This window comes from Zonotrichia leucophrys, chromosome 20 (assembly GCF_028769735.1).
Source record: "Zonotrichia leucophrys gambelii isolate GWCS_2022_RI chromosome 20, RI_Zleu_2.0, whole genome shotgun sequence".
NCBI lineage: Eukaryota > Metazoa > Chordata > Aves > Passeriformes > Passerellidae > Zonotrichia > Zonotrichia leucophrys.
The window spans coordinates 13800464-13918961 of record NC_088189.1 but is presented as its reverse complement, the minus strand read 5'-3'; the positions used below and the strand labels follow the sequence as shown (position 1 = coordinate 13918961).

The following is a 118498-nucleotide window of genomic DNA, read 5'->3' as shown; positions in this document are numbered from 1 at the left end:
TGGTCCTGTATAATGAGTTCCTGGGATTTTTTGGTGTGGCTGTTTGTTTGTTTGTTTGTGAGGTTTTGTTTTTGTTTTTTGTTTGTATTTTATTTGGGGGGGGGGGTTTGTTTGTTTTTTTTAATGGCATAATATTCTCCCACTTTCAAATAAATTTTCTGACCTGAAGTGAGGCCAGGATGAAACACTGTTGTGACTAAAGCACATCTCTTGTGGCCCTGTAAACAGCGGCCCTGAGTGAGACCCTTGGGGCTCTCCTGGGTTGCAGTGACCTCCCTGTGTTGGGGCCTCTCGGAGCCGGGAACACTCCCATTTTCTGCACTCAGAAAATCCCCAAAGGATGGGTCCTGGGCCAATCCCCCTACTCCTCAAGGCTCTGCCCTTCACACAGTGAAAAAAACAAAGGTATCTAAAGTGAGAACCATTTCAGTTAGAACCATTCATGTGTCTGCAGGGCTGTGATCTTATTAGTGGCAAGGAAATGTGTTGGGATGACATGAGACTGGAGGGTTGGAATGGAAGGATACAGGCAGGGGAGAAGAGAAGCAGTGTTGCTCTTTATGCCAATGACCAGCAGAAGTGCATGGAGCTCCTGGGGAGGAATGAGGAACTGACTGAGAGTTTAGGAGTCAGGATTAAATGGAGGGCAGGGACAGGTGGCATCACAGAGGGGGTCTGCTGCAGGCCACCTGAGAAGGAAGATGAGTCAATGAGGGTCATCACAGACAAACAGGAATGGCCTCATATTTACAAGCTCTAGTTTTCATGGGGGAATTCAACCAGCCTGATGTCTGCTGGGGGGAGAACCCAGCAGAGCATAGGCAATCCAGGAGGTTTGTGGAATACACTGATGTCAACTTCCTTCTCCAAGTGGTAGAGGAGACAATGAGGAGAGGTGCAATGTCACCATATTCTCACCAACAAGGACAGGCCAGTGGGGAATGTGAAGCTCAAACGCAGCCTGGGCAGCACTGACCATGAAATAGTGGATATTGAGATCCCCAGGGCAATGACAAGGGTGAGAAGCAAGCCCACTGTGCTCAATTCAGGAGAGTAGACTTTGGACTCACATGAGATCTGCTTGATAGGGTCCTATGGGATAATGCCCTAGAGGGAAGAGGAGCCAAGCAAGCTGTAGCAATGGGAAACAAAGCAACACAGATCCCCTCACGCATCTGAAGGAGATCCCTTTATTACAGAAATTGCCCCTTTTTTACACCTTCAATCTCCACCTCCACAACTGAAAGCAAACCGAGGCCCAACCAAACATAACAGAAAGAGGGCACCCATTGGCTGGCTCAGGGCAGTGCTGCTGTCCACCCGTGCTGTCACCCAATCAGCTCTCTGCTCATACACTGTCCTGGCGTTCCTCCAGCCAATCACAACCTCGCTCACAGCTGTCACTCAGCTGACCCTCTCCTCACTCATAAGGGCCTCTCAGCCGCTTTGCCTTTCCCACAGGGCCTTCTTGTGAGCATAAGCCTCAAAAACTTTAACAATTATAGCCTGGTGTCCTACATCAAACTGGTTGATATTAAAGGATCCGCTCTTTGAACTCAGCAGCAATGCATTCCAACAAAGACAAAGGCAGCAATGCCAGGAGGCCTGTATGGAACTGAGAGAGGAAATGACTAAACACAATTCATCAGCTTGAGAAGTCATGGCAGTCTGGTGAAGTTTTCACTGACTGGAAAATATCCCCCATTTTTAAAAAGGGAAATATGGAAGCCTTGGGGAGCTACACCTGCCTGACTGGCTGGCCATTCTCTCTCTGCTGTGACATCAGTCATGGGCCAACTGTTTCCAGTCAAATTGTATCTGCTGACATGTATGCTCTGTGCTTTGAAGTGGTACAGTTTCCCAGTGCTGAGTGCCAAAAAACTGGCCTGAGACCTCTACTATTGGCAGCTTTGATGAAATTTCAGGCTGGTGAATAAGGTCCTGCACTAGAACGAAGAAAATGCCAGTTTTTAAAATGGACAATGTGAGTGGCTGGGAGAAATGATCCCTCTGACAGCTGATCCAAATCAGAGTCATAAAAAAGGCAGGTACAAGATGCTCTTACAAGAAGCAAAGCTCATACTAATGAACAATCAGAGTGGGCTTGTGCTAAGTAGGCATAGTAAAACCAACAAAGTGTTTGATTCTAAGAGTACCTACACAGGATCATTAAGCCAGATCATATCTGACAGGTTTTAAGTACAGATTGAGATGAGTCATGAAGAGAGTGTTTCTCGGAGATTCTGTGAGGATTATTTCTCTTGAACAGTTTTCTAAATGATTTGGAAACAAGATTTGTGGTTGACATGTAGTTATTAGAACGGAAAACACAAAGTAGTACAAATCATTTAGCAAACCGAGTTAATTTGTCCAAACCATAGATGAAGGAATAGGTTTAGAGGCTGTATTTATGGAATGGGGAAGCATTAGGTTAGGGTCTGGGGAAGCAAAGAACCCTGGATTTGGGGGTAATACTTCCAGACTAATGGTGCAGCAAAACTAATATTGCAAGGAGGAAAATATATTTATTTAATATGTGCAATTGCCACAGTGGATGCTGGTTTCCTCAAGCTTTACTTTAAAATGTCTTGTGTAAATTTTCTTCCCCTGGTTGCATACCTAACACTTTTCTTCAGTTTTGATTTAAGTAAAGGAGACATAAATGAGTGTGCCCTCAGTGGTTCCCTAGTGTCTAATAAAGGAAAAACCCATTATTTTCTAATGCTTTTTTTCCTCTGCCTTTCCCCACATGCATGTTACAGGGAAAACACTGGACACGGTTACGTGATCCCTTGTCCTATAACCTTCTGTCTATCAATGTTTTGCTTTCCACAGATACTTTCTTCTTGTTGTTGGCAACTATCTGCATTATGCTCCTGACTTGTCTTTGGTACTCTTGGTCCCTTGGCATGCTCCTAATGGTCCACACAGTAAACCTCACAAGTATCTTCACCATACTTTTTTTGACCAACAAAAATTGACGTGGTGACTCATCACATTGAACATAAGCTTGTTACCAGGCTTGCAAGGGTTTTTCAGGGTGAAGAGAGAGACGAGAATCTTGACTCCATGATCAGAAGGCTGGATTTATTATTTTATGATATAAGTTTCATTAAGACTATACTAAAAGGAATAGAGAGAGAAGTTCAGAAGCTTGCTGAGCTAAAAATAGAAAATAAATAATCAACAAAGGAGCTCTCTCTGATCTGTCCCAGAGAAAGCTTGGCCCCTGATTGGCTCTTAATTGTAAACATGCAACATGGGCCAATCACAGGGGCACCCGTTGCATTCCACAGCAGCAGATAACCATTGTTTACATTTTCTTTCTGGGGCCTCAGCCTCCCAGAAGAGGGAAAAATCCTAAAGAAAGGATTTTTAAAGAAAGGGCATCATAAAGAAAAGATGTCTGTGACATAAGCTGAAAAGTCTTATTTTTCCTCTGACCTGGGTTATTCTAGCACTGTCCTTTTGTTACCCCACACTGTCTCCCCACTGCAGGGTGGCTGGCGCAGCTTGGGAAGTGCTATTGGTGTCACAGAGTGAAGCCCTGAGCTGCAGATGCTCCTGCTATCCCTCGCATGCTCTAGGCAACCAGCTCTCCAGGGAAGCTGGCAAGCCTGGCTATTGGTGCCTCTGGTGACTTCACTCACCTGCTTTTCTGGGCTGTGTCAGGGTGCATGGTGACAGCCAACCCTATCTATTATCACTAGTGCTATAGAAAGGTGAACTACTGGATACTGCCCACACTTGGCTAGACGAGAAGGAGATATTAGCTTGGCAGAACTAGTATTTTCGGGCCATCTACTATCATAAATACCAAATAGAATACAAAATCTTATAACTGGGGTTAACAGGGAGAAGATAAGCACATGTGTGCTGTTGCCTGGGAGGGGATGAGAGTAGTAAAGTAGAATTTGAAAGTAAAATATAGGAAAACAAATGGAGTGGGGATGATTGTGCTGCTGAGCAACCCCACGCTGGATCCACCTCAGGAGAGCACAACCGTGACTGTTTTCACCTCTTAAGAGAAACCAGGGCCAAAGTAAACTGAGTTGTTGAACTCCAACATTCACTGCAAAAGCATTTGCAAAGGGAGGCAATTATTTACTTTTATCCGTTTCTTGCAGAGAAGTAAACGGGGATTTTTTCCATTGGAAATGGCTGGTGCTGCTGTGCCTGTGTCCGTTGAAGCGCAGTGACGGAGAACTCAGAAGAGTCCGGGGGTCGCTGAGCTCAGTGCACTGCCTGGTTATCAGTGTTGCATTCAGTCAAGCCAAGGAGACAATCACAGCACGGGGCATCGGCTCCCAGGAGTCTTTCATTTTTATTCTGCAACTTGGTCGTACATCCAGAGGTTAGAAACAGCCGCTCTCAGGGTTGTTTTCCTCCTTGTTAGTTCAGCGCTCTCCCGGAGTCCCCGTTCCCTCAGCAACAGTCCTCAGCGGCGCCGCACGCGCAGTGCAGGCCCCGCCCCGGCCCCGCCCAGTCCAGCGCACGCGCCACCGCCCCCGCGCGACCCCGCCTTCGCCGTGCCGCTCGCCCGGCCCCCGCGCCACCCGGCCCCCGCCCCCCAGCGGCGCCGCATCGCGGCGGCCATTTTGTGCGGCTGCGGTCGGTGCGCGGGGCTCGGCGCGCCGCGGGCCCGGTGGGGGTGGCTCCGTTCTAACCCTTTTTCCCGTACAGATCCCTCGGTAAGAGCGCGGCGGCGCCCGGGCAGGCCGGGCCGCCTGCCTGATCCGGCGCTGTGGGCCCGCGGCGTGGCGGGGAGACGCGGGGAGGGAGGCCGGGCGGGCGCGTTCCCGCGCACAAAGGGCCGGGCCGGGCCGGGCGGCGCCGCGCCTCCCGCCTGCAGCCCCGGGGCGCCGAGCGGGGCCGCTCCCGCCTCGCGGCAGCCCGGCGCGCTGAGGCCCGCGGCTCGGGCCGGCCCCGGCCGCTCCCCCGTCCCTGACTCCCTGTCGCCGCCCGCGCACGCCGGCCCGCGGAGCTGCGCGGGCAGGTGAGTCTGTGGGGCCGAACGCAGGCGCCGCGGGCCCGTCCGGCGGGAGCGGCCGAGTGACCTTGCGGCGGCGCCGGGGCCCGAGCCGTGGCACGGGCCGCATGGCGGGGGCTGTGCCGGAGCCTGAGGCGGGGGTTTGACGGGTGCGGCGGGGTACTCTGCGGTCCCGTTGTCGGCGCGGGGCCCCGGCGTGTCTGGATCCCGGGGGTGCTGAGGCGGGGCGGCTGCGCCTTGCCCCGCCCCGCCCGGGGGACGAAGCGAGGCAAGTACTCCGCACCTTGCGGAGGGGAAGGTCCCCGGTGTCTGCGGCGCTACCAACGCTCGTCGGGTGCACCTTATAAATACCAGCGAAGTTGCTGTTCAGTAAAGTCGCATCTGCTAGAAAAAATCAGCTCCGCTAAAAAAAACCCAAAACAACCAAATAGCAACAGCCAACCAAACAAAATACCATCCTACTCCCCCACGATCGATAAACGAAAAAATAAAAAACCTTAAAGCCACCTTTCCAAGAAAAAAAACCCAAAGCGAATTAGCGTTCAAATGAGCCCCGGAAATGCACACTTTGAGTTTTCTTTCGATATAAAAAAACTTATGGCTCTGGTTTTACTCACTCCTAAACTTACTTGTTATTAGTGGTTTCTTACCTCACCTTGATCTACTCGTGTTAGTCAGGCAAATCGGCTGATTGTTTCCGTGGTGGTTTCCTCTCGTTAAATAATTTGTTGTGTCCAGTGGATGTTGGATCTTTCTATACAGCGGACAGGGTGTTGTGGAGGTTTCTCCAGAGAACTCTCAGAGATGGGCTGCCAGCTCTGTGGGAACACCTGTGCTCTAGCTGATTCTTGTCTAGTTAATGTGCTCTTGCATATTCTGTTGATTGGAAAGGTAATTTTTGCCTACAAAAGGCATGGATGGTTTTCTTTAAAGTTGAGAGATGTGACACTTGAAATTAAAAGTAGATGGTATTTGGTGAAGAAGTTAAACGTAGCAAAGTGGAGTTTTGCTCCTATTCTGAATGCTGCCTGGTTTTGTTTGCATTGTCTTAGTCCACTGCAGATCTTCAGCTTGTTTTCAGTGTTGTGAAGGGGAACATGGTTGCTATACTGGAAATCCATCTAATGATTTAGGCTTTTCTTCTAAATGGGAAGTTCCTTGTGCATGAAAGATTTATCTGCTGCTTGAAGCAGGTGTGGTTTTGCATGAGATGGTTTTCCAGGTGATTGCATTTCTTTCTTTCTTTGCAAACTGCTGGTTGACGCTGCTATACATGAAACTATGTAGTTGAGTTCTTCTAATGCAGGATTGCATGTTTCTCTTCAAGGTCTAATAAACAAAAATCTTATTTTTCTAAATGTGTTTGCCATTTTAATTTAACTGTAGTGTTATCTTTCTCACTTGTAAGTCTGTCGTTCATGTCCTGGAAGATACGTGAATAGTTACGTTTGTTTTAATTCTCTCTGTTAGGGAGTTTGTGAAGGGTTTGTTTGTACTTCTTGCTCTAAGTTCACTTCAGTAATGATGCTTGTAACTGAAACCAGCTTGTTGGGGTTGTGTGAGAAGGCATTTATCTGTTCTTAGTGAGATTCGTTCCTCAATGACTTTCCAAAGAATCACAGTTTTAGTGTGAGGTGATCTGCCAAGTAATGAAAGAGCAAAGGTTTTCCATCCTATCTTTCAATACAAAATAGTTATGTTGCCACTTAAAGTGCTTGGCTTTTTTGTTGAGTTGTAAACCTGGGAAGATAATTTTTATAAAGTAATGAAAAAAATGGGCATTTGATGAGGATTTGAGTAATGAAATGGCAGATTACAAATGAAAGTAGAGTATCTTATGGGAGTTCTTGCTGTGTGCTCTGTGGAGTTGACTGCATAGACATGGCTGTGAAATGTCACTTAGTTTTACCCAGCTAGTGTGACTCTTGAAGAATTCTTCAGGTGCAGTTCTGGGGTGGTTTTCTTAGGCATGGCTTACTCTACCTTACTTTGTTCAAGTAAGTAGATGCACCGTTGGAGGAAGGAATACCATTATTAATGGAGCAGGGTTTGGTAAAATTCAGGGCTTTCAAGTATTTAACTCTTGTTCTTTGCCTTTGAAAGAGAGATTTTTTTCACCTATTGGTGATAGGAAAATTTGAAAGATTCTTAAAATGCATTCTGGCTCTTTCTATAGTCTTTGTGGAAGGCATTTATGTCTTGAAACCATACAAAAGCTCTACAATGCAATTGCCAGTAAGTCATATAGAGATAATCTGTAGAAAATGCACCCTTATGATTCTTTTATGTTGCAGTGCCTTGTGGTGGTTGCAGGTTTGAAATTCTGTGTATACAGTTCTTTGTGGACTGTTACTGCTGTTGTGTTGCCTGCATTGATTTTTGCCTCCATTTATTCTTTATTGCAGTCTAAAAGTTGGTTTTAATTGGTTGCCCACAGGATTGGCTTGGCTTCTGCTACTTGTTAAGAAAAAAACATCTGTCTTTGCAGGTAAGAGCTTTTGAATTGAAGACTTCTTTTTATGCATATTGAGTATATCCTAAGAAACAAATGAAGCTTTTGGAATCAGTAAATTTGTGTCAAAAGACTTGAGTCAGATAATCTATAGCTTGTCTACTCACCACCGGTGGTGGTTGTTTTGGCAATGTTTTTCTTGTAAACAGAATTTTCTGCCAAACTAATGTTTTGTTGTTTCATCAGCATGTGGTAGACTGGAACACTCTCCTGTTTATTTTGCACTGTTGGCAAATGCAGTTACTTTGCTGCAAGCCATGGGTCTCTGTGTTTGTAATTGTTGGAGTGTAGGAGTGTACATCAGTTGGTTCTGATTAGTTTTTGCAGTACTTAAAAGGGTCAGATAGTTTTGAATTGGCTCCAGGATGACTATAACAGGTTGATTTTAGCCTTAAGTAAAAGACAAAACTGTAGTTTGCAGTTTTAACTTTTGTGAGACAGTTCATACTTAAAATTCCTCCTACAGGAACCAGTGTTCCTTCAGTTCTTAGTCTTCAGTCAAGAATTGCCAAATATGTTTGTGTGTGTGTGTGTGTGTGTGTATCATGTGGGTATTGTACTTTAAATACTTCCCAGGGACTAGGAGGAATCTTCTGAACTTTTCTATTGCAAAATCCATACATCTTGAAAGGCTAATCTGGTGTGCTTTCGAATTTAAATGTTTGACCCAAATAATTATTATTTTACTAATGAATACATTGATGAGATAAATAGTATTGTCATCTTTTACACGTTTTTTTTCCCAGTGTAGCATCAACATTTTAAAAGATATTACTGTTAAGGCGTGTTAAAATTCATTAAATGAGTTGAATCAGGTTGGTTGTCAGCAGCCTGTAAATCTCCAGCTTTGATCACAGCTAGCTAATGGGGATGGATTGTCCATAGTACACTCATAGGATGTTGTCTTTCCACAAATATATGAAATGCAAAAAAAGGCAATAAAACCCACTTTTGCCTTGAAGTACCTTTTTGTGCTCGGAGAAAATCAGGCAGCCTGAGAACTGACAGCCCTACAAAAAGCCTTCAGTGCTTGCTGAAATGATGTGTGGCCTATTTTGTGTCTGAAGTTAATGTTGCCTCTGCATGTGCTGGTCTCTGCAAGTCAACAGTGAAATATTTGAGCAGGCTTTGCATTTTCACTACTTGGAAAATTTGAGCAAGTGGGTTATTGTCTCCTAACTGCATTTTGGAAAAAATGTGGTTTGTTAGTGTTTAGAAATTTAAAATTTGGCCCTTTTTGTCCTTGAGATTTTTCTGTAAGTAACAGAACTGACACTATTACTTTGTCTAAGTATCAAAATTCTGAAAAAATGAAGCAGCTGTGTTACATGTTCCTTTATCAAAAATATTTGATTAGTCAAGTCCTTAAAACTCTTTTTATGCAGACCATGGTATTGTCAGCTCTTGCTTAACATTAAGCAAGCATTTGCTTAATACTCTGCATGGAATTAACTACATTGAAGTCATTGCAGATAGGTTTTTTAGTAATTATATGCCTAAGCAGCTCTTTAGACTTTTTTGTCAATAGTGATTTAGTGGATCTGAATGGAGTACTTAGTAACAAGACTTCAAATACTCTCTTAGTCTTTATTATGAAGTTTTGAATTTAATGTGAAACTGAAAGATTTGCATTATCCCAGAATTTATATAAGTGTTCAAATGCTTGAACTCTTCTGTTACTTCATCTGTTGATTTGTCCTCTGGGCTGAAATAATTTATAAACGCAGTTATCTAGCAGGTGTCAGTTCTGTTAGAGAAAGTAAGGTGTTCCAAAGCAGCAGACCTTAGTACAAGGTTTTCCCACACCTTCCCAAGTTGCCTTTGTTCCACCAATGGCTATATATGAGATTGTCATCTCTTTTGGATTAAGGAAATAGCTAAAAGTAGTCTCTCACTTAACACAAGACGCTTCAAATGTCTTTAACTTTTGATACATAAAAATTTCTAAACTAATTTCTATCTATAATAGGTAGTAGAAGAAATCTAAATCTCCTGGCAAGATTTGCTTTTAGTAGTATTCCAGTTTTGAAAGCATAGGTGCCAAGCCAGTGATATTTTTTTACCGCTTGCTTGCCTCAGGATAATCTAATTCAGAAGCAATCCTGTAGCACAATATAAACCTTGGGTTTACAATACTCTTTAATATAGCTTCTTAAAGGTGGCAGAATTTTAATTTTAACTTTAAATTTGGAGATTGTCATCAATGCTAGGCAAGTTTAAAATAAAACAACAGAATCATTATAAAACACTACTTTTTAAAACAGTTCTTTAAAACTTACTTTGACTTCTGGTTTTTTTTTCCTCATGGGCAAGTTATTTTGTTGTTGGAAAATGATTGGGCAGTGAATTTTATTCTCAGATTAAATGTAATTCCACTATAAGAGCTAAAGGCAAGGATGTTGCTTCTGTTGCCTCACGATGGAGATGAGAAAGTTGCTTTCAAAAAAAACTATCCCCAAAGCTTAGTACAGTATAAGACTTAGTATAGTATAAGCCTTTCTGTTGCTGTCTTTCCTTGGTGGAATAGGGGTTTTCTTAGTGGTATTTTTTCCTTTTTTTTGTTTTTAAATCTTATATTATGAACTGCAAGGATGGTGCAGTAAGGAATCCAGTATTCATGCACAGTGACTAAAGCCGCAGAACTGACTTTGTGCAAATGGACTTGTTTGCTGCTTCCTTGAGGGAGAAAGGCCCTCCACACTTTTCTGGTGTCTGGTGATAGTTGTGGGGCAATGCCCTATAATACCCCAGGATGTTGCTTGAGTTCATTAGTGTGTTGGAGGACTTACCTCTGGTGTGTTGGTCAACAGAACAAAATACTTAAGGACACATTTTAGTAATCTGAGGTTCCATTATGCAAACAAAAGAATTGTTGCTTCTTCACCCTGTAAAAGAATTGTTACTCTTGTTTTCATTAAGTACTGGATTCAGCCTTACCTGTTTAAATTGTGGCTTTACCTAGTCATTGAAGACTTGTCTTCTCTAATGTGTTTGGATGACCTGGACAAACACATGGAGCCAGCTTAGAGATTTGACTGTATGCTGGGATATAGCTGAGTTGCTGGGAGATGGTTATTGATTGTGGTTGGTCAGAGCTTTGGTAATGGCTGGGAGTCTTTGATCCATAGCTTTGTGGTGTTGCACTGGGGCATCTGGTTAGACTTGGTCTTTAAGGTCTTTTCCAGCCTAAACAGTTCTGTGATTCTGTGATCTGGTTCATCCTTGATTTCAAATGATGAGTTAACACTACTGGTATGTGACTTAGGGGAGCTTTGGAGATCTTCCATACAGATACTGAACTGGCTTGTATTTAGGAAGTCCAGAAGTTTCAGAGATTAAGTGGCTCAAGTGAAGCATGGTGCTATTGCTGATAGTTTAGGATGAGAGACTGGCTTCTGAGATGTTGAATTGTGCTAATATTATTTAATATCATGCTTTCAGCCTTTGCTGAAGGTTTGCCTAAGTGACAGCTATCTAGTTTCCTCTTGGTAACTGTTCAGATCTAGCTGTTCAGAATTACCTTAAGGATCTACTAATGGCAGCTGTGGAAATAAAATTCATTTATTTACATCTGAGATGTAAGGGGTCACGGTAGACAGAATATCTGCAACTTTTAAAAAATACCTTGTTTTTGAAAATTGTGAAGGTCATTATCTAGATATGCATAGATGTTAATTTAGGTGAGGTCTCTATTGTCACAAAACGTCTGGGGCTGGTTTATAATAGCAAGCTTCAGGTCACCTGGACCTCTTGCCTTTGCTAGGAGAAAAAACATCAGGTCAGTGTAATATAGACGCTCCCTGTCAGGATGTCTTGTGACTCTCACAGTTGCTAGTTGTCCGTAATGGGTTTTTGTTCTTTCCCAACCCACTGTTATGTTTCTAATTGTCTTCACCTGGCAGGAGGTAAAATCCTTCCCCAAATTAAAGGGAACTGTTTGTTTCCCATAGCTGTGCAGAAGTTTTCAGCCACCTTGTCAGGTACGGTGGATACCATATCAGGGTAATGGTAAATTAATTTTGCTTTGTCTGGCTAAAATACTCCTTTCGCTTACATTCCATTAATGAACTACTGATGTAATAGTTACGGTTTTTGATGTTCCTTTGTTTTTTTTAACTGACACTTGTGGTCTTCGTATAACAGCTATTTTGGAATTTCTAGTGCAAAATGTATACTGATTGTGTTGATAAATGTTTAATACTTCAGCCTGTATGAAGTAAACAAACATGAATAAGGAACTTGGAATATAAGCACACTTAATCTTTGCAAGATGTTATTAGGTGTATATAAACAAATATAGTAGATGGTATCTGTAGGTAATTGCATGATGCCATGAACAGTAGTCTGACATAGCCGTTGCCTTTTCTCATCTGCAGGTGTGTGTTGTTTCAGCGCAGCATGGCTGTGGTCATCCGCTTGCAAGGTCTCCCGATTGTGGCGGGGACCATGGACATTCGCCACTTCTTCTCTGGATTGACCATTCCTGATGGGGGCGTGCATATTGTAGGGGGTGAACTGGGTGAGGCTTTCATCGTTTTTGCCACTGATGAAGATGCAAGGCTTGGTATGATGCGCACAGGTGGTACAATTAAAGGGTCAAAAGTAACGTTGTTGCTGAGCAGTAAAACTGAAATGCAGAATATGATAGAGCTCAGTCGTAGGCGTTTTGAAACTGCCAATCTAGATATGCCACCAGCAAATGCTAGCAGGTCAGGACCACCACCTAGTTCTGGAATGAGTGGAAGAGTTAACTTACCTACTACTGTACCTAACTTTAATAATCCTTCTCCTAGTGTAGTAACTGCTTCTACTACCGTGCATGAAAGCAATAAAAACATATCCACATTTTCTACTGCCAGTATTGGCACTGCACCTCCAAATCTTGGGAGTACCTTTGGTAGTCCAACATTTAGCTCAACCATACCTAGCACAGCATCCCCAATGAACACAGTACCTCCTCCACCAATCCCTCCTATCCCAGCTATGCCATCTTTGCCACCAATGCCTTCTATTCCCCCTATACCTGTTCCACCTCCTGTACCTACACTGCCTCCTGTTCCTCCAGTTCCTCCAATACCCCCTGTGCCCCCTGTACCTCCAATGACACCTCTGCCTCCCATATCAGGAATGCCTCCTATGAATCCTCCACCTGTAGCACCCTTACCCACTGGAGTTAATGGGTCTGGAGCAGCAGTGAATATGAACAGCGGCTTGAATCCATTGTTTATTGGTCCCATGAATCCTGTAAATCCTATCCAGATGAATTCTCAAGGTAGTGTCAAGCCAATTCCAATCAATCCAGATGATTTGTATGTCAGCGTTCATGGAATGCCCTTTACTGCAACAGAATCTGATGTGAAAGACTTTTTCCTTGGGCTCCGTGTGGATGCAGTCCATATGCTGAAGGATCATGTAGGTCGAAATAATGGAAATGGACTAGTTAAGTTTTTTTCTCCTCAAGATACCTTTGAAGCACTGAAGCGAAACAGAATGCTAATGATCCAGCGCTATGTTGAAGTTAGTCCTGCAACAGAGAGACAGTGGGTAGCTGCTGGAGGCCACATAACTTTCAAGCAAACCATGGGTCCCTCTGGGCAGGCACATCCTCCTCCCCCGGCTCATCCTAGGTCCAAATCTCCCAGTGGACAGAAAAGGTCGCGGTCAAGATCTCCCCATGAGCACGGTTTCTGTGTTTATTTGAAAGGTCTTCCCTTTGAATCAGAGAACAAACATGTGATAGATTTTTTTAAAAAGCTGGATATAGTTGAGGATAGCATTTATATAGCTTATGGACCCAATGGGAAGGCAATTGGGGAGGGGTTTGTTGAGTTTAGGAATGAAGCTGATTATAAAGCAGCTTTATGTCATCATAAGCAGTACATAGGGAATCGCTTCATTCAGGTACATCCAATTACTAAAAAGGCAATGTTAGAAAAGATAGATATGATTCGTAAAAGATTGCAGAACTTCAGCTATGACCAGAGAGAAATTCTGATGAATGCTGAGGGAGAATCAGGCTTGCAAAAACTGTGTGCGCATATATCTAATATTCCATACAATATAACAAAAATTGAAATACTTCAGTTTCTAGAGGGACTGGCAGTGGAAGAAAACTCTGTGCAAATTCTTCTTGATAATAATGGGCAAGGTTTAGGACAAGCACTGGTTCAGTTTAAAGCTGAAGATGATGCTCGTAAGGCAGAACGCTTGCACCGTAAAAAGCTGAATGGAAGAGATGTTAATTTGCGTTTGATAACTGTAGAAGAAATGAGAGATATTGAGAGAAACCCAGCATCTCAAGGAAAAAAGATCCTGAAAATACCGATCCAGGGAAATGCAGCTGTGCCAGGAGCACAGGGCCCTGGTGGGGATGAGCATGCCTTCTTGGGGGGAAATGCTAAAGAAGCAAATAATGGTCCTCCGTTTAATTTCCCTGGTAATTTCAGTGGGTCTGGCACATTTGGTCCCCCTTTACCGCCACCTGGAATAGGTGGCTTTCCTGATTCTAGACCAGGAATACCAACAGTTTCAGCTAGTGGTTTACCTGGTGCAAGTATTGAGGTACCAGGTTTTGCAGGTGGTCCTGCTAATTTGAGTGGACCTGCAGGTTTTGCAGGGGGTCCTCAGACGTTTGGTAACGGTCCTGGCAATTTAAGTGGGCCCCCTGCCTTTGGTGCTGGTCCTCCAGCAATTGCTAGTGGTCTTGGACATTTGAGTGGACCTCCAGGGTTTGGACCTGGACCAGGAAACATACATATTGGTGGACCCCCAGGTTTTGGAACAGGGTCTGGGAAGCCAGGGCCAACTGTCATTAAAGTGCAGAATATGCCCTTTACCGTTTCGGTGGATGAAATTTTGGATTTCTTTTATGGTTACCAAGTGATCCCTGGTTCAGTGTGCTTAAAATATAATGAAAAAGGCATGCCAACTGGAGAAGCAATGGTTGCATTTGAGTCTCGTGATGAAGCTATGGCGGCTGTTGTTGATTTAAATGACAGGCCTATAGGTTCTAGGAAAGTAAAACTTGTATTAGGGTAGCTGTTCATCAAGTAGTTGTAGAATAGATATTCATAGTGCTGTGACAAATGCATCTGGATTGGTTTTTATAGTATTTCCAGGATAGAACCTGTGGATTGTTTAAATTGTAAAACAGATGGGTTTTGATAAGACAGAGCACTGGGTTAGCCATTACATGAGAAACACTGCAAGGAGAGGGGTGTGGTGGATTTTCCTCGTACAAATATGTGAAGAAGCTGGACAGATTCTTATTCGTCATAAAAGTTTGGTAAATTCTTTTGGACACAGTGCTTATTGAGAAACTGAGATTGGTTTGACATAGTTTTGGATAAGGGAAATAGATGAAGTCAGTGAAGCTCTTCAGTGGTGTTCTTGTAAGCCATTGTAAATTAGATAGCTATTTTTAGATTTGGTTATAAGCTGGCTGAATTCGCTTTGTTCACAGGTCAAGCTTTGTTTGAAGTCCTGATTTTATTCTGCGACTGAATGAATTCTCAGTGTACACAGATGAATTGTTTTGTATATGTATCTTTATTTTTTCCAGAATTCTCACTGTATGAACAGTTGAATTATGCCCTTTGCTGATGTGTCTACCAAACTAATTCCTATGAGTATGAGCAGAATCGTTCTGTAAAATTCAAGCTGTTCTGTGTGGTATAACCTTTAGTTATTTATATATTGCAATTATAACTGTGCAGAATAAGACTTTTGCCACAAGTATAGCTAACCTCAACATAAACCATATGAGTTTTGTAGTACATTTAAAATGTTTTCAGTTGAAAATAATCATTATTGTTTAAGTAGCTTGATTTGTTAGGATTACACAAATCAGTTGAGAAAGGATCTTTGACACTAGTTGGATATTGGTGTTTCTCACATGTCTCTTGAACTCCTCACACAGAGTCTCTGCTAAGAGAACCAAAGTGGTGATTATTAGTAGAAGATTGGAGTCCATATAAAGTTTTAAATTAGGTTATAATGGAAGAAACTTGTATCTTCAGCAACTCTGTTGTGAATTACTGCCGTGGGTGAATTCAGAGATAAAATTTATTTTTCTCCAAAAATTGAAAGTACTGAGTTTACTATATATTTTTGCAATAAAGTTGTTACGTTGTATTCAAAGTCTGTAAAGAGTTGCCATTTTCTTTGTTGTGCAGTGAAACCTTCCATGGAAAAACAGAGAAATGGAAAGGAAGTAATTACTCAAGTGAAAAGTAGAATTTTTTTGGTTTATCCTTGCTTGGCTTATGATAAATTTTAAGACTTGGGCATTGCCTGAAAAAAATCCTGCTATTCCCTGCAAATCATTGTACTTAAACATAGCAAACTTCAAACTGTTCTTGGTTTTTTTTTGACAAAGAAAAACACTGCTTTTTGGTGTTGCATTCCATGGAACACTGAAGTGCATGGGCAGGCAAAATTGAGAGGTGCAAGTGGCAACAGTTTTATTCATGTGGTGTGTAGGAGAGATTTGCAAACCTGTGCAGCGCTGCATCCTGAGAGGATTTCACAGTACAGGAATCCGTGGAAGGATTGTATAAAGGTGTACTTCAATAAAGAGGCCGGTTGCATTACACAGATGCTTCTGTAATTCATTAGCATAATTTTGTTTTGACAGATTACTAGGTGGTCCCAACTTTGGAAAAGTCATGTGATTTGTATATACTGTTTAAAATTAAGCCTCCTGTTAATAAAACTGTCTGTCTCTGAAGCTTCATGTCATGCATTTCAACAGTCTTTGGGAGTAATGTTTCAACAGCAGATCTTTGTTTCTTTCTTTTTTTTCCCCGACAGTCTGAAAGTACTCTTCCTGATGTCAGAAAGATGTGTGTGATTAGGAGTCAAGTCAGTTTATTTTAAAATTTTGCTCTTTGTTTTTTAAGCAACTTTTATTAAAGTTTCATACTATATTGGAGTTTTTTGGGTGCTTGTTTCTTCGTGTTTCACATTAGAATAAAATCACTGAAAAGGAAAACTTGGCTTCATTGTTCACAGAATTGATTTAAGATATTAGTGTGTGTTGACTCACCAAAACTGGTGATAACTGCTTTTTCAAGTTCAAATGCATTACAACAATGCTTGCCTTGTTGTGAAATGTAGTTAAACTACAGGTGTCTGGAATTAGATACACAGTTCTGTGTTACTGTCTTTTGATTTCACATCGTGATCCTCTTGGTAATGGATCCAAGGCTTCTAGTGTTTGTGTTAGACACAGCATATGCTGTGAAACATGCTTGTGTGCCTGTTCCTTTGGACTTGCTAAAAGTGCAGGTTTGTTGTGGAAAGCTTTCTTCTGATTCTTGAATTTTCAGTATGGTCTAAAGATGTTTCAATGCTTATCTGAAAAAAAGCACAAACCAGAAAGCCATGGGGGTTGGGGATGTTGGCTTGGATGGAATGTTTAAATGGAGGATTTGGGGTGGGGCAGGGGCTCTTCATTTTGCCAAGCAATTGATTCTTCTTATCTTTCAGCATAAATCAGTTAGTAAATATCTCCTCTTCCTTAAGAGTAGGCTCTTGGAAAAAAATAGGAAGTCATAGCATGCTTAGGTTTTCTGTATGTATCAGAAACAGTGCATCAACTCAAATAGTTACAGTTGATCCTTTAAAACATAGAGAAAAGTTCATTATCAAGGGTCAGTGCAAACTGTTTACTGTAACAATGTGGTTTCATGTTAGAAGTAGCCTTAAACTGCTAAATTATGAGCAATGCCCGTAGACTACATGTCTAGAGTTCATAAAATTGCTTACTTAGCACTTGTCTATATTCATGAACAGCCTTGAAAATAGGGCGTAGGACCTCTGAGGTCCCATCTCCAATGTGGGAGGTGTGAAACTGCCATTGGATAGAACACCCCAAGCTGATGGCTAGCGAGAGGTAGCAATAGACAGAATCAGCTGATGAATGCTGCTCAAATGCGCAGTTGTTTTAACCTTGATGCCTTGAGTGTCAGGAAGTTAACATCCTTGATGTCCCGATTTCTCCAAATAATGGCAAGAGGGTACTTGTGTTTATGTTACTGGCTAAGTTGATATTTTAAGCAGTTACTTATGTGTGTCTAAATACTACTGCTGAAAGAAAAGTTGTGAATGTAACATTTTACCACATGATTTGTTTAATGTATTGGGTTTTCCCCACCCTAAATAGTAATGTAATTAGTCAGTGATAAAATTGTGACTTACATGGAAGAACTTCAATAGTTGGGTGACAGTGTGACTTAGTATTACCAGATTTCAAGCAGTTATCCATTAATGTCACAGATTTTGTTGGCATTCTGTAATATCAGCATTAAAACCAGTTCTTTACCAATGAATTGTTGCTGTGATCTGAATGTAGATTTATGAGATGTTTGAGGCTTTTTAGGTTTAAGGAAACCTGAAGGATGATTTAAATAGCATTCCTTTCATAGCATGTAGTATTTTCCTTGAGTGTCTGTGCTCTGAATTTGTGTTGAGTGGAGAGAAAGATTGATGCAAAAATGAAGACTGTAGTTGTGTAGCAGATGACATTTAAGGTCTGCCTTTTAAAAATACGTGTGCTGCTCAGTTCCACATTGCTCATGCTGTCCCTAAAGTCATTACCTATACTCAGTGAAATCAACAGCTTGTTTTGCTGAGAGTATTTTGGAGTGCTGAAGACTGTAGACTCTATAAAAAGAGTATGTTTCTAGTTTCTAGGCACACCAGTGGTGCATTAAATGTAAATAATGATTATGGTTTCTTTATTTTGTTTCTCCTTAGTCTTCTGCTGTGGTGGTTCCTAAGTTGCTCCTTGTAGCAAGTGCCGTTGACCCTCAGCGGGTTGTTCAGCAGCACTGAACTGTGTTGGCCTTCTGATGTGCAAAACTGAAACTACTATATATTATGGACCATTTAAAACCTCTGGTTGGCCAATAAATCACTGTTTGAGAGCAGTTGGTTTAGGTTCATTATTCAGATACATGGATTAGACCCTGAAACGAAGGATTGCAATTCCTGTTCAGAATGGACTCTAGTGGAAGAAAACAACTAGTTGCTATATTTGCTAATTGATTGGAAAGAAACAGTTTTGAAGCTGGACATATTAGGAAACATTTAGTTGGAGTTCAGGGAAATAGACAAATTAGTTTTATGTTGGTTTGCTGCTTTAGATGTGCATGTCTTTGAAAAGAAAATGAGATGGTAAATTCTGTTGCTGTAAGGTTTTTCATAAACTCTGCTTTGGCCTGGAGGCAGTTGCCAAATACATTTGGTTGTCTTTGCTCTTTTTCCAGGTTTGCTGATGCTGCTTGCTGCTCTGTGGCTGTATTTTTTTTTATGGCTTTGGGAATACTGAGCTAGAGTTTGTGTACTGAAGGAGGAGAGGAAGGGAGGCTGTGTAATGCTTCTGCAGGAAGAGTAACTTCAAAGTGTTCTCTTCCTATCTGTTTTTTTGCAGTGAGAATGTGATTGCAGTTCAAAGATTTGTTTTTTCCACAGTCTGGATTTTCCATGGAATGAAAACCGGTTGGTTGGTAGTACGCACATTGATTTGTGGCTGTATACTGAAATCCACCTCTCTTTCCGTATGTCGTGATCAGGTAGGTCTAACTGTGGCTGGTTTTCTATACAGATGACATTAGTAATTTTCTTGGAGCTTTGTTACTGAGTGGAATGTTTGGGTGTTGTTTGTGCGAGGAGTGTTTCCCACCTCCCTGACCTGGATACTTTTCACTCCTGGCTATAAACACCAAAAGGAAAAAACCAGCCCTAAAAGCAGCCCAGTTCTTTTTTGGTAGCTCCAACCTGAACATGGGTGTCAGATGGTTTGGCTGTAATTCCTTTCCCTTGCTTGGTATTCACTTCTGTGCAGATTCCTTTGTTATCATTCTGGGTTTGTTTGTGTATTCACAGCATGGCAGCTTCGGAGAGAATTAGCCAGATGAGTTCTACCTGAGTTCCTTTACTGCTTCTGCAGAGGCAAAGCTTACTCCTTTGTGGCTATCTTTCTTGTGTGTTCTCGTGTCTACGGCCTGAAATTCAAATGGTCTTACCTAGTTGCTTCCCAAATACCTTAGGTAAGCTTTCAGAAACAGGGAATGTGTTTTCTTTCACCATGAGTTCCACAAAATCAGTTTGCAACTCTGTATTTGCTATTCTCACATCAGTTTCACCATTTTCCTCAACTTTTGAGTTCTTTTGCTATGAATCAGCAGTGAATTAGACCTGGTTGATCATAGTCAGGAAAAACTTGGGGCCTGGAGTGAGGATTGCCCTTATGTTGCACAGTACACAGGAGTGCTAATTTAATTTCCCTGTAAAGTTTAAAACCAAAAAGTAAGGACTTGTAAGGCTTTCACAGGGAAAATAGGAATTAATCCTGCCTAAAACCGTCTCTGGCATAGTGTGGCCTTTTGGGCTGGTCACTACTTCAGGAAGGCTGGTGACCCTTACAGCTTTTCATGTTGTAGTTACAGTATGGTTAAACAAGGAATCGATTGGATTGTATGACTCTGATTTCTGACCATCTAAAGGAAGGTGGAACTTCCAGCTAGCAATTTCAGAGTTTGGAACAAATAGTTTAATGTCGACTCTTTTTCCATTGAATGTGAATATGTGGATGTAGCACTGCTGTATGTGACACTAGAAAGCTTAGAAATGCTTTCTAGTCACTTAGGTCACTTAGGCAAATTTGGGGAGAAAAACAGTGATATATTCAGAACCTAGACTACTTCAAGAATTCCTTTTAGATAATTTTGGTTGAGTGCATTTTATGATGAAATTCACAGGATCCCTCTCATTAAAATTTGAAGCCTCTGTGTAGCACCCATTTGTTTAGTGACCTTGCTGTGGTGGCGTTTGGTAGAATGTGCTTCTCAATGAGCTTTTTATGAAACTTCTTTGTTTTCAGCAGTATAGCCAAAGCACTGCTACTTGTTTTGAGGGGAGGATGGATATAGGTTGTGGAAAGTCCTTGCTTGTTTGATCAGGAAGCTGAGCTCTGAAGTGCAAATGATGGCTGCCAATACTTTTTCATTGTTGGGCAAATGTTTCTAATACAAGGGTAGAATTTATAAACCATGTGTGTTTGAGCAACACTAGTGCAGCTGGCTATGACAGTGAAGAGGCTCATTAAAAGTAACATTAGACACTGACAGTTCACTGACTGAATGTATGGGAAATCTGTTCCTTAAGCAGGGGAGGCAAAGTTATTAAATACCACAAATTCATCTGTCTAGAGTTCCCCCACTAGACTCCATTGCTGCAGAGCCAGTTTTCTGTGTTGCAGGTCCAGTCTTACATGAATACATGACAGTGTTTTTAACAGCTCTTAGAGATCTCTTCAAACACTGACTTGAGTGCTCTTGGGAGGTATGTGTCCAGAGTGGTGGTGGTATAGCTAATTTGTCTCTCCGTAACCAGTATGCAAGTGGCAGAATGTTTTCAGCCTCACTTTAAGGGGACTTCAACTTTATCATCAGAGATGAGGCAGTAGGGGGGAAATTGAAAGGTTGAGGCCAAACCGTCATGCTTTAGCTATAGTGAAAACAACAAGTGTTGCACTGATCTAATGAAGAATGGACATGGGTTCAGAAACTTCAGCACTGAGTTTGTGTGAAAAGGAGCACAATAAATCAGTGACTAAATACTTACATTGTTAAACTGATCTGAAATGTAAATTCAGCTGTTATGATAGAATGGATGAGATAGGTAATTGATCTAAATGAGTCGCTGTTAAACTTTGCGGAGTCTTACGTTTTCTTAGATTGTAAAACAGAATATTTTTGATGGTAAGTCTTTTTAAAGTTTTATTTAAGACAGCTGGTAGTTGTTGTCACTTAAGTCAGTGTGTATTTATTCTGGATGCATCTCTTCAAAAAGTCTTTCGGGTATATGTGGAAAATTACATGCACAACACCATGACCTACTGCACAAATGCCCTGGATTTTTTGAAGGCCTTTTTTTGTCATCCAAACACTTAGCCCTAACTTTGGGTAACTGACACTGTAGTTTTGTTAAGCCAATAACCCAAATAGCACTTCTTCCTTGCAATGCAAGCACTGCATCATGCTACTTTTTTGAATGAGTAGGCAGTATTTGGCTACTTTCATGTCTCCAGGAACAGAAGACTTCATAGTCTTTTTTCTGCATGATAGCTTGTGTTACTTTTTGTATCAAATTTTGTCACTAGCTAGGTCTGTAAAAACAGCTTCAAACAGAAGCGACAGTAAATTTTCTGAAACCTAAAATGCTTAGTTTTAAACTAAATAAGTGAATGTACTATGAATCCTAATGAATCTGCAGGTAATGTATCTATATGAAATACCAGCTATTTCAGTGCAGTGACTGGAATGAATATATAACTGCAGGATCATTTAATTTTGTTATTATGAAAAGTGAGAGGAATCCCTGTAACTGTGTTCTGTGCCAGCCATGGTGTGGTGATGTAGACGAACCTTCTTCTCTGTCTCGTTTAGATTTGAAGAAGTAATTTAGGTAGGAAGAACCTGCTTTTTGAATTTCTTTGGGCAGCTCACAGATACTGTTTTAATATTTTTGTGCTTTTCAAATCCCCCTGCTCCTGCATTAGGTTCACATAAAAGCTCTGAATCTGTGATGGACAAATGACTCTGGTGCTGAATTCAGTCTGATGTTTGTCCTGACTGCTGCCTGGTTGAGACAAGTAGTGTTCTGCAGTTTGTTACCCAAGTTTGCAGGTTCCACCTAATGGTGATAACTCAGAGTCTCTCTGCTTAGAGGGAATATAATTTCATTATTTTGTAGCTATTAAATTTACTCTAGATTTTTCATCAGAGAGGTTGCTTGGAGAATTTGGTCTGCTTCAGTTCAGTCATGTTTCTTACAAGTTTATTGAAACTTTTCATTTCATTTTGAGGAAAGAAAGAAGGTCCCTGGTGGGAGTTGTGGGGGTTTTCAGGTTCTTGGCTTGCAGAGATGTGCTTTCTCAAAGGTGTGGAACACCTTTGTAGCAAATTCAAACCTAATGACAACAGATATCTTCAGGGTATAGATTAGAAACTATTACAGTGCATATACTGTGGATTGCAGACATGGAAGAGCATTGAGGAAATAGGTGACTGCCTGCATTTGTGTAGTCTCTTCTCCCTTAATGCAGGAAGATTGTGTCATCATTTGGCCCACTTGTCTCTGACACAAATGGAGTGGCTTGAACCCACAGTTGGTAATGGGTTTGTGCTTTTGTGAAGGCACACTGGCAAGAGAAGCTGGATCTGGAACAGAAAGGGAACATGAGGTCTGTTTTGTGTTTGTGGCCTTTAAATTGTTCTATTGCTAGTCTGAATGGGCAAGAGAAAAAACAACCTTTAAAATCTCTTGCCGTATCCTTCCCTTTATCCTACTTCCTTAATGTCAGGCTTTTGTGGTGGTGGTATTTAATTTTTTTTGTTTGTTTGTTGTGAAATATCATGATTTTGTAACAGATTAGGATGGAGAAGTTAAGATGTTCATGTTGTAGGTGGTAATCATTAGTGACAGAAAAGTAGAATGAGTGTGAATCTCTCTCTTAAAAGGGAGCATATACTCAAAAGCAGAAAGAACTGAAAGAGTTTTGGCAATTAGGCTGAACTTGCAATGAATAAGTCAAAGAAATCAATTTCCCGGCAGTACTGCAGAATTAATACTAAGCTTTGGGATTTTTTCTGGATCATATTTAGTGAGCTAGATTCAGTACTAAAGTCTATAAAGAAGAAAGCCTGACATATAATGTGGAGGGGTAATGATTTTAAAGTGTGAGAAAATGAAAGGTTCTGCTTTATGTCCTTACTAATTCTTTAGGCAAGAGTTGTCACTGTGCCATAATAACTTCAGGGTGACTGGAAATAGCATCAAGAATTCCTCTGTAGTATTTCAGTCTTTTCTGGTGATTATTCAACAAGTGCAGTGAAAAGAAGCTGGTATGACAAGCTTGTCATTTATTAAATGGCTGTTGGTACAATGTAGCCACCAAAAATCTCATGTGAATTTGATACAATAGCAAAGATCAGTAAAATGTATTGCTGGCGTATTTGTATTTAAAGTCTTACTTTGAACTCATGCTGTTCAAAGCAATGAACTAGTATGAACTAGTCTAGATAGATGGACTTACTGAATTTCTGCCTTGAAGTCACCATGCCTAGTTTTGGAGATGTAATTAAAATTATATCAATGTAGTGTAACTACAGGACAATGGTGCTATAGTTTAGATTTCCAGAGTTTGGGAAGGGTAGAGGTTGTGAAGGGGAAAGCAGAATTAATGCTGAGGAATCACTTCAAAAATCATGGGTGCATGTAAGTAAGAATTGGTGTGTGGAGGTACTTGGTGGTGAAGCTGCAGTGTAGTTGAAGAACCAAAGAAGAGGAATATGGTGAAGTCATTGATCTCAGCATAAGGAGTTTGGATGGAAAAATGGAAGACTGAGTGATAGACAACTGGACTTACCTGGGGAATGGGACAGAATGTTTAGGCCTGAAGTATAAATAGCTGGAGTTTAAGGGAAAGAACAAGGCCTTACTGGAGAAAGGCAAAGATGATTTGCAATGTAAAATATGTGTTTGGGGTTGTTACAAAGGTCTGTGTGGTTGAGATGTTAAGTCTGTTTTTCAATTAAGTTGTTCTTCAGGTGTCAGTAATAAATACTTGAGAATCATGGTGAGGAGAAGGAAAAAGCAGGTGAATAAATATGAAAGGAATGGGAAGAATATCTTTCTTGGTGGGAGGAATCAGTGAACACTTTTAGGACTGCAGTTACTATTGTAGCTTAAGTCCAGTGACTGACTCCAAAGCTATAGCCTGTGTTAAGTTACTTTTTCAAGGAAATGGGTTTTGCTATTCTGCTATTAAATCCTATGAAGAACTTTGAAATGTTTTCTTTGTATGAAGAATTTGGTTTAGTAATAGGTTTTGCTTAAGTCCAGGTGTTAATTTGAAACCTTTTGTAATTTAATATGTTCCAAACGAATATTTTAAATAGTTTCAGTTTTGGCCTATCGGTTGTTTATTTCTCAGAAAAGTGGAGAATATATCTATAGTGAAGGCATGCATGATGATCATTTCTTTGAGTTTATTGATCGTGATAAGGGGCATATTGGTGGTGTACAAGTTAACAGTGAACGTTGTACAGGTGGAAAGGTGAATTTTGTAGAAGGTACTTTTTCCCCAGAGTTGGGACTTGTCTCTTGGGTAGGGGGGAAGCTGCAGTAAAGATGAACTGATTGAAGTTCCTGTTTGCATTTTTTCCTGTAAATTGTCATGCCAATTGGGATTGTTTGGCTTGGTTTCACTTTGTTTTTTTTTTTTTTTTCCCCAGTGTTCTAAGCTTGTTATTTTTGTTATAAATGGGAGCTTTGCCTCCTCAGTCAGTGTCCGGGAGCTTCTTGGAGGTTAGGTTGTCAGAGCTTGTACCTGTTGGCTGACTTTGGACACACTGCCCCCCCAACCCCCCCATTTTCAGGGTGATACTGGAGCTTCAATGTTCATGTGGAGACAGCTCAGTGGATAGAGCCAGGTTGTACCTTCCTGTGTGTTCAACGGGCCCATAGGTCTGCAGTGGTCAGTAAAGTGTTTGATGAGGCCTGCAGTCCAGTTCTGAGCTCAGGGGCTGGGCTGGGGGTCTTACCCTTGGTCATGGCTCAGAGTTTCAGCATCAGCACAGCCTCCACTTGACCCTGCAGCAGTTGTGTCGGTCCTCCCTGGGAGCTCTCATCCCTGGAATTAAGGCTGGCGGTACCATGGGCACTCTTTACCAGGACTGAATCAAGTTGACAGCGGTTTGTTTAGAAAGCTGTTCTTCATGGTATTCACCATTCTTTTATAACAAGAGATGCCTTTTGTTTCAGGTTATATGTCAAATTTGTAACAACAGTTAATTAACCCCTTGTATGTATGGTGACAGCTTGGAACACAGTGTGGAGAGTACGATTTGTTCCCTGCCTGTAGCAATGGTGATCTTAACGCATTTGCATCCCCGTTGCAAACCGCCACAAATAATGGAATTATAGAAAAAATTGCAGCCATTTATATTTTCTGCAGAACATCTCAAGCTATGGAATGAGGTTTTGTGGCCCATGGAAGAGCTGAAGTGCTGATAAAGGCCTGTATTGACGAATAATTTGTGCACTGTGGTCCTTCTCATTAGATTGCCTTACTCTCAGTTTAAAATAAAGATGCATTTTAGTGCATCTTTACAAAACTAGCTATATTATTTCTTTTAGAGCCTTATGGGGTTCAGGAAAGAAGGATCAAATGATAGCTTTTATTCCGATAGCATTCAGCAAGTGATCCTGACCTCAGGACTAGGATCAGTTTTGTGATATCAAAACCCAAAATGTAACAAGCTGCCCCCTCAAAATTGAACTAATAATAAGACAAAGCATTGCTTCTGCTGGTCTGCATATTTTGGAATCACAGCAGAAAAAGAGAGAAGGAGTTTTGAAAAAAGTTGGCTGATAACTGGAAGATGTGGAATTAAACTAAGCAATAGACAAGGGGGAGAGGGTTTTTCATAAGTGCAAGATTAATTAATGGAGATGCTGTGTTACATGTGTTGGGTTAATTTCTTGAGTTGTTGGATAGCAAAAGGCTAGGATGATGAAAATTGCAGTAGGGACATCTTGCAGGCATGATTGCTGACAGTTGTGCTGGGTTTGTAAGCAGAATGTAAGGCAGGAGTTATGGCCAATCCAGTACAAAGTAAATTTTTTGGAAATCAGTTGTCCTGGACCATATGCATTAAAACTTCAAGTTTGCGTTAAACAAGGTGCTAAATTAATGTGTAAAGTTTGGTGTACACTGCAATAGAGCTGGTTGGGTATTTTGTGCAGTATTTAATGTGAATTTATTAGTGTGTTTAAATACAAAAATCCTGGGGATTTTCTTGGGCTGAATCCTTGCTTGTATTTCATTTTATGCAGAGGAGTGAAACCAGGCTGATCCACGAGACTTGTATTCAGTGATAGTACTACCATTTTCTCTCAAGAAGATTCCACCTCCTGGCACTGCAAAAAATACTGCTGATAGTGTTTCATGCCATGAAGTTATTAGATTTTTTTCTTGTCCTCCGGGTGACTGTGGCTACTGTGACTTGCTGTGCTGGGGTGATCACAGTGCCCCTCTTGCCCAGTGCTCGTTGTCTCCACCTCATCCTCCCAACCTGAAGAGTAGCCTCTGGCCTTAAGGCTTACTGAGGGATGGAAGTATATAAAAAATTGTAATTCAGTAATTCTCACCTTAGAGTGTCCAGCACTTGATCCTTAGTTGGCTAAATGGTGGCACTCAGGGGTAAGTAAAGAGAAGTTTATTTATGCTTCAGGCACCCATATGTGGCATTTTGGGGAAATGCAAGACTCTCCAAAGTTCTGAACTGGGACAGTTAAAGCCTTCAATCACACTTGGTTTGGAGTTTTCTTCAACCATAAGTGTACAGTGCTTTCTTCTCTTACAATTGACTTGCTTTAAGCTTTGGTTAAGCTCAATCACTAGAGGAATAATAAATTTAATGTTATGGACTTGTAAATGTGTTGATTTTCTTTATGTTGGAGGTGTTCTTTTTTGTGTTGAAAGAGGTTGCTTTTTCTGCAGAAATGTGAAAAAATTGGAAGTTTTGAAATGCCTATTTGAAACTCCAGAAAGTAGCAGGTAGTTGCTTATTCTTCTGAGTGTGTAGCATAGATGTCCTCGGTAATTTTCCTAGAAAGCAACTTTTTATTTTTCATCTTGGTTTGATTAGGACCGTATTCATTACTTCTGTAATTCATTTCTGTGTAGAAAAATTCTATTGAAAAGTTGAAATTTATCTTTTTGTATGTATTATACAACTATTGGAGTTTATGATCATCTTTACAGGTAAAAGCTAGTATGCATAGTAAAAATAATTTTGACTTTTTAAACTGGACCTCAGTTTGGTTGTCTGAGCACTTCTTAAAGTGTACCTAGTACGGAGGCATTCTGTGTTTTACTTAAACAAGTGGGAATGACATCTGGTTGGGTAGTGAAAGACTTCCCTGAAATATGTGCTTGGGATCTTGCAGATTTCTATGGATAGTATTTTGCTGTAGTGCTGGTAGGGATAAGATGGGTGATATATTTTTTTTCTTCAAAATTTGGTGTTATATCTTGTGCAATTCTAAATAAGAACAAAAAATAGAGGTACCCGATGGATCTGAAGCTGTATGTTGGAAACTCTTCCCTTGAAGGAGTGTACAGAATTTGACTCAAGATGAAACTTCACGGGTGATGCCTCTCACCAGTAAGATCCCCAGGTGGTGGGAGCAGTGGATCAGATGTTTGTGGCTGTTGTCCGTATAATCGTCGATCATGAGGGTATAGCACAGCCTCAGCTGTATTTTACAAGCTCTTTCAAGCGACAGCACTTCCCTGGTGGCTTGCTTATGGTGCCTTTTTGTTAGAAACTACTATGATGGGATGTACCCAGTAGGTCAGTTTTCTATATTTTAAAGAGAGTTTGAATTTATTACTGCTTTTGGAATGAATTTTCACCTGGTAATCTGAATTCCTGTGGCTAGATTAGTTTTTATACTTCTAGACCATGCTGTACTTTAATGAACTGATGGCAGTTGGAGGTTGTTAAACTGTTGCTGTTGCAAGCTGATCAGGATCAATGTATAATAAATTCTTTGTAAATTAAATGCGATAACTTTGTGGAAAGTAGTTTGCTCTAGCTGCTAGTTTTCCTTTGGAAATACCTACTGTCTTCTGTAAACCAGAAGATTCAAGTAGTAGACATCAATATTAATTATCAAAGGTGGTTGTGAGGGGAACAATAGGAAAACAGTGCATTTTAGAATTTCTGAAACTGTTGGAAAAATTTGTGTTGCAACAAATATAAATAATATTTCGTCATTATAAATACTGTTGTAAGTCTCAAAACTAAGTTTATTTTTTGTGTATGAATGAATACAATAAGTATGCTCTATGAAAATTCAGTGAAACAACATGAAATGTGGTTTTGAAATGTTGATTCCAGTCTGCAAGCTGAATACAGTTAGTGTTCTTGAATGCATGCTGCGGAAAAAAAGGACGGCTGTTAATAAAAATAATAAAACCCCAAGTCCTTTCAGTACAATTGCAGCAAACTGTATGTTTAGCCTGAGATCAGAGCCTTTGTACACTGTTAGAGCTTAGTAATCACTAGAGGATTGTTCTCTGCTCATGTGTCATTGCACAGCACTGGTAAGTGGTGAAGTGTTGCTGCTCCGACAGTGTCAGCACGGAGTGGTGCCGTAGTGCCTGTCCCTGGCAGTGAGCTGGCATGTGCCAGCCTGGCAGCTTGGAGTAATGAAATGCCAAGATGGCGTTGCAGCGTTGTGTGGAAGTGGAGAAAGCATCATTGGCTCCAGCTTAAAGAGGAACAGGGTGGGGGATTGTGTTAGGTGTGGCGTATTTGAAGACTTTTGGAATTGTCACTTCTCTTATAGGAAAATAACTGGGACTTTATGGAAAGAAGTGGAGATGAAAGTCAGCGGATAAATTTCACACAAACTATTCACTTTTTTATAGAAAGAGAGATGCAATCACTATAGTTTACTATGAGAAGTGAAAGTAAAGTCTAGAATCTTACTTTATGGAGGAAAAGAAAAAAATTAAGTCAATATTATCATAATAAAATCCTGTTAAAAAAAATGAAGTTGGAGGTAGATTTTCTAATTGGTGAGGAACTTCACTATTTTTCCTTCCCATTCAGTTTTTTGTTTTGTTTTGTTTTTATATATATGTGTCTGGGGATGAAAATATGTTAAGCTTTTAATCTTTCTAAGCTTTTCAAATGCAGGCAGATTTCCAGAAATTTGTGCTGCTCAGTTAACTGCATGAGCAGGGTAACTGAGCAAAGTTGCTTACTTGCAGACTAAGCAGGTCTTCAGGCTTGGCTGAAATAGATACTGTGTTTTAGCAGACCAACTACTCGTTGCTCTTGCTGCTGGGATGTCTATGACCAGGATTTTCTTCTGCTGCTATTCATGGAATGGACTGATACTGTAGAACAGCATACAGTGTGTTTGGGTAGCCACGAGGTGAAAAGAAGGTTGTGTGGGCTCTTTGAGGACATCCATGGACAATAATCTATAAATAATTGCTGGCTGAGGTTCAAACTGGTGTCTTCAGGTTAATTTTTTTAAAAAAATCTGAATCTGTTAAGGAGCTGTCCCTCTTTTCTTAAGGATTCAGTCTGTAGTTGTTAAACCTGTTATCTCCTGAGCTGGTGAGGAAGGGTGTACAGCCAGTTAGGACAGTTCCTGCTCAGCTACTCCAAACAGCTGGCCTGCTTTGCTGTGTCTTGGTGATTACGTGCACCAGTGAGTGTCCTGTGATCTCCTGATGCAGCAAGAGGATATAGTGGGAAAGGATCCCTTGTAGTTTGTGTATGTCCCCAGTGATTCAGCAGAACATCTGGGCTGCATTTCAAGGGAAATCCTATGCCATTACTAAATGTAAAACAATCAGATGAGATAGCCTTCTGGGTGTTAGGGTGCTGGAAGTCAAATGTGGAGTATTTTCATAATTTCATTGCTGCTGATCTGGAGAAGAGATTCAGATACCAATTAAGAGGTGATTGGGTTTGAGGACTTGCGTCCCTTCAGCTCCTGGCTTCATTGTGTTTAACAGTTGCTATCTCAAACTCTTCCTTTTTGGTGTCTTTGTAACATGGAATAAATATATGTGGGCTTGTTCTGTGTGCAGCTTAAGATCTGCAGTAGCGGTTTCCTCCCAGAAAGGAGCCACTGCTGACTGGGATGCTAAAGCTTATGGGGAGCTGTTTCTTTGAGGTCAACTTAACTCCTGCTTTGAGCTCTACTGGGAGGAAAGGTATCTCTTGGCTAGTACAGGACTGTCTGTTGCAGTAGAGAAAAACAGAGCCAAAATGTTGGCAAAGAGCCCAGACTGGATGTCCTGATCTTGTTGTCAAATAGTGGGTGTCAAACAAAGTTTTGCTGTTGTCTGTTTGCACCTATGTGAGTCTGGGAGATGAATGCTGGTCTGGTAGGACAATATGTGTCAGTAAAGAAAAAACTTGATAACTGTGACTTGCAATTTTACAAGAAATGTATTTATTAAAGTCAGTGGTTTCTTTGTGAATCTCGTGGTTGAAGGCAACTGAGTAGAAAATGGATGGCTTCTGTCACTAGTTTTAACAGCTGACCACCAGACCACTTCAAACAATTAAAAAAAAATATTCTGGTGTTAAACCAAGTGATGATGATGACCTTAGTTTAATGCTGCACTATGATTGTCTTTGCCTAAAGCTTTGCTAAATTTTACTGAGTGCTGGTTTTGTCCTGTCACTGTTACTGGAGCACCATGCACTGGCATGTTAAGTGACTTCATTAATATTTGTCCAGGGTAGATTGCTGACTGGGATGTCCAAGGGATTAAATGTTGTACAATAAAAGCTCATCTCTTTAAGTTAAATATATTCATCCTGCAAGTATGAGGAAGCCATGGGGTACTTGGGTACTAAAAAGCCAAAGCAAGTATTTCCTTATTTTCCTTATAAAATAAGACTTAGAAGAAGAAGCTTCTCTATGAAATAATCCCATTTAAAGGTCTAGTCCTCAAACTGTCCAGTCTCTGAAATGTTTCGGTGCTTGAAGGCTTATTTTCTAATTCAGTTTTGAGAATTATAGCTGTTCCTCAAACAGAAACGTCTGCAGTTTAATGTCTAATAAAATTTAGTTATCCCCTGTTTGCGGGATGATGTTGCGGTGTTTTGGAAGCCAACACGGCAAGGCACGGGGGCTCTGTGGCTCCCGTGGGTGAGCAGGGGGAGCTTTGGCATTGCTTTCACCGCGTGGGGCAACTCTTCGGCGCGGAGCGGTGGCTGCGGCGGGACGGAGGTTCCGGTCCCTGTGTTGGGCTGTGAGCGGCGGTCCCGGGGAGGGGACAACAGGCCCGGCCCTTTGTAGAAACCTGAGGCAGCAGCACGCACCGAGGCAAAGGGAAGGGCTCCTGCGGGGGGAGCGGGAGCAGCGGGGAGAGGCCGGTAGAAATAGGTGAATTCAAGAGCGAGGGGCGAGGCGGGCCGCAGTTGGTGCCCGGCTGCGCGGAGGTCCCGCGCTCCTCCGCACCGCCCGGCCCGGGGCGGGAGGGGCCGCGGGGCGCCGGTAGCCGCGGCCCCGCCCCGCCCGCGCGTGCCTCGATCCGCCGCGTCGGGGGCACGCGGGGTCCGGGCCGGGCCGTCTGACGCTGTGCTCTGCCCGCAGATGGCCGCGTGCGTGTCCCGGGTGGAGCTGTCCGTGGCCTGGCGGAGCCTCCTCGACGGGACCTGAGCTCCAGGTCGAACTCCCTCTGCGTCCTGCCGCAGGACGCGGGGCGATGGCCGCTGGACTGAGGTAAGAGCGGCCCGCGCGCTGCCAGTGGCTGTACAAACGCTGAGTCTCCCCTTTTCCATCCCGTAGGTTTTCCTGGCAGGTGTGCGACATACTTAATTCAGATTTACGATTGGTGAGCAGTCACATTGCCCACACTCAAGCCTTCAGTGTTTTCTTTAATTGCTGACTTGTTTGCTCAGAGTTGCATCAGGAGGCCCATTTGCCTGTAACGATGTGACTTGCTGCAGAGCACAGGCTCCAGAATACATTGTTTCAGCAGTCTGTTCCCCCTAGTTTCCAGAATTTTCCCATACAATAGCGTTTTTCAATGCCATTTCCTTTCCCGGTGAGCCATCGGTCAGCCCAGTTTGTCACTGAGCATGAGGCATGGTGCAGGGTGTGTAGCCTTGCTGGTGCCTCTGTTCACCTGGTGCAGGTAAAAAGCTGTGTAGGAGAATATGGGCTTGTTACTCATTGTCAACAGCTTTGCTCCTGTGTTGTTTTGCAGCTAGATCACACGAAAAAGATCAAGAACTGCCAAGACCCTAAATTCTGCAAGAAACTGGTTGTGGACTACTACTTTGAGAAAGTACAGAAGCTAAAATTCAGCGTGTATGATATTGCTAACAAATCCTTTGATTTAAATGATGATGACTACCTGGGAGGGATTGAGTGTGCACTGGATCAGGTACGTGTAGTCGTGTTAAATGATGTACAAAATAGCAGCGAAAGTTGGCTTTACTATGAAAATGAAGTGAAAATGTGCTTTGTCAAAGGCTGAAACATATTCAAATTTGAAAACACTGTTTAACATGTTTGTTTGTGTTACCATTGAATGTGGTTAGAAAAATCATGATGTCGATCAAAGCAAAGGTTAGAAATACATGTATTTTGTAATTAATTGCTTAACTTAGGAGGCACTTCAAGAGTAATTCTTTCTTCTTTGTCTAACATGATATATTTATTATTATTTTTTTATTATCTGACTTCTAACCTTAGGTTGTGTCCAGCTCAGTGTTCACCCAACTGCTGGAACTGAAGCAGGAAAAGCCAGCAGGAAAGGGCACTATTACAGTAGAGAAGGTTTTTGTTTGAAAAAACTCTCTCAATATGTTGTCTGGGATAAAGTGGCTTTTCTGGTTTCTTTTCAGTATATCTTCAAATGCTACATATATACAGGAGAGAGATATTTAAAAGAAATTACAGTTTCTTTTATGGACAAAATATAAGCAAAACTCTGTGATTTCTTGTTTGCACCTTTTCCCCCCCTAAATTTCCATGGCAGGGATTTCAGCAGAGGAGATTAAGGATACCAGGGTTGTTTACCTGGAAATTGAAGCCCAAAACTTGGACAAAAAGGTATTGATTTTAAAAATAATATCTTGCATACTTCTCTAGTAATTACATTTTGTGCCTTTTGGTCAGGAATCTCTGTGTTTGCTGACGTTAAGCTAAGCCAGTAATCCATTTGTGAGCACAGGCTTGCTGTATTTTGTGTTATTTACAGTGGAGTAAGTTGGAGATACAATTGCATGTTGAAGTCCACAATGTCAAACTAGAAACTCAAATGCCAGGTTTAGGTTTTAAGGTATTATTTTGGTTTTGAATATTCTGTATGTGAATACCAATCACTTATATAATTGTCTTAAGCAAACTGATATTTCAGTAGTTTTGTTAAAGAAGAAAAGGTGGAAATTTAGGTGTTCTGCTCAATGTTATTTTAAGACCAATACAGGGATTTAGTCACCTAACTCTCAGTTAACAAAATACGCGATTTGTAGGGACAAAAGTGGTTTGAGGAGGAGATCTTGGAATTGGAGCTTATAAATGCTGATGACTTAGAGAGTGCAGCAGTTTTTAAAAGGAAAATAAAAAAGGAAAGAAAATTAATGCACAGTTTGTTTGACTTCATTATTTTTTGAAGTATTGTCTACTATTTAGTTAATTCTTTACTCATTTTGGTAAAATATAGAGGAGGCTGATTACTTCTGGGTTTTGGGTGCAGGATTTCTTAGGTAAATCAGATCAATTTCTGGAGTTTAACAAGCAGAGCAATGCTGGACCATGGCAGCTTGTGTACAGAACAGAGGTAGAATTTCCTCAAAGTGTTTTCCTTGAGTTGATCAGACAGCTTATTCTTACTCAAAGTGAGAGAGAGTCCCGCTCCTGGTCACGCTTTGCACCAGTTTTGGAGAGAAAGTATCGTATAAAAAGGTATTCTGCTCACTATGGCTGTAGCAAATTGTTTATTTGCTGCCTGGTGACTGGATGGAACTACCTGAGTAAGGAGTCTGACCACGGATAGCAAATGAGAAGAGGGTCTCTCTTCCTTCTCATTGGTGTTGAGCTTGGCTGTAAAATGTAACTTCACTGAGAGCATCAAGCTTTTATTTCTTGCAGAGCTGTTGCTTGGCCATTGATACATGCCAGGATTGAACTGGTTGAAGCTATTCTTAACTTGCCATGAAGAGCCCTCATGTCATCATTCCTTGTGAGTTGCATGCTGTATTCCTCATGTGACATTATGCTGTCATATTTTTAAGGTCATCAAGAACAACTTAAATCCATGCTGGAGGAAGTTCAGCTGTTCCCTTGCAAACTTTCTGTGGTGGAGATTTTAATAAACCTATCAAGGTACAGCCTTTAGAAATTCTCTTTGTTGTTCCAAGTCATCAATTTTCTGTTGATGCTAGGTATGAGTTATCAGGTTGTCTAGTCATATTTAAGTTATTAGATTGCCTTTCTAGAATTGTAGTGCAGCAGATAAGGGATTATATGTCTGTTTTAAAATATGATGAGTTGTCAAATTGAGAAGTCAGGAAATGCAGAAGTGACACAGTTTCCAATGATTAGTCATAAGAAGAATTGTAACTGGTTTTTTTTCACTATTCTGGCCAGGGTTTCAAGTTGAGCTTTGGTGAGGGTGTCTTGGTTGGTTGGGTGGTTGGTTTTTTTGTTTTTTTTTTTCATTGAGGCTTTCTAGCACTGTTTCTAAGTTGACTGAGAAACGTGCAGATATTGGACAAACTTAAGTGCCTTGGGATACTAACACAGAGAGGTCTTTGAGGTATCTGTCAGATTTATCCACTCAAGAGACTGGAAGGTTTTCCCAACTCTTTTTCTATCTTTTTCAAGTAGAAATTTAGTTTTGAGTCAGAATTGCATTCCCTTGTGGTCTTGTATATGATAATTAATTCTTTGTGTCCCTGGCTTGTGGAGGTATAGCAGAACAACTGCATAGCAGAACAACTGCATATTTTAATATGTTTCTACAGAAGAAAAATCTGATAGCAACTTAATATGGTAATTTTTCTTCTGAGCAATGCATTGATAATTTAAAGGCATTTAAATACATAGATTGTTCTGTGTGTGTAATTTCTTTCTACTTTTCTAACACCTAAATGCTTTACATTTGCAGAATTTTACTTCTTCGTCCTCTCTCTGAAGAAATCTCATGCTGAAAGCTTGATATGGAAGATTTAGCAAAATGCATGCATGCTAATGTTGTTCTTTGTGCAGTATGGTAGTTCCTAATAATTACTGAGATTATTAACCTGGAAATAGGTGTTCAGGTGTTGTCTTGGTGTAAAAGACAGGTGTCTGCCAAAGAAGGCGGGAACCTCCCATGGAAAGGAGACTATGACCCTCTTCCGTCTGAATTATTATAACTTTGAAATGACAGGGCTTTCAGGCAAAGATACCAGAAGAGGAATAGCAGTTCCTTGCTAGCGTGTGTGTGTATAACGTGGCAAACCAACCCCCAGCCCGGCAGCACCGACGAGCAGATGCAGAGCCCCAGGGCCGGCCTTGTCCCGGCTGCAGGCACCTTCCCCTGCGGTGCAGTTCCGGGCACAGCCAGCAGGGGCGCTGCTGGCTCCCGGCCGGGCAGGGCGGGGCGATGATTCCCCCGGGGCTGCAGGGGGCTGCAGGGGGCGCTGTGGCGCGAGCTCGGCCGCCTCTCTGCGCACGGCAATGGCGGCCGGGCTGGCGGAAGGGATGCACAAGGGGCTTCTTTGGCGAACTCGCGGGAAGCAGACAGGCAGGAACCTCAGAACAGCAGGCTGGAACAGCAGAGGTGAGCAGACCCTGGGTGGCAAACAAAGTGTAGCAAAAAACCCGAAGCTCTGGCAGGAGCAATGGGGTCCAGCAGTGGCAACCAGGCTCCCATAGGCAGCAGGGAGGTGCTCCCTCCAGAGGGGGAGAGGGGTCCTGGGTTTCCCCTGAGGCACTCAACCACTTGATGAGGGTCTCTTCCAGTGAGGTTGGTTGTTGAAAAGGTCCCAGTTCAACAGCTGCTCTTACGAGCAGAGGCTCACCCAGGGTTAGGAGAAGCAGTGAAGGACAAAACTCCACAGTGGGGAAGCCTTTGGGCAGCAGTAGTTCAGCACCAAAACCACAACCGTGACCTCTGATTCCAAGAGCAAGGCTGTAAAAGAGGGCTGAGCCCAGGCCCTGGCCCCCAGCTAAGTCTTGGTATCTCTGCACTTCGCAAGAGAAAATCTCCCCCAGGTACCAAGCTCACTCCCCAGCTGAGACTGCAGCCAACTACACCCCTTGTCCCCTCCTCCCCATCTTGGCCACATCTTTTGTCCCTCGTAGGCAACAAATGGGAGGAAAATTCCCTGAGAGAAAGGAAAAAAAAAAAAAGAAAAATCCAAACCTTGAACAGGTGTACTGGGCTTGTTGATTGGTGGCAGTGTTCTAAGTGGTGTTTGTGAATTGTTATTGTTGGGGAATCAACAATCTTAGGTCAGAAAGAAGTCATCTTTGTTCAAAAGTGTGCAGCAAGCATATAGAGGAGGTGACTAAGAGGTGCATATTGTCATTGGTTAGAACTGACATGACATGGTCTACACATGCTGTTTTGTGGGGCTATATTTTCTATAGCCCAAAAATATTGTGTTGTTATTTTGTTTTGTTTGTTTTCTAGAAGCTTTCTATGCTTTGGAGTCCACTTCAGAATTATGTACTTATTCAAAAGAATAGCTTTTTTCTGTTAGTTCATTTAAGCCAAAATTCTTGATGTATGGGCAAATAATCTCTGAAATTTCCCAATGTAGCTGTGAAAAAGGATTAAGCTGTTCATATCCTTAACATGCTGGGGAAGTTAGTCAGGGGAGTCTAGACTGATAGTCAGGAGTTTCACTAACAACTCTGAAGTATATAATATTGCACTGCTGTTTTATTTTTCATTTGGAATTTGTTCCTCGAAACCTCTTGTTTGAGGCTTCCAAAAATTTACCTAGTGGTGAAACTTTGGGCAGCATACACCATTTTGGTGTATGCCCTAAACAACAACTTTGCCAGCTCTGCGTGAGGATTAAATGCTGAATATGTGTGTGAACATAAATCTTTTGATCAAATGTTATCTACTGTTATGGCAATTCTGTCTTCATTGTGATTCAGAGTGATGTTCTCCTTGTTCTGTGTTAAGAACAGCTCATATTTGTGACACAGCCTAATCTTTGTTCTGGTCTTATGAAAAATAAGTGAGAGCAGCACCTCAGCCCCATAGTTACTTAAATAGAAATAACAAATGTAGCAAATAGAAGTAGCAAAATAGAAATTTGTATTTGTTGGTATTCTCAGGTTTAGTGGCATATACACAAAGGCAAAATAATTTTCTGTGGATTTCGAAAGTTCCTCCTGTAGATGAAAGGGGCCTTTTTCTTGCTGACTGTATTCCATGGCTTGTTATGAGTATTGGAGAGTTCATTTGCGAAGAAATAATAAATAAGTCAATACAGTGTCCTGCAGTATTGGAGGGTTTTGTTTGCAGCAACACCACTCTTTGGGCTGCCTGCAGTGAATCTTGGCCAGTCTTAGAAAAAAACCCTTGTAAGAAGAGGTTTGTTTTAAACCATACCTTGTTGTGAACTAATAACTGCACTGGTCCTTGGCATGGCTGTGAGGGGAGTAGGAGCAGGAAGGAGGGGAGAAGAAATGTGTGGAGATGGCTGGATTCCCTGAAGCTCTCAAGGTGTACTGGCATAAAGGAGACTTCACTGGGAGTCTGCACCCTGGCTTCTGCACAAGAGAAGGCCTCCCTGGCATGATCCAGTCACTTTTGGGTGATGTGCAAACATCAGAAATGTTGGGAGAAACCAAGTAAAGTTCAGGGAGGAGGCGTGGGAATTGCTTCATGGTGGAGTGTTTAGATGAGAAGAGGAGAAGTTAGGTGGGAAGGATGGGGGAGGAGAAGGGGAAACAGTCTTTGTGGTGTCTTTTGCCATTAAGACACTGGAAGATGCCATGGTGCTTCCCATTTAGGTGACTACATTAAGCCATAATTCACCTGGGTGTTTGCATGGGTTTTCCATTGATACCAGTGGAAGACACCCTTTAGATCTGAATAGTCCTGTAAAGAGCCCTATGTCAAATTCAGGTATGTAGCCATTGAATTTGACATCCTTATCAGGGTGTGAGATTACCCATGGGTTCATCTTGTCCCATTGTCCTTAGGAGAAAGCTGTCACTGTGGTTTATACCGGAGTAACGTCAACTTGATTTCTGAAGGCAGATCTCAGAAAGAGAGTTCCTGAATCTGTGTGGCATGTGAGCTTCAGAGGAGGAAGAGGGAGCTGCTTACAACTGTCCCTTAGTTGTCTGCTTCTGGAATTACTTGTGTTCTGCAGTTGAACATATTAGAAATGCTCCTCGCTGGTGATTTCGTGGAGAGCTATGACACCATGTTCCTGTAAACTGGTTATTAATGTATTTTTATTTGTATATGCATTGCCGTTCTGCATTATCTAGTTCTGAAGCCTTCATTCTGACATAAAAATTACTGTTTATTAATAAAGTATTTATAATTTGGTTGGTATAAGATGCAGAAAGAGACAGACTTACTGTTCCATGGAAATTGGAATTTCCTTGTAAATTGATACTATTGTTTGACAGAAAAAAGGAGCACAGTTTGAATAATAAAGTTTTAATTGCTTGTTCCCATTACCCCAGTTGCATATCTTGTCCTGAATGACCTCACATTTACACATTTGTACTGTGAAATGTTGGGGGGTTTTAATGTTTCTTTAAAATATTTATTTATTTATTTAATCTCTTCCATTTAAACCAGGGGAAGATTATTTTTTTTTAAGTTTTCACCATGCATACTTAAATGGGTGAGGAAGTGAACATGTTCCTCTCTTGAGATTCACTGTGGCTGTGTGTCTTTGCACCTGGGTTTCAGTTAGTGGTGTGGCCAGCATCCCCAGTCCTGATGGCATGGGGGAGTTCACCAGCATTGATGCAGAGCTGTCAGACAGGAGATGGGGCAGTGAGCCATGGCCAGTCTCCCTAATGCAGGACACCTGCCCATTGCCTGCTTCCTTCTCCTTTCAGGTGCAGTGTGCAGATTGTGACAGCGATGGCTCCCATGACTTGTTAGGCGCTTTAGAAACGACTCTGGGCACATGCAGACAGCTGGTGCTGCCTCTCTGGTGAACTTCCTCAGCCACTGCTTAGTCCAGATTTCAGCCTTTCAAATCCTTTCTAATATTGACCTCGGACATGCCCTTTTAGTTGTTACCTCCAAATGTGTATTTTTGTATTATTAAGCCAACATTTAAAAATAATAAAAACCGGTGTGGGAATTATTTTTCTTTGGGTTCTGTTACCATTCCTATTTCTAAAAATATCCTTGAGCCAGTTATCTGCTGACCCTGTTGTTCGCTGAGCTACTTTTCCCAGCAGTTCAGCTTGCTTTGGCCTCTGCTGAGTCAAGTGAAAACAGAAGTGTGTTTTGATATTGTAACAGGTGAGTCCAGAAACACAGCTTGTCTCATATAATGTATGTGCTGGAGCTGGTCCCCCTCCTGAGCACTCTGGTCACCTTGCTTGCTAACAGTAGTCCTTCCAAGGGGCACTTGGTCTTGGTCATCCAATACTAGAGTAAGTTGAGTCACATGCTGGTGGTGCTGGTTTTTGTTTGTTTGCAGTGAAAACCTGACATCTCATTCTCCTGGAGATTGAGATGCACCTGAATTGAGGCAGCTGTATTTGCACACAGGATGTAGCCCAGGACTATTCCAGTTGCCAGCCAGCTTGATTGGGCATAATACAAAAGTGGGTGGAAGGTTCTTGCCTTTTTTCTAGCCCTTGTGACTTCAGAACCAATGTGAATGAATCCAAGCAGGTAAGCACTGCCACTGGGAACCTGTGGCCCAGGCTTTTTTAGCCTTCCCACCCTGAGAATTTTGCTTCCTCTGCCTAGTGCTGGTGGCAAAAGCACTCTGTTTAGCTCATTTACATAGTGGCCAAAGTAGTCACAGACCTTTTAAAATTCAATTTCTTAATTCTGCTGGGTATTTTGGTAACTCTGAAACTGGGGGATGTGTGGCACTATCTGTTTCAGTGATTTGCTCTCCTGTAAAGGCACATATTTTGGAACATGCTTCTGTGCTTGCTTTCTGTAAGTGGAATATGAATGCATTCATCCTGAGAAAAAAAAAACAAAAGAAAAAAACTACAAAAACTCTGGCATTATTAGGATAAAATCCTGCAAGGTAGGAAGATTTTTGTTGGGTGTCTTTTTTTTTTTAATTTTCTGATTGTAGTGAAATGAGTAGATGTTACAATATCTGTTCCTCTAGATTGAGACAGAATATTAATTTCTGGACTATGTGATGGGAGGCTGCCAGATTAACTTTATGGTGAGTTGTTCCCCACTGCTTGTATTGGTAGATGACAGAACAAAAGCAGTGAGGTTGTGTTCGGTATTTTTATTGGCAGCATGAGTGACTGCAAATGCAGTATGAATTTGCAGTGATGAAGTCTGCAAAACACTAAAGGATACTGTATTTTTGTTTTTCTTGATCAAATAGCACTTTAATGGAGCTAGGGCTTCTTAAATGTTTTTTGAGAAATTGGTTTGGTCTGTCAATGGAAAGGATTGCTATGGGTTGGAAATACCTGTACCCAAGTCGGAAAAGGGGTGCAGTCTTGTGTGCATGTCCCTGCGTAGGGTTGCTGTGTGCCTGGGAGAAAAGGAACTGTGTGGTCTTGAGTTAACCCCCTGTTTCTGGATATAGTTTGTTCTTCTCATTTGTTTGTGCTGACATATCAGTGACTTGCTACCGTCATGTTGCCTGATCAGGTGGGTGTAGACTTAACTGCCTTTAGTGGAGATCCCAAGTCACCAGAATCTTTTCACTACATCAGCCCAGATGGGATAAATGAGTACCTGATTGCCATCTGGAGTGTGGGAAGTGTAGTCCAGAATTATGATACATATGTAATGATCTTGACTGATCTAGTCACCATGTCAAAAATGTGACTAGAACAGCTTGTTCTAGCCCTGCACTCTTGTAATGATCGAGGGGCTGCCTTTCCTTGGGAGATCCCTTTAGGAGCTGCTACTGTTTCCTCTTGCTTCTGTCAGTGTTAGGGAGAGCAATGGCAGCCCTTCATAATTTGCCGTATTTGCTTGGCTTGTCCCTTCTGAGTCCCTTGATGCTTCAGCTGGGCACTGATCTCTTGTTGCAGATGATGCATTGCAACCTGAATGTCCTATTTGGTTCAGTGGAAATGGACATTGGGAGCAATGGGAGCAGTCATGGTTGTCTGCTTTGTCCTGTAGCCAGGCTGGGAGTGGTCTGGCTTTTCTCTTGCTACTTTGAAATCCCCTGAGAGTCCTGTGGGGTGCTGCACTGAGAGAAATTATCTAACTCTCAAGCCCAAGTCTGAAACCATTGGATACCTGGTACTAGGCCATGGCCAGCTAGATGATGTACCAATTCCTTGTGGCAGGAATTCTGCCTTGGTCTCCAGCTACTTTTGGTGAATAAAACTGAAGAGTGAGTTATTACAGAATTGCTCTTTCTCATTTTTATTGTTGCCTTTTCTTTCCAGTGACAAGCTGTTTCCTGCATTTGGGTTTGGAGCTCGGGTTCCTCCTAGCTGGCAGGTGGGGCGTTCACCATGCTGGGCCCTTGCTCTGTCCATGTCTGCATTCCCTAACTGTTTGTAATGTCCCACTTCCCAAGGTATCTCATGAGTTTGCTTTGAACTTCAACCCCAGCAACCCTTATTGCCAAGATGAGAACACCTTTTTATTAATAATGCCACTGAGTGGGGGAGATGTTTGAAGTGCTGTGTTTATTTCACAACTGGTAGAAATCAAACGCAGCACCAAGACATGGGGCAAATATAGCTTTACTCTCACCCTGATGCTGACAAAAGCAGATGTGTGTTGATGCAGGCAAGCTCCATAACCTTCAGTGAAAGGGTCTAGATTTAATTGATTGTCAGTCGGTACTGAAATTTTTGTTGCTTCAAAGTGGTTACTTCTGCTGGGTTACAGGTGCCAGTGGATTCAGCTCAGCCCTTTGCCTGTGCTTGTTAAGATTCCAGAGCCACCATCTGCTGAGGCTGTTAGAAACCAGGATTTACCCACCAGCAATGTGGATATGTTTGACCACTCTCTTTTCAAGTTTGTCTTAAAATCTTGCTTTTCTTCATAGCCATCTTCTTCAGAGGAGGTGGTTTCAGGTTATATTTGGTTTGTATGGCAATGTTTTGGTAGTGGGAGCTACAGGGGCGGTTTCTCTGACAAGCTGCCAGAGTCTTCCCTGGTATCTAATGGAGCTGATGCCAGCCAGCTCCAAGATAGACTCATCACTGGCAAAGACCAAGTCTATCAGTGATGGTGGGATAACAGATTTAAGAAGGAGGAAAAAAACCTTGTGTGACAGCACTCAGAGGGAAGGAGTGAGAATATATTAGAGGATCAGTACTAGAGACACCAAGGCTGGTAAATAAGAAGGAGGAGAAAGTGTTCCAAGCACTCAAGCAGAGATTCCCTTGCAGGCTCTGGTGAAGACTATGGTGAGACAGCTGTGCCTCTGTAGCCCATGGAGTCCATGGGGGAAGAAACACCCACCACCAGCCCATGGATGCCCTTCCCTGGAGTAGCCTGTTCCTGACTGAATGCATCTTGTTGGAGGGACCTACACAAGATCTGCAGCTTGTGGGGAGGACTCGTATGGGAGAAGTTTATTGAGGATTGTTTCCTGTGGAAGTGACCCTTTGCTGGAGCAGGGGAGGAGTGAGGAGAGACTTTCCTCTGAAGAAGGAGCAGCAAAGATGATATGTGAACTGACCACAGACCCCATTTGCTGTACCCCACTGAGGGGGGAGGAGAGAGAGAATTTGGGAGTGAATTTGAGCATCAGAAGAGGGGAGGTAAGGGGAAGATGTTTTCAAGATTTAGTTTTTACCTTTTTTTTATCCTATTCGGATTTGATTAGCAACAAATTCATCTGATTTCCCCATGTCAAATCTGGTTTGCCTATGACGGTGGGTGCTGAGCAATCTCCCTGTCCTTATCTTGACCCATGAGCCTTATTGTATTTTCTCTCCCTTGTCCAGCTGAAGAGTGGGGTGATAAATGGCTTTGATGGGCATCTCATATCCAGCCAGGGTCACCCCAGCACACTGCTGTGTTTAAGGGCAGCTCCCAATGCTAGATCTTGATCTTTAAGGGCTGAGATCTCTCAGCATGCTGTCACACAGAATTGTTCTTGAACAAACATTTTTCACTTAGTTTTTTTCCTCTGGTCTTAGGCCAACAAAAAGTTGAAATAGAAATCCAGTGCTAAAATCCAAGCATTTCTTCTCAGTTCAGCCTTGTCTGCCTCACTGGGATCTGGATCTGTGGTCTTTTAGGGTCTTTGTGCAGCAGTTTTGAGCAATACCATGCTAAAACCTGATGATGGACAATGTAAACAGTGACAAATGAAGCTGCATTGATACAAGCCAGGAATAGGTCAATTTAGATGGATCCATAGAAGAGTACGTACCATCTAAAATAGGACTTAAAAAAAATAGTTTGGTTAAACTGAAAAAAGCTTTTTGCATTAGAAAACCCCTTAGAGATTGCCATTTCTGTTACAGAAATGGTGGAATTTTCAATCAGGGATTGTTTTCTCACTTCTGCACAAAGAAAATGAAAAGATAGTGTTCCCAAGAGCTTCTGACCTTGTCTAATTAGGACATAACCAATTAAACAAGGTAAATTGACAAGGTAGAAAGGAGGAGTAAACATAGTCTTCAGCATATCTTTGCTAGGTTATTTTTCCTGCAATTTCATAGAATCAGAGAATGGTTTGAATTGGAAAGGACATTAAAGGTCATCTAGTTTCAGACCCCTGTTTTGCGGAGAAAAGAAGAAACTTCACAACTTGTAAAAGTTGTAAAGCCCGGTATGCTTTTATTACGACGCGCGCCGGACGCAAGACTCCCCAAAAGGGCATGCGTACCCCTGAAGATTTCAGACCTCCTTTTATCCCCCTTCCAAATGCATATGCATACAGTTTCACAATAAGTTCATACATATTCATCTTGCATGACACTTAGCACTAATTCTTCTTTATCGGAGGAATTCCTAGGTCGGGGGCAGATTGACCTCGTGGTTTTTCTGTTTTTCTTTCTCTGTCTCCTCGCTGTCTCTGGAACGCGGCCTCTCCTTCAGCTTTAGCTCCACAGACCCTTCACCTCTCCCAGACACTTCACCTACTCTGTCTCATTCCCCCCTTTCCTAGGAAATAAGTAAATTCTTTTACTTAAGGAAAATTTCCACGACAATAAGTGTCTTTTAGCGCTTTACCATGTACATTCGACAAAGAGGTTAGTACAGCTATTCGTTGTAGCATCCTACAGTTCCAAATTAACAATATAATAGACAATCCTAAGCTTATCCCAACTAATATTAATAAAACTACAATGGGGTGACACAACTTATTAAGGACTCCATTCGCAGTTGGTGACCATCCAAAGATCACATCCCACCAGTGATGAGTCATATCTTGTCTTATTCTTTGTAGAACCCTGGTTATCTCCTTTGTATCATGTTGGACAGTAATTAAGGTTTTCTTTCCACTTTCTCGGATTTCTTTCAAGACTTCTAATAGGTCTTGGTGCTTAATTAATTGTTTTACCAATGTAAGGTTCACCCCAATAGGGGTAGGTGGTAGTCTGTGATACATTGTGTAATTGGCTGTAATCAGCTGGTGGGATGTTACTGGTACCAAATACGAAAAACCACACCCAATAATCTTAGCAAAATTACAAATACAAATACAGAGATTAGAATGGTTTCCACTAGACAGAATAACATCATTGCTATCAATTTGTACAGCAGCATAAGCAGTTCTCAAACATACACCCTATTCCAGTATATACGAGCACAGTTTTCTGGTCATTGAATGGATGAATTTCAAAGTGACAAATACTCTGTTCAGTGTCCAAACACATCCTAGGCATTAGCAGTATTGCTTTCACAAATGAATCCCATTTGTTCTCTAGTAATGCAGGATTCTAAGTTTACTACCTGCCACTTTTCATTCATCTTTTTGTGCCCACACTCTATGTTCTGAAGGATAGAGTGTTGTTTCTTCATGGTTTAATCTTAGGGCAATGATGGGATGGATAACATAAACAGTGGCATTACATATGGTAAGCACAAAGGCAGTGGCCACATTAGAAATAGGATCATAGGTGAAATTCACCATAATCCACCAGGATTAAAACTTCCTTTCAAAATCAATTGCATTATCCCATTCAATTTTCTGAATTTCAGCTGGAAAATTACCTTCACCCCTTTCCTATATGATCAGAGCTGCTGTTGCTTGTATCCATAACTGTGCTTGTATACAACTGAAAGCTAAAGACACATTATCTTGAACTATACTAAGTGCTTCTACTATCAATTTGTGGTCTTGGTCCCCGGCCTGTTCATACTTCTTTACTTTGGCAGTACTTTTGAAATCTGTCACTGGCTAGTTCCTAATGCCAGTAGAGATTACTATAAAGGCTGCTTCAATTTTGTTAGGCTACCTGCTGCAGCAGCCAGTTTATTCATCAGTATTTCTGAATCAATTCTATTTAAAACTCCTAATCTTGTCCCTAATATGCCAGTTAGATGTTTGTTATGGGGAACAGGAACTGCTTTCTGTCCATGATCATCCCTCCCTGCCAGAGGGATGTGCTGGGCTCCTACTACAAATTCAGACACACTTCACAAGTGTATCTGACAGAGGTTTAGGTCATACTTGAGACAGATGTTTGTTCTGAAATGTAGAGACTTCAGGGAATCTTACTTCTCTCTCTCCCTCCAAAGCACCTGATTTCCCAGATGTGTGGCAAGCAGGAATGTCTCTCCTGGTCACCCACCTTGCCCTTAGCTAAGATCAAGCTGTGGACTGTGTTCAGGGCAGAAGATAATGGAGGGGAAATCTTGAGAGAAAAGCCTAAATTCATTGCAGTGCCTCAGAAGAAACTGGGATCAGGTTTCTGCTATTTGAAACACTCAGCACAAAAGTGATGCTCAAAATCCTACAGCCTGCTGCTGAGCTCTGAGGGGGTCTCTCTCTCTCTACCTCTTTTAAGCAGAATCCAACCACCTCAGACTGGGACAATCACTGATCCAAATCTCAGTAGGAAGAGGGATAGCTATAAATAAGGAAAATCACCTTATAAGGCCCCGCTGTGGTAAAAAGTGCAGTGTCCACTTTGAATTCAAATGAAAATCTGACAGTAACTTGAGCTCAAAGGCAGGTCACTTCTACAGGCTGTGTCAGGGTGAAATTACACCAACAGTCTGATTCACTTAGGTCATCACAGACTTCCTGGTGCTCATATACACCAGGGGAGGTTCAGACACTAATTACATCTGGTCTCTCATAAGCCATCCTATTGATGACTAAGCACTTTACTTTGATTTCTTCTCTTCAGATTCCTTGAAGTGTTTACAGCTCCTGTTCTTGCTATTTTTACTGCTCACATACTTGATTCTCGTGGATTACTACAGTAGATATGTTTAATATAAACCTTCTTTATCTCAAAAGGTTTTCCTATGGATCCAGTATACTGATTAAATGCCAGGGACCAAGGCCATTCAGCATTGCTTTGGGTAGAGGTACTCTCTAGTTCTAAAGCTTCAGTTATAATTCCATACAAAACAATTCTGTACACTAAAGTATGAGCTACTCCCGACCGCAATATACTCATTTTGCCCGAATAAGTTTTAGTCTCAGTTCATTGTCTCCTGGTGTCACTCCTGAAGGGGCTTCTGGGCCTTCTTCACCCGAGAGTGATGGATCCAGCATTCTGCTCCTTGATTTTGATTGCAGTGAAGGTGGTGAGAGGTACTTGCAGTGGTCTCTCCCACTGTGGTTCCGAAGTCTTCTCTGTAAGAGACTTAACATATACATCAACCCCAGGCTATCCAACTCCCTGCTCCGAGTTCCAGCCACAAGTTTCTCAATTACTCTGAGCTGTTTGCTTAATGCCACCATGTAAGTGGACATTCTGGACATTCCCCTTGTATTCTATTGTCTTCTATAAGGCATTCCAAAAGGATTCAGCATTCCTTTAGCTCAAAAGGTTTAGTTTGAATTTGCAATAGTGCTAGTGGAAGAGCTTCTTGCCCCAGTCTTACGATTTGCTGCTTAATCAAATGATTCATTCTCTCCCCTGGCCGCTTGATTGGGGGCAGTATGGGGTGTGAAGTTCTTAATCTATGCCCAGATGGCTACTAATCTGTTGCACTATTTTGGAAATGAAAGGTGATTCTTTATCTGAGGATATTGTGGCTGGAACTCTGAAGCGTGGTATTATCTCTTGTAAAAATGATCTGGTCACCTCTTGAGCTTTGACAGTTCTGGTGGGGAATGTTTCTGGCCACCCTGAAAATGTATCTATTAATACCAGTAAATACTGATACCCCCCTTTCCTTGGGAGTTCTGAAAAGTTGATTTGCCACTGCTATACAGGCCCATGGCCTCTCCCAGTCTGACCAAGTTTTGGCCCGGGGGTATTTTGAGGTTAGTCTGGAGGCAAGGATCACATTATCAGCTTACCTGAGTGATAGTGGCATATAAATTCCTGACAATGATACAACAGCCCTTTCAATCAGATGTGTGTTCTAGAAAGCCTGTGGGAATTACTACTTCAAAGTCAACACTTCATTCCAGTGCACTCTGTATCACTCGCAGCCTTGGTCATTTTGAGAAAGGAGCCACACTCTATAAAAGGCTTTAAGTAATTAGGCCCTAGTGTGTTTTCTAGTGCCCTTCCTTCACTAGTAACCACGAAAATGGGAAGGGATTACTAGCTCTCTTTCAATGGTAGCCCACCCCTTGCAGTTGTACGTCTCTTTTGGTTAGTATTATTGTATTATGGCTTACCTTCGAGGAAAATCTGTACCTCACCCTTTGCTGCTTTCTTTGCCTCTCCATCCGCCAGCTCATTTCTTTCCTCCAATTTTAAGCTCACTCTCTGGTGTGCCTTAATATGCCTTTTCAGGTAACTGAACTGCTTCCAGCTGCTGGATTGTCTCTTCTTTCCTGTGAGGTCAGCAGTCCCCTTTCCTTCCAGATGGCTCCATGTGCATGCACAACTCTGAATGCCTTTTGCTGTTTCTAAGGCATGGGTCCATGCATTTATCTCAGCATCTTCTGCAGAGGTACCTGTTGGTAAGGGTCCACACTCTATTACCTCTCTGCAGGTAGTCACTGTGAACTTTGCAATGTCGCTTTCTTGTCAGTGAACCAGGTCTCTGCATCGTCCGGAGGAGTGTCCTTTAAGTCTGGGCGGCTGGAGTAGGTAGCTTCAATGGTCTCCAGGCAATCGTGGTGCACTGCTTCTCCTTGATTCTACTGAGAAAAGAAGCTGGGTTGACAATATTAGTCACCACTATCTCTCTATCATCTTGCTCTACCATGATGGCCTGGTATTTCAGAAACCTCTCTGGTGAAAAGCCAGTGGCCACTCTTTACTTCCAGTACTGCAGACACTGTGTGGGACACTAGCACAGTCATTTTTGTCCCAGGATAAACTTGTGTGCCTCTTGAATGTTCAGCACAACTGCTGCTACAGCTCTGAGGCAACCTGGCTATCCTTTGGCTGTTGCATCTAGTTGCTTAGAGAGGTAAGCAACTGCCCTCCGGTATGGACCCAAGTCCTGAGCCAATATTCCCAGAGCAATTCCTTGCATGGAAAAATAGAAAGAATGCTTTACTTACATCTGGAAGTTTCAAAGCTGGAGCCGACATGAGGGGACTCTCTAGCTGGCGAAAGGCCCGTGTGGTGTCTCTTGTCCACTGGAGATCTCAGTTCCCATTGGCAATAAGAGCATAGAGGGGTCTGGAGAACAGTCCACAATTATGAACCCACAGCTGGCACTACACTGCCATGCCTAAGAAGGTTTGGAGTTCTTTCGTTGTCTGGGGTTCAGGGTTTGGCATAGGGCTTCCCTGCCTTAAAGTCTGCTGCTCAGCACTCACTTCTTACTCCAGGTAGATTACCTTCTGTTTCACTACCTGTGCCTTTTTCTTTGAGACTCTGCACCCTTGGAGTCCTAGGAAATTCAAAAGGCTTACCGTCCAGGCTTCTCTTGCTTCCCTTGTCCGAGTGGCTACTAGAAGACCATCTATGTACTGCAACAGCCTCCTTTCCTCTTGTGGAGCTTCCTGGGACTCTGGGTCCTTGCAAGCTGTTCTCCAATCGGAGTGGAGAATTTTGAAGCCTTCAGGCACATGGACTGTGTGAGCTTGTGTTTGAATGCAAAAATGTTCTGGCTGGCTTCATGGATAGGGAGGCAAAAGAAGGCATCTCTTAGACCTAAAACAGTGAACCAGGTTAGCTCAGGTGTTAAACAAGTTAGTAAGGTCTATGGATTTGCTACCACAGGGTACAAATTCTGTGTTATCTTATTGACAGCCCTTAATCCAGTACTACCAGTTATTGGACTGATTCCTTCCTTACCTTCCTTTTGAGGGTACTACTCAGTTCTCACTGGTTGTGTTCTTTCATTAAGCTTGATGGGGGAGCATCCCATGGGGGAGCATCTTTCACTCTCCCTGGTGCAGCAGAGGCCCATACCCTTGAAAACACTTATTTACTTATTCTAATATCTCCTTACTAATGTCTTTCTTAATTTCAGTGTCTGTTAATATTAAGCCTAACATCTTTATATTATTTGCTTCTAGAGTAACTTTTCTCATTTGAGAATGTTTAGCAAATTGAGCGAATTGTACAAAAGCTTTTAGGTACACATAGTACACATGTTACTTTAAAGGTTTGCAAAAGTATGCCTTTTCAGACTGGCCAGTTGTTCATTCCCCACACTACAACATAAACATTCTCCACAGGTACTAAAGCTTTATTTAAAACTGAACACATGACCCTTGTGCTGACAAAAATTCTTCCCTTTTGGGAAGGTTACCTTTACCCCTCCTCCCTTACCTTGGGAGGAAGCCTTTACAAATCATATGTACTCATTTTGCGAACTGTGATTGCTTCGCATTTCAGCGTGATAACCCTTGCCTGATTTCATACGTTGCTATCTTATGCTGCATGCTGAACAACATGTTTGATTTGCTTTCTCTTTGCCTTGTCTTCCTTTTCAGGGGCCAAGACCAGAGAGCAGTCTGATCTCACAGTCTCTTTGTCATTCTGGGTGATTTCTTAAAACAAAAGACATTTCAGCATACAAAAACTATCCCATTTATCTTCCTATTATAAAACAGTACTAACAGCAATGAAGCACTATAAATCTTTTTATTTTCTGAGCTGCTCTTACTGGCAACCTCCTCCCAATGAGCCCCTCCCAAAAGGGGCTAATTTAGGAACCTGTTTGCTCTGGTCAGTTCTTATTATTTATTTCTCCTTGCCCTATCCCACTTCCATTCAAACCTTTTTACAGACCTTCACAGTAGTTTCTCAGTTTTCCTCCTATACACACAGCTCCAGGTGGCAGGTATCAGATGTGATTCCCACACACAAGCTCTAAGACCTTAGGTTCTGAATCCGCTTGACCAGAAACCTTTAATTTACACTCGGGGCGTGTACCCTGACACTTATTGGAACAGCAAAACAGCAATACCAGTGTTTCTCATAAACACCGCACTGCAATAATACCTGCACATCCAGCTTTTGCCCACAGGCCATTCCCGTGTTCCCTGGGGAGACAGGGCAGCCAGAGCTGTCCCTGTGCCCAGGGCGCAGCCACTGTCACCTCACACAGCGTGCCAGCCTCTTGATGTACCAAAGGCTCCCCAAAATTGCCCGCAAAGGCTGGCTATTCTGTTTATTACAGAGAACTTTAAATCCTTTCAGCAGATTGTTTCCAGTAAAGACTTACTGCAGTACCAACCGAAGTCTCATAAATCTCATAAGTCTCATTAACTAATTCATCTCATTCATCCCTTCTATATAAACTCTGTTTTACAAAATATCAGTCTTTTCTAGTTCTCTTCTTGCACAATCTAATTAAGCATTGTGTCTACTTACACTTGTTTTGCTGCTTTGCAAAAGGGCTGTGCTAGTCACAGCCAAAACTCTGATATACCTGCAGACACAGACACACGCACCCCCCCCCCCCGCCTTATCTCAAATTCACTAGAGCCAAGGCTTGAATTGCTGTGAGGGGGAGAATTCTTGGAATTCTTTTAACTCACTTTATCGAAGTTAAACATAAATCACCGTACTATAGCTCTCCTATGTAAAATGCTACTCTTGTTGCAACAAAATCTTAAAATCTCCACAAACACCACTATACAATCTGAGAATCAAATTACCACAATGCAGCGGAAGAAAATCACCACACAAAATCACTGGGAAGGCCATATTCCTCAAAGTGCTCACTTTTCTCAACACAACACAGCACACCATAATTCGGCATTTACTCAAATCAATTTTTCCTGGACACAATCAAAATAACAGCACGCAGTCTAGAGATCAAGTCCAAACATCCAAGGCAAAGGAACTCTCTGAGCTCATACTCACGGTTAAAATGTACCAAATCTACACAAATCACTACATTCAAACACGATAAATACCATCACTGACATTCCTCCACTCACTTCTCTGCGGGGCACTTCTCTCCCTGCCCCCGCAGCCTGCTGCAGCCGGCGCCTCTGGCCTCACTCGGCTGCTTCAAACACGGGGAGTACTGACCCATCCCCGCACTGTAGGGCACTGTAGATTTACTCTCTTTTATACACCATACACATATCACCTGCACGATCACAAACACAGTGCACTGGCCACACACATTAACCATACAGCAACACAGTGTCCGGACATCACACACACACACAAACAAAACACACGGGCTCACCAGTTCTGCTCCATCAGAACTATGAATCCTCAATACACACATACACGGGTTCACCCGGCTTACCCCCAAAGCCGCTAGCGGTCTGCTCCATCAGAACGATGAACCCGGCCTCTAATACAGCTGCTCTATCAGCTGAACCCATGAACCCAGACGTCTCTGGGTGGTTTACTCCCTTTCTCTCCTTCCTCCCCCCCCTGGGGCCCCATACATACCGTATTCTTCTCCGCAGGCCAGCGGGTCGTTGTCTGTCCTCGCAGGTGGCAAGTTGAGACAAGCGGAGCCCCACCAGGAAAAAATCCTGGGGCGCGCCATGGAGGTCCGTCTATCCCCCCTGCCCCGCGGGGACAGAGAACTCCTGCCTTGGCTCGCCAAAATGTTTTGCGGAGAAAAGAAGAAACCTCACAACTTGTAAAAGTTGTAAAGCCCGGTATGCTTTTATTACGACGCGCGCCGGACGCAAGACTCCCCAAAAGGGCATGCGTACCCCTGAAGATTTCAGACCTCCTTTTATCCCCCTTCCAAATGCATATGCATACAGTTTCACAATAAGTTCATACATATTCATCTTGCATGACACTTAGCACTAATTCTTCTTTATCGGAGGAATTCCTAGGTCGGGGGCAGATTGACCTCGTGGTTTTTCTGTTTTTCTTTCTCTGTCTCCTCGCTGTCTCTGGAACGCGGCCTCTCCTTCAGCTTTAGCTCCACAGACCCTTCACCTCTCCCAGACACTTCACCTACTCTGTCTCACCCCTGCCATGGGCAGGGAGACCTTTTGCTACACCAGGGCTGCTCAGAGTTCTATCCAACCTGGCCTTGAACACTTCCAAGCAAGGGGCAGCCACAACTACTCTGGGCAACTTGTTCCAGTGCCTCACCACCCTCACAGCAAAGAAGTATCTAATCTAAACCTACTCTGTTTGAATCCATTCGTCTTTTTCCTGTCACTACATGCTCTTGTAAAAGTCCCTGTCCATCTTTCTTGTAAGCCCCCCTTAGGAACTGGAAGGCTGCAATTATGTCACCCCTAAGCCTCCTGTTTTCCAGGCTGAACAAACCCAATTCTCTCAGCCTTTCCTCCTAAGAGAGGTGCTCCATTTCCCCTGATTAACCTGGTGGCCTCCTCTGGACTGGCTCCACCAGGTTCGTGTCTGTCTGGCACTGAGGACTCCAGAGCTGGATGCAGCACTGCAGGTGGGGCCTGAACTGAGGGGACTGGAGGGGCAGAATCTCCTCCCTTGACCTGCTGCCCACACTTCTTTTGATGCAGCCAGGACATGGTTGGTTTCTGGGTGCCAGCACACACGGCCGGGCGTGTGCAGCCTCTCATCCACCAGCACCCCCAAACCCTTCTCATCAGGGCTGCTCTCGATCTGTTCCTGCCCCGCTCTGGATCAATACTGGGACTGATACCCAGCTCAGATGCAGCACCAGCATCTGGCCTTGTTAAACCTCAGAGATTCCTGTGGGCCACTTCTCAGGCTTGTCCAGGTCTCTGTGGATGGCCCTGTCCTTCAGGTGTGTCATCTGCAAACCGGCTGAGGGTACACTTGTTCCCTTCATGTACTAATGAAGATATTAACCAACACTGGTCCCAGTATGGAGCCCTGAGGGACCCCACTTGTCACTAACGTCCATTGGGACCCTGAGCCATTGACCACTACTCTCTGGATGTGACTGTCCAACCACTTTGTTATCCATCTAACAGTCCACTCATCAGCTTCATCTCTCTCCAATTGAGAGAGAAGTATGTTGTCGGGATCTGTGTCAAAGGCTTTACAGAAGTCCATATAAATGACATCTCTGTCCCCTCCCTTGTCTACTGAGCGATGCCTTTGTGCAAGGCCCCTGGGTTGGTCAGGGAGGACTTGCCCTTGGTGAAGCCATCTATGGGTCCCACAGACTTAAGTACATTCAGATACCTCAGGTGATCACACACCTGATCTTTACTTACAGTGGGAGGGACTTAGCTCCTCCAGTCCTCAGCCTGCTGTCCATCCACTCAAGAGGTGTGGAAAGAGAGTTTGCCATTGAAAGCTGAGGCAAAAAAGCTATTGGGTACCTCAGCCTCCTCATCTGTTGTTACCAGTTTTCCAGCATTGTTGATCAGGGTCTAACACCTTTGACTTTTCTTTTCTGGTTAATGGGCCTATAGAAGCCCTTCCTTTTACCCTTTGCCTACTTTGTCAGGTTCAGTTCCAGCTCCACCTTGGCCACCCCTACACAACTGAACTTTATACTCTTCGTGGGTGACCTGTCTTAGCTTCAACTGTCTATGCATTTGTTTCTTTCCCTTTAGTTTGACCAGCAGTTCCCTACTCAGCTATAGTGGTGTCTTGCCTTCCTTGCCTGATTTCTTGCTCCTGGGATTGCTAGCTTTTGTGTTCTATGGAAAGCTTCCTTAAAAGTCTGCCAAGGTCTGTTCTTCTCCCTTGTCCCCGAGGGCAGTATCCTAGAGGATCCCACTGGTTGTCTCTCTGGAGAGCTGGGCGTCTGCTTTCCTAACCTTCAGGAGCCTAATTTTACCTGACCCATATTTGTCAGGACTGCCAATTTCATCAATGCAGTCAGTGCAGGTTGCCTCTGATCTTGATGTTCCCAATTTGCTGCCTTGCGTTGGTGACCAGCAGATCCAGTAATGCATCCTCTCTGGCAGGGCTGTTGATTATGGGGGTCAAGAAGTTTTCTTCTTCCATGCATTCCTGGAGTCTCCTGGATTGCCTACAGCTCACTGTGCTACTTTCCCAGCAGATGCCAGGACAGTTCAAGTCCCCCAGCAGGACAAGAGCCTCCCGTAGCTGGAGCAGAAAAGTTTCATCAACAGGCTCCCCTTGATCTGGCAGTCTGTGGTGGACCCCAACCATGAAGTTCCCTTTGTTGCCTTGGTCACTAATTTTTACCCACAGGCTTTCTATCTGATTTTTACCCACATAGCTGCTCTTCACACTCAGTCCACCTCTTGGTATAGAGGGCAGCCCTTCCGCCTCTTCTTACTCTCCTGTTCCTTCCTGACAGCCTGTAGCCATCAATAGCTGTATACTCTAGTGACAGGGTTCCCATGGATGTCTGTCATGGTTTGACCAGGAAGGAGTGGGAATTCTGGGAAGCTGTGGTCAAACCAATGAAGGTTTTGGGTTTCATACTGACACCTGGTGTAGCCAGTGGGGTTTGGACACACCTCCGAGAATACACAGGGGTTAAAAGCAAGGCACTGCCCTGGCACTTCCTCTTTTGGACATCGTCGGGCGAAGAGGTCAGATCTCTTCCCCCGCCCGGCCCGCTGCTGCTGGGCGGGGGAGGGGCCGGCCATGCGGTAGGCCTGGGGCCTGGACAGAGGTGGGGGTTGAGGGGGCTTTCAAGGATGGAAGGGTGGCGGAGCCCCAAGAGACATCGAGACATCGGGCAGCCAGCCCCCCCCCCCCCCCCCCCCCCCCCCCCCCCCCCGGAGAGAGAGAGCCGGCGGCACCGAATGTGATGGCAGCCAGCCAGGAGGAGAAGGGGGGAGGGAGAGAGAGCCCGGCCGGCCGCAGCAGCAGCACGTGTGGGAGTATCATCTCGTCCCAGGACAGACAGAGACTGAAAACTTTTAACCCTTTCTTGCATGATTGGGGCCTTGCAAAAATGCTAATCCTCCTCGAAGCTGAATAAGAAGGGAGATGAGAGATGAGATGAGATAAGGACTTTGGCCCGGAGATTGTGGAGATGATTGGATGGGGAGAGATGATTTGGAGTGGCCTTTTGGCTGGACTTTTTCTTGTAGCCATGGACTCAGTTGTTCCTGTGACACAGACTGCATTTAGGGGAGGCAGTGCCTCAAAACCAGGAGGGTTCATTCGTGAGGACCCCCCGGCCCCAGGGGGTTGGAAAAATATGGGGGGGACAGTTGTCCCAAAAGCAGAGACTGTGCCTTTTTGGAGTGAGACAAGGCATCCTTGAAAGACCACCCTAAAAGCAGCTCTGGCCATGTCTCGGTGGTGAGAGCACTGGGCATGGAAGGAACATGTCACAAGCGGCAAAAGGACTTTTTTTTTTCCCCGGGCGGTGCCGAAGTGACAAGGAAGCATCCGAGGTTTCAGTGTGTTTCCAGAAGCCTATGGAACAAGAAGGACTCCTTTCCTCTTCATGAACTGCAGTTTGAGTATACTAAAGTGTCGTGCCGGGCTGGGCAGTTGGTGTTTTTGAGAGAATGTATTGGATTGGGAAAGTCAGGGAGTGGGGAGGAGGAAAAGTGGTTTTTGTAAGGTTTTCAATTTTTTTTTTTCTTTTCCTTATAGTCTTTCCCTATTTTTTCCTGTAGTTTTAGGTAATAAAGTGTTCTTTATGTTTAAGTTGGAGCCTGTTTTGCTTATTCCTGGTCACATCTCACAGCAGACACCAGGGTGAGGCATTTTCATGGGGGGCACTGGCTCTGTGCCAGGCTCAAACCATGACAATGTCCCACCAAGTTTCAGTAAGGGCACAAAGTTGTAGCTTTCTAGGAGCACCAATGGCTTCCAGGTCCTCCTGTCTGTTGCTTGTACTCATTGCGTTGCTGTAAAGCACTCAGCTGGGCTGTTGGCTATATCGCCTTCCTGGAGGAATATTCATCATTCCTTTGAGATAATTTTCTGCTGTTTCCCTTTTGGCTTTTATTACCATAGGAAACCCTGGCTTGTCTCTGTAAGTGTGCAGGTGTGTTCCAGTGATACTCACACACTTCAAAGTTAGCGGGGTATAGATGCACTTTAGCTGGGCTTTTGATTTCACCCCCCAGATGCTGGCATGTCAGCCCTAGGCTCATGTCTGCCAAGTCTGGTCTTATTGCCTTCCCCTTCAAACCTAGTTTTAAGCCTTCTCAATCAGCCCTGCCTGCTCAAAAGCTAAAATCCTGAACTTTCTGATGTTAAAGGCACAAAAATAATGTGAAGAATTGTAGAATGGGGAAGAAATGTGCAAATCCTATCTCTGCAACTGTCCACTATTTTCATCTCCATGCTTCCTGTATTTCCAGTTATGCTGCTGCTTTATTTTCCCTTCAGGAGTTCACAGCTGTGTCAGTTGTCTTCTGGCTATGCTGTTTAGTAATGCTTATAAAATAATGACTGGAGGAATTGTGGGCTCTTGTGGCAGCTTTCCGTCCTCGTGTTGTGGGGATCCAAGGAATAGCGGATGCCCTACCACCAAATTCTGCCGCAGATCCAACTCTACAGGCCAACCAACTTCTCTCCTATTATAAACCACGTGGCAAGGTTTGCAGCACACTTGCTGCAACAAGGAACTGCTGCAGTAAGTGCAAGGTCTTCATTGTGGATATGCTTTGGGTTGATGTTTCTGTTTTCCATGTTGATGGTTGAATAGAATGGAATAGTAAATTGATGTTAACTTCCTTCCCTTGAATTCCAAGTTTGGTCTTCTGTTGTCAGCCTACAGAGAGCATGTCGATGCTCTCTCTTGGTACATACTCATATGAACCTATACTGAGTAGACACATTAGTTTCATTGCTCAAGTGATATTTATTTCTCTCCCAGTTTGCTGGCACTGTACTTACTGTTGCGTTGTACAGGGGTGCTGTGTTGGCTGTTCAGCCAGTTGGACTGAGGCAGCAGTTGCCTTGCTCTAATCTCTCTTACCAAGCTCTGTTACCTGTAGGGCATGCACATAGAATAGAGTTTTGTGCTGAACAATTTTGCTCTCAAGAATGTTGAGAAAAAACCTCTAAGTAGCTACCAGAGGGCTTGACTGTCTGTCCCACCATAGTGGCATGGAGTCTGAGAACTGTTCAATCAGTGTGCTGATTGCAGGGCATCTGTGCTTCTCTATGGTCATGGGCTCATTTGTGTGCTGCTCTGGCCATGTTTGCTGTTAAAATTTTACTTCGTTTTTTTAAAACTTAATTTGTTTTGCTTAAGAATGAAGGACTTGGATGTACTGATAGATTTTAGCTGATTTCATTCTGACAGACCAATCAGAAAATTTTGACATATACTGTGCTACTTGTTTTATCACCAAGCTCTGTCAGTATTTTGGTGCTCCTTAATGTTTGTATGTATATCAAATATATTTCCCATGCTGTGAGGCACTTGGGCTAAGGAGACCCATTTCTTGCATTTCTGAGGGTATTTTTTAACTTTGGGGAAATATTCCTCATTCTTGTAATGTGTTAAATATCTCTACTTTTTCTTTCAGATTTAAACCTAACTATTTAAATAAAGAATCAGCATTTGGGTACAGCAATTTGTGTTAACTGTGCTTTGGAATTGGAAATTCAGTTTTCTCTTATTTTCATTGTGTTTGCCTCCTTTTAAGTCTGTAAATAGCTGCTATAAAACAGCAGTTGCTCATTTCAAAACCAGGTACTAAACTTCAGCTTCTGAAAAATTATAGAAATTTTAAACACTTTACCACACTAAGACACTGGTTTGAGGTACTCCTTTCTTTCTGGAAAAGCCCTTGTTCCCTTCATGTTACCTCTAGAACCTCTCATGTTATTTATCACTGCTGTGTTTTGGATATCTAATACTTCTAATGCTTCTAATTAGACACACCTGAATTAAATTATCGATAAAAAAAGAACCAAGGCTTTTTGAGTTATACCGCAGGGATATTAAATATCTCTAGCTTTTCTGAACGCCAGTCAGTAAAACAGCACCTATCAGTGAATTTCCTATGCAGCTGTGTTTATTTACTAGTACTTTTTGTCTCTAGTACTTTTTGCCTATTGATGTAACTGTTCTTTATAAATTGAACTTAATACTTTCTCTTTTTTCTAGTACAGAGAATATTGGAAGTGCACAGTGAAAATCATTAGGCATAGGAAAAATGCGAATTAACATAAGTTTCTTTAATGTTCTGGTTTTGTCTCATGCACAGCAACATTTGATTTCTTTCTTAGCATAAGGGAGTGCTCTATCTGCCTTCAGTTATGTGAGCTCTGGTGTTGAAATACCTAACTGTATGCTTTCTCATGTTTTTCAGCAATATTTTATCTTGCTGATCATCACAGCTGGAGAGATCACTGATCTAGACCAAACTAGGCAAGCCATTGTTAATGCCTCTAATCTGCCCATGTCCATTATCATTGTTGGTGTTGGTGAAGCCAGTTTTAAAGCAATGGAGTTCCTTGATGGAGACAGCGGTGTTCTGAAATCTGTGACAGGAGAGCCAGCTGCAAGAACACAGCTCTTGCAGCTCCTGTTGTGTTGACACTGCAATGAGCAAATCATCCATGTAATGAATGATCTTCACCTTTGGAAATTTCTTCCGTGCTGGTGCCAAAGCTCGTGCCACGTCCCATTGACAGATTGTCGGAGAATTTTTTAGTCCCTGTGGAAGGACGACCCAATGGTACTACTGCAGAGGTGTTTCCTTGTTGATACTCGGAACTGAAAAGGCAAATCTCGGAGCATCATCTGGATGGAGCAGAATACTGAAGAAACAATCCTTGAGGTCAATGACCACAAGCGGCCAATCTCTGGGAATCATCGAGACAGATGGAAGTCCCAGCTGAAGTGGTCCCATGTCTTCTATGACTTCATTGATCTTCCTGAGATCATGTAACAACCTCCATTTGCCTGATAGCTTTTTCTTGATGACAAACACTGGAGAGTTCTAAGGGCTGTCTGTTGGCCTGATGTGTCCCTTCTGCAACTGTTCTTGGACCAGGTTTTTCAAAGCACTCAACTTTTTCTGTTCAAGGGGCCACTGATCCACCCAAACTGGACTGTCTGTTCTCCATGTCAACTTCAATGTGGCGAGTGCCACAGTGACCCCTATTAAAAATCCACTTTGATCTTCGCGCCCCATTGTGCCAAAAGGTCTCGACCCCAGACTGTGATTGGCTTTTGGACGACAAAAGGACGAATGATCGCCGTCTTGTCTCCTGGTCCCGTGACAACCATGGAATTCTCACTTTGCAGACACAGAGATACTCCCCCTATGCCTGAGAGAGAACCCAAGGGCGCAACCAAGCTCCAATTGCGTGGCCAAAAGATGTACGATATTACTGTGACATCCGCCCCTGTGTCGAGCATACCTCTGATCGCTATTGTCCTGTCTCCGCATGTCAATTGGCACGTGAGTGTGGGTCGATCTCCACCTATGTGTTTCACCCATGTTGTATGTACCTCAACATGTTCCTTCATAGGGAACCCTTCTTCGTCGAAGATTGACATGACTTCCCCAATGGCGTGTGGTGGCAAGGCAAAAGCTCTCGCAACCACAGTATTTTCCGGTACAGTCAATGGTGGACGAAGTGCTCTTGCCAGAACTGTCAATTCAGTATTTTTGTCTGCAGAGACAACTGTAGGGTAAACAATGAGTCCAAGGATGCTGCATTTGTCTTGTCCAACTATCAAGAAATCTTGTTTTTTGTGTGAATCTCCGTGGACACCTGTTGGTATCTCTGCATGATTTTCATCTAGAAAGCATACTAGTTTTGAAGCTGCCAATGCACACTGTGCCCCTGGTGGGAGTAGGTCCGGGTCGCTATGGAATCGACTGAGGGTTTTGCTGAGGGCGTCTGCTTGTCGCTCACTGATGATTGCCCTGTCTGCTCTTGTGTCACTGCCAGTGCTTGTGTCTGAGGGCGCTGGCGATTTACGGCCGCACTCCTTTTCCTGTTTCCCGGATGTGGTAACGGATTTCCTTCCACGTCTGTCTGAGAATAACATTCTTTCACAGAGTGCCTTCCTTTTCCACACCGTGCACAAATTGGTCTTTCCACTTTTTGTGCTGGCGCTGGTGTATGCGTTCGTGGACAATTCTTTCTTATGTGTCCAAACTCCCTACATTTGTAACACTGTCCTCCTGGGGGATTGCTCTTCTTCTGTATCGTTGCAAGAACTTTGTTGGTGTTCTCATTCTGTTGGTGAAGTATTTTTTCTAGTATCTTTTCCAACGCCTTGTCTTCTGATTGCCTCTCTGAGTGTCCCTTTATCTGTTCCTCCCATTCCTCTCTTAATTCGTTCTTCACAATCGATGCGACATGCTGAGGTGTCCCCACCTTGCTGCATGCCTCCACCATCTCTGCCAAGGATGGCTGTCCTGGCATGGCACTAAGGACCCGTTGACAATCCGGGTTGGCATTGCCGAAAGCCAAGCTCTCCAAGAGAGGCCTCTTCGCTTCTTCAATCGTCACCTGTCGATCCACGGCTTGCGTGAGTCAATCGATGAACGACATGAATGGTTCTGCGGGACCTTGCCTGATGCAAGAGAACAGAACATCCAGAGCTCCTGTTGGCGTAATCTGCATGATTGCCATTCGTGCTGCTTCTTTGATGTCATTTAACACTCTTCGTGGAAGACGCACTGCTTGTTCCCCTGAGTTGTCATCCGGAGGATCCCCTGCCAACTGTGCTTCTGTGAGATTCGCATTTGGCCCACCTTAATATCTATTTTGCAACTCGGAAAGATACTTTCTCCATCTTTTTTCCCAGACGAGACTCTGTGTGTCAGTGAGAATCATTGCCACAATGCTTCGGATATCATATGGCGTAAGGTCATACGTGGTGAATGTCCCTCTTAATAGTTGTTTGAAATATTGTGAATCCAGCCCAAAAGTTTGAGCCGCCTTCCCTAGGTCTTTGAGTGTTTCGTGACCCATCCTTTCCCATCTTGGATTCTGTCCCTGGGCATCATATGTCACCAGCATTGTGAAATCTCCTGAACCCGGAAATAAATGCTTGTCTTTTGCCAATGCTTTTTTGATGCGCTTCCAATCCATTGTCTTCACCAGCTGTTGAAATTCCTCCTCTGGAGATTCCATTGGAATTTGCATGAATAATGGAGTTGTAGAGGTCCTTGGTGATTCATTGTATTTCATTCTTTGCTTTGAGGTTTTCGGCCTCGCTCCTAAATCCGAAAAGGAAACTTGAGGATTTTGTTGATATTTCTTTTTTGCTGTATCAAATGAATGCAAGAAGCTTTTTGCTGCTTCTGCTGCTGACAGCATCCATGCTGGAACACCTTCCGATGCTGTGATCCATATGAAGTCTTCTGCTTGTTGCTGTGCTTCGTCTGAACTTTCATCGTCTTCGTAAAATCCCGAAGTTGAAGGATAATCCATTTGTTGTGTTATCATTGTCTTAGAAATACTCTTCTTTTTATATATTGTTGGAAAAAATCGCTGCATTGTTGCAGACTCGCCACGAGATGGCGCTGTGGCTCCACTGAACAGATCCGGCATATCGTGCACTTCTGACATTTCCCCACGAGGTGGCGCTGTCACCGGGCTCCGTGGCCCGGATGAAGGCACGAATTCAACTGCCCCCCGTTCAGCCGATTGCCGTGTCTGCAAACTTGTTTGAGACCGGGGCTGCCTGGCTTTTGATTCAACTGACAGTGGAGTTAGAATACGTGCGCGCCTGCCTTGGAGGGAAGAGACTTGAACTCCAAGGGTTTGGATTGAAGGCACCGGGACTGGAGAAGGGGTGGAGCCCCGGGATGTGGAACCCCGAGCACGGCCCCTCCTCGCCCGAGACGTCACAGGGGAACAAGCCCGCCTCCGCCCGCGCTCTGCTCTCCGCGCATGTGTGCTTTCAGAGCCGCTCCCCGTCTCTCCCAAGCTGACGTCACTCTCTCCTTCCCGTTCCGCCTCTGAAATTCCCTCCCTTTGGTCTGTCCCCGATTCTCTCTCCTCCTCCTCTGATGCTGTATCCACTCCTCCCACCGGTGCGGGCAGCCCGCCCCCCGCCGGCACCCGGGCCCGCTCCGCGATTCGAGCAGACCTCCGCGCCCTGCTTCCGGGTCTGACATCACAACCGCGCATCTCCTACATCTTTCTCTGACACCCTTTCGGGGCCACGCAGTCTCCCCTAATTCACTGCCGGTGTCTGACGTTCCCGCGCTGGTTTGGGACCCCCCCCCCCAGGGTTTCCGCGAGCCTTGCCCCTCGCGCGTGCCTTCAGCACCATGCCGGCCAGAGCAGCTGCCGTTTCCGACTTCATTTTCACGTAAGCCGCACCAGAATCCACATCTCTCATTACCTCCTTATTTGCGCCCCCCGCCTCAGCCTGCACTGCCGCCGCCGCGCCCCCGCGCACTGCCGCACCGTGGGAAAGCACTTCCATTCCCCCCTTCTCTCCCCCTCTAACCCCCCCCTCCGACTCCGCCACTTCTGAGTCGGAGCCTGAAGTCCCTGTGGTTTTTGGGGTTTCAGGGCGTTTTAGGGGTTTCTTTGGTGGTGGGACCTGAGGCAATGACATTATTTCCTGCTCCCATTCCTCGAGAGCTTTTCCTCCCTGTCTAGCTGGGGCCAGAGCCAATTTCTGTCTAGAACCTTGCTCTCTTCCCCCCGCTCCTGAGGGACCCGCAACATTCTGTTGCATCTCCAGCCGTTTTGACTGCGCAGAAATGCCTTGTAACATAATTCTTGCTGGAGACAGCAATTTTAAAGCTGTCTCATCCTTTTTTGTGGCAAAGAGATAGAGGTGCCTATTAATTTCTTGCCAAAATCCTACTTCAAACAACAGACACGTTTCTGAAAATGGGTAATTAAGCCTCACCCACAACAGGAGCTCTTTCAGCTCTTTCTTTCGGATCCCGACCGTATATGTCTGTGCTACGCCTTGTAAGGCTGATAAAATTCCCAGCTGTTCCTGGGACAGTGTGCTGCCCTTGTTCTTAAATTTTTTTGACCTTCTTACCGAATGTCTGTCGTCAGAGCTGTCCGAGGGCTCCTGATCTCCGTACAGTAGGTCACAGAAGAACGGTCCCAGAGGCGCCTTTCTGGTTCTGATCCGGACTGTTCTGCTACGAACTTTCTTCGACAGAAGCTGAGAGATGTAATTCTCAGTGACTGCTGTCTTTTCCAGACTCTCTCGGCCGTTTTTTTTTTCTTCTGGCTTGTCTCCCCAGGAGTTATCAGTGTTCTCCTGGGAATTCATCCAAATCCAGAGCTGTCCCTGTCGGCTCTTCAGTCTCAGCTCTTCAGGGCCGATATCCCCCCCCTTGGTGGGAGTAGCCCACGCAGCGGACGCCAGTTGTCCCGTTCTCAGCTGTTTTTGATGGCCTAGAAAGGCTCGGGATAGCCTTGGGGCAGCCCGCTCCCCAAAGGACGAAAGGAGCCTTCAGGTTTTTTCGGTCTTCAGCGTTTATTAATTTTTTATCTACAATATCTTCACTCGGCCCGACAGAGGTCTGCACAGCACGTCAGCCATGAGCACACTGCGTGCCCTCGGGGCGGTCAGTTATCTTTATACCCAAAATTACGTATAAGATATTTACCTTTTCCCCCCAATACCTTTCACCCTTATTGACAAGTGCACTTTTAGTAAAAACTAATCTCAAAGTGCCACCACCACCACAGAAGATGGACGACAAGAAGAAGAAGAAGAAGGACAGGACATGCTCCAATTCCTCCATCTTGTCTTCCTAGCACCCCTCTGTACCGAGATTCTCAACCCTGTGTTTCACACCATAACTAATCTGTCCCTTCACCATTTATCCCCCTGTGATTCTCCCATTCTCATACAGATGATGTTTCCTGTGCTGGATCAAAGTCCAACCACCAGACACTTCTGGCCACGTTCCAGGACCTCCGAGCCCCCCAAGGGTTGTCTTGGTGTCCCTGCACATCAGGACTGCTGTGCTGAGATCCCACATCCAGTTTGTGCCTTTCCAACAGTTCAAAAATATATGTTTTTTTTTTTTAATTCAGAAGAGTCCCATTGCCAGGATGTATGCATCCTAAAAATGACCACGCAAGCTGCATGCTCAGAGGACATGCCTGTGCAGCTTGTTCCTAGGGAGAGTTGAGATGTTGGCTTCTGTGTTCAAAGCTGTATCTTGCTATCTTGCCATTCTTGAGAGCCTTCATTGTATAATTGATTTCGCATACTGTCTCTTGGTTATTGCAGGATTAAAGGGGATGTTCTCTGTCCTGGTATATGAACATTTAGTAGAGAACTGAGATCATACTGTCAGTCTCTGATGTTGAGGCCCATGAGTGATTGAAGTTGAGGTCAGTCTTTGCTGCTGTTGAAAGCAGTCCAGTCACACACCAGCTCCCTGACTTTCACTGTTGGCATTGGTGTTTATGCATTTTGCATAGTCTATTGGCTTGAGTGATTCAAATGAAAACCCAAAGTGAGAGACCTTGCTAGTGGCTAGGGCAGTTTTCATCAGACTGGGGCCACATAAGGGCTATGTGAGTCTGAGGTTGAAGTGAGAACAAGTGGTTTTCATCAGCAGTGTTCACTGAGACTGACTGGAAGTGCTCCTAAAGCTGTAGCAAGCAATTATTAAAACCGAATGAGCAGGGGAGGTGTTCTGAATTCTCTAAGAGAGTGTTTCACTAGGCTACCAAATCTGTTCTTTGTGGTATTTTTGATTTATTCTCCCCGTTCTCTTTTCAGGCTTCCCAGGAAACACTTTCCCAGATAGTTCTGGCTGAAGTGCCCAAGCAGCTAGTGTCATAATATGAATGGCCGGGATGGCCTCCCCTGAAACTGCCAGAAGTCAAAGTGGTGTAGATTCAGCTAGCCCTGGCTACCTGTAGCACTGGGGTGAAGGAGAGCTGCCTGCAGCCACACTCTCTCTTGCACACTGTGGATGCTCAGTGCCTTGAGATTGCACCAGTCACACCACTTCTTTCACTTGTTTGCACTGAGTCTTTGATCTTTCAAAGATTTCTATTGAAAGAAATGTAAATACAGAAAAACCTCCAAGTGCTGGAAGTTTTTGTCACAGAAAGGTTGACCTTGTTTGTTTTCCACCTTGCAACAGCCACACTTTGTGATACATCACACTGCACATAGTTGCTTGACACAGCCCATCTGCTGCTCACTATGAGGGTAGGCCTCTGAACTGAGCTGCTCTAGTGCTGACCTTGGTGATAGAAGTGTTGCACCTGTGTTTGCTGTAATGACACTTACCATGTGCTACTGGATAGGTGTCTTTTATCAAGCTGCCTTTCAAATGGATGTGACCAAAGACTGTTGGTTGGATGCCTGAGGTAGTTCCTGTTGTCTTCATAAAGTGCCAGTATATTTTTTTTGTGTTTCAGTGACCATACCTTTTTGACCATACCTTTCTTTTTAATCACATTTTTCTATTAGCAAAATTTCTTTCTGTGATGAACTCTTGCTTGAAGCCATTGTTATAGTTCAAGAACACTGCACTTGGCTTATTTATGTGGGTTAAATGAGAATTAATCATTAATTAATGGAATTGGGGTGAGATTAATGAGTCATATTAATGTGACTTTAAAAATCCTGCAGATGGAAACACTGAAATGAAGATGCTTTGAGTGAATTCTTTATATCACACAAGTTACAAAGTGAAGAAGTAACTTTTCTGTGGAAGTCCAAGGAGGTGCCACCTCGGTAGTGTGAAGTGTGCATTACATGATCTGGGGACTGTAGAACAGGCATATGATAGCAAAGCACAAATGTTTTGAGGAAGTTGGTTTATTTCAAAGTAGAGAAAAAAATCTTGGGGTTGTCATTGCACTACAAGTTTCAACACTTTCAGTTATATAAATAAATACCATACTTTGACTTAGATAACATGTCTGGACTCTGGTTTCCTTCCTGGACTTTTCCCTTTGTTTTCCAGCAATGTGGATGGTGATGTTTCAGTATCTGAGAGAGCCTAGGTTCAGTGAGATCCAAATAAAAAGCAGACCCAGTTGTCCATCATTGTTAATTTTGTTCCCCTTTAAGACTGCTGAATCCCACAGCCCTTTCCTGCAGCAAAATAAGATATTCCTTTACTGTGAAGTTGCAAAATGTATTCTCACCATCTTCTGGTTTATCTACCTGATAAACCAGAAGATGGTGAGAATACATTGACAGACTGCATCTGTGATCCAGGCCCTGAAACTTAAATTACAAGCTTGAGTGAAAGAAGAACTTGGGGTTGAATTCACAGAATTCACAGAATGACTAGGTTGGAAGAGACCTTCAAGATCATCAAGTCCAACCCACACCCTAACACCTCAACTAAACCATGGCACTGAGTGCCACATCCACGTGCATGGATGGTGACTCCACCACCTCCCTGGGCAGGCCATTCCAGTACTTTATCACTCTTCAGTAAAAAACTTTTTCCTAATGTCCAACCTATGTTTCCCCTGGTGCAGCTTAAGACTGTGTCCTCTGGTTCTGTTAGTTGTTACCTGGAGAAAGAGACCAACCCCCCAGCCCACCTGGCTACAACCACATTTCAGGAAGTTGTAGAGAGTGATAAGGTCACCCTCAAGTCTCCTTTACTCCAGACTAACAGCTCCCTCTGTCATTCCTCACAGGGTTTGTATTCCAAGCCCCTCAGCAGCCTTGTTGCCATCCTCTGGGCGTGCTCAAGTGTCTCAAAGTCCTTCCCAAACTGAGGGCCCAGAACTGAACGCAATACTCAAGGTGGGTCCTCACCAATGCCCAGTGCAGGGGCAGAATGCCCTTCCTGCTCTTGCTGGCCACACCACTCCTGATCCAGGCCAGGAGCCATTGGCCTTCTTGGCACCAGGGCACACTGCTGGCTCACATTCAGCTGGCTGTCAACCAGTAGCCCCAGGTCCCTTTGTGCCTGAGCACTGTCCAGCCACACTGTCCACAGCCTATAATGTTGCAGGGGGTTATTGTGGCCAAAATGCAGAACTGGGCACTTGGATTTGTTAACTTTATCCTATTGGACTCTGCCCATCCATCCAACCGTTCCAGGTCTCCCTGCAGAGCCCTCCTACCCTCCAACAGATGGACGCTCCCAGCTTGGAGTTGTCTGCAAATTTACTAATGGGAGACTGAATACCCTCATCCATGTCATCAATAAAAATATTGAACAGAACTCACCCCAGAACAGAGCCCTGAGGGACACCCCTGGTGCCTGGCTGCCAGCTGGATACAGCACTGTTCACCACCACTCTCTGGGCCATGCAGCCAGTTCTGAGCCCAGCACAGAGTGCTGCTGTCCCAGCCCTGGGCTGCAGCTCTTCCAGGAGTGTGCTGTGGGAGACAGTGCCAAAGGCCTTGCTGAAGTCCAGATACACATCAACATCTACAGCCTTTCCTGCATCCACCAGGAGGGTCACCTGATCATAAAAGGAGACCAGGTTGGTCAAACATGACCTACCCCTCCTAAACCACTGCTGGCTGGGTCTGATACCCTGGTAGTCCTGCAAGTGCTGCATGATGACACTCACTATAAACTGTTCAATTACCTTACAGGGTACTGAGGTCAGTATATACTGACAGTATAAACTTTCAGTATAAACTGTTCAATTACCTTACAGGGTACTGAGGTCAGGCTGAGTGGTCTGTAATTACTTGGATCCTCCTTCCCCCTGTTGTTGTGAATGGGTGTCACATTGGCCAGCTTCCCGTCATCTGGAACCTCACTGGTGAGCCAGGACTGCTGGTAAATGGTGGAGAGCGAGTTCACAAGTTCATCTGCCAGCTCCCTCATCACCCTGGGGTGGATCCTATTTGGTCCCATGGATTTATGAATATCCAAGCTGCTCAGCAGTTCTCTGACTGCCTCCTCTTAGATAATGGGGGGACCATTCTGCCCCCTGATGTCATCAACCAATCCAAGAGGACAGTTGTCCTGAAGGCAAGTTGTCTTCTCACAAAAAACTGAGGCAAAGAAGGTGGTAAACACTTCTGCCTTCTCTTAGTCTGCAGTTATTAAGTTCCCTTTCAGATCTAATAAAGAATAAAGCTTGGTCTTACCCTTTCTTTTACAATGGATGTATTTGCAAAAACATATTTTATTATCCTTTACAGAAATTGCCATTTTAAGTTCAAACTGACCTTTGGCCTCCCTATTTTTTTTTCCCACATGCTCTAGCAAGCCCCTTAAATACTTCCTGAGACATCTGACCCTCCTTCTAAAGATGATACATCTTCTTTTTATTCTTAAGCTCCTGCAAAACCTCCTTGCCCATCCAGGCTGGACATTTGCCTCATCGACTCATCTTTCGGCGCACAGGGACAGTCGGTTCCTGTGCCCTCGAGATCTCTGTTTCAAAGCACACCCACCTTTCATGAAGTCCTTTGTTTTTAAGGGTGCTTCCTGTTCTGGTTTGACATTGGCACAAGGCCAAATGCCCACATGAAAATACACCTTCTCTGGTGTCTGCTGTGAGATTTTGACCAGGAATAAACAAAGCAGGCTCTCACTTGAAAAAAAGAAAAGTTTATTAACTAAACTACAAAGACAATTACTAAACTACACACAAAAGGAAAAAAAAAAGAAAAAAAAGGAAAAAACACAAGGAAAATGAAACCTCACAAAAACACTCTCCTCCTCCTCCCCAAATTCCCAATACAATACAATCCAAAATCCAATCTGAGTCCAGCACCACCCTTTAGAATGCTCAACTTCAGTTTCTCAAGAGGAGAGGGAGTCCTTCCATGTGTCGTGGTGGCCTTTTCCGTCCTTGTTCCGGTGCTCTCACCACCGGACCAGAATCAGGGCTGCTTCCAGGGTTGTCCTTTTAAGGAGGCTGTGTCCAGTTCCAGAAAAGCTCAGTCTCTCACCTCTGGGACATCTGTCCCCCCCATATTTTATATACCCCCTGGGGCCGAGGGATACCCACACTGAATCTTCTTTGGCTCTGGGACATTTCTCCCCCTGGTCTCAGTCTCTGTATTCCAGGGGAACATAGCTCTGTCCATGGCTACACAAAAGAGTCCAGCATAAAATGCCACTCCCTCTTCTCCATCTTTCCAACATATCGCACTCTCTCTCTCTGGTCCAGACTTTCATCACTCACTCATCTCCTTCGTCCTCCTCCACTCTTATCATCTCGTCTAGGAAGGGTTAGTGTTCTGTGAAATTTTCATTGTCCAAAGAAAGGGTTAAAAACTCCTCCAAGTGGCTGGACTCCTGGCTGCACCCTCCCCACCATCTCCTCAGCCGGGCTGCCTGCTACCAGCACATGTTTACTGCTTTCAAGGTAACGGCACACTAACACCGGCTGCACTCTGTCTGTCTCCAAAGGCGGGGGGGGGGGGAACAGGCTGCCCATTGCTTCTCGGCATTTCTTTATTTTCTTCCTTCCACCCTTGGGGCCAGGCCTACCTCTCCCAGGCCGGGCCGCATGGCTTTTCCCCTCCCCCAGCCCAGCCAGCAACTGGGCCGGGGGAGAGACTCAACTCCTTCACCGCCGGAAATCCAAAGAGAGGAACTGCCAGGGGGACAGCCCTGCTTTTACCCTGTGTTCTCAGAGGTGGACCCAGTGCCCAGTGGTTAGGCCAGATGGCAATATTCAAAACTGACCACTCATTGGCCCCATCCACACAGCATCCCAGAAATCCTGTTTCCGGGTCAAACCATGACACTTCCCAAGGAACTCTCTGAATAAGTCTCCTAAGTAGGCCAAAGTCTGCCCTCCGGAAGTCCAATGTAAAAATATTATTGGTGTTCCTCCTCATTTCACCAAATATCAAGAATTCTATAATTTCATGATCACTGTGCCCCAGGCGACCTCCAACCACATCTCCCACCAGCCCACCTCTACTTTGCAAACAGCACATCTAACACAGTCCCTCTCCGGTGGGCTTATCCACCAGCTGCAGCAAAAAGTTGCCCTCCACACACTCTAAAAATTTCCTGGACTGCCTTTTTTCAGCTGTATTAAGTTCCCAGCAGATCTCTGGCAAGTTGAAGTCTCCTACAAGAACAAGGGCTGATGAACCTGAAACTCTAGCTGTTTATAGAAGAAGTTGTCCACCTCTTCTTCCTGGCTGGGTGGACAATAACAGACTCCAAGTAGGATGTCAGCCTTGTTGGCCTTCCCCCTAATTCTCACCCATAGGCATTCAGCTTCATCGTCATTAGTTTCAATACCTATGGCAACAAAAGCCTCCCTAATATAAAGGGCCACCCCTCCACCTCTTCTCCCTTTCCTGTCTCTCCTGAAGAGCTTGTAGCCATCCAGTGCAGCACTCCAGCCATGTAAGTCATCCCATCACGTTTCCCTGATGGCAATTATATCGCAGCTCTGCTGCTGGACCATGGCCTCCAGCTCTTCTTGTTTGTTACCCATGCTGTGTGCATTGGTATACATGCACCTCAGCTGGGCTGCTGATTTCACCCCAACTCAGGCTTACCACCTTTGGGTCTGCTTTCAGACAGCGCAGATGCATCTCCTTCCCCTTTCAGACCTAGCTTAAAGCCCTCCCAACAAGTTCTGCCAGTTCATGAGCTAAAAACGTTCTGCCCTTAACAGAGAGATGGAGCCTGTCTTGTTCCAGTAGGCCAGGTGCTGTAAAAGTTGCCCCATGATCAAAGAATCCTAAATTCTGCCAATGACACCAACCCTTGAGCCACTTACTGATAATGTGAGCTCTCCTATTCCTTTCACCATTTTTCTCAGCTACCAAAAGGACTGAGGAAAAGACTACCTGCACCCCTGTTCTATCAACCACTTGTTCTAGTGCCCAGAAGTCTCTTTTAATTGTCCTGTTGTGCTTCTTTTCAATCTCATCACTGCCAGCCTGGAGTCTCAGCAGTGGGTAATAATCAGAGGGCTGAATCAACCCAGGCAGTTTCTCAGTAATATCCCGTACCCAAGCCCCAGGTAGGCAGCAGACCTCCCTGTGGGGTGGGTCTGGTCAACATATGGGGCCCTCTGTTCCCCTCTGAAAGGAGTCATTTGCTACAGTTACCCTTCTTTTCTTTTTCATATTAGAGGTGGTGATCTGTCTTACAGATGAATCATAATTAGGAGGCTCACTGGGCAGATAATTTTCTTCTAAATCATCTGTTTAACTCTCCAGATCCAGGGGCTCATACCTATTCTGAAGCAGCACCTGGCTAGTGGATGGGGGTCAGGAGGAATTTTTATTATTACCTCCCCAAGCAGGGACCCATTTCCACTCTCCTTCATCTACCAGGTGTCCTTCTGTTGTCTGACAGTGGGAGGCATGGGTGTCCTTTGACCCTTGGTGGGCCTCTCTCAAGGATGGAATGGCAGAACTCCCCCAGTCTATTTCCCTTTCACTTTCCCTGATACTCCTTAGTCTTTCAACCTTCTCCCTAAGCTCAGCAAAAGGAGATCATTCACCTGTTCACACTGCAGGCAAATTTCTTCCGCAACGCCCCCTGAAACCACTGATAAGCTCAAACACTCTGCACAGGAATGGGTCTGGACAGGTGGATCCTTTTTGGAGAGTTCCATCTGGTTACATACACTCTTACTGACTACAGTTTTCGATCGCGTAAAAGCCATTATTAACAGAATCCTAAAACCTACCAACCAACAGAAACACCGCAAACAATACACAGTACCCTTACTAGCAGGAAAAACCTGCAACCCTGCCTGCTTGCCCTCCCTGTGCAAACTACCTTACAAGCTCAGAAACGTGCCACACCCCTGTTTGCCCGCTCCTGTTCGCTGCACTCAGCGTCACTGCACTCTAGCTGCTAATGCATGATGGAGGAAGCTGCACTCCATCTACCATTATGTAGCTTGTGCTTGAAGGGCTGTGGGATTAGAACCACTGCTGAGCCAAGATGAATCTATTCTAGTTTTTAATTCAAACGTATTTTGACTATGTTATGTTCTCTCACATTACATAAATAGCAGCCAGCTTCCTCTAGAGAAAGTTGGACTGTCTTTCTTGACACCTAACCTGCAGCACCCCATTTTTTTGCACTTCTTGCACTGTCATGCACTTCAATACTTAGTCTTGAAGGAAACCAAGCAACCTCTCATCTTGAGTGGCTAAACTGAAATGTGTTAGAGGTGTGGAAGAGAGGGAAGAAAGCTGCCAAGTCATCTCTGAGAAACTTCTCCTTTGGTTGAGAACTTGTGTTCTTGATTTTTCAGCTGCTTACAGCCTGTAGACAGAGCTCTCTTTCTCTGTTATACATACAAGAAACATAAGGCTGTTTTTTTGTCTGTGTGTGTTTTGAAGCCCATTTTACTACTCCTTGTTAAACCTCTGCCAGTTCCCATGCAAAAAGGAGTGAGTCCTCTGTGTCTGCCCTGTAAGGAGCGAAGTCACTGTTCTGCAGCAAGCTGAGGTATCTCCAGGTATAGGACCCATTTACGGTAGAAGAGACCTTTCCCGTTTTGGGCAGGAAGAGGCCAAGAAGTGGTAGAGGCAGGTCTGAGTGGGGTCTGGGGAAGTTCTTTCCACTATGGGAGCAGACCAGAATTTGAAGGAGATGCTCCTTATCCACAGGTAAGTGGCTGAAATGTGAGCAAGAAAAGGGACAAGTTCTGTAGTTGTAACTGAGGAGGAAGAGCTACATGGATGTGGGCCTGTGTGAAAAGCCATGGGAAGCTAAATTTAGAAGCTACTGACCTAGGATGGCAGAATTTTGCCTGTTTTCTGTCTTTTACTCTCCTTGGGGCTCCAGGTTTTAGAGGAAGTGCAGACATCTGCTGGGCACTTTAGTGGAAGGATGGTAGCTCCTGCCACATGCTGCCCTGGGTGTAGCTGGAATGCAGATTGATGGCACGGCATGGCTATTGAGTTAGAGGAGAGGTCAGGTTATTTTCCTCAGGACAATGTGTTGTGCATGCTCTCTGTTTCCCCCAGTCATTGGCTTGATTTATCTTCCTGGGGAGCACAGGGAACACCCCAGAAGTCTTTTTACCCTTGCCAAGATTAAATGAGCACCTTTATACATGTGATCCCCAAAGGTATTTCAGCCTCAGGGCTTTGAAAAAAATCAAAAGCTGTTGCATGTGGGAGCTCAGTGGGGAGGGTTCTTTTTGCTTCCTGGACATGTGGCAATAAATATTAGTGACATTTCATGCCAGACTATGCCACATTACCTAGCCCGCAGTGGGAGTTAATGCCTTTTCTGCCTGTATAACTGGTTGGGTTAATGTCCCTCCTTGAGGTCTAAAATACACAGTGGACAGTTTTGCTAAAAAAGAGGCGCTGTCTTCAGGTGGGTGCAGTCATGAGATTGCTCCAGGTGCTTGAGGAAGCCTCAGAAACTCCATAGTGTTATAAATGATCAATTGAAAGCCAAATTATCAAAAATGTGAAAAGATTTTGTTTTCCTTTTTCTGTGCCCAAAAAACGGTCCTCAAAACAGCCAAAGAGACAGTGTCAAGCCCGGGATTGGTGCTGGGTGAACCTGGATCTGACCTCTATCGCATCAGATCTACCCCCGGTCACAAGCGCTGCTTTTTGCAGGGCTGTTTTATACAGATTTTATGCCCGAGACAGAGAAATCCCAGTTTCTTTTGTAACTCTGCATATTCAAGACAGTTTCTTTCACTGTGCAGAGCTGGACAATTGCTGTTTCCTGGTTGATAGCCGGTGTTAGTCACGTGCGGGGAAGTCGCGTATTCAGATGTATCTTTCTGGCGACTCCTGCTATCTTGATTGATGGTATCAACAGGGCGATGATTGTCCTTGGGCATCTTCTGATCACTCGGGATAGTGGTGATCATTGCGCTGGCCATGTCTATTCATAAGTGAACTGAGTGTTGTTCTCCTGCCACTTTCAGGAATCTTGGAATTCAAGTTGATGTCTATCTTTGGGCTGCTTGTGGTCAGAGACTTGTTTGGATTTCACAATCTTATAAAATACACCTCTCTATAAAGCATGAATTATTTCATAACATATATTACAACAGGGATGTGCTTTCTTCTGACCAACTTTGAGCAGGTACTGGATCCACTCAGCAGCAGCATAATTTGATGGTGTGGATGTCTCATTAAGGTTCCTAAGTTGCACTCCTCACTCCACTCTACCGATGACTGGATGTGGGGTCAGCATATTGAGCTTTCGGTCTGTTTTAAATTAGTGAGCTCACTTGGGTTCACAAAAGTTTTGCCAAATGCTGTCAAGTTTGCCATGTTTTGTTGTTGCATGGTCATGCTGGTTTGAAAGTAAACTGGTGTGTCAAATGAACCCCACTCAACAACCTTAAGAGAGATTACAGGTCAGAGTTAAAATTTATTAAAGAGATTACGATAAATACAATAATATAGAGAAAAGTGGTTTTAACCCACAATGACTGAATACAACCTGGCACCCTGTTGGTCAGGGTGATGGTACCAGTCCTGTTGAAGTTCTGGTCCTCCTCTAAATCTATCAAGTGGTGGTGCCAGAAGTTCCCAGGCCTAAAGATTTTATACACTGATGTTTGTTAGGAAAATTAATCCACAACGCCAGAGGTTTGTGTCCGAAAAGGACACAGAGGAGTCCTGTAGCTTTATTCGTGAATGAAGGGGGAGATAATGGGGCATTTTCTATAAGGTCTCTCAAAATGATGGAGGATGCAGCCTCCTTTGTATCCTGATTTCCCAGCCAATTTTCCCTCTCTTTTTCCCAATTGGCTGAGGTACTTGAGAAGTACAGAATTCCCTAATGGCCTTATACAGACCCCCTTCCAATGCGCACAGCCCACAACCCCAAGCCCCCATCCCTCTTTTCTTTATATCTCTGTTCTGTTTCTCTAAGTCCAAGAAGTTAGCAAAGCTTGGGTGAGCAACAGTGTCAATTGGTGGAATTCCTCTGGAATTTATGTTTCTTCCCATTGTTTTTTTCACCTATTGATATCTGGCCTTATCTACAAACAGGTCCACAGTTTGTAAAGACACCTCCCTCTCATTCCTTTCAGGTTCAGATGGGGATGCTCAGTACCTCCCTCAGGGTGGAGAGTTTCACAATTCATGAGGTAACACTGTGTGAGTCATGGGATATTTTGAGAGTCCTTGATAGTTTAAGTGTTGCAGCTGCCCATACTGCTGTCCCATTGAGTCCTTTATGGCCCATTAGCAGAGATGACCCCTCAGGCTCTCACCTCACAATCTGGGTGTGACTGGGCTGATGTTTCCTCGGTGGGAGTTATCACAGCTGAGTCATTGGCATGAAGAAAAAGGAACTCTGCCCTGTATCACAGGGTTTGCCTCTCCTTCTTATTTAACACCTGGCTCATAGGCCTGAGGGGTCGGGTGTGCATTGGGCAGCTCCTGCAAATCAGTTCATCAGAAATGAAGTAGAGGGGCATGGAATACACCTGTAGCTAGGACAGTGGTAAAGCTGCATCCTCCTACAACATGGAGTATGCTTCATGTAGAGGTAATTCATGCTATATAGGTATAAAATATTGTAGAATCCAAGGTATGTCTTTGACCACCCTGGCTGGGGGCAGAGTCTTATACTTATTCAAGCAGTTCCCGGACAATGTTAAGACAATATCAAGTCTGTTAAGGTATGAATGAAACCTTCCCGGGCCATGATTGCTGACTTCCCTGGAATGCCTAAGCCACTCACAACGACCTGCACCTGGGAAGGTTGCATCTACCATACTCAAGCACCGGCGCCACTCTGCTACATGTGAATGCAGACTCTTCTGAAGTGAAATAAACAGGGCCAGGAGACTTCTTCTCCTTTTTAATGCCTTTATTAAAAGTGATCAGCTCAGGATTGGGCGGCTCGGCAGGGCTGCAGTCCCCGTCGCGTCTCCCAAGGCGACTCAGAGGAGGAGGATATGCGCAGCTCTGTCCACTAGGGGCAGAGCCGGGGGATCCAGTCCTCGTGGGAGCCTTTAGGGCGTGATGTCCCCGTCAGATCTTGGTCCTCTCAGCCTCGTCGGCCCAGTCTCGCCGTCAGGGAAGACTCCCATGGTCAGGGTGAGAGGGACTCCGCATCTCTGCAGGCTCAGCAATCGACTCCTCATGTCCAGACATCACTTTAGTCTCTCAATTCTTATTTGGCTCGTTGTTTTTGGGGTTTTCTCTGCATTTTGGAGTCGAGGTCTCAAAGCATGCTGGTCTTTGGAGTCACTTTGCATAACCCCCCCCACCCTCTCAGGTGTCTTCCTATGCTGGAAGAGAGCACAGCCTCGGGGAAGGGCCATCACCCCACCCAGCCAGGCCTTTTACTAATACAAAAGAGGAGATAAGCTACAATGACCCGTGATTACAATAACAAAGCACTAAGAACCCTGGCAGAGACAGAGATCTGGCTGCGTCCCTGTAACTCTTTCTCACAAAAAAAATATTAACCGAATTTTTGTTCATAACATGAAGTGTTCAGACATCCATCTAGACACCTGGACTTACTTTTTTCTATTCCTGCACATGTATGGCCCCAGTTCTACATATGGAGAGACACAAAGGAACATTCAGTCATTTCTGCCCCAGGCAGAATAAACTGTATATAAGCTGGCTGCATGGAGCAGTCGGTGTGAACCTCTGGGGAGACACTGACACTTTGTTGGTCGCATCCAAGTTCACCCAGCGCCGATCCCGGGGTTAATGCTGCCTTGGCTGTGGTGGTTTTTTTCGAAATTATATTTTTGTTAATGATCTAATAAATCACTGTTAAATTTTCTTATAAATTTGGTTGCCGATTTGATAATTTATAACACTTCGCCAACATGTACATGCTTCACCAACATACACAACATACAGCATGCTTCCACCACCTCCAGCACTGCTTTTCAGATGGTCCAGGAAGTGCTTGTGCAAAAGGGGAATAAAGGGAATATCTGCAGGGCCTGCTTCGAAGCAACTGGCATTACACAGATATGATTCATTCTTTGGTGTTTGTGGAGCTGAATAAGCTGCTCTGGCCTACTGCAAAGCACTCTGTACAGCATGTGTTCATGGAGGTGTATGGAAAATCATGCTATGAAAAGCCAGTGTCCACAGAGGAGACAGATGAATCCTGAAACTTTATTTCAATCAAGAGAGAGAGTCCACTTTTCTCTCTCGAGGATTTGCAGGCTGCAGCGTCCTTTTATCCTAAACTCCTGGCCACATATTGCCCTCTTCCTTTGCCCATTGGCTGAGGCACCAGGAAGGTACAGCCCTCCTGAATCGCCTACCACATATTCCCCCTTGAACCTGTCATTTTACAGCAGACTTCAGAAGTTCAGGCTTGTGTAGACCTACTTGTCTGTTTCAGGAGCCAAATTGTCTGGGCTCTGCAACAAACTAAATTTAGTAGAGACATTAAGACCCATTTCAAGCTAACACCCATACCTTCACTCATCAAATTCTTTGTAAAGGCATTAGCACATCTTTCCAATAAGAAGTGTTTGGTGCTGGGTGCTGAGAGGGAGAAGCAGACCCTCAGGAGGAAGAAATGCCCTCCAAAATCTGCTCAGTTCATGATTGTTTGACTGCTTTAATCTGGTTTGAATTTGTGCTTTGAAAGAACTCTGGCATCTCTATCAGCTCTCGAGTAGATAGGATGAACTGGATTAGGCCTGGGGGCTGCAGCAGGGAGCACAGCCAGCTTCTGGCACCAGGTCTCCCTCCTATATCCCTCCTTTTGAGGTTGCCAGCACCCTGTGGAGTAGCTGAAGCTCCCATACCACTGCCTGTGGATTTTGATGCTTGTCTCTGCCCTGAAGATATCTGGCAGCTGGTGTGCTGTCCCAAAGTGCTCTGGCATCTTACCTCCACTGAGCAGCACCTCAGGTCCCTGCTCAGGAGGCTGCTGAGCATGTACTGTTTCCTCATGTCAGAGAAGCTCAACCCTCACAATCTGAGCTGCCCTTTCCCACCCTCGCTCTATTTGTTTTGGAGTGTTTTAGCTGCAGGACCTGTGATTTTGTGCTGGGGACGGTGCAGGGCTGAGGCTGAAAGCAGAGCCAGGCTCTGTATTCACAGACGGTGTCTCTCAGTTCTGAATTCAGCAACCCATGTCCTTCCAAGCACCAGCTTAAGCATGGCCATGTGATGGCTTCACTTCCCCAGCTGTTTCCTGCAGTGCTTCCTGGGGGTCCCCGTGGTCCAGGGCTCTCTTAGCCAGCAGAGGTGCATTCTGGGGGACTCAGCCCGGTGGGTTGAGGGAGGGAGGCAGTACAGTCAGGGCTTCCCCTCCTCCCTGTGTCCCTCAGCAGGGGCTGCCCAGCCCATGGGCCACTGGGGTGTGGAGAGTCTGGCTGGACCGGCTGGGTGAGTCGAGGTTGAGTCACTTTGGGTGGTGCACGCTGAGCGGAGGCAGCAGGACCCACTACCAGCTCCATGGCGCTCAGTGTTGGTGTCCGGCGGCTCTCCCAGCTGCCGGGCCATGGCGAGCGGCAGGTCCATCTCAGCTTCCGAGGTGGGCTCAGGTGGCCGGGAGGGTGGGGGTTTGGGGATTTAGGACTGGGGACTGTCTTCTCCTGCCAGCACCTTATGCCTCCTCTCTACTTCTCAAGGCTTCACCCAGAAGACAAGAAAGGTCTGCTGTGGCCCAGAGGCCGTCTTCAAGGAGGTGAGGAAACTGGGATCATGGGGAACTTGTGGGACTGGGATGGGACAAGTCAGTGTCTCAGTCATAAAATCATAGATTGGTTTGTGTTGGAAGGGATCTTGAAGATCATCTCATTCCAACCCCCACACCATGGACAGGGCCACCTTCCACTGGACGGTCTTCTGGGAATTTCTCTGCTGTCTCCTTCTTCCTCTCTGCTCAGAGGGGCAGATGGATTCCTCACATTGTGTATGTGACCTACGTGTATAAGCCTCCAGGAACTGAAATTCAACTGAGTGACACTGCCTGGAAGCCTGGGCATATCAAAGCTGAAGGCAAAACTCCCCCTGTCCTCAGAAAGCCAGACTGTCACTGCAGTTGATGCCTTGTGGGACAGGAGTGCGACTTGTGTGTTTGAGTGCGTGTATGTGTGCATATGTGTGAGTGTGCAGGGGCAGGGATGGGGTGGCCTGGGAAGCATGTCTGTTCCTTCAGTGCCATCCCCACTGAAGCCTGTGACAGCCCACCTGTGCTGTGCCAGTGGGTGGTTCCCACCTGTCCCTTGCTCAAGTCCCAGTGCCAATGTGCTGCCTGGGGAAAGGCAGTGAAGGTGGCAGGGAGCAGCAGGCACAGCCACTGTTTTGGATATGTGGTGAGTTGAAGCCTCAGAGTGCAGCTTTTGCAGCTTTTCTCTAAGCCAGATGACTCCCTGCCTGGGTGGTCACTTCTCCCCAAGCACCTCTGTACGTTCCCATGTTCTGTCTCACTCCACAACCTGCCAGCTCAGGAACTCCAGCAGGCACAATCATCCTTCTTTTTCCAGGGTGGTGCTGCTTTGACTTCTGTAGCAGAGCAGCAGAACTTCTGACTTCTGGCTTGTGGTTCTGTGCTGCTGGAGGGGCTCTATGCCTGGCCAGCAGGAAAGTAACTTCCCATCACAGCTGCTTTTCACCATATCCATGGACTTGATCACCTCACAGGGGAGCCAACCAGCCATGAGACATAGGAAAGTTGTCATCCCTTCCTGCTCCATTTGTTTGCAGCTCTTTCGCTGGCCGCACTATGGGAAGCTTGTCATGGGTGAAATGCTGTCCATTAAGGTTTACAACTGCAGCAAGGTTTTCAGTAACAGGTGGGTCCTTTGATTGCTGGGGTGACCAGTAGAGGTGGGGGAGAAGACATACTGGTCTTTACATTGTCTTCTGGAAGTAGAAAATGTTTATTGAAAATTTGATGGAAAGAAGATGAGCAGAATGCCACTTTTTTAGAGGAAGGATGGAGCTGGTTGTTCTGGTGGGGCAGCAATACTGTATATATTAAGTTAAATAAGGGAAATGATTTAGCTGTGCCAGCAGTAACAGGGACTACATAAGGATCCAGATCAGACCTTCAGCTGGGACAAAGGTTAAACAAGGCCCTAAAAAACAGCTACAAAGGCAGGTCTTGCTGCAGACTGAGGACCTACTGTCATCCTGAACATCCTTGTGACTGTGACCATGCTGCACCCAAATTCAACATATCTGTTGGTGTAGAAAAGCCATGAATGCATTGTGTTATGGTTTAACCTTTAAAAAGACAGCAATTTCAATTTAAAAGATCAGAAAAGATCAGCCAGAATTTAAAATGCTTCTAGGTGGCACAGGCACATTGTCAACTCAGTGGCTATTCCAACAGTTGTAAAACACAGCAGGGAAACCCAAGAATGGAGATGACGGGGAGATCTCCTTCACACTCCATGAGTCTGGATCTGCACAAACCTTTAACCATCTGTGGCAGCTCAGTTGCAAGTAGCTGCCTGGGGAAAAGGCAGGACCTGCTGCAGGGTCAGTCTCAGGTATTCAGCTGCCCGACTCCCTATGGAAAACACTTCAGGGCAGCTCAGAGGGCCTGAGTGGGAGAGTGGAGGTCCCAGTTCTCCCCAGGATGTAGGCACTGATGCTATGTACGGTGTTGTTGCAGTCTCTCTTTTTATTCCAGTGTTAGGAAAATTAATCCACAAACACCATAGGTTTATGTCCACAAAGAAGACAGAGGAGTCCTGTAGCTTTGTTTGAATAAAGGGAGAGGTCATGGGTGTTTTCCATGGGATCTCTCAAATTGTTAGAGGATACAGCCTCCTTTTTGTCCTGAATTCCCAGCCACATTTCCCTTCTCTTTTTCCCCATTGGCTGGCGTACTTGAGAGGTACAGACTTCCCGAAATGCCTAATACCTATGACTCCCTTGTAATTTGTATACCCCTACCCCCTTTTTTTTCCTTTGTGTCAATCTATGGAATTTCTATGGAATGTATAGTTCTTCTTTTATCTTTTTGTATCTAACTTTATTTATCATCAGACTCACTGTTTGTAAAGACAAATCTCTCATTCCATTCATCAATCAGTGGAATCCTTCCCATTGTTTCTTTTATCCCTCAGTACTAGTTTTATCTACCAGCAAACCCACAGTTTGTAAAGACAAATCCCTCATTCCTTTCACCAGGCTGCTCGGTACCCTTGTCCTCAGCCTTCAGCGCCTGATGACATCTGGAAGACTAATCCTGTGTGAGTCCCTTGTGGACAAGAGCAACAGAGTCACTGATGTAAGTTCTCCAAGGACAGCCTGCTATCAGCAGTCAGTAAGGCTTTTTGGGAAACTTCACATGGTACTCTCCAGGTGGACTGGGGACTGAGGGGGAATCCAAAATGCTGTTTGAGCTGGAAGCACTGTGGCATTTATGCCATCTCTGCACAGACACTTCACATCCACCAAGAGGTTTCTTGGAGCATCTACAAATGCATGGGTTGGGCTGGGGCTCCTGGAGAACTGTCAAGGGCCTGAATGCACAGAGGGAGGCTTCATAAAGCCTTCTCAACTCTGGGAAATGGATGTAGGAAGTGGCATCTTCTCTGCTTCATGCACCATGAAGTGCATGTGTATGGGCTGCTGCAGCGATGGAGTGAGGTGGAAGGTGGTAGCGTGCCTTGGAACCCCCAGCAAGCTTTTGGGTTAAACACTAGCATTAGCTGGATGGCTTAATGAGTGTCTGGGACAGCATGAGTGTCACTGACACCTGACTGCCCCTCTGCTCTGCGGATCCTGCTCTCCTCCACCCCGGCACTGGGGCTCAGTCAGTCCTTTGCACTTGTAGAAGAAGAACCCCACCCTAAAATGAGCTGTTTCCTGCCAGCTGGGCGTGCAGACACAGCTCAGTGGGTTCCAGACTGCCACACCTGTGCCAGGGCAGCTGGCAGGCAGGAAGAGCAGAGGCGGAGGCAGTGGTCCTGCAAGGTGCTCTCTGCTTGCTCTTCACACTGGCAGTATGACTAAACCACATGGTGTCACATGGTATGCAAGCTCTGTGGCCACCAGACCACCAGCCTGAGTGGCACAGGCACAAACTGCTGGTGTTACTGGACTCCTGGAGCAGGTCCAGATTGAAATTGACCATTTCCAGGATGATTTTTAGCCCATGCACCTCACTGGATAAATGTTCATGCCAGCAAAGAGACAGGGATTAGACTCACCTCTTGGTGCTGGTGATGGTTTGAAGGGACTCCATTGTGTAAGGTTAGAGGTACAATGTGGCCCAGTCCTTTGCCCCAGGTGCCTCTTCCCTTGTGCTAACAGCAACACGTGTAACAGCCTAAATGAGAGATGTGTGACTCAAGGTGGCTCTCCAAAATGCAGTTTATTCCATCCAAGAGGTTACAGCAGTCCAGGGTCGTGGGCAACAGTGCCTGTGCCTACAGTTGTCAGCTCCAGCTGCAGGCAGGCCTGGAGACTCTTTGGTTTTGGTTACATTGCATTATATACTCTTCTTAGCTGAGCATCTTAATACAGCAGAACCAATCTATACCATAACTGTTATCTATAGCCTATCATAACTACTGTAATTACCATATTCATGTTACAATTCTCCAATCACTAAAAGTTAGTTCATTACAGTTTAAGCTAGAAGTTGTTATTCAGTTTTCTTGCAGTGGAAAATTCTGAGACCTTTTTTCTACTTCCCACACCAGCAGGCTTGTTTGCCTGTGCTATTTTCTTGCTTGGTAAAACATCTTGTTTGAGGTGGGTTTATCCTTTGCTCTAAGTCATAAAAACCCCTTCCAACCAACAAACCCTTTGCCTCCTTGGTTAGCCAGCAACACTGGCTCAGCAATTCTTTTCTTCTGTGTCAAAACTTGCTTCCATCTCTATTCCTTCATCAGACTCTACATTTAAAAATCTTTCTGCTAAGCATACATATCTGTGAGACTTTCTTGTCAAACTTTCATCCTTCCCAACACACATGTGCTGATGAGCTGCTCCAGCCAAAACCCAACCACATTCAGTTTTGCTGGGTTAGTTTTGGATTGTGCAACCCTGGCGGCACAACAGCTGCAGGGGATAGAAATAGGGCAGACAAGATGCTCATTCAAGTGGAGCCTGGGACCCTCTCAGCTCAGCTTGGAAGAGACACGACCCCAAGAGAGAGGCTGCTCCTTTAGAAAAGTGGGAATAAACCATTAGACTTCCTGCTAGTCCAAATCCAGTTCTCCTCTGGGACTAGAGTTACTTGCACCTCTTCTCCTGGTGATTTGAAGGAGTGTTTTTAGGCCCTTAGCTTTTCATCCAGCTTCGTCTCAGGCTTCTTCACCCTCCAGTCTTTTCTGCTGTCTCTCCTGATCACCGTACTGCTGATTTCTTGGGCTGCATTTCTTTTCCCAGAAATATGCATTTTCCAGAGATTGAGCTCCGAACCCAGAGTACATACCCTTCAGCCTACTAAGGAGTGATCTCCTCCATGCTAGTGTTTTTGGCCTCTGCTGGGAAATCATTTGTGTATATGTTGGTTTGAGATCAGGCTGCCACCTGCAGACCAAGGGTGTTAGACCTGTGTTGGCTGTGCCAATACCCAGCGTGCTCTGTGCGTCTCTGGCTGTCCTTCCTTGTCTCTTGTGATGCAGGCTCTTGATGTGTTGGTGGCTTCTCCAGCATTTTAATCCAAGCTAGGGATTCCTAGCTTGCTAGGATCCTCTGCCAGCTGTCTTGTGCTTCCTCCAGAGAGACTGCTCCAAATCCCTGCATGTTATTGTGCAGGGCTCTCTCTCCCCAGTTCCCTTGTCAAAAATGCCTCGAGGCTATTCTCTGGGCCTCTTTATGGGAGATTTGTAAAGTTGAGCCAGCTTTTATTCAATGAAATATGGAATTTAAGAAGCTGTGGAGGAGGGAGTTTTGTTATGTCTAGCCTATTGGTGGAGGCAGACAATGGGAGTCTGGTATAAATATGCTTCTTGTGGGGATGCTTCTCACTTTTTTTCTTCCATGTCCCACTTTCTCTTTTTTGTGACATTTTTGCCTTTGTTTTGTGGCTACCAAGCTCTCAGGCCCTTTCACTTTCTGCTTTGTAGATCTACATTGAGTTGGATTTGCGCTACCAGCCTCCAAATAGCTCAGCGGGGAGCTGGGTTGAAGAGGATTTTGCCTATCTTATAAAAGACAGGTATGGAAATCCTAGGAAGAGCAAATTTCCAGGCAGTCTGTACAGCTGCCTTTGTCAGTGGCAGCCTTTGGGATGCAATCCAGCCTCATTTACTCTCCACTTCTGGCCAGGCTGATGCATCTCAACTCTACAGCAGCAATAAGGGAGCAGGACTCTAGGATAGAGAGATTCCTTGTTATCACAACGAGCCTTTGACTGCAATGGTCCACTGTAGGTGCTGGGAGTCCTGGGACTCCCTAGGAGAGACTTGAGAGCATTTCTGCAGCCCTCCTGGCTTGTGGTTGCAAAGTTGCAGAGAGCATGGTTTTGGCCTCCAGTAATTCCATGCACCATGCATGCTGGTAATGCCCAAAGCCAGGGGAGTCGTAGGTTTCTGGGCAAACACGATGACAGGCAGTAGCAAGGCCTGCAGAGTTTCACTTGTGGAACTAGAGAGAAAACAGCAGACACATGGGGTGGACAGTGGATAAGCTTAGGAAAAAATTGCTGGTGTCCCTGCCAAAAAATAAACAGGAGAGTGGCTGGGGCACTGTTCATTAAATGAGTCAGAAAACAGCCGTGGCACACTGGTCTTTACAGAAAAGCATCTTTTGTTTTTTTACAGTTCGGAGTCAATAATCCAAAATCCTGGATTTGAGCAGCTGGAGTAAGTAGCCCTTGAATGTCTTGGCTCACCCTCCTGGATGGAGGGCAGTGAACAGCCCACTTGTGAGGGCTGATGTATGGCTCATGGCATGCTGCGGGGCTTGCAGGACTGCCCAGTGGCTGAGAGCGAAAGAACTGGACAAGAAGGCTGCTGCACTAGGCAGGAAGCTGGCAAAAGGTCTGGAGACTGATGAAGAAGAGGAAGAGGAGGAAGATTTCTATGATACATCTGAGATTGAAGCCTCAGGCATAATCTTCAGCCCTGTGAAGAGGTATCCACAGCATGGTCTTCTTATTTGCCCTTGCTTGGGTCCTGGTGTAGAAAGTGTCACATCCTGAGGAATTCCTGCAGCTCATGACAATCTGCTTTGGCAAAATGTCAGAAAACTTCTATCTCTGAAGGCCCTAGATAGGGTGTGTTGGGGATTTGCTCATTCCCAAGGCAATGAGCCATTATTTTCTGTTGCTTCCCTTGGTGGGGACTTACTCAGGGTTCATGTTGACAAGGACACCTGCTCACCTGGGCTTTTTTTTCTGTGCAGCCGCTCCAGACTCTGCTCCGCACGGGACCTCTTTGCCATCCCAACGCCGCAGAGTTTCCAGGTAGTGCAGCACTGGGTGCATGTCCCCATAGCTGCCTCTAGCCCTGCAGCCAGTCCCTTTCTGCCTTGCTGGAGGCCTGGGCTTCTCCAATTGACACATACTTTGCCAAGGCCTCTAGCATGAAGACCATCATGCTTTGTGTGACTTCCCTGGGCAAGATGTAAGATTCCCTGCATCCATGTACGGCATGCAGAATGAACTGCATCCATGAGTGCTGGCCACAGTATCAGTAAGCCCATGTAGTTAGCTATGGATAAACAGGAGAAGGGAATCAGCTACATGTGCCATTGCAAAACACTGCCTGAGCAGAGCTTCAGAGAGTACCCAGGCAGGGATGGTGCCTGCCAGCTTTCTGCCAGGGTCTTGTCTGTCTTCCTTAGGGACAGCTGTGGGACACCACCAGGGCCAGAGGGCTGTGTGGGGGCTTGCTTGGACATGCCAGAAGTCTGTTAGGAAGCAGTGGCTCTGGCTGATTATCTCATATCCGGCTAAATTGATTTCAAGGCAAGTCTCCCAGCATGGCTATGGATATAAATCTTCCTCTGGTTCTAAGTAAACATGGACTCACATTTTGTCCGATCAACCAAGCAGGAAGTTTTTGTGATGATTGAATTTACTGACATCATTCTCTTGAAGCAATCATTCTGTACCTTAACCATGGTCTATTTGCTTGTACTAAGAGCAAATGTGAGAACATTTCTTTTATATCTTAGACTCGTAAGCAGTTGCAGTAAATGTAAGTAAATCTGAAGCAGCCACATTCCAGTCTCTCCAATGCACCCCATCTCAGTAGGATTCAAAGAGGAGTATTAACAGAAGATACAAAAAGCATCTTCTCCAAGATGCTCTGTGGACCCTCTCATGTGGGAGCAGTGGGTTTTCAGCCACTTGGGATCAGAAACTGAGGGTACAGGTGCTGCTGGGAAGGTCAGCTCTTATCAAAAGTACTGGGGCTCTTACACTTTATTTCCTTGCTTGTCTGAAAGAAACAAGTATCTCAAACACTACTATGGTCTCTCCTGGCTGCAGTAGATTTCAGCAGGTATGCTTTTGCCTGCCCTAGGCATCCAGCTCTGAATTGAGACTGCCCCGTACATGTGCATACTGGTATTCTTGAAACAATCTCAGGATGGAGATGTAAACAAGGAGAGTGCTGATTCAGACAAGGAGAGTGCTGGTTTTCTCCCATATTTTCTCAGGTTGGGATTAATGTAATTGAAGCACAGAAGTTGGTGGGGGTGAACATCAACCCCTTTGTTGTAGTCAAGGTGGGAGAAGAAAAGAGGCATACGGCAACACAGAAGTCAACAAACTGCCCCTTCTACAACGAAGTATGTGACATGGAGAGAGGCTCTGTCCTTGCCCCACCAATGTCCCGAGTGCCTGGGACCATCCTTGCGAGGGATGCCTGGAAGCCTGGGGCTAAGCTGTCTTGCTCTTCTCTTCCAGTATTTTTTGTTTGACTTCTATGAGCCAAGGGACATTTTACTGCACAGACTCATAGAGATCTCGGTATGTATGTCTTCCTCTTCATCTTTCACTGGTTAGTGGTACAGCCTGATACTTCTGTGTGTAGACACTGGGTGCAATGGGCAATGCAAAGCTACCAATATCATCAAGGTGTTCCAGCTGGAATCACCTGCCTACAGAGAGCCACAGGGCCTTCCTGTGGCTACACTGGGGCAGATACCTAGCCCTGCTCTGAGCCAGCGCTGGGCAGTGTTGTCTTCCCAACTCCTCCAGGTAAGGGTTTTTCATCACCCTGTGACTGCAGTGGGGCCTCTGGGGCACTTTCTTGCCTTTTTCCCTTGTTGCCCTGCTATTTGGCAGCAATTCCCTACTGCCCCCTTACCCTGGAGTCTCATCCTGCAGGTCCTGAAGGTAAGTGACGGATGTGGGGGGAAATCAGAAATTATTTGTGATGTAGAAAAGCCCAAGCAGGCAGAGAGTTTGAAAATCCCTTGGCACAAAGCACAAAGACTTTCCCAAGACACAGGGATATTCTGAAGATAGCTAAACCCAGCCAGCACGCCCTTTGCCAAGTGGCCTCCAATACTTTCCTTGTGAAATACTCTTCTGCTGCCGAGAGTTTGGCAAGAACTGAGCAAGACCTGGGTTTTGGGAGAGATGCTGGCCTGGTGGGGTCATGGCTCTGCCCTAACCCAGCAGGATACGGACACAAGGACTTCCTGTGGGAAAACAGATCTGTCCTATCTCCATTGTTGGGCTGTGGCTTACCTGGGACTGCAGAAGCTGAATTGTTTGCACATGCCTGCCTCGGTCTAGGTTTGACTGTGGGCTATGGGCTGGTGGGCTTTGTGGGAGTGGTTGGGTAGGAAAGGGTTGGTCCTACAGCTAACACAGATGAGTCAATCTGCATGAAGAGCTTGCAACCACTGCCTCAGCTGTGCTTTGGAACACCTCTTGGAAGCCCTGTGTTCCTCGGAGATATCTGGATGTGTCACCTGGCTGTCCATACCTCATGGTGCTCAGGGGAACTTGTGTTGTCTGCAGGTTTTTCATTCAAAGAAGATACCATTTCTGGGAACTTGCATAGGAACGTTCAAGATGGATGTTGAGACAGTGTACAGCCAGCCAGGTATGAGAACTGCACCACATACCTGTGTCTGATCCTGGCTCTGTGTGAAACTGGTGTTTCCTTCATGCTCTGATGGGTCTGGTCAAGGCCCTGGTTTTAAAGTACTTAGTTTGCATGAAGATCTGAGCTTGCTTCTCCACCCAGCTGTCGGAAGGCAGGTGACACCTTCTGCACCTTCAGAGGCAGGTCAGGGCCAGAGCAGTCTGTGCAGACAGAGCTGGATGTGAAATGGTAACCTAGCTGCTCCCTAGGAAACTCCTCCTCTTCCCTCTCAGATCACAGGTTTTTCCAGAAGTGGGCTGTTATCAGTGACCCCATGGACACCCAGGCTGGCGTGAAAGGCTTTGTGAAGTGCAACATCTCTGTCTCTGCACGCGGGGATATTGTGGGCTCCCTTCCCACCTATTCCAGGAACCAGGATGAGGACATTGAAAGGTAGGTGCAGTGGGATCTTGCATGGCCCTGGGAAACACTGCCATGTCTCTCTTCACACAACCTTTTTTTCCCATTTTCCCCTCTTCTGATGGGCAAAGACCCAGTGAAAAAGACCTGTGGTGAGGCAAGATCCAATCTTCCTGCAAGTCAGTGAATTTCCCATCATTGTGTTCCGTGGACTCCAGGAGAGAGGCAGAACATGAGTTTGTCTTTCAGGAATCTGCTGCTGCCTAAGAGAGTCCCTGCAGAGAGACCTTGGGCCAGGGTCTGCATCAAACTCTATCGTGCTGAGGGCCTGCCCAGCATGAGAGCAGGCATCATGGGTGGTATCTCCAAGATCATCGGGGAGAGAAAAGTCTTTATCGACCCATATGTGCAGGTCTCATTCTGTGGGCAGCAGGTGAGTCTGAGGGGAAGCTGTGTTGGGACAGGCTGATTCTCCCTTGGCTGTGTGGCAGCACGTGGTGGGCTCATGGTGCCAGGAGCCTCCATGAGGCACAGCAATCCCACTGAAAATAGGCTGGGAGAGCTCAAGTGTTGCTGCTTTTAGCAGTGGTCTGAGCTGTGTGGCCATGGCTGTGCAATGTCTGAATGAGAAGGCTGTTCTCTGCTTTTGTCTCTACAGAGTGCTGCTTATAGGACATCCTCAGCCCTGAGCACAGCTACTGGCTGAGCTACTGGCTTTGCAGGCAGATATTCATATCCTTAAAATACAGGGATAAATCCTGGAGCAGAAGTCCTTTTTCTGTGTCAAGCTGGGCTCAGCCTGAGACCCTTGAGAGACTTTACTGAGATAATGACCCAGTTTTTGCACACAAGGTCAGGCTTTTTGATCCCATTATATCCATTAATAGGAGAATCAATCCCTGATTGGCAGTCTTGTGGGCCTGGAGTGCTCCAGGCAGCCCTTAGATACCTATGAGTCTGCTGCTTGTTTGCATTCCCTTGATTGTGTAGGTCATGCCAGGGCCTTGGGACAGGCCCCATTAATGAAACAGAGAGGAATTGCAGGAATGGGGATAGGAGCAGGGACACTGCCACACCCAGAGCCTGCCTGTCACTGTCTGCAGGTGGTACAAGAGTGCATGCCATTCCAAGACAAGCTTTGAGGCATCCCTTTCTCTGGGCACCAGCTGGGACGGTGACATTTTCACACCTTCTTCTTCCCAGGGGGAAACGTCAGTAGACACTAGCACCACTGAGCCCGAGTGGAACGAACAGATCAGTTTCATTGAGATGTTCCCACCTCTGTCCAGGAAGATAAAAGTCCAGGTGCTGGATGATGCCAATGTCGGTGATGTGGCCATTGCTACACACTACATTGACCTGCAGGAGATCTCAGACCCTGACAGGAATGGTGAGGCTTGGCATGGCTGCCTTGGGGAAGGATGTCTTGGGCAGCCCTGTGCCATGCACTTTCTGCTTGGCATGCTGGTGTCCTGGGGCTGGGAGCAAAAGTGGCTGAAGCACGCTGACACTCTGGTGTCCTGGGCAGTCCTTTTTGGGGAGGTCTTTCGGCAGCAGCACCCTGGAGCATAATGAAACCCTGTCTCTGTCTCTGCAGGCTTTAACCCCACATTTGGCCCAGCCTGGGTGAACCTGTATGGCTCCCCCCAGAACTCAACTCTGCGGGATGTCCACAAAGACCTCAATGAAGGCATGGGTGAGGGCATCTTCTACCGTGGGCGCATCCTCATGGCCATCACAGTGGAGATCTTCAGCAGCCCCAGTGCAGCAGAGAGGAAGCTTGGGTACCGGACGAGAGGCGCCCTGAGAAAAATGAAGCTGAAGAAGAAAAGTAAAAAATCCAAGGAGAAAACTAAAGAACTGAGCCAGCTGCAGGGAGAGGGGGAGGCTGGGAGCTCTCAGGAGGCTGAGCAGCCCAGGGAGGTCACTGTGGAGGTGGAAGAGCTTCATCCACTCCCTGAGGTGAGTTCTGTGCTTACATGGCTGATCCATGCCAGTCTTTGGCATGCACATCTCTGAAGGGAAAGAGGCAAGGTGGGAGACATCAGTGTTGATGCAGTAGCCATCCCTTAGCCTACAACCTGCTCAGTGGCTTCACACAAGCATCAGCCAATCCATGGCTCTGCACCAACACCTCAGGATTTCCAAGAAATCCTATCCTGCTTCTGGCAGACCAGTGGTAATCTCAGCAGCATCCTGCTGAGGTCCTGTGGAAGAGCTGGCAGACATCAGTTATGCCCTGGTGCTCAGGCAGTGCTTTGGCACACAAGGGTCTCAAGCTGATTTCTGTCTCCTTGCTCAGAATGTGTTGGGGAGAAAGGATGAATTCCTTCTCTTTGCTGCCTTCTTTGAAGCCACTATGATGGACTCCTCTCTCAGCTCGAAACCTGTCAACTTTGAAGTCTCTATAGGTGTGTATTCCCCAGGGCCCCACGTCCAGAAACTATGGGAACAGTGTGAAGCTCCCTCTGACAGGCAAGTCAGTTCTTCATACTGCCCTGTCAAGTCAGCTCAGGAAGCTGGGAAAGATGAGGAATGAGTCCAGGGAGTGTGCACAGTGCTTTACTAAAACCCTGAATGTCTTCTATGGGACTGGAGATTTGCACCATTTGTGGAAATACCTGTTTTGGGAAAGTTTGAGGAAACTCTTCTAGTAAGTAGGAGTACAAAGAAGTAGAAGAATTTGGTAGCAAGAAAGGGAAAAAAAGGAGGGAAAGCTGGGATACTGGGGTTGGCCATCTGGCACTGAGGGGATATGACAACAAGCGATAGGGAAACAATGGTCTGAGAGTGGGTCAAAGCCCTCACCTGCTAAGCTGGACGGGTGAAGATGCTTGATGCTGAGATAGTGCTTGAGGAGCTGATAGAACTGGTCCCAGTGTAGGGATGTAGATGGTAGTCTGCAGGCACTTGGTGGAGCTGATAGAACTGATACACAAGGACCTCCTTGCAATTGCCCAGCTCCCTCTCGGACCTCCTGGTTGTCCATGTGATGTGCCAATGGTTGGACACAACTACTAGTTCCCAAAGAAGTAAATGCCTCTGTGGCAGTCTTCCTGCCAAGAATCTGGTATTGCCAGCTAGAAAATGTCTTTTCTAAAAACACCTGAGTGATCCCACTTACCTGTTTATAATTTAATGCTCACCTTCAAGGAAACTATGGCAAATGTGAAGAGGTTGTGACCAAAGGATGGCAAAAAGTGGAAAAGGGAGAAGTGAAAGAAGAAAGGCAGCCTTTACTGGATGCTGGTTCAGATGGTGAGCTGGATGCTGAAATGCTGACTCCAGCTTTAGCAGCAATGAACAAATCAGTTACAAAGAGTCAGAGACCAGAGCCCATGGAATATGACAAGTAAGTCTTCTATATCTTTCTATTCCACCTTTCTTGGAGCTGTGACAGCTTCCCACATTGGTTGTTCCAGATGTTATTAGAGGTCTGCTCTAATAACATCTAATGCATCATAGGTTTCCCTTCCTTGCAATCCTGCAGCTTGCCATGGCCTAGCTGGCTGGGATTTCCCACTAGCTCTACGAGCCCTATGGTGTCTACTTGATGTTTGCAGATGGCCAAGGATGGGGTCCCAAGGAAACTGAGACCTGTCAAAAACAGCCATCCCAGTGAGGAAGGAGAGGAGTACTCTTGGCATATGCTATCCTATGTTGAGCAGACAAGACACATACAGAAGCTCTTCTGATGTTTGTTCTGGGAATATTGCCTAGTTTGTCCTATAGGCCTGGCAATGTCTTAGTCTTTGTGTTGTGCAGCCTGTGCCTGCTACTACTGAGTCCCATAGCAGTGAGAAATCTTGGCAACTTCCCATGCTCCTGCTAGCCTCATTTGTCTAAGCATGTGTTGCTGTCTCTACTAGAAACCCTGTGTGCTAGTTTGGGATGGCAAAGGGCAGATCCAGCAGCTTGCACCCATGTCCATGGTGCAGAGCCCAAAACAGATAATAAATTCCCTATGAGGGAGACAGAGTTCCGCCTCTGCTCCCTTGCTGGATGTGCAAGTGCATGTGTTATGATATGGCATATGCTTTCTGTAGCAGTAACCATAACCTCCTCTGCCTGCTGTCCTTAGGTCATACAGCTGCCTGCCCATGACACATGAAAAACCCTGCGTGTATGTATGGAGCTACTGGGAGGATCACACCTGGAGACTCTGCATTTCAAACCGGATTGTCAAACTGGCAGAGCGTCTGGTAGCATTTTCAGAGTTTTTGTCTGTGTCATCCTCCTTCCTGGTGTGCTTTGTTGCATGTGCAGTTGCTGTGCGAGATGTTTGCTGTCCTCACCCCCCATGCAAGTCCATGTCTCTCACAGGGCTTAGTCCCACCTGCCCTTTAGACACGATTGGGTAGGCCACATGGACTCGTGCAACTGCCTAGTGGTGGTTCCTGGAGGAACGAATGATGTGACATGATGTCTGTGACAAGTTCCTCTGCTGTCAGTGCTGAACTGTGTGAGCCCTGGGCAGATGATTGGGCAAGCAGACTCTCAGGTTGTCATGAAGGGGATGCAGTCTCTCCCCAGGACCTTGCCTTTCCCTTTTGGCTTGAAAATATGAAAGTATGCCACAATGTATGTTAGTGGCTGCCTGAGGACTGAGACACAAGGTGTTGTAACAACAAATGCTAAGGTTACCCTCAGGCTCTGGAGAATCCCAGGCAGCATAGTGCTGATCTGCAGCTCATGAATCCCAGCTCTGCAGAAAGGCATAAGCCATTTGTGACAAATGCATCCTTGCAAGGTTTTACTCTGACCCCTCAGCCAGGTGCAAGCTTTGTGAATATTGCAATTTCGCTGCAGGAGCAGGGGTTGGATGATGTGGAGAAGCTCTTGAGAAGACCAAAAGCTAAAGCAGAAGAGCGGCTCAGAGAAGTGCTGGAGGAATTTGTAGGTGGATGCAGGTTAGCATGTCCCTGAAGATTCTTGTTTTCAGGTTAGGAGGTCAGATAATGTTCTGCCTCAGCTGTGTGCAGCCTTCTCTCTTCTCCTTTTGAGGTGGATGAGCAAAAGAAAATGAGGATGACTTGGGAAAAGGACCTTCTCTGTAGCTCTTCAAGCTTGGAGAGGAGACTGCAGTCCTGTTCTAAGAATCAGATGGGTCATAAATGAGAGCTTCAGTGCTTCTGGGCTCTCATGTCTTCCCTAAATGTGAAGGATATTTCCTTCACTATTTTCAATCACACAGTCAAAAGATCACTCACTGTTTCAATCCCCATGACTATCCTGTAGGGGCTGTTATGCACTTCAGTCTGCAGTGCTACAGTAGAAAGGGAGCCTCAGGTACTGAGAATCCCCAGTGTACCTTCTGAACCGACAAGCTTGCAGAAGAAAAGGCATTGTAGAAATGGAGCCACCTGACACATCTGGATTGGTACCAGGGATTTGGAGCTTGTGTCCCTGTTGTGAGCTGTGCTCAACATGCTGGGTGCAGAGGATACAGAGTCTGTGCTGCTTTTCTTATTGCAGGCAATATTCACTCAGCACAGAGAGAAAAACAATGGCTCATCCAAATAACCTGGACAGATGTCGGACAAAATACCTGATGCGCAACATTGTAAGTCATGGGGTTTGGTGGTGGTTGGTGGGAGCCTGTGCAATCCCTGCTCTAGAGAAACTTCTGGAGGATCAGCAGGAACTGATGCTAAGAAGGAAACCTGGAGCTAAAACTCACTGTATCAGTCATGGGCTTTTACTACAGCATCTCCCAGTTCTGCTCAGAGCAATACAATTTGCGGCACAGGGAAAAGAGAGAGAGTCTGGCCATGGCTGCCTCTTTTTCTGTGCAGATGCTGTGCCCTGATACCTTTCTTCATCTCCACTGGGGCATATGTAGTTGAGCATGTGCATATTGCTGCCCAGTAGGTTGCTGGAGGCCTTTTGGTGCACCATATTCCTGCAGGCAGTTTTGTGGTGGCTCACTGAGATCCGCTACTCCTGAAAACTCAGCCCCTTGGCTGAGTACATATCCAGCAGGTCTACAACAGCCATTCATCTGTCTGTCCTTAGAAAGGGCAACACTTGGGCACTTATCACCTGGCACACAAGACTAGCTAGATGAATGAGAGCACAATTACATACCCTTCATCACAGCACAGCTGTAGAGTCATAGCCCCTGACAGACTATAAATCTTTGAAAAGCTGACCAAAATGCAGTGACAGCAGCAGGAAATAAAATTTAGGCATATCTGGATCCCAGTTCCCTTCTCTCTGCTTCCTTGTGCGTCATCACCTGAGCTGTGGTGGAGGTACTCTTCAAAGCCTGAGAGACTCTAGAAGAGAGAACTCACCTAAGAGATGAATTTTCTGGCCTTTCCACTCCATAGTGGGTGTACACCCTGAATTTCTTCTGGATTTCATTATTAGTTTTGATTCATCCCAAAGTTTCTTTTCAGATGTGTACACTATCTCCGATATGTACTAATAATGGTGAAAGCCAAGCCCTGTGTTGCAGTTTACTACATCTTCATAATCCCACACTACTGTGGCCCCAAGTTGCTCCTCGGCCAAGGTCTCCTGCAGGCACTATCTGGAGCCTTAGAACACCAGCTTCTGGAATGTTTATTCCTTAGACAACTTTCTGCCCCAAATGATTTTAAAGCTTATGGACTTCTGTTACCAGATTATATTGGCCAGGCTGATGAGTTACTGTAGTCTCCAGTTCATGGCATCCTTTGTTAAATGGCTTGTGACAGGTTCATGGAGGTTTGCTCTCAGCAACTGGACAGTGAGCCATGGTGGACGTCAGGGCGCAATGGGGCAAGATGGACTTGGTCAGCACAATATGCTCCCTGCAGACTCCCCATGTGGGGTGGCAGTGGGGCATGGCTGGTTGTGTAACAGCTGTGTTTTGTGTTCAGATCCTGTATGCAAAGCAGGGGCTCCGTGTGAGGCGGCACCTGACCCGAGATAATGTCAAGGAGAAGGTTAAGGAGACAAGGAGGATCCTGGCAAAGATACGTTCCATGGCTAAAGAGGTACAGTGGCTATGAGGGAACCCCTCTCTGAGCTGGAGAGGTTAGGCAAGGAGGGGATACTGAGCTGGCTGATCGGGCTCTCACCAGTCTGAGCTGAAGCTTTTCCTCTGCTGCTATGTAAAATTCCAAGTTCCAGCTACTGGAAGTTACCATGTTTCCTGTGATAGCTCTAATGAGGGATAAGGCTTGACAGCTTTGCAGGGCTGTCGGTGGTGGGGCAGGGGTCCAAGCAACTTTGTAGTGGGTAGGAGGCAGAGCAGGGCCAGCTCCACACCTCCTGGGCCTCTCCGCCGCATCAGCCCAAGGCCTTGTCTGCAGCAGACAGTTTTGCCTTGGAAAACAGCCTTGCTTGTGCTGCCTGCACTTCCACCAGGGTCTGACTCTTGGTGCTTTCTGCAGATTTAAACTTGTATTGGAGTAAGATTCTCATCCATAGCAGAGACTCTTCACATTCAGAGTTTCACTTTTTCATTTTAAGTAACTGAAAAAATCGGCGTGTTGTGCTGTAGTGTCAACCAGAACGCCATGTTTGTTGACATTAGGTGGACAGATGCTGTTGAAGTTTGGAGAAGTCTTTCACCAAGTAAAGTCAAATAATTTTCACGTCTTTAGCTATGTGAGGGTAGAGTGATGTACAATTGTAGTGATGATGTTTTTCTTCCCAAGTCATCATTTCTGTGATGGAGCTCTGGTCTTCTGGGGATGGTTGAAGATCTGCCTGTCCACAGGAAGTGGGGAATGAATTCTTTGGTTTGCTTTGCTTGTGTGTGAAGTTTTTTCTTTCCCTATAAAACTGTTTTTATCTCAATCCATGACTTCTTTCAATTTTACATTTTGAATCCTGTTTCCCATCACACTGAGGGACAGTGTGTGACAGGCTGCATGGGGATGAGTTGCCAGCCAGAGTCAAACCACAACACCTCCAGAGCCATATTGCAGGGCTGACTTTCAGAAGTACATGGCCAATGTTAGGTCCTTTATTTCTGGATCTCTAAAACACCATTGCTCAGCAGTCCGTCCTGTGGGGAGATGAAGCTTTCACCATGTCAATGGAGGGAGGATGACACATGCTGTTTTTCTGCTGTGATGTTCCTCCCTTCCCTCCCTCCAGCCCCAGTGCACTCTCCCTGATGTACTCATCTGGATGTTCAGCAACAACAGGCGTGTGGCATATGCCAGAATTCCTGCACAAAACATCCTCTACTCAGTAGTTGAAGAGGAGAAAGGCAAAGACTGTGCAAAGATCCAGACTGTCTTTATGAAGGTAGGGTTTATACAAAAACAGTGTGCTCTTGCTTGCTTCACACTGTTTCCTTCTCCTTGCTTTCAGCTCTCCTTCCTGAAATCCTCGAGTTCACAAGGAAACACAGCTCTCATTCCACAACTGCCTTTTAGCTCTGCTGATGTGATGCTCTTTCTCCTGTACTCTTTGGTCTTTCCCAGGCTGATGGTGATCATCTTGGTCTGAGATGTGAAACCTACTAAACCTTCTGTGCTTTCAGGTTCCTGGCTTACACACTGGTGAGATCTTTGCCAAACTGGAAATCTACATGTGGCTTGGGGTAACCAAATATGTGAAAAACTGTTTGGCAGAGTTGCCTGAGGAGTTCCTTTCCGAAAGTGAGCAGGAGATAGCCCAGCTCTCAGCATATAGCCCTCCCAGCCGGCTCAACAGGGATGGTGAGTGCAGATACCAGTTCTTCACATAAGCAGGAGAATAGGGAGTTGAGAGGTCCCATCCATGGATTAGTGTATGTGGTGGTGCATTGTCCCCTCACAGTCCTTCACCTCAGGCCACACTGTGATTTGAGAATTGTAGTATGTCTGAGAATAAGAACCTAATCTAGGGCTGTCTCCAAGGCACGACTGGGATAGGCGCATCCAGTTTGATCTCATGAGGATGTATTTGCGCATTCACAGCTAAAGCACCAGACAGAATGGGTGCTTTGTAGGCAATGAATGTGCTGCCAAATTGGCAATGGGCATGAGTTCTGCCCCTCTGATGACGCTTGATGGTGCTCCCCCACAGCAGATGCTCATAGCAGAACACTGCACATTTCACATGTCGCACGTCATGTACTTCCCAGACGTGTCTGGGGAGCCCACTGAGCTTGTCTGGCTTGGCTAAACCATTTGAGATGTACTGGCTGGAGAACCACAGCCCCTATTTGCAACTATTTGTCACAGAATGCACCCACTCCTATCTGGCTGGCCTTCTCCTTCAGGCATTTTTTGGCCTCATACAGGACTTTGTCGGGGACTTCCTCCCTCTTTTTCTTACCAGACTTCAGCTATTTCCAGCTCCGAGCCCATCTATATCAGGCTCGAGGGATCCTACCTGCAGATGATAATGGCCTTTCAGATCCATTTGCAAGAGTGGTGTTTTCAACCCATTGCCAGACCACCAGGGTGAGACCACTTAAACTTTTGCCTCTGTCATCTCGGGAACTTGGGGAGAGAAAAATGACCATGCCCGCACTGACATGTTTAAGGTCAGTGCTATGGAAGTCCTCCTGGGACTTTTGTATCTCCAAGGACTTGGGTATCTATGCTCTGAGCAATGTAATTATGTTCAGAGAATATCTGACAGTCATTGAGCATGGTCTCAAAGGTTGATTGGCATGTGCTAGTTGACCTTGAGTGCTGATCCCACACTTTTACCACATCCCTCCTGCCAACCACCAGCTGCATGTGGCTGTGTGAGAGAGGGAATCAGCCTGGAGTTCCTCTCTTTTCTACATGTGGTTTATTTCCACTGACTTTAGAACACTTGGGCCTTCTGTCTCCATCTGCAGATGCTGGAGGAGACACTGAGCCCTATGTGGAATGAGCTACTTTTGTTTGACCAGCTCATTATTGATGGGAAGAAAGAAGAGTTGAAAACAGAGACCCCCATCATTATAATCAACCTTTTCAGCCACAATAAATTTGTAAGTATGGCCACGCTGCCCTCCTTATGTTGTTTCTGGAAAAGGGAAGGCAAAGGATTTCTGAGTACTGTGACTTCTCTGCTTGGTTTCCGTAACAGCTTGGTGCTGGTCCACTGATAATAGTGAGTTGTGGGGACTGTGGCTGAGGTTGAGATTTTCTGACTCAGAGATACTCTAAACTCATCAGGGGCTGATGAGTTCTTGTTGGATCCAGGATCTCTTATATTTGAAGAAACATTATGCCTGCTTCCTTGGCAGGCTCACATTGCAGAGGGCTCATATTAGGGGGGAACTGATATTGCTTTTAGGGCTATTCCTTCCCTGTGTCCTCACATGTCATCAATCATCCCTCCTCAGTCCTTCCTTTTCTCTCTTTATAATGCTTTAAAGTCACACTGTCTCCTAGAGCCTCTTTGCTATCCTAAGGCTAATGACATAACTTGCACCAGGTTCTCCAGCTGTAACTCAGCAGCTTTCCTGTGGTTCCAGTACAAGACAAACCCTGTCATATTGAGATGAGTCCAGAGGAGGCCACCAAGATGGAGCACAGGACAGAGGAGGAGAGCTGAGTATATTCAGCCTACAGACAGAGGTTGAGAGAAAGCCAGTGTCTTTTTGCTGTCTGCAGCTACCTGGTGGGAAAGGATGGAAAAGCTCAGTTCAGATTTCTCATGGAAGGTATCAAGGGGCCCAATGGCAAGCAATGAACACAAACTGGCAAGGAAGAAAATCCATCTTGATATAAGAAAGAAATTTTTACACAGAGGTAGAATGCATGCTGGGCTTGTCGCTCAGAGAGCTTGTAGTGTATCCATCCTTGGAGATATTCAAACCCTGTCTGGAAGAGACTCTGAAAAACCTGATCTAGCTTTCATGTCCTCTGGTACATGGTGCCAGGCTGTTTGCTGAGTTCTGCATGGAGATGAACCGGGAGTTAAGTGGAGCTGCTATAAACATGCCTTTATCTGTTCCTAGCTCTGGATGGAGCAGAGAAAATCAAAGCAGAGGATAACATGGGTGGAAGAGTAATTTTGTATTGCCCCAGATTGGCTGGAATTAGTGGTGGTCTTTGAGGTGGTGAGATACCACAGGGATGATTTGAGCCACTCCCCTCTTTCCTGCAGGGCTCCCCTGTGTTCCTTGGGCAGGCCTTTGCTGTCCCACAGGTGAAGCTGGTTGATGAGCCATACACCAAACCTGCCCTGCAGTTCTTTGACTTCTACAGAGGCAGCAAAGCAGCGGGAGAGCTCATTGCCACTTTTGAGCTGATTGAGCTGGATTACAGTGGCTATTTGGAGGTAACAGGCTTGTAGAAAGCTGCACATGGTTGTGAGCTCTCTGAGGAGAGCTGTGTGGGTGAGGAGCTGGTTGCATGGGGCCCCACCAGAATTCCAAGTTGGAGGCCATATCTGGCTTTCCAATGAGAGGAGGCTGCAAGGACAGCCTGTGAGCCCAGAACTAGAAGGTGGAAGAGAGTGGGCTTGTCATGGCATGGAATAGAAGTGATTTTCATCACCTGCTGTGTCCTGGTTTTACCTGTTCAGCCATCAGTGCCTGAGGATGTGGAGCCCAAGGAGCCAGACTACCTGGAAGACCCTCGTGCGGGACGGTTCATCATCCCTGAGGGCATCCGCCCAGTACTGAAGGAGTTTCGCATAGAGGTGTGCCTCCTTCTTCTGCACTGGCTTTCCCCTTAAGCTGCCAATGGGTGGAGGGCAGGGCTTGGTGAGAGAGTCCAGTTTGATGGTCTAATGTGCCTGTGAGGCCTGAGCAGATGCCAGAAATGGAAGTGCTTGACCTGAGGGGGAAACCATCTGAGTAGTTCAACAGGCAAAGCTGCTGGACAGCTGAGCTGGGAGAGCAGGCTTGTGCCTCTTCTGGGGACTGTGTCCTGTGGGTGGGGGGTGGTAGCATGGGCAGTGCCATGGCTGGCATGTCTCAGACAGCAGCTTCATGTTGTGCTTCAGATCCTCTTCTGGGGCCTGAGGGACCTGAAGAGAGTGAACTTGTTTGAGGTGGATGAGCCTCAGGTGATCATTGAGTGTGCTGGCAAGAAGGTGGAGTCAGAGGTTATTGCATCCTACAAAGAGAACCCCAACTTCACTGAGCTGGTCAAATACATGGATGTGGTGAGTGGGAAGGTGAATTCCACCATGGCAGGGTACACCATAGCTACTCTGCATCATCTCACTGCATGGGACAACACGGAGGGAAACTGCTTCCAGGATTTTGCTCTCCCATGACCACATGGTTCAGCTGCAGAACAAAACCTTTGTGAAATAGCTCACCAAGAACTGTCTTAGCCATGGCCTGTCACTGCAAGGCTTTGATTTTTGGGCATAGTTGCAAGGTGCCAGCAAGCTTCTCCTTATGTGATAGGGCTGCCATAGTTTGACAGCTCAACACAGATTGATCACCTTTACTCCTGTGAACCCCATGCATAATTCTTTTGCAGGAGCTCCCAGAGCAGGTGTACCTGCACCCTCCCCTCAGCATCTTTGTGGTGGAAAAGCGTGCGTTTGGGCGCACTGTACTTGTGGGTAGCCATGTTGTGTCCGATGTGATGAAATTCTCTCCCAGAGAGCTGGAGGAGGAACCAGAGGATGTGCCCAAGGGTAAGCTACTTGGAGAGGTTCTCACAGGGACGACAGGCAGGTTTTGCCAGTGGCAAAGATCCCTGGCTCTTCCACTTGCTCTTAGAAAAATGATTTCTTGCAGCAGAATCCTCTCCCTGCAATCACAAGGTCATAGAATCACAGAATAGTTTGGGTTGGAAGGGAGCTTAAAGATCATTTTGTTCCACCTTCTGCCATGATTACGGACACTTTCCACTAGACCAGATTGCTCAAGCCCTGTCCAACCTGGCCTCGAACATTTCCAGGAATGGGGTAGCCACAGCTTCTCTGGGGAACCTGTGCCAGGGCCTCACCACCCTCACAGGGAAGAATTTGCTCAATAAGACCTTCATCTTTAGGGAGCTGGTCCACTAGGACCAAGGATTGAAAAGTTTTCAGTTCTCTCATGTTGTCAGGTCAAAGTCTGTTCATTGGGTAATAGCTTAGCTAAATAGCTCTATGATAGCAATAGCCAGCACTCCTGATCTGGAAGCATGAAGAAGAAGCCAAAGATTGATCCATCTGTGGCTATTTCTGAGTAGGGAAGGTATATCTCATAATTATGAATTCCTGGGAGTCAGCAAGAAGCATATTGATGATGGTGGTTAATCTCAGTACTGTAGTTGGATTTCCAGCAGTATTTTTTCAGGGTCTGATTTAAAAAGCTCTGAAATCAATCAGATTAGTGTTTTAACAGGGAGGATTTTCCTATGGCTGAAAGTAAGAAGTAGTGGGCAGAAATAAATGCATGGAAACATTAAGTTTTTTATTTTCATTTCAGCTTGCAATGTCTCATCTCACCGTCTTCCATCTCAGACTGTGGTAAACATTGGACTGGCAGCTGGTGACCCGGGTTCCAGCACTCACCCCCTTAGTTTTGTGAAGGTGAGTCATATGTTGGGTCCAACAAATTTTGAAGTTTGTAAAGCCAAACTGTAGATTACAAACAACAACAACAACAAAAGTTCAGAAATTCAGTGTTAGGTTTCATCCACCAGGTCTTTTTCTGGACTGAAATTCTCCTCTCTCCTGCCTGCTCATTGGCAGTATAATGTGCTGGGGCTCTGGCACAGGGACATTAAAGAGGTCTGCCCTATGCCTTGAGAATGGCTTCTTTTGTAGCAAAGAACAAAGCTGGAGCCACGGGCAGCTTTGCACCTCCTGTGCTGTGCCTGAATGCTGAGACTTTGCCAGAGGCTCCCAGGGCACTGGAGGAGGGTGCATGAGTGTCCTGGATGGTCATCTCTTCCCTCTGAACCCTGTTATCTTTTCTCTCAAGGCTCCTTTGAAGAAAATTCCTATCAATAAGCTTGTAAAGAAGGAAGATGAATATGAAGAGGAAAAACCAGAACTGGAAGAACTGGATTGGTGGTCCAAGTACTATGCGTCCCTGAAAGAACTGTATAACCAGGTAATATTTTGTGACAGCTGCCAGCAGAAGGGAAAATAGGCTGCACTGGTCTGATGAAGATCTTTTCAACCATATTGAGTGTCACAGGAGCTCTGCTGGCATGGATCTGCAGGAAGATGTGAACTTTAGTGTATCAAGCATATTTAAGGTAGCCAGGTATCAAGCATCTACCAGGTGGGCTGATTTCACTAGGAGGTGGGTATTGAAACATCCCTGAGGCTTGGTGCTCAACTGGTGTGAGAATGAGGCAGCTTCTGTCACAGGACTTCTGAAAATCTGAGGTTGCTGACTTTAACAGGGACTTTCATACTGCTTACTCTGTCCTGGTTATGTACTAGTATGTGTTATGGGAGCAGGTCTGCTCCAAATTTCCTTCCTTGCACTGTTAACTTAAATTCCAATCAAAAGAAGCTAGAAGGAGGATCTGGGGAGAAGAAAAAAGTCATTAAGACACTCGTTGAATGCCATCCTGCAATAATGTTATTGCAGAATGATTTCAGCTATGTCTTACTTACTCTGCTGGCAGGAAAATGTCAGTGTTGTGTGCTTGGAAGGTGAAGCTTTTTCTGTCAGAGATCTAAAGTGACTGTGTGTGTTTCAGGCATGCAGTGATGAGGAAGATGCTGAGAATGATGACCTGAATGATGCAGGTGAGCTCTCTAGCAATACCTCACTCTTTAATGGGGAGGACCAAGATTTTATACCATCCCAGAGGGTACTGGACTTGTGAGAATAGTGTCTGTGCAGATACCCTTGCAACATTCAGCAACAACGACATAAAAGTGAGCAGAGAGGCCGAAGACATTGAAAAGGGCTATCAGGCTATTTCAAGTTGAAAAAACACCAAACTTTCCTGAAAAAAATTTGGAAAAGTCAGAAAAGTCCTGGAAAATAGTGGAGTCTTGTAAAATGGTGTTAAAGCAAGTGTTTTCCTGTGTGAGAAAAATGAAGAAAAATCATCTGCAGGGATCATGGGATTGTCTAGGTGAGACCAGGAAGCAGTGGTAGGATGGAGAGAGGATGATGGACAGGAAAAACTGTCCAGGATCTGGGAATCACACTGTGCTTATGGGGTACTCACATGGGGTGCAGATGAATCAGGTAACGGCAGATACCAGAGGCAATGGACAACAATAACAATCTTTTTATGATCTGAGAATAGGGTTACAGCTGTAGGTTCAGGTTTGCAGAGGTGTAAGCAGTGACTCATATGGTTCTGGCCTGGGAAAGTGCAAAGTATAAAAATGATGCAAATCATCACAATTTAAGGAGAGACTTTGAGGGTACCTGCATCCCATTAGCGCTTGAGGGATCTGGAGCCTTGGGAAATGAGACAAGCACACATCCACTCTGTCCTTGGTTTGGTGGTACCCCTGAGAAAGGTCTAGACATGGTCTCTTTCAGCTGGCTGTGCCAAAAGTGGCAGTGATGCTTCAGTTAGCCACCCAAACCAACAGGCCAGCAAATAAGCTCTCATCCAAAGAGGAGGGTGGACTCTCCTCTGTGCCTTCCCTGACAGCACCTGTAAGGTGGCCCAACCACCTTCCTTCATTTGGTTTCTGCCCAATTCCTGTCTAAATGGTGGCCGTGCAGACAAATAGGCAGGTAGGTCTGTGCTAATTTTTGTCCCGCCACCCATCCAGCCATGCTGTGCTGGGAAACTGGAGATGCTGGAAAGACACCTGTTACAAATAGCAATAGCTCCAGTTGCTGTGACAGAGGCCAAAGCCCTGGGTGAAAGCAGAAACTGTGGCTGCGGTGACTTCATGTAGAGACACTTGATATGATGGGCGAAATCAGAGTGTTTCCTAATCTCTTACCATCATTTCTAGATGGAGGGAATTTAAATGCATCTTTCATTGACATGGAAGCAGAGGATGAGGCAGTGATTGAAACTGAACCTGCTCAACCGAAGAGGAAGCTCATTGCCACCCTTCAGGTGATAATTGGGGTGACCTAGTCACTTTCAGCCCTGGCCCTTTGCCCATGTCTTCCTCACCTTCCTGCAGTGGAAATTATGCTGGGAGGAGGACCTGCAGTGTGTGCTGAGGCCACACCGTTGCTTGCCTTTGATACAGCTAGTAACACCTTGGAGCCAATCTGAGATGTGCATCCACATCTAAGGCTGGCCCTAGGGACATGCAGGAAAATCATTAACATCCTGCCCTGAGTAATACAGAAGTAAGGTAGGACTAGGTGAAATGATTGAAACAGAGAAAGGATGGTCTTTCTGACTCTCCTTCCCTTTGAGATGGCAAGAAAAGGCTCACAATAACTTTCTACTTATTTCAGATCTACAACTCTGAGCTGGAACATGAGTTTGGTAATTTTGAAGACTGGTTGTGTATTTTCCCCCTTCATCGTGGCAAAGCAAATGAAGATGAAGATGGAAATGAGGATGAACACTATGTGGGGAAGTACAAGGTACTGTTTCATTTGGATGACATTTGTGCTGCTTGTGGAAGAAGATCCTTATAATCTGTATTTCAGGGCAAGCCAACACCAGTAAAACCTTGCAGAGTGCATGGGTGTGCAGTTTGGGCTGCAGCACAGCCAGGGTATTGTTAGTGCCTGTTAAAGCAATTGTACTTTGGTCCTACTGTTTTTATCTTATAAATCCATCCAATTTAGATTTTTTAATTGCTACAAGGAGAAAGTACGAAGCATAAAGGACTCACTCTGGTTGCAGCCTCTGGGTCTATTCAATATGCATATAAGTACTATATAAGTAAGCTTCACTGGTTTTAAGGTTAGGAAAACTTATTTAAAAGAGGTGTCATCCTCCCATCCAGGAGCTCTTGAAGACTCCAAAATATCAACTACAGAAGTTGTAGCTGTCGCTAGAAAACGTTTGGTGACCTCTGTCTTTGGCAATCCAAAGTGCCTAGAGATGCTCATATCTGATATTGGCAGAGGCATGACAGCCTGCAGCCTAAATTGCAAGCAGGGATTGCCTGGGCCATGTGGACATGATTTGACCTTTGGAAAACACTGTCCCCATGGCCATAGGGTGTCTATGGTCTGCATGGGGGAAATGGCTCTGATTTTCTAGTTAGCAGGCGAAGCTGGTGGCTCCAATCCTTTCTGAGATATTCCCATGTATATCCAACTGTTCCTGGAAAAGTGTTTTCTGCAGGGCTCCTTCTATGTCTACCCCAGTGAGGAAACTGTTACAGAGCCCAAGGTCTCCCAGGGCATTCCAAGGAATAGACCCATCAAGGTTCTTGTAAGAGTTTACATTGTTAAGGTAAGCCTCTGGGGGAGGTGACAGTAATGCTTGGCGGTCTCTCCCCTCCCTGTGGACCTTCTGCCTTTCTCTGCTCAGTAAATGTGAGCAGTGGCGCTTGTGAAAAATGTGATGCTGACTTGAAGCCTCTGCCAGTGGAAGGCACCTACCTCCTGTCCATGGAGAGTCTTCCATGCTTTGTAGCTTGAGGATGGGTATTTCTTGGCTCCTCACATCTGCCTTGAGATCATGAGCAAGTAGGTGGGTCCACAGCTGAAGATATTAATGGCTTGTAGAGTGAGGATTTGTCTGGGATCAAGTGCCTGTTTCACTGCTGGGGTGGTTGCTGGAGGGACCTGACCAAGCGGGCTTGGGTGGTTTCAGGCCGGTGCAGTGTTCCTTGTTCAGGCTGCCCTCCACAGCTGTGTATAGCAGTATCTCTTATATATTCCAGGCCACAAATCTCTCTCCAGCAGACCCCAATGGCAAAGCAGACCCCTATGTGGTGGTGACTGTGGGGAAGCAGCAGAAGGACACTAAGGAGCGATACATTCCAAAGCAGCTCAATCCTGTGTTTGGAGAGTATGCAAGAAGGTTTCATCTAGTGGGTTTAATAAGAACAGTGCAAATTTGGGGCTTGAAATGTGGTTCAGCATGTAAGGTCTTCTGTTCCTTTCTGATGGAGAATCTTGTGCTTTTACACAAAGCCCTTGGGCATGTCTCTTTGCCTCCAGCTAACTCAGGAGCCATCATGCTTTGGGTTAGGAGGCGAGTACACCCAAGGATTTGATTTAAAATTGGAAGCCAAGCAGTCCCTAACTCCAGACCCTCCATCCGAGCCATACACTCCTGGAAAAGGAATTCCTTTGTTTGAGCATGCACACTGAAAATGTCACATACTGAATTTAGAGAGAATCAAAGTTTATCAGAGACCTTTAAGTTGTCAAATACAGTTCTTAAATATATAGGATTATCAAAGCAGAGCATGTGTTTAATTTCCATCCTCTGCTAATTGTGCTTTCCCTGTTTGATTCTGTCCAGAGTTGTGGAGCTGACAGTCTCCTTTCCCATGGAATCAGAACTCACTGTGGCAATATTTGATCATGATTTGGTTGGATCTGATGATCTGATTGGGGAGACCAAGATTGACTTGGAGAATCGATTCTACAGCAAGCACAGGGCCAACTGTGGAGTGGCTACACAGTATGACTTGTAGGTACCAATGTGACACATGAGGGCCATAGACATTCTTCTCACCTGCCACATGTGCGTAATAGAGCTCCTCCTGTTGTGTGAGACAGAATATTCATTTGCAGGTGCTCATTTGCAGATTCCCTACAAGTTACATGGATAACTCTACCTCTTTAGACCCCTACCATCTTCCTGTGATAACTCTAATTCTTACTGCAATCTAATATACCTTGCATAAAATAGCAAAAAAACCTTTTAGATTCCTTACACATTGGTGTTCTGTGAGAAAAGTGCTTGCTTGACTCCGACCTCTTTCAGAAAGTACAGCAGTTTCTCTGGCAGCATTTTGTAAGCAGCAACACTCAGGACATCTGATTTTCTTTGGCCTCCCTCCATATGGATTCTCCAAATCCATATGGAGAGCCAAATTTCTGCAAATTTCTCTTCTCCTACCCTGCTATTGAAAAATTAGCTGTGGGAATGGAGCTGAGTACCCAGCACAACTAAAAGTTCTTTCTCAGATAGGAACTGCATCTAGAATTGCTCCTGCTCCTAGCATTGCTTCTGCTGCTCAGAAGCTAATAGTTCTGTGGGGTGCAAGTCCAGCTTTTTTTCTGTCAGGAAAGAATTTGTTTAGCTTTTCATTCATTAAGACTTTTTGTAACCTCTTTAAGCCCAGTGAAAATCTGAGCAGGGTTCTAGTGATATAGCCTGTGCTTTGGGAAGGAAGGTTGTTTCACAGCCTAGCAAGGAAACTTAAGTTAAACAATTTCCTGATGTTTTCTTTTTCCATGCAGAAATGGCTACAACATGTGGCGAGATGCTTTTAAACCCACACAAATCTTGGATAGTTTATGCAAGAAAAACTCAGTCCCTGCTGCAGAGTACAGATGGGAGGAGATCAAAGTGGACAATAAAATATTCAAGGTCCCTCCAGAGGCTTTTCCTGAAGGTACATAGGGCTTGTTACACTGGTCCCTTAAGCAGCTGCCTGTGCTCAGCAATGCACGTGCTGCTGGGTGGTCTGCGAGCCCACAATCCTCTCTTCCCTGAGGTGTCCAGGCTGGCTTCCCCCTAGGTGCCCTGCATGGCCCAGGTTTTTGGGTTACTGTGAGGTGCATCCTTGGTCCAGTGCCCTCGTTTCAGTGGACATTGTTGCACTGGGAGAAGATGTGATCCAGGCCATTAGATAACTAAGTGGCTTCCGCGTCAGTGGGTGGAACAAAGTAAAGCTACTTTCACAGCAGTGCTGGTCATGGAGGTTTGCTGTATGCCAACTTATTCTGGTGGCTGGCACTATCACAAAGCTGTACCTTAATCTGCTTATGATCACTATCAGCAAGATAATGAAGTCCTCTTTGGGGTTATGTGTGTTTTGCAGTTTTTTGGGTTGTGGATATTTTTTTTTTTGGTTGGTTGGGTTTTTTTGTGGTGATATTTTTTGTTTGTTTTTTCTTTAATGTTTTTTGGTTTGTTTGTAGGTGTTGTTTTGTTTTGTTTTGGGCGTGTTTTGGGGTTGGAGGGAGGGGAAAGGGAGTATTTTTTCAGTCTTCTTCCCTGTTTCTAGCTGGCTTTGTCCAGGAATGCTCTGTGCTTCCAGTGGCTTCAGGCGCCTTGAGTGATTCCACATTGCCTCTCTCTACTGTTGATCTCCACCTTGTGGGCAGCTTCTGCTTCTCATTTGCTGTTTTCTTTCCCTCTACCTGGCATTACAAGGGAGGGACCAGGGCCAGGGCCACAGATGTCCAAGAACACACCAACCTTTCACAGTGTCTACCAGCAGTGATGGAGATCTTCCCTCACCAAAGGCTAGACCTGCTGCTGCCAACACCTGTGCAATTGAGTCCAACCTTGATGAAAGACTAGAGCAGATGTGGCCCACATGTGGATGGCTGAGTACTGCAAGGCAATGCTATGTAGCCTGTAGGAAGGATGATCCCTGGCCTTACCTGCTTAGAGTGAGGACACATACATGTATGGACAACTTAACTTTCTCCTTGTTTCACTGAAACTGTTCCTCAGTTTTCTGGTGGTTCCTATGACTTATGCAAAGAATGGAAAAGAAATCCTACTCAGGAGAGGGCAAGGAGCCTCCAGAAGCCACTCCTCCTTTTTTTCAGGTCACTGGATAGCTGGGGAGGGAGAAACAAGGTGCTCTCCTGGTGTTCCCTGACAGCTGGTTCTTGTTCCAACACAGCTGCAACTGGTGTCCTGTGAACCTCTGCTGTACATGAACACTGCTTGAAATGGTTTAGGTCTCAGACTGCTATCCAAGGGGCAGTGGTGCTCCATAAACCCAGGAGTGAGGGGGTCATTACGCCCTCATCTGTTGGGTCTGGTTTATCTCCCACCAGCAAGATTTGGTCTTGAAGTGCCATTTGGCTTTGCTGTGCCAAAGGAGTCAACTACTAATTGTGTTCATTAATGGAGAGTACAGCTGCATGTCTTCAGACTGGCATGTAATGCTTTCCAGTAGCACTTCTCTGGCAAAAATTCATCCATGGATCTGTTGGCACTACCACAGAGATGTGGGGACTTAAACTGCCCCAGAGGATCACGTCCTCCTCAATGTTCCTTGGATCTTTTTCCCAGGGCCAGAGTAAATTAGTTTTTGCCCTTTCCATTGCATTTCTCTTAGCTTGTTTTTTTCCTGCTTGCCATTTCTGTCATCACTGCATCATACCGAACTCACTCCCTTCATCTTTGTCCTCCTGCTTCTCCCCATTTGTTTTTCTGGAGAGATGTTTTTTTGCCCAGTCCATCATCTCCTGTTGCTTGTGCTAGTGACTGATGTCCTGACATGACTCTTGCTGACCAGAAGCCCTAATTTTCTCCCTGGCTGTGTCCTGCTGCAGAGGCTTCTGTAAGGAACAAGAGAGGAGTGGCAGATGAGAACTTGTCACTGGATGTTGAACATAAGGCTCTGTATGTCCTGCAGCACTGGGAAGAGATGCCAGGATATGGGTACAAGCTAGTACCAGAGCATGTGGAAATCCGGTCTTTGTACAACCCGGAGAACCCCGGGCTTGTGCAGGTGAGATGTGTTTCCGTGCTAAACCTCAACATGGTTTCAGGGAAGGGCCTTCTGGACAACTGGTTTCTAGTCAGCTGTCCAGTCGCCTGTGAATCTTACATATTGTCCCCTTCCTAGGTGGGTGACTGGAGTTATGTCTGTGGATGGCTGGTCCAGCTACGAAGTGAGGACATTGGCCATGGTTGTCCTTTGCTTACACCTACCCTCTGACCTCTCATGATGCTTCTGAATACCCTTTTCTCAAGGAAATTCTGTCCATTGATGTGTTCACAGTGTTGGTGACCCAGAGTTCTTCCTGTCTCCACAGGTCATTTAGCACTGGCTCTGATGAGGATACTGTGTGGGTGGCAATAGATGTGCTCTGCTTTTGAGCCTTGCCACCATGCACCCCCATGGCTGATGGTACCCTTGCCTATACCTGCCTCCTCTGCATTGTCCCTTATCACTGCTGTTTTGCAATAACCTTGTTATCTGCCCTTGGCTTCTCCATCCTTAGTTTTGTGCAATGCAGCCATCTGAACTCACCATTTTAATGTCCTGCACTGAAATCTCCTGTTCTCTTGGGTACTGGAGGTTTGGACAAGGCAGAGTCTGGCAGTCATGCTGGCTTTCTTTGGCATTGGAAATGCATGAGTCAGATCTATCACTTAGTTTTGTTGGTTTTGCTTAAGCATTGCATTACCATATGCTCCTTATTAAGACAGAGGGACATGTTTACCTCTGAAATGGATTCAGTGTAGGTCAAGTGGTTTTTCTTGGAGCAGAAATAAGCAATCTTTCATAGCCTTAATTTTTTTCCCTGTGTAAAATCGAATCTCATGTCACTCTCAAGTGCTGGGAATGGAGAGAACCAAGCAGGGGCTTTCTGATGAGAACTTTCCTTGCAGGATCAAGCCTTTGCTTCTTGAAGAGCTGGCGAGTGGTCTGTCTCTTGAAGTGTCTTTGCTCTCTTCTCTCGTCAGGGCTCCTTGCACATGTGGATCGACATGTTTCCAAATGATGTCCCTGCACCACCGCCCGTCAACATCAAACCACGACTGCCTGTCAGGTAGCACCTGTGGGGGTAGGCCTGGGGCTGGTGGGCTGCAAGGAGGGTCAATGTCCCTTGCCATGGCTGGTGGGATGTGCCACAGGGCACTGGCTGAGGGTCAGTGCTAGTGTGGCATGTAGACCTCTTTCCTCCAATTCTGACCACAGGATGCTCTCTCGAGGGTATCATATTGGGCCCTAAAAGCTTCAGCTACACAAAGGTTTGGGGAAGGGCAGGTCAATGTCTCTATGGCTGGACATAAAGGTAATAGAAACCCAGGCCAGAGCTACTCATCAAACTCTATTCTGGCTAGTGGACAGATGTCCTTAGGAGTCTGGAGAAATGGAGTTGAAGGACGAAATCTGCTGCTTTCAAGGATCTAATGGTACTTTTCAGATGGAGGATCCAGGTTATTCTCTGATGTTCACCTGAAAGGACAAGAGATAATAAACATAAATTTCAGCAAGGGAAACTCTAGCTGACTATAGGGAAAATGTTTTCCCAGTGAGAGTGAAGCTACCCTGGAATAGGGACAGATTGACTCAGATATGCTGGGATGTCCATCCTTGGTGATATTAAAAACTGATGCAGACAAGGTCCTGCACAATTGACCTACTATGAAGCTAGAGCAAGAGCTTGGAGCAGAGACTGCAGAGATCCCTTCTTGCCTAAGCTTTTCTGTACTCCTATGGCTTAGCAGAGCAGGGTGGATTTCCCATGCAACAGGGATTTGGTTTGCAAAAGCTACCTGTATTGACTGTGGGTATTTGTCTTGTAGGGTTGTAGTGTCCAGAAAGGGTTTTATGCCTGGCAGTGAGATTGCAGAGTTGTGCTTGGCGGGAGGAACCACACTGCTGGGAATTTTCAAGTCCTGTGGCTCTGGCATTGTGCTCAGGGCTTGATCTGCCCTCCTATGCACCAGGGACAAGGACATGAATCTCACCTCTGTGTCCTTCCCACAGCTATGAGCTACGTGTGATTATCTGGAACACGGATAATGTGATCCTTGATGATGTCAACCCAGTAACAGGAGAGCCTTCCAGCGACATCTATGTGAAAAGGTCTGGTGGGAATGATTAGGAGGCCAGAGCTTGGCTGCCCTGCTCCCTGCCCTGGCCCACATGCTCACTTGCCTCCTCTGAACCTCTGGTGTGAGATGCCTACTCCAGTTCTCTTCATGGGCTGCTCTAGCCCCAGAGATGTTGTCCAGGTGTTGCTCTGGTTTGACCCTTTCCTGCTACTCCATGGTGTTCAGTGCTTCCATCCTCCTGCTCTGCCTCTCAGGCTGGCTGACAAGGGCAGAGGATAACTGAGTTTCTCCTGCAGCTGGATAAAAGGTCTTGACCATGACAAGCAGGAGACAGATGTTCACTTTAACTCCTTGACTGGGGAAGGCAATTTCAACTGGAGGTTCATCTTCCGCTTCAATTATCTCCCAACTGAGAAGGAGATCACCTACAAGAAAAAGGACTCTGTCTTCTCCGTGGAGGAATCAGAGTTTCGGGAACCAGCTGTTCTGGTCCTCCAGGTCTGGGATTATGACAGGATTTCAGCTAATGACTTTCTAGGTATGGTGTTACCTGCTGGAAGTGGGGTGACCTGTCCCTTACCTTGCTGGAGCATTTCCCTGGGGTTCAGCTCTCTGAGAAGGGACCCTAGGACCATCAGATCAAACTCTTTAGCTCAGCAGTCATCTGGGCTGGTTTTTCACACCTGAGCTACAGACAAAGCCTGGAGATAGGCACCTCCCCTACACAGACATGCAGTGCTTATATGCTTGTCCCAGGGCCCAGGGCTTGTCACATCACAGGACTCCCAGGTTCTGCTTCCTCACAACCTTTCCAATAAACGTGCTTGTTTTCTGTGCTCTTAGATATGCAGATCTCAAAGTCAGGGCTTAAGAACACTTTTCCCAGGACCTTATGTTGTGGGAACAGGGACAACCAGTGTAAGATTAGACAACCTTTGTGAGACTATTGTCACTTGAGTTGCTGGGACCTCAGAGCTCCCTGGATGCCCCTGAAACTTCCCAGTAATAAAACCTCCTGAGCCGGGCATGCAGCAAGGCCCAGTGCCAAAACAGAGCTAGTGGTGATTCCCCACATATTATGCTAGCAAGTACTGCTGATTGTCTCCCACTTCTGCTGTCATCCCCAAGATTATAGCACTCTGTTCAGTTGTTCCTCCCTTCTTCAAATGTTAACCTCCCTACTAAAAAGCAGCGCCTTTCCCCAACTATCTCCTGGGCATGTTTGAACTCTCCTTATACTTCACCTTTCATAGTGTATTTAAGAGGCTTTACTGCTAGAGGCACTTCCAGTGGTTCAACCATGAAGAATTGCGGCACTGAAGAAAGAATTTACAATTCCAATGATTTCTGGCATGTATAATCTCAGGACCTTCTACACAGTAAGAGGCTTCTACAGGGTTTACTGCAATCTCCTGCCCCAGCTGTAGGTCAGGTTGCTTAGGACATTTTCTGGGTGGGTTTTGATTATCTCCAAGGATGGATTGCTAGCATGCTTCTGGAGCCCTTTCCCTGGCTGCACCTTTTTCACAATTCTCAGGTTTTTTTTAATTCCAGCATTTTGTGTCTGTTGCCTTAGGTACTTTCATTATCCATTTCTGAGAGGAATCTAGCTCCATCTGCTCTGTAGCTTCCTCTAGGCTGTGAGGGATGCAGTAAGATCACCCTCTTGACCTCTCTTCTCTGAACTGAACATACATGTGTCTCTCACCCCTCTTGCTGTGGCACCTACTACATACTTGACTATCTCAGCCAATAAAAACTATTTAGTTGACACCTTTCTTGTATTAGGGATCCAAAACTGGGCACAGTATCCAGATGCCGTCTCACTTGGAAATGAGCAGGGAACACTCACATCCCTTGTCTGCTTTTACTAGTACAGACCAGGATGTGGTAAGACTGTTTTGTTGCAAGGGCTCAGTGCCAGAGTGGGACAGGAACTCATTCTGAGCAGGACAGAGGCACAAGACCAAACAGGGAGATAAACTGAGGCTGTTGCAGATCTATGATAAACTTGAAACTCTTAAAGCACTTATAATTTTAAATTGTTATAATTTTATAAGTTTAATTGACATTTCCAGGAATTAGAGAGGAAGATCATCTTAGACATGTGAGGAGAGCAGGGTGGGACATAATAAAAGGGTGAAAATAACTCACCATATGAACACACCAAACAGCCCTTATCAAAAATGAGATGAGACCTAGGGCTTCTGCCTCCCAGTCTCTAACTCCTAAGCTAGTAATTTCTTATGCATAATTTCAGGTTCTTTATCTGTAATGTGCAGGGTGCTGCTAGATAATTGCAGCAGCTGGGACCTGCTTGTGGCAGTTGGGAGCATGGCAGAGACAGCCAAATGTTGTGTGGGGCTAACCTCAAGGTTTTACCATATGGTCTCCTCTTCCCTGTGCCTGCAGGCTCCATCGAGTTGAAGTTGCATGACATGGTGTGGGCAGCCAAGAGCTCTGAGCATTGCACCATCAAAATGGCCAAGGAGAATGCAACACCTCGATTCTCCATTTTCCGATATAAGCGCATGAGGGGCTGGTGGCCCTTCATCAAACTCAGAGATCAAGAAGATGACGAGAGACAGGAAAGAGAGTACAAGAAGAAGAAGAAAACGAAGTGGAGCAGCTCAGTCAGACCAGAGGACTTGGAATTCACAGACCCCAGTGGGAACAAGTATTTCCTGACGGTAAGGTGGGGAGCTGGAAACGGTGAGCACAGCCAGTGTTTTTCCTCTGCCTTGATATGGCAGCCTGTCCTACACACACACAATCTACAAGGGAAGCAGTGACCCAGCTTTTGCAGGATCCTGAAGACTTCTTCCATCTGCTGCTGATCCAGCACTTTGTCTACCCCTGAGAAACCAGGTGCTGTGGCATGCAGAGGTGTCTGACTTCGTGTATTCCTCTGAGCTTTCCATAGAGCTCAACTCCATGAGGGGAGCTGTATTGGTTTAGAAATTTAGTATTCCCACTAAAACACCTCAGACCATGTTCTCCTCACTCACTCCTACTCCAAAGCAAGAGGCATATGGCTCCCCATCAGCCAGTCAGGACAGCAGCAGAAGCTTGTCCTGGAGTCTCTGCCTACCCAAGACAAGCAGGTGCCGACTGACCAGGGACAGACTTGCTCCTGGTACCTCTGCTGCTGAACCACTGTGTGTCTCCAAGGGTGAATTTTGCTCAGTGCCACTGTGGGAGGGTAGAGACAAATCAGGTAGTTGAGGAGTTCATTAAAATACAGTTCCTTGTCTGCAAAACAGTTTCTTACCAGGCCACAGTTTCCACTGGCTGTGAAGTAAGACTCTAGCCAACGGAGAAAAAAGCTCTGAGCCATCTGTAAGTGGAACTGGGAGAAAAATACCTAGTTGTGGCAGGATGCGTGGTAATCGGGCTGGTTTGTGAAGCAACACATTCAACTGTGGCTCAGACATATTGTCCCTCCAGGGTAAGGTGGAAGCAGAGTTCCAGCTGCTGACTGTGGAGGAGGCTGACAAAAGTCCTGTTGGCTTGGGCCGAAAAGGGCCTGAACCCCTGGAGAAGCCCAAGTGAGTATATGTATTATCACCTTTAGGTTGAACACAGTGTCACATTCTGAGCAGCTGTTTGTATGGAAACCAGGAGTATTGGCTTGTCTGGAAGCCAAGAGCAATCTGTGATGTCCTGGGCATTGGGGTCTGCAGGACCAGGACTGCCAGAGTTTCCCAGAGTTCAAGTGAGTCCACAGGACTTGAGGCTGCAGCACGTGACCCAGGATTGGTCTAAGGATGATACTCAAGGCCATAACATTGCTTGTATAATGGTCAGATCTGTCTATGTGAAGGTGACATAAACAGGGCAGGAGACTTGCTCTCCTTTTAATGCCTTTATTAAAAAGTGACCAGCTCAGGATTGGGCAGCTTGGCAGGGCTGCAGTCTCCCGTCGTCTCTCCCAGGGCAACTCAGAGGTGGAGGATAAGCACAGCTTTGTCCACTAGGGGTAGAGCTGAGGATCAGGTCCTCGTGGGAGCCTTTAGGGCGTGGTGATCCCATCCGATGTTACTTTCCCCGGCGCCCATCTCCCTCAGTCTCGGTGCTGGGGACGACTCCCATAATCAGGGCGACAGGGACTCCGAAGGTGTTCCGCATCTCTGCAGACTCAGCACTCGGCTCCTCACGTCCAGACATCACTCCAATCTCTCAACTCTTATTTGGCTCGTTGTTTTTGGGGTTTTCCCAGTACGTTTGGAGCCGTAGTGCCCCACAGCATGCTGGTCCTGGAGTCACTTTGCATAATCCCCCCCCCCCCCCCAGGTCTCTTCTCCTCACTGTCCGGGAAGGTCCCCACCCGTTACTGTCTTGGAGAAGGGCTGTTACCTCGCCCCAGCCAGGGCTTTTACCGATACAAAAACAACCATTAACAACAACGACCCATAATTACCATAATACAGGCAGCAGCCCAGCAGTAGTGGTAACTTTTTTCTCACAGAAAAAAATCAACTGAATTTTTGTTCATAACAAAGGGATCCCTTATGTACAAAGGTGAAGTACAGCTCTGGGGACACTGGGGCACTGTTCCAAAGAGTCCCATCCTTTTGTATCCAGTATTTCCACAGGCAGTGTGTTTACTGTAGCCCCTGGGCTGATCCTGCCTGGAAGCAGCAGGAAGAGCTAGTGATTCATGAGGGTAGCAGGACACCAAAGCAGAAGGGCCAACGAGATGTTCTGTGGATTGAGCATATGCTTATATATTCTTCTCTTCCTGTTCTAGTCGGCCCAAAACAACTTTCAACTGGTTTGTGAATCCCATGAAGACCTTTGCGTTTTTTATCTGGAAGCGGTACAAGAGATACATAATTGTGCTGTTCGTTGTCACTGTTCTGACAATCTTCCTGGTTCTTTTGGTCTACACCATGCCTGGATACATCAGCGAGAAGATCATTAATGGATAAATGCTCTTCAGCAGAGAACTATCCAAGGATGGGTGATTGTGGCAGGAGTCAAGATAAGATCAGAAAGCTTGATGAAAATTTGCAGGTGCAGAGACAGCCTAGAGAGACAGAGACCTGCAGAAGTGAGCTTTGTTTTCCTTGTGAATAAAAACTCCTTAGCTACTCTCTCCGATGCTTGCGTTTTTTAGCTGCTTTCTGGAGCTGAGGGACAACCTGTTTATTTGTGTGGTACAGGCTGATCCTGGTTCAGCAGTCCTCACTACTGCCCCTTTGCCCTTCCTCCTGAGTAGTAAAGCAGCAAGGACTACACTGGGACAACATGGGGTCATGAGTGTGCATCTGGGTTTGGTGTTGGGCTGACGTAAACTAAATGAGAAAATAAATTCATAAATTGTTCTTGGCATGGTTTGTGGTGCACCAGGTTTCCTGTTATCTGCACAGACAAGCCCTGCCATGATCTGATCCCAGTGGAGGTATTTCAACCAGGGTTTTGAGAGGATAGATTCCTTCTGAGTAGTGCAGGTGATGCTTAGTGGGACCACAACTTTTCCACAGAATTTATCTGACTATGCAGTTTTATAGCAAAGGTGCTTGCGTCATGGCCATTTGAATGGGGCAGGAACAGAGTACGCTTTGTGGAGAAAACTGTCTGGGCAGAGCCAGGTAGGTAGATGTGAAGCAGGTGAGGACTCTGGCTGGACATGAACCCAGAAGTCAATGTGTGGCAGACATGGTGTTCCTCCAGTGAGTCTAGAGTTCAGCCATGGAGTGGGGACCCCAGAATGGCAAAGAGGGAGGCCTATCTCCCTCCAGGGGACCTTTGGCCTGCAAGGTGGGGGTGAAACAGGCTGCAAAGGGCTCAGGTCATGCAACACCTGCTTGGGGCTACAGCAAAGCCCTGGGCTGTGACAGTGCTGCATCGCTCCCTGTTTTTCTGCAGGGCCTATTTATTTAGTGGGATGTTGCCTTCATAAATAATGCCTGGTCCTCTCTGGTAGTGCCCAGCGAGCCCCAGCAACGATTCTTCCATGCAAACAAACTCAGTGCGCTCCAGCACATCCAGTGCACACCTCCAGAGAGCCCTCTTGGCTCTTTCAGCCATGCTCAACCACATTTCCCACCACACCACCTGTTGAAACGCTGGCATTGGTCTCCTTCTCGTAGCAGATAAACCGGGTGGATTTTGGTGTCTTTTTTCTTGTTGGTTCTGCTTTCCCCGAGATCTGGGCCGGCGCAGTGGCTCCCACGGCTCCCGCAGCTCCTGGCCGACGGTCTCCTGTCGACTGTCGGATCTCGGACCAAAACGAAGGAGAACAGTTCAGGATAAAATACCGAAAAGCCGCTGGAGGATTCCTGCCGCAGTCTCGCCAGGCCAGGGAAA

At 45.3% G+C, this 118498-nt stretch overlaps 3 protein-coding genes across 4 annotated transcripts; all 3 read left to right on the top strand.

Annotated features, from left to right (window-relative positions):
• The first annotated feature begins 4558 nt into the window (after positions 1-4558).
• RBM12 (RNA binding motif protein 12) lies at positions 4559-16434 on the top strand. Of its 2 annotated transcripts, none has more exons than XM_064729672.1 (3): positions 4559-4691; positions 7428-7478; positions 11879-16434. In XM_064729672.1, the coding sequence occupies exon 3, from the start codon at positions 11901-11903 to the stop codon at positions 14538-14540; it is 2640 nt and encodes an 879-aa protein (XP_064585742.1). In that variant the 5' UTR covers positions 4559-4691; positions 7428-7478; positions 11879-11900; the 3' UTR covers positions 14541-16434. The 2 variants fall into 2 exon arrangements, with proteins under 2 accessions (XP_064585742.1, XP_064585741.1); XM_064729671.1 differs by having other exon boundaries at positions 4636-4691; positions 7396-7478.
• Positions 4634-66420, top strand: CPNE1 (copine 1). The gene is given in 23 exon segments (XM_064729673.1): positions 4634-4691; positions 7396-7478; positions 31713-31767; positions 31770-31825; positions 31827-31841; positions 32329-32508; positions 32820-32893; positions 33107-33179; positions 33826-33909; positions 34364-34405; positions 34407-34454; positions 39162-39259; positions 39915-39919; positions 40236-40324; positions 40412-40471; positions 40915-41048; positions 41670-41724; positions 41804-41853; positions 57068-57092; positions 57094-57204; positions 58895-59112; positions 64511-64550; positions 65272-66420. Coding segments are annotated over 21 exon segments (1629 nt in total). The 5' UTR covers positions 4634-4691; positions 7396-7478; the 3' UTR covers positions 65389-66420.
• Positions 66421-78810: 12390 nt separating this feature from the next.
• Positions 78811-117263, top strand: LOC135456160 (fer-1-like protein 4). The gene is made up of 45 exons (XM_064729865.1): positions 78811-78889; positions 78987-79042; positions 80065-80153; positions 81502-81601; positions 84396-84487; positions 85092-85133; positions 85240-85404; positions 85675-85735; positions 86935-87066; positions 87185-87247; positions 88250-88334; positions 88610-88769; positions 88986-89169; positions 89940-90126; positions 90334-90698; positions 91039-91147; positions 91890-92088; positions 92818-92938; positions 93546-93646; positions 94212-94299; positions 95603-95719; positions 96831-96983; positions 97222-97399; positions 98004-98128; positions 98515-98649; positions 99774-99947; positions 100194-100310; positions 100617-100778; positions 101105-101264; positions 102046-102149; positions 102544-102675; positions 103277-103325; positions 104508-104614; positions 104968-105099; positions 105812-105922; positions 106356-106483; positions 106943-107113; positions 107890-108044; positions 109948-110126; positions 111089-111174; positions 112119-112217; positions 112483-112724; positions 114599-114876; positions 115634-115734; positions 116937-117263. Exons 1-45 carry the CDS (start codon positions 78811-78813, stop codon positions 117115-117117), a joined length of 6054 nt encoding a protein of 2017 aa, XP_064585935.1. The 3' UTR covers positions 117118-117263.
• Positions 117264-118498: the final 1235 nt, after the last annotated feature.

Bases quoted from the DNA above. Each gene is read 5' to 3' on its own strand.
- LOC135456160 (XM_064729865.1), top strand. From the start codon at position 78,811: ATGGCGCTCAGTGTTGGTGTCCGGCGGCTCTCCCAGCTGCCGGGCCAT. The intron at 101,265-102,045 runs GTAAGCTACTTG...TTTTCATTTCAG, and splicing joins ACCAGAGGATGTGCCCAAGG to CTTGCAATGTCTCATCTCAC. The intron at 103,326-104,507 runs GTGAGCTCTCTA...CATCATTTCTAG, and splicing joins TGATGACCTGAATGATGCAG to ATGGAGGGAATTTAAATGCA.
- RBM12 (XM_064729672.1), top strand. From the start codon at position 11,901: ATGGCTGTGGTCATCCGCTTGCAAGGTCTCCCGATTGTGGCGGGGACC.